The sequence below is a fragment of the Plectropomus leopardus genome, chromosome 5 (assembly GCF_008729295.1).
Source record: "Plectropomus leopardus isolate mb chromosome 5, YSFRI_Pleo_2.0, whole genome shotgun sequence".
Taxonomy (NCBI): Eukaryota; Metazoa; Chordata; class Actinopteri; order Perciformes; family Serranidae; genus Plectropomus; species Plectropomus leopardus.
The window spans coordinates 25,677,902-25,822,080 of NC_056467.1; the positions used below are offsets into that span (position 1 = coordinate 25,677,902).

Consider the following 144,179-nt stretch of genomic DNA (forward strand, 5'->3'; position numbering starts at 1 on the left):
TGTTTGAACACAAGTGCGTTTTCCTTGGAGGATTCACTGTGACCAGCAGGGCCTCCAAAATGGAGCAGATGAGAAGAGCTGCCGCAGCCAGTGCCATCTTAAATCTCTGTCACAGTCGACTCAGCTGAGGCTTTTATCATCACTCAGTGATCTCACTTGTTGCCAATCTGTTTTCCATCCCTTCAGGGTAACAACAGTGACTGCAAAGATCTCTTTAGCAAAACAATTAGGAAACATGAACCACAGAAACTTAATTCTCCCCAGTTACAGTAGTGATCTCATTAAATGAAGCCTTGGGAACCATGTGCTGTGCAATATAATGATTACATTTCTGTGGTAGCATTTCCTCATGCCAGCAGCGGGGCTCTGGTGGGGCAACTGTTTGTCCGTCTGTCACTTTTGTTCAGTCTGAAATATCTAAACAAGTAGGTCTGACGTTATTGGATGAATTGCTGCAAAATTTTCCAAAACAACTTTTGCCATCACCTACAAAACAAATGGCATTCCCATCAACCTCAGCTGTGTTTTTTGTTTCATGTGAATTAGCAGATATTAGCATGCTAACACACCAATCTAATATAAGACCATGGTAAACATTCTTGCTAAACATCACCCATCAGGAGTTAGTGTTTAGCAGAGTCATTAGTGTGTCTGTATTATCGAACATGTTTTTATTGCAAGTTGTCACGCATCAGCGCTCTGTCGGTGGACTTCTGTGTCTACATATTATGCTCTAAGTGTCCTTCTGCATCTGCTGTTAACATTCCGGGATGCTGCTACCAATGCCACACTGTCGTCATTGGCCTATTTCAACTTGCGCTGTCAGTCTGCATATCATACAGCTGTGCCAGGTGCTGTCCAGCTAATTGAGTGTCATGACACTGCGAAAGGTTGTGTCGAGCTGTGTTACAAACCCTTGTTGCCTAGCGGCACATCATACCACCACGGAAGGCTGCTTCTGGTATCGGTATCTTTTTTGACATTTGTGGAAGATCAGCCTACAAACCAAAATTAAATAATGTATCCACACATATTTCTTAGTAGACTATAAAAATGTTTCTTCATGTTGTATTAAGAATTCCCTCCCTTATAGCCGCATTTCACACCAAACACTTATTTGTATATAACCCGTATAGACGTGTACTTAGTAGATTTGTTTTGCGTTTCCACCATAGACAGTATTCTTGAATGTAGGCAGGGATGTTACCAGATGGTACTAGCAGTGTCACTGCTCCATCCAGCTCTTGTTATATTTCCTCTTAACCAACGATAACTGCGTTGACGTTGAGTAACATGCATTCCAGCTCAAAAGCTGGTTGTGGTAGTCTTACCTCTATTGGTACCACCCACCACATTTAACAATGGAAATGCAAAATTAAATATTCTAATGTGTAATTAACTAAATTAAACTAAACAGGAATGCTTGGTGGAAACGAGGCATTTGATTTTCTTGCAGGTAATTCAGTGAGTCGATGATTTTTGTTTGTCATTTTAGTTAAGGGGTCAGATTGAGAGTGCAAACCGATTCATTCGTACATCATCTTGTTTTAGTATTTTCTCCTTATTTTGAGACCACTGACAATTACACTGCCGCTTCTGTGTCGCTCACATAAAGCCAGAGATGAGTCAGGTGGTGTTTGATGAGTCCAATGTGTGACATTTCTAACACTGTTAACATTTTAATATCGATGGGAAATTTCACTGGTACTATCCAATAAAATTAACTACTGAATTTGAACATTATGCATTCAAAAGGTGCTCCTCAGCAGGAGTCATCTCTTCACTTGTCTATTTGGAATAAGAAAATCATGATAATGAATGTTGGCAAGTCTTGCGAATTAATTATTTTCATGTATATGTATAATTCAGCAGTGGTCTGTAAGGGTAATATGATTGTACCGGCACAATTTAGCCTCATAGAATAAACTCAGTGTCAAATTATAATACAGAGCTTGAGAGGGGTCTCTATAAAGAGGCAGAGTGGATAATACAGAGGGTGTTAAACTCGTGCAGATGTGCTGGTAAATGGGCGGGCTGCAGTAAAAAGCCAGGCCAAGGACAAATGTTGAAAGTCAAAACGCTACCAGCTCTTAACCACCGGTTACACAAGATTGGTTTTATAGCGAGCTCAATAGTAAAATAAATAGTGCTCTGTCATAGTGTCAGGCTACTGATAGCGATTAAGATATTTCTGAATACTTGCCCTCCACCAGCTGCTTATTCCAAGAGATTAGATTAGATCAAATAAACTTTATTGTCCTTGCAGGGGAATTTGTCTTAAACATGGAAGTCACAGCAGCAAGGACACAAAAACAGCAGTGCACGATCAAAACAAAATATATTATACAAAAACTGCAATTAATGACATACACTATGGTCAAGAAAAATCCTCCAATTACTGCACATGACCACTCACCATAAATATATAATAGAAAATAAGGATAGACTAGAGTAGGAATGTGTGGCGGTGTGTGTTTGTGCGGTGTAGACCCAGACTATCTTTCTGAGTTAATCAGTTTTATTGGCAGGGGAACACAGACTCCTTGTATCTGTTCAGGCTGCAGTATGGGACACTGTATCATCTGCCTGATGGGGAGAGATGGTATTAGCTGTCCAAGATGTGAGTGAGTCTGCTGATATACAGTATACACTCACGGTGTGTGCATTTTCTTATGTGATTAACTTTTTATGGCTGTAATAATATATCAGTACAGTAAAGATAAGACAGAGAGCTGGGTCAACACCCAAAAAACAAACAGACATAAATCTAACTAAAATGAAAAGAGTCTGACTGAATGCATGTACGTCTGTCTTTTGATGTTCTCAACAACAGGTCATCCAATCAACTTCACACTTAGCTGGTTTATTAATGAGGACCCAAGGAAGCACATTGTAAAGCTGTTTGGATGAGCAGTTTTTGGGAGAGCTGCAAGCAGCACTACCAAGCGAGGCCAGGTGATCATCTCCTTCTGAACCGACATGTTTTGAACAGGCACTACACTAGTCACCACCAGTTGCCATGGATGTATTATAAGGAAGTCTGGATACAGCCGTGGGAGCGGGGCCTCATTAATTCCTATGAGAGCTGCTCAGCGGCGCATAAAGCAGAGAAAACTCTTTTTCCGGGTTTAGAAAAGTGTAAAATACCCGGATCCTTAATACATCCATGTAACATACCCGGATCTACTGGCCCATAGAGCATGGGTAGAAGTGATTAACGGAAGTCGAACACGTCCAAGTGTACCCGAGCATTGACTCCGACTCACTGGCTCGCTCACGGTGCTGTCCGTTTTAATATTTACGTGATTATCAGATAATAGTATATCTATCTCTCTTTTACACACACACACACACACACACACACACACACACACACACACACACACACACACACACACATACATACAACTCATCAGGGAATCATATAGTAATCTCGACCGGAGAAATCAAATTAACAGAATCGGAACGTGTCGTGCCCGTAAAAAGGTAATGAAAGGTGGTGCCTTGTAATATTGCCCCGTGTTTTATTACACAGCTCAACTTTAAAAAATACTACCTTCAGTACCTTTTAGTAACTGTCACTAGTGCTCCGCGCTGTTCACTGATAACCGGTAGTTTGAATACAGACCGTAGACTGTATATATATATATACGGTCTCTGATACAGACATGGTAAGACATCCATATTACAGGCTTTACAGCCAACAGCATATGGATGTGATGTAAAATGTTAAAAATGATGAATTGTGATTAAAAAATGATGAATTACAGCAAAAATATCCATTACTACGGCTGGAACAAAGCCTGTGCTGTGTCAGAAACTCTTAGAGTTACGTGCGCACTCTCACGGTAGAGTCCCGCGGGGTCCGATGCGCATTCATTTTATGTCCTGAGAAACACCAAATTCCAAATCTTGATTCGGAAAATAGCGCATTTTACGTCTTTAGGACTTAATGTTTTTAATAATGGTTAAAACAGGTAATAAAAAGGTGGTGCCTTGTAATATTATCCCGTGTTTTATTACACAGCTCAACTTTAAGTAAATAATATGTTCAGTACTGTTTAATAACTGTCACTAGTGCGCCACGCTGTTCACTGATAACCAGTAGTTTGAATACAGACCATAGACTGTATATACGGTCTCTGATACAGACACGGTAAGACATCCATATTACAGGCTTTAAGGAGGTCTCTTTCCCAATGTCAACAAATGGGGAAAAGTCTTTCTGGGCCAGTGTGCATCATGTGACACTGTAGTTCCACTATGTAAATTTTGCTTCAGAGGGTACCGCACTTCCTGGGGGCTTGGTCACTGCAGACAACATTTAAAGTTATGATGAAATTGCAAGTTAATAAGTCTTTGTTAAGGAAGCTTTTAGACATTGGCAGCATGATTTTGACTGTTTTATGACCTAAACATAGTTTTTATACAGTAATTACAGTATCCTCACGGCCTAATACTGAAGTATTTGTTAGTTCCCTTGCTGTACACCAATAGCAGTACAGACCAACTCAATCAATCAATTTTTAATGACCACATGGCCAAGGTCGATGGAATTTGCTTTTGATGGAACGTGGTGATTGATTAGCTGGTGATGATTGTTGCTCATGCAACACATTGTGTCATTCCCAACTCATCACTTACCAAAACTTGGCCAGTGGCCAATCACGTCACAATATGAAATGCTAGGTACCCTTTCTGCATCAGTTTTGGGCGTTCAGTGACAGTGCGTTAATTTACACTGATTACATGCATCGTCTCTTTTCTAAAAAAAAAACTTTTCTAAGCAAATATACAGTTTCTGCTCATTAAAGGCATATAGTCTTTCTTTAAAGTAAATTTAGAGCATAGATAATTCCTTAGGCTCAAACAACAAACATATGTGGTTACATTTAGAAAAACACATCATGGTATGGCTTAAAATAACTATGTTTGTTGTTAATATAGGCCTAATATTCATCTGGGGCTTTAGAGACTCTTAGTCCACTGGCATCGCTTCAAGAAGAGCAGTAATATATTCTGTACAGTGTACTTCTGGGGATGTTTTGGTCCCCAGATTTTGCTGCGGAGTTCATTCATTCATTCATTCATTCACAGTTCATTCACAGAGTTGATAAAAAATTTGAATACAAACATGATTTTAAGTAAAATCAGACGTGTGAAATGGGACTGTCTGATAAGCTATTTAAAGCTTGTAAATAGGGGCCCAGACATTAAAAGACATACAAGTTTAAAAATATAAATTTCATCCTGCAATTTAACTCTAATCTAAAACATCAAATGCATTCAAATGTCTCTAAAATCCTAAAAATATGGCACAAGGAGAATAGCAGTATTAATTACCTGGGGTATGTAGTTCTTACAGAGTAGTTGTTTATATATATATATACATAACAATGATAGTAATAATAATAATAATAATAATAATAATAATTTTAAATCTTAAGTCATACAAGGTTCTAGGATTTAACATATTTTAGTAGTAGCTATTTTTAAAGACTGACAAAGATATAGACATTTTTATAGAGCTTTCAAGTTCATTCCATATCTGTGGACCTTGTACATTGGAGCCTGCGTTTCATACCCATTAAAAAATGCTTTTTCCTTGTATTATAAGCATGAGAGTAGTCCACAGAGTATATCGTTGAGCCTAAGTACTATACTATACATTACACAGGCATTATGAAAAGTGCTGTATTTAGTAAGTTTTTAGAAGTTCGTAGCCATAAAAGAGATGGTCCGAGGGAGCAGTTATCTTGGACCATGTTATGGCTCTTGTAACTTTCTTTTGAAGGATCTGTAGATTCCTGTAATAACTAAGATATGTATTGCACCATATCACATTACAATATTTCAGGTGGGGCTCAAATAGTGACCGATACTGTGTTAGTAAGTGCTCTTGAGGCAGCATCAACAGTGGCACAGAGGGAGAGAGAGACTGTACTGCAAGGTGAAGAAATGGGGAATTTACAGCTCACAGCAGTCTCTGGTGCATTTGCAATCCATCATTAGCATAGTTTACTATATGACATGAATGCCACTGTCACACTGAACATCCTGCATACCCCGTTAATTTTTAAAACTTTGCATGGAAACCAAAACAAATCACTTTATGTTCATGTTGAACAACCAAATACTGTTCAACTGCCATAATTCTCAGTCAGGTACAGACCTATTAACACCAGATGACATATTCCACTAGCATAGTATGCTACACATAGTAGCCCACTATGTTGTTATAGAAATAACTTTCACACGAGACTTGAACAGCAGGCTCCCAGGTGAAAGCCCTGAGTTTGTTTGACCCATCCACCTCCTCTCCCACCCTTTGCACACTTTTTCACTCTTTATATAATGGTAGTTCTCCACTGCTAAAGGATACCTCTGTGCATCGGGGTTTACTGCTGACAGGCCACTGACCAAGAGTCGGTATTTGACAAGTTTTTAGTGAGACCGACTTGACTTCATGTCAAATAAAATTATCTTAATGTTTAAAATCAGTGCAGTGTGCCTTCCGTATTCAATCATAGCTTAATTGGCTGTTTCTGTGTGGGAAGAAATGGTCGTGCAACTCCCGAGCAGTCAATTAGACATGTATATAACCTTAGGCTTTAATGATGTGGATGTAAGGAGTGTTGTTTTTTTCTTTTTACAGGCGTTGGTGTAAAAAGTAACAAGGGTAGAGGAGAGGCTGACTACAGCTCTGTTGATAGTCATGGGCTCAGGGAAAGTATTAACTTTAACAAGCTTAGTTTGTGAGAAAGGAGTGGGAGCACTTGATTATGTGAGCCTTCACCTCCAGGTCCTGACATTGTATGAGCTGCACGTATGGAGGTGTGATACAGCTGCTGGAATAGGCGAGAGTCGAGTATTACTGTGATAGAGGAAAATGTGCACTGTTGATTCCACTCCATCAGTGTAACCCTACAAGTAACAACTCTGTCTTCTTTTTTCTACTGCAGTTTAACGACTATGACGTGTTTGTCTGGTACATTAATGTACACTGCATGGTCAGTGCACTATAGGGTGTGGGCATGGTGTGGCTTTGTGAGTTCATTTGTATTTAGTCATGCCTGTGGGTAATTTGTCCTCCAAATTTGGCCTGACCTAACTTTTTTCGGGGCAGTAGACAGCCACACTGCTGCACCTGGGGAGAAACTCCAGATCTGAGGCCACTGTCCTTGACTGAGGCACATATTATATTCAGATAGTCTGTTAGAATAATAATGTTCAACACCAGTCTGCTCTCAAATAGTGCAAGCAAGAATATCACCATAATTATGATGATGGTGGGCATAATTATTCAATATAACCAGAAGAGAAAAGAGAGTGCATATGAGCTCTGTGTGCAGGTGCCTTGATACTGTAACTGTGCAATGAAACAACATGGTGTGATGAAACTAGTCAGAATTCCTCCCACACATGTTAACCCTCATTTATCTTTGAGACACAGAAAGCAGAGAAAAATGGCCACCTGTTCACTTTCATCTCTCGCATGAAATGTAATTATTTTGAGAGGTGTGGGTAAGTCGCAGCAGCATAAGCTCCTAAGTCGCAGCTATAGTCTGTGACAAGGGGGGGAAAGTGTGGAAATACTGCACCAGTTAATTTTACATTTTTAGGATTTAGGAATGGGAGAGAGCTATTTGAACTTCTCACTTGAGATATTTCATTACCCAGAGTGTAACACGGTGTACACAAATCTTTTTTTTTTTTTTTTTGAGCGTAGTAAGGTGACATATTACAGTCAGCTGTGAACCCAGCTTTTACAGGACAGAAAACTCATTCAGTGCTGTTTTAAAGATGTTGCGTGGTTTTCTTACAGGGTTACATTCAGCACTTTATGTGTTCTGTGACCTCACCGATTGCAAGTATTTTATTTTACCAAATAGGTCGAGCCACACAGCAACATTTTTAGATCCAACTACAGTAGGCTATGTCTTCTACATGGACATTGTGTTATTGAAGGTCCTGTATGCGACATTCAGAGTGCTGCAAGAATAAGTCTTAAAACACAGAAATGAGTCAGCATTTCAGTATGCCTGGTTTCCTTGTCTTGAAGTCAAGTTTTTTTTTTTTAAATGGGCTTTTGGTTAGATGCCTTAAATAAGGACTGTGGTTAACACGTGTGGCTTAAGAGTCTTTAGTGATGACATAAAATAGGTCAGTAAATACATCGCTCGTGAACTTTAAACTTTTATGTGTCTTAAAAAAGGCAGTTGTTAATAAACAGCAAAATGAAACTACAGAATGTCATCAAGCCAAGCCACACAAAACAGCCTTGTTGTGGTGGTGATGTGAAGTCATAAGTGACCATAATGTAGTTCATTTATATAGTGTAACATTAGCTTTTTACCTCTGGTGATTACATTTGACTTAAAAAAATCCTAAAATTGGTGTTCATTCACAAATTCTTGTTCATTTGTTGTAGAATGTGAGGGCTCTAGAATGTTAGTGTTGTAGAATTTTGTTGTTCAACAATGTTCTAGAATCTTATGGTTCTAGAAGGTTAAAGTATAATGTAAATATTAAATTATGAATGTGCGTTAGTTGTAGAAAGTTGTGGTTATAGAATATTATAGTTCTAGAATGTAAGGGTACAACTGTAGGCTGTTATGATTTTTTGTTATTTTTAGAATGTTAGGGTTCTAGAATGTTATGGTTGTAGAATCTTATAGTTCTAGAATATTTAGGTATAATCATAGAGTATTAAGTTAGACATGTTCTTTAATTCTAGTATGTTAGGGCTCTAGAATATTATGGCTCTAGAATGTTATGGTATAATCATACAATATTAAGCTATGAATGTGCATTCGTTCTTGAATGTAATGTTTGTAGAATGTCATAGTTCTAGAATGTTAAGGTACAATTATAAACTGTTAACTTATGAATGATTGTAATTTTTAGAATGCAAACATTCTAGAATATAAGGGTTCTAGAAGGTTATGTTTGGAGAATGTTAAGGTTCTACAATTTTGGTTTTCTGAAATGCAGGGGTCCTAGAATGTTATTGCTCTAGATTATAGTTCTAGAATGTTAAGGTATCGTTGGGGAAAATTTATGCTCTGAATGTTTATTAGCTCTAGAATGGTAGGGTTCTTGAATGTTATGGTTCTAGATTGTTACGGTATAATAGCAAAACGTTAAGTTATGAATGTTTGTTAGTGGGGTTCTGGTTGAAAAATACCAACGTTACCCTTTAACAAAGTTAGCTGCTACCGCCATTAGCAGCTAGCTGCTTGCTCAGCCACCTCCATGTTGAGAGCTGTGTGCAGTCAGTCCCAGCACAGACTCTGAATCATGGATCTGAATGTTGCATACAGCTCCTTATGCATTTTAGTATTTGCATTACCAACAGTGTCCAAAAACACAAGATCCATAATTGATGGAGACAACATGGTATCTATTGACTGAATAAACCTTTGGAAATAAATACTAAATACATCTATGCTAAAATATTTTCAAAGATATGTTTCATTTTTAACATCAAAGTTTCTGTCTTTGATGTTGGAGGTGGAAAATAAAACTGGAATAACTTCAGAAAAGCTGATAATCCTCTTATAGCATGTTGGTGGTGGTGTTGTATAATATGCAGAAGTAAATCAGTAGAGGAGTACAGGTGAAAATGGAATAGAGAAACAAAAAATGTAAGCCTTAATCTGATTTGATGTCGGATATTTTTACACAAACCATTGGTGACAGTGTAACTGAGCAATAAAAACAAAGGCAAATCATCTTCATCACTCAAAATGTTCTGTCAGGAAACCAATGACATTAGCTTGTTTATCTTACAAAAATCAGTCTGATTCTTTAAATCCTTGCACACTTACTGATGACCGATACTAATTTTTGTCGCAACCAAAATGCTTAATTAAAAAAATATAAAACACTCAAGTAAAAGACTACAGTACATCATAGTCATATATTAACATTTGTGAGGATGTTTGGGGTGAAAGTGTGACCCTGTGAATAACAATACCTTGAACTTCCGACCTGGAGCCCTTTAGCAAGAATGAAAATGTATGGTGGAAGAGGAGAGAACAGTTTTGAAACATGCATTTTAATGAAGAGCAGAATTAAATATGAGCAGCCTGAGTACCCAGGAAGAATTCCAGAGATAAAATCTAAAAATCTGTTAATTGCGTTTGACTGTGTGTGACGAGCAACTATGGGTTTGTTTTTGATGTTGGTTCATTGTCTTCTTTGTGCATTTTGGCTTTTCACAAAGCTCACCAGGCTACACTCTTTAAATAATTGTTAATTGGTGAATCTGCAGTCTGATTGTGGCACCATACAGAGAATGCAAACCTCATGAATACTCCCTCCCCGCTCTGTATGTTGACAACAGTTGGCAAATATCAAGCAGCATGGTAGCTACAACTGAATAGCAATTTCTTTCATGCATTCGAGACTAGGTTTCCTGGCTGCCCTGGTCCTTCTTAAATCATCCTGCTGGTTTCATCTTACTGTTACTTGCATACTTGTTGTACAATTGTTTTGTTTCCATTCTGCATCTAAATCTATGATAAGGTACAAGCATATCTTTTTAATAAAGGTAATTTTATGGACTCTTTTATTCAAAGTGCTCGAGTACCTTTCCTTTTTTCGCATCAGTGGGAATTCAACCCCTAAATCTTGTCTAACATCATGCTCTGCCCTCAGAGCCTGTAGAGACCAGATCCAATCAGTATCTTCCCTACAAATGCTGTACTGTAATATAAAATCAGAAAGCAAACACAAATAATTAGGCACAATGAAGGAAACCCGTTAATTACAAGATCCATTAGTGCCCACTCAGCCAAACTAAAATAGCAGAGTACAAATATAAATAGCAAATTGCAGATGAGGGGGTCAGGGGTTGACTAAAAATTGGTTCACGTTGTTTCTCTCTGACTATAAAATATGTAACTGCAGCATCCGAATCAGCAGAATAAATGTTGGCAGTGTACGTTTATGCAAATCACTGATATGTAACATTTATACGCTATTATGCAGCAGATATGTTGACAATTTATGTTTCAATAATGCTGAAGTGAATGGGGGGTTATGATCAGGCACAAAAATACCTGGTTTATGGTTCAGAAAAGACCACGTTTTGGCCATTTTGGTTGCACAATCACTGCTAGAAATGTTGCCAGTGTCTTGCTAAAAACAGACATTTTAGTTGCAAATCGCTTCTGGAAATGCTGCCAATATCTCACTGGAAAACGATTGCTGTAGTGGCACAGTCGCCAGCAGAATTGTTAGCAATGTCCAGATAAAAAACAGCCATTTTAATGGTGAATCTATGCTGGAATTGCCACCAATGTCTTGCCGAAAAGAGCCATCTTGGTGGCAAAATAGCAGTTGGCAATACAGCTGATGTCTTTTTAAAAGTAACCAGTTTTGGTGGCATAATTACAGGTGAAAAAAACAACCAGTTTTGGTGGCAAAAAACCTGCTGGATTTCCACCAATGTCTAGCTAAAAACAGCCATCTTGGTGGCAAAATCACTGCTGAAGCAACCACTTTTGGTGGCATAATTGCAGCTTTAAATCCCAACCATGTCTTGCTAAAGAAAAAAGGTTTTTGTGGTAAAAACACTGCTAGAAATGCCACCAATGTCTTGCTAAAAAAGCAACCAGTTTTGATGGCAAATTTCTCATTGGAAATGGAAATACAAACCAGCCGGTTTTGGTGGCATAATCACCATGGAAATGCTGCAAGTATTTTGCTAAAAAAATGTTGAAAATGCCACAGATGTCTCTCTCAAATAGTGGTCTGCAGCTTGGAAGCCATCTTGCATTTCTGTCACACAATCTACCATTCCCTCCATCCCCAAGTGACAGAGTCAACTCAAATACTTGTTATCAGAACTATGTCACTTTAAAGAAAAAAAATGATTCTTATAAAATGCACAGATGTAACGCTGGTTTGCAGAAATGTACCATGCCAACATTTTCTTCTGGTCTCTGGACTGACTGCCATTATGACTCCCTTGAAGCTATGGTCTAGTTTTCTTTTTTTATTCTTTTCCTCAACATTTAGGACCACACTCCAGATGTTAGAGCTGTATTTAGGCTTCTACAGTATGAATGCAGAACACATCCAGCACCTAGCTAGGATCTTTTCAAAGGAATTTGACCTTCAGTAGCTATGGCATGAAACAACAAAGAGGTGCTAGTCCTGTTCTACTTTGTGTGACCAGGTCTGTTTTTTTCTACTCTTTGAGTTTCGACTGATACAAATTTCATACAAGTTCATACAAATGAACTGTATGAGTCAGGGACAGAAACAAGTGGTTAAAAATGTCGGAGTGAAATCATTATCTCCCTTAAGTGCTTGCATCTTCAGTTTCACCATATGATGATTGTGAAAGAATAATTATGGTGAATCCTCGAGCGTGTTTGAAATTTTAATTAGACCAGTGAAACTGTCAATATGACTGGTATAATTCCTCTGTAGGCACACAGCCAACATGCTACAGAAAAAAAACACAGATAACAGACACATACACGCTCACAGTTTATGTCCCTTGTCTGAGTTATAATAACTCAGGGTGCTTGGGGATAAATTCATTCTGTCATTCAGTATAAATCTACTCATATCAGTCCACTGTTTCTACAGTAATGTGTCTCAGTGGTCATTAATATTACTTATTATTATGCCAGGTGCAAAAAACTTTCAACTGATCAGTAGAAAAAAGGAAAAGATGTAATCAAGCTTGACATTTAAAACCGAATGAAGCTCTGTTGTTTCATCTGTCCTCTGCACAGGGACTTTGAAGAGAGCGAGATACAGACAGTCTCTACTTTTCTTTAAAGCAATAATCTCACTGTGCTCTCTGTTCAGTTTACTTGCCTGTTTCAAGTCGAAGACGTTTTAGCAGTGTATGACTTCAGGTACTTTGATTTTCGATTTCTTTGATTTATTTAAAAAAATAAAAAACAACCCAAAAAACGACTCTACTGCTGTGCTAGCAGCTCGGCTGTACTTAAGCACAGCAGTGCTTTGTACTAACACCATCATGCTTAAATCCTAATGGTTGGCTGGTATAATGTTTACTATGATTTACCATATGTAGAAATTAGCATTTACAGTTCCCCATCTTGATATCAATGGGTTTTTTTGAATAGGGTTTTTGTTAGATGCCCAAAATAGGTTCAGTGGTTAGCACAACCTTAACCTCACTTTTGGTTCTCAAACATAACAATTCAGTGAATGCCCCATTTGTGAATTCTGAAGCAATTGCAATTTGCAATTGCTAACAAGTGGCTAAATAAGACTACAGACAGCTTCAAAGCCTCGTTGTAGTGGTGACACTAAGTCATGCTGTCCTAGTGTAGTTTGTTCATAGCCTAATGTTAGCTTTTAACCCCTGGTAATTGCATCCAAAAATAACCAAAGAGGTGTCCATGTATGAGGATTATCTTGCTGAACAAAATGTGTAAATACCATACACTTTTGTTTTACACAGAGCTTATTTGCTGCAATAATACAAAATCAAATGGAAAAATCAAAGAGGCTTTTTGACAACAAGAGCAAGACTAACTTCCGCTGTGGCCTTCAAAAAGTAATCCCTGCACAACTCTTTCCATTATCATAGTTTAGGGTGTTGGCATTCTAACATTTACTAATTGGCACGAACAAATTAAAGCTGGGGCTGATGGTAATGTCATAAGTGTTGCAGGTTTAATCATAAACTTGGATATGCTGAAAGTTTGACTTAATAATGATGGTGCTACATAAAAAGTCAGGGGTTCAACAAAGTTATTAAGATTCATCTTGAGGGGGAAATGAAAGTGTGTAGCAAATTTCATCACAAAGTAGTGAATGGTTATTGAGATATTAGTGGAGCATCACCAAATGGCCAAAAACCTTGCACAAGTCTTGACTGAACAATGGACGTATTTGAAAATGGGCCAAAAGTGTCCCTGGCTCCCCTGGCCTTCACCTACAAAATATCAGTCAAAGAGATGTGCGACAAGGAAAAGTTGCAAAAACACCACAAAGAGACTTGACTACAAAGCGACACAAAAAGACTACAAAGAGATGTGAAATAGCTGTAAAACTATACCAGTTGAAAAAAAAAAAAGATTCAAAGCAGCTAAAAAGAGCCAGAACAGGGCCAAAAAGAGGCTTAACCATCAAAGTCTGTGTGTCTTGCTCCTTTGTAGAAGAGGTGGTGGGGCCTTTTGCATGCGTGTGCCCAGGGAGCCATTGTCTCATTATCCACCTGTGGACTGGACGCTTTACTCCATACTTTACTTACCCACTTCATTGTTCTCACAGAACAGTGGAAGGCAAACAAAGTTCAGATGCAAGTAAGCATGTCCTTATTGCTTGCGTTAACCTTCTCACCCAGACATGATTGCTTTGCCAAAGTTGTAATGGATTTTTATTGTACTGCAGTCACCTCTGGACTGAAATGCCTTGTGGTCGACTGAGTGTTTATGCTATTTATCTGAAGCATTTTGAAAAAACATCACAGATGTAATTAGCAATGCATTTGATTGTGTTAATGGGAGAGGATATTGCACTGTTAGAAATATGAGACATCTAATTCCGCAAGATATATGAAGATTAAAAATGGTGTGTAACTCTGTTTGGCTTACTGAAATAGCATTACACATCATGTTCATGAGTAATAGCTGCATTATAAGCAGCATAGGAACATTAAGAATATATTGTCTGTGATATTGTGTAATTTGTCTGCATTTGCTTCCCTGCAAGTGTGCTCTGTTTGAATGTCTCATTATTATTAGTTTCAACTTGCCATCTGTTAGAGATTTATAGTCACTGATAGAGACTCTGATTGAAGTTGTCCAATCCAGTTATGTGAGGCAAATTGGTGTAAAACACAAAAGGGTGATACATATTCCTGCAGATAATAATTTGATATCACCACCCTTAATCCTTTAGCTCTGTACACAATAATCAAATTAGGAGACGACCAGAGGACAAATTCCATGCCTTACACTAAAAAACATGCAATAAGCAGCTTACTGTTTGCACATTGTGCAGATTCTGGGACAGATGTTTCTTTGTGTAGCACGTCAATAAATGGAGTGAGAAGTAGGATTCATTTTAATATTTAAGGTCTCTGTGCAAGACAGATTGATTGATAATCTTTTCTACATTTATTGAAGGGTAACTTTGGTATTTTTCAACCTGGACCCTATTTCCCTATGTTGTTGTGTCTAAGTAACTATGGAAACAACAGTTTTTGAAATTGGTTCAAGATTAAGTGAGAGGGCAGCATCCGTCTAAAAGGGACTGCAATGTAACCTCATTTGTGCACCGTCACTTTATGTCCACTAAAAGTGTTTTTGTTTGTTACTTAACTTGTTTTTGTACTTTAACATTCTAGATGTTCAATTGCCCACTAATGTTGCCATGCAGGTAGTTTTGCCTCTGGCTGCTGCAGTCCTCTTGCCCAATACTGGAGAAATTCCAAAAAATGTTTGTCTCTTTCAGTCACTTAGACACAAAAACATGGAAAAAACAGGGTCCAGGATGCATCTTAGTTATTGCAAGTTATAATATGCCCAAGAATAACCATCTTCAAAATGATGTTATAAGCCCATCTGGGCATCCTCAATGGGGCATCTTTTAATTTTGAGTGGTATTTCTTTCAGCAGCCTCATAACTTGAAGCTGTGGCGTCTTGTAGTGTGTTATATTTCCGGAGAAGCAGATTGTTGATAAAATCAAAGATAAACAAGCGGCCTTCCTGCATGCTTTTGTGCCGGGCCCAGGCCTGCTATCCCTCCTGGGGGAGATTAGCAGGTAGAGGACAGATTGAAACCAGAGAGGGGATGATGAATTGGAGCATCAGTTCCAGGAAAATGATGCACAGTGCTCACCTCTGCTTTCCAAAACACTCCTAACAGGAAGACTGATGTTGCTCATACAAACACACAGATGTTCCAGCTTTTTTGCAGCTTTCACATCAATGTCTATTATACACTATAAACTCATACTCATTTACTTAAGATCAATTTGTTTTTGGTGCCCCACATGTGGAGAATTCAATAGGAATCACTGAGCCATCATAACAACAACAACAATAAAAAAGTCAAGGTCATAAAGACTTGTTCAAATTAAACCAGAATTAGACATAGAGATGTAAAGGTCATCATATTTATTACAAGCGATGATATGAGCTTGACAGCAGTGAAGCGGAAACACTCAATCATCTTTAAAGTTTACAGTAAAGTGTTGTACAGGGAACATATATCAGACTAATTTCTCCTCACGCTTGTAATTTCTTATCTAAATACCATTATATTAACAGTTTGACAGCTAAGCCAAATACATTCCTAATATAAAATAATAATGTCCAAATTAGCCACGAGTGGAAAACATGCAAATTAAGCAGATCCATCATATTTTTCACAGGCATGAAAGTGATGTATTCTTGTCTGAAAAACTCAGTTGCACCACCTATACACTACTCATCTCTATGTCTTGGGATGTTGACACAACTTAGAGCTGGGTAATATGATGATGTAAGAATAGACATGTTTTATTTGAATATATTATCGTATGAGTTGCCTTTTCCAGGTTTAAAAAAAGTTGAATTACGGTAAAGAAGTGGGATTTCCTTAACTAGACTGCCTTAGTTGTTCTATTATTTGACTTTACCCACTTAGTCATCATACCTTATTAGTTATCAAAAATCTCATGGTGTAAATATGTTGTCAAAGCACCAATAGTCAACACTACAATATCGTCGTAATATTGATATCGAGGTATGACATTTCATTTTCTCCATTTCTACAGCCCTAAATGAATGAAAAAAATATAAACTTATCTTACCTCTGTGTCTTTTGACTGAAACGGTCTGTGACAAGTAGATAAATAGAAACTCACAACATGTGCGAGTCACGTAATCACTACCTCTTTAAAGCCAACAATCGGGGTGTAAAGCCACAAGTTCCTTACAAGCCACCTCAAGGATACATTGTTGTGTGTGAAACGCTGACCACGTAAAATGCACTCAAACGAGACAGGTGTGACTCCACTGATGTCCTTACCAGCAAGTGGCTGTAGGTTTTGTTGCTAAATCTGAAGTGGAAAGAAAAACCCATTAAAGTCCTCTTAGTTGTGCAGAGCATGGGGGCTGCAGTGTGCCGTGCACGGTGTGCCAAGTGACTAGCTGTGCATAAAAGGAAATCATTGCTGTGGCTGAAGCTGCCAGCTCCTGATTTGCACTTAAGTCAATTGTAACTGGTTTATCTGAATAATATATTATATTGTCTTTTAATTTCATACCATCCCTTGTCCCTCCTTGACCTCTCTATGTAAATTCCAGGTCCTTCACCGAAGGAGAATTTTTCTCTGAGCACTGGTGTGAAAGAGAATGCAATAATGTGGGAGATAATTATCACCACGTTTCAGGTTTGGTTGCACACCAGATGTAGATTCTTACCTTAACTTACAAAATGTATTATGCTTTTACCATTTTTTCATTGATCATCTCTGCTCATGTGCAAATAGCCTTGAAATGCACATTAAACATGCCTTTGTTGTGGTGGCATTAGAGCACATAATAAGGGTGGCAGCGTAGCTTTAACGCCACACTAGGCAAGATATTTATGGTAAAATACACCTGTTTCAGCAGTCTAGATCAGAAAATGGGACTGTGGTGGAGAAGAGTGTCACACCCCCGCCAAGTGTGACCCTGAACACTTGTCAGCTCAGAGAAAATAACCAAATTCAAAGGCGAAATAGAAACAGCAAGCGACTGCTCCATTCAGTGAAGGTTGGTCTCATTAGATCTTTTGCCTCTCTCATCCCTTTGGTATCCTTTGGCATAAAGCAATCACAGCCCGGGTGAGTAAACATGAGCGTGCTGTGCGCAGTTTACTGATGATACATGAATTCTGGGTATAAACAGTTTTTCTTGCTGCCATTTGGAGCTGTCAGCGTGCAAGTAAGGCTTTGGAGACGATTCAAAAATCAGTGATTGAAAAGCTTGCTCAAGTATTTAGCCCTTAAGATGTTGGTAGAAAAACATCAATAGTGCGAGGTGGCGTCTTTACGCCTCCCCAGGTCCTGCATGCAAATTGTACACTTTCCATCTGTCTGGAAAACCATTAGTTGCATCGACCAACTGTTTGTTAGAGTTAAAACCAGACATTAATCTCTGGCTTTTTCAAGTAGCCTTGAAGTTCTCACTTAGTCTTTATACTTATCCACTCTCACCTCATTTCTCATTTCATCCTCTCCAAATAACAACAACATCACCTGCTGCTTTTAAGCTTCTCTTCAAGGAGCCACTGCTAATTGTGCCAAGCTTCTCTTTGGACAAGAATTACAAATACCTCAGTCAACTCCAATTATCTGAACTATGTTAATGATATTTTTCGACACTCACTCTTTGGTGTGTTTGATGGGAATTCACATTATGGTGCAAAGCTCTGTGCTACTGATTTATCACATTCCCTAAATACAGACAACCCTGATAAATCATCCCCCTGTTCATATATCAGACATCCATTACAGGTCTGTGGCACAAAAACATCACTATGTGTCCTTTTTCAAATGCTTAGCAGAGCTCGCTGGAGAAGCACAGCTCATCTTAAGCCTCATCAATACTGTTTGTGGAATCGTGTGGCACAGCCCAAACCATCTAGTCAAAGCATCCCTGCAAGACATGAGAGCTTTGATCCACACTCCTGACCTGCCGCTTCAGTGCCTTCTCCCTCTGCAGCCGCCTCTCAGTGGGGGTCTGATCTCTTGTGCTATAACTCAAAGGTTTCAAAGGCAGACCCGTATTCCCCATTAAGAGACCCAAAGCATGAATCAAGGGTCATCGTGCCTTGGACTTTCAGCTGTGAGGTAGGTTCCAAGCTGAAAACTTAATTATTATGGCAAGAAAATCCCATGTGGAGGTGCTGCGGGAGTATCAGCAGCCACAGAATACCCCTGAAAAATGTCAAGTAGACATTGAACCTATACACCCCCCCAAGTGGATAGTAAAACATGACTTACTTTGAAGAAGATGTGGCTAATGTGATTTTATGCATGTCTGTGTGGGTCATGGCTTTCACAGCCAGTTTATGGAATCTCTTTTTAATTGGTTTGCAGACTTTCATCTCAGCTGAAAACTACCTGCAAGTGCATCAAGGTGCAGTGCTGCGCTGTGACAGTCATCCACATCCTCCTTTTTCCTGCAACCTTTTCTCTATTCGGCGAAGGAACCAGAAAGGAACGCTTGGATCAGGTCAGAGCTGCGGTGCTGACTTATGCAACCACTTTGAATTCCGTCTTTCTTTTGTGTTGGGGCGCTGATGTGTTATTTCATTGATGGGCAACAGAATTATCACCACAGCTAATATGTTGCAGCCAAGAACACCTGGCAAATTGCATCGCTACTTTTTATTCAAGCTGAATACATGCTGGCTTTATAAGACCACACATTATTTCGTGCATATGTCTGTTTATATCTCTGTTATGTGAGAAGAAAAATATGTTTTTTAATGTTTTGTCTCCTAGTGCACCTGGTGCTCTATAACTCAGTAGTGCTGTTGAGCTGTGCTGTCACCATGACAAGCTCTGGTGTGGGCATACAGTTGACAAAGCAATTTTGTTGTCGTGGTCTGGACAGAGCCCTTGGGCATGCCATCATCTTGAATCAGTAGCATTTTCTCCCTGAGTGCTAAACCAGTGATGTCTGAGAGGTTGATGGCAAGCCATTGAACTGCGTACCATCCTTGTCAGGGTATATGCTCTCATCAACAACAGCTGTGTTTCTTTGAGGCTACAACTTTACACATAACAAAGGTTTTCTTTTTTGGTTTTTTTTAAAGCAATATGGATCTTAGATTCTAACTTTATATCACATTTATAAGAGCCCTGAGAGATATTCGTAGATGGTATTTTTGCAGGAAGTGTGGGTGTTTAAAGCTCCATTGCAAATTAAAAACAAAACATCAAGTTGTAGGCTATTATGCACACTTACCTTTTCTTGGTCATCTTTTTGAAAATCATTCTCTTCTCCACTCCTCAGGCTCATTATTTTCCAAACTCATGTCAGTGTTGCTGCTCCTCATCACCTCTTTTTTGAAGAGATTTTCACTCTTATCATGTTCTTGGACGCCATCTGCTGGATCCTCATTAAACATTTTCCACTTAAAGTTCAAAGCAGTGGCCCTTCTCAATGTAGACATCAGTGCAATACTCATCACACTGGATTTTCTGTTTACTTACAACTTATAGGTAACTTCTTTTTTTATTTTTTGGGTCAAGGCCATTGTGAAACATATTCCCTGAATTTGGTCTCCAAGATTATTTCTTATTTAATATTCCTTTCTTGTGGATTTGTTGTGCAACCATTAAACAACATTTTTTCAAGGAAAACAAAAGTGAGCAGCTCAAATGACAGCGCTCATTGTGAATACCAGCTCACTGTGCATCAAATGTGTGTATAAAAGCCTACAGTATTATGTAGTTGCAGCAGTATACTTTATATACAAATAACTCAGTAACTCAGACAGTTATTAGTGAGGGATCAGTCATGATCACGATTGATCAGGTGTTTTTAAACTTAAGTTCCTTCATTGGAACATTGTTAGTTTTCTTTATTAATTTCATGTTTTGTTTTCTCCTGTGCTCAGATGTATTTGTATACAAGCTAAATCAGGAACAAGGTAGGGACAAAAAATCCTGTTGGTCATGAATGCAGTTGTATGTGGCTTTGGTCCATGCTTTGTAATTGTTTCTTTAAAAATACCCATTAAAGGTCCAGTGTGTAGGATGTAGTGGCATCTAGCGGGGGTGGGGGGGGGTTTGAAGAACTCCTCCCATGTGTCAAATGCATAGTAGAACTATGGCGGCGATGGGGCAAAAATGCAAGTTGCTCTATCTCGGGCCAGTGATTATATTGTCCACTCTGAGCTTCTGTAGATTAACATGGCAGACAAAATGGAATATGTCCACAGGCGTCTTTGGTGTGAGAGTCCCTGCATTGGATGTGTAATGAGTGTATCATTAGACCCATGGACTGTAAGCTCCCAGATTTCAAACCGGACTAACATGGTGGATCGTTTTTAAACTTTCTCTTACATATTATGAAAACAGCTCATGGAAATGTTTTTCTTAAAACATCTGAGGTGAGGTATAAACCATGCGGTAGCTGAATCTGTCTTCTTTTTAAATGATTCTTCCTTTGAAAGTTTTTCTGGAGTTTCTCTAGGCAGCGAGTCATGCTGGAAGCCCCTGATTTGCATAAAGTAGCCTTGATTTAACTTTATGCAAATAAGGTGTGGAACCCCCCTCAACACACACACACACACACACACAAAAGAAACGCTAATAGTATTCATTGCGCAATGGGAGGCGTGGGATTGACTGACCCTCTGGACACATACCATAAAGTAACGAAAACACGGTCATTCTTATTTTCAAGTGATTTATAAACAGAGGAAAACTTAGTTATGAATATCATATAGGCTACCATTTCTGCCAATAGACAGGCCTACTACACACTGGATATTGTGTCAAATGCATTTTAAGAAATATAATTCATCTGTCTGCATAAAAGAAAAAGAAGGTGAAAAGGTTTGCAAAACATTTTTGCTTTTTGTTTTCAGCAAAACATATTTGGTAGGCGTTTCTTATCAGACTGGATTGGGATTTTATTTGCATTATATATTTTTAATGAATGTGGGTATTTTTTTCCATACAAATATCTATTGTGTGTCTCGTTTGAACACCATAGTGAAATTTGGACCTGTTTCACAATATCATTAACCCCATGAATTATTAGAGTTTCCCTGTGAAACTAACCACAGGGCCGCAGATGTGTTAGAGAGCGGCTCACATGGGCCTGAGGCAGGTCACCGTGCAGACTGAAGAAAGCCAATGCTTTGCAACTTTTTCATTATTCACGAGGACAGGAGCAGGGTGCCGCTGGGGGCGGAGTCTGTCTCTGCAGAGCTGATGGAGGGAGACCGACCGACCGAGGGGTAGAAGAGTGCATCAGAACAAGTGGATCGCCGGGAGGCTCAAACTTAGACTCACTTCTCCTGTGGAGATGGAGTAAGCAAAACAACCGCACCTGCTGCAGTCGAAGGTATTTATCATCTTTTCAAATGTTGACAAGTCTGTGGAAGTTTCTGCTGTTTCTGCACTTCATCCTTCGGTGCAGTAACTGTAGCCTGGTGTTGTTTTCAAGCTGGACAAAAACTGTGTCCTTTTCCCTCTGTGCTTTTTTCCTGTAACTTCGGCCTTTCTTTCACCTTTAAATAATAATCTGGCCGCCATAATTGCTCTGAATTTTACGGTCTTCTTGTTAAATCGCATTTTGGGGTGTTGTAAATAAAACGGAACGATAAATGCTGAAACACTGCACGCTTTAGTTCACAGAATTAACCAATCTACTTTAGTTTAATGTCCGTTAGTTTTACCCGGAGAGGGTGATCTCGTGTTGAAAAGTGTTTTGTGAATTTGTTGACCCAAATTTGCCTTAAAATGCATATTTTTTTGGAAATCCCAAAATACTGAAACCCTGATTCCTTAAAATGAAAGAAAAAGTGAAACTGTACAATTCTTAAAATGTGTCATCCCTATCATACCTGCCCAGGAAGTGACCTCTTTAATCACGTGGAGGGCCAAAACTGAAACTTAATGGTGGGCAAGGGCTAATAGCATAAACATACTGTTCTGTAGTGAAGTGTTAACATGTAAAATTATACTAGGATAGCCACCTAAGTTCCCTTAATTGAAATGCCTTTACATCTGTTTCTGCCTTTGTTTTTTGTTACCTCACGCAAACAGACTTTTTGCACAAAGTGTCAGCCTGCCCACCATGCTCAGATTATCAGAAAACTTTAACTATGGAATCTTATGGCAGGCCAACATTGGCCCACGGGCCACACTTTAGCCAGCTCTACTCTAGCTCCATGCATGCTGGATAGACTCCAGTGCCCTGGCAATCCATGATGAACATTTGGATGCTGCATCCAGTTCTTATTTCTGTCGTTTGCACAACAGTTTGCAACAGTGGACTTTTTCCATATTTGCATTATTCAGTAGTCAGTAGTGACCTTCTGTGTCCATTCTATAAATCAACATATTAAAGGGACCTCTAGAAGGAAAAGCATAAAAACAAGTAGATCAACAGTTTTGGACCTTGTGGCAAATACAATTTCCACCTTATCTAAAACATCTCTAGTATTGTCTCCTTTCCATTTCCATTCTTAAGAATTGCACAACTTAAAAAACATTCACTAATTTGCATACATAAGTCAGTCAGAAATTTAAAGAATTGTGTTTCTCTGCAGATCCACCATCTCAAGAAAGTCACAGTGTCAGTTTTATTTGCATGAAGATATTCTCAAATCTGACTTGCAGATGTATAAATGAGGATTTTCCAACTTTCTGTACACAGATCTAGTTGTCACTGTTTGTTTGGTGCTATTTCTGCGACACAGAGAGAGCAAACATGTTTGTGCAGCAGCACTCCATAAATAATTTTGACTTCAACTGACTTGATATTATTGCCGTCAGTGCAACTTGTGCGCTGTCATTTTTGCGCATTTAAATATAAAAAAAATGTCGCACACAAAAAACTCTGTAAAACGATGCTTCAGTTAATATTACTACTATTAATATTGATATCCATATCAATATCCAAACTTCCTTTTCAGTTACTTTTTCATTAAGCTGACAAATAGGGTAATCAGTAGAAACACAGGCCTACTCGCACCATTTAAAGATAGTAGAAGTACATTTTTAGAGACAGTTTTCAAATTGAAACACATACACTGCCACTAGGATTATTGAAGCGTCTTTAGCAGAGACTAGTACTTTCAAAGATTTTCAGCCCTCCCTCATGAGAGAGTCTGTGCATGCCTGTAGGCAGTGGATATAATGAAGGCTTTAACAGCTCAACTTAACACATTTTTCCTTTTTGATTTTTATAATCTCTACTGAGTATCTCAGATAAACCCCTGGGCTACCCACCTGCCAAAAAAGAATCGATAATTTAAAGTTAGTGAGCATACCATGCTGACATTGGGCAAATGTTCAGATATCCTTTCAGGGGCAATAAATAGGTGATTTTTCTCCCCAAAAGCAATCAAGGCAATCCTGTTGATGTACAATGCATAAGAACTTAATCACCTCAGTGTAACTGGATATGCACGCTGTTCACCTCACCTGGTCTCTTGTGTTCAGAGGCCACAGTGGCTGCATGTGTTCAGTGAAGCCCCTCCCTCCGCAGGTTGATAATAGGCAAGTAGAGCAGGTAACAGGTGCACATTGTGGACTTGTTTGCAGCCCTTGAATGGTTCTTATGTGTGTTGACCCAACCCAGAGCTGTTTAGAGAACAAGCAACCTGTTGAATAGGGATGTACAATAATATTGGCAAAGGAATAGGGAGTATCATCAGATAACAGCCTTAAAATTAAATATCGGCGACAGCCCAAACTGACAGGCCAGCAAGATAATGCTTTAATTAGGGGATTTTCATTTGTGGAAATTGCTTAAATTTGCCCTGGTTATGGCTATTGTCAGGATTTTCTAAGGGAGAGCATCATCCAAGCCAGTTGAAGTAGGAGGAGTTTTACAATTCTGTATCAAATTTGTTACATGAGAATATTAAATGTTTTACATATAGCCTAGGATAGAGTGGTTTTATTTCTTTGCCCAGTGAATGTGTACGTTTTGAAAAGCATTGTATTTTATATCTGCATCTGCCTCCAGTGAGCCATCACAATAAGAGTAGTTATAATATGTTAATTCCACTACAGGAGTTACTTGATGTTCTCTGCAATTAGGTGGAAAAACATATGTGCATTTACTGGCATTGGCAGTCAGCCAAAATGAGTAGGAAAATATTGGGATATCAGGTATGGACAAAAATCTAATATTGTATGTCCCTGCTGTTCAATGATAATTCACTGTGGATGCTTTTTCCTTATCCATTTTGTGAAGTGAAAGTGTGTCAAATATGGTGATGGTTGGGTCAAATGGCAAAGATCAGGACACTGTGGCGTGTCTGACCTGTAAAAGTTGTAAAAGCTTGACAGCTTTGATCCTGTGTGGTATTAGCTTGTTATTATACGAAGTCCTTCCACTTAGCATTAAAGAGATTTTTAAATGTTTAAACAACGCACCGTATAGTTGCTCTTCTCTGAGTGTCTAGAGAATTTAGATAATGCACTTCAGCGGCACAATACACACCGATATTTTATCACTTGAAATTGTCAAGTGTGTTACATAACAGTTGTCTGTAGCCAGCATAAGTTCCCACAGTGTGCCGCCGCGTGTTTGTTGACTTGTTGCATGAGTGTACTATTGAAGAGTCTGTGAGCATAGCTGGAATTAACCTTCAGCTGCTTTGTGCTAACATTAGGGCCTGATATCTATCAATTATTCATCATGCTCGGCTCTGCCTGTGCAAATCTAAAAGTGTCTCACCATGGAAACAGCCTTCTGTCTCAGCCGGAGGGCTTTTCAGCGGCCGTGCTGCCGACTCCAAACCTCGTTTCTCAGTCCAAGCAGTCCTGCTCCACATTCTCATACATGAAACAAACATGGTACAGCTTCACAGTTTGTAGTAGATTTTATTTAACTTGAGTCAACTTGTCTTTGGTTCAGTTCTTTTTTGACGTGACCAAAGTTTATATAGAAGTAAAAACGGCTGATAAAAGCTCATTTATCTGCAGATTTGTTTGTCTGCATTGTTTTGTACATTGTGGATCATGGATTTGCTCGGCTTCTCTTGGATGCATAAAGCACAATCTGATTTATTTACAAAGCACACAAGGGCTAGAGCAGTGATACTCTAGAATTCTGGCCCTCGATAGGGTGCTGGGTGGCTCGACAAACATTTTCTAATTTACAGTGAAAATAAGTTAATTCACACAAGGAATTTCTTTTTGTATTTGAATGTAAATTAGGTGCCAAAGTGAAAAAGTGCATCAAAACAGAGCTTGTTTATTTTTTTTAAAAATGTGCCAGGGGAGGATCCCCTATCATTTAGATATTAACTATTAATGTTTGTTTATTAACCACCCCCTGGCCTCTTGTAATTTTGCAAAAGTGGCCCCCAGGCAAAGTGAGATGAGTATCCCTGGTCAAGAGGGTTCATTGTTGCTGAACTGCTTTTTGTTTTTACAGCTATTTTATAGATTGCAATAAACGCATAAGTTGCTAAAAAATGATAATCATCATTACATTATCATCTGCAAAATCCTGTTGATAGAGCTGACACTATTCACAATAGGGAGGTAAGTTAACATTTTAAACAAAAAGCTAGACCGTTCTCTCGAAGCGGAGAGTTGTGACATATCAAAATATTGCAATATAGGTTATCATTTTGAGAAAGCTGAATCAGCTACATTTGTAGACAGAATGATAGGCATGGGAAATGATAAGGTTTTATTGATATGAACACAATTATTGATTCTGGTTATTGGTCTGATTCTTTGTTGATTCCCTTGTTAATTCCTCATCACTTTTCTGTGTGGGGAAAGAAGTCGGCCTACACAGGGTTTTCGGCATCAATGCAACTGTTACATTGTCTCTGAGTCTGAACATAGTGTACAAACAGAGCAGAAAAAAGGCATGCATGTGATGCAGCATGACGCTAATGTTATTATACGATATTTAACCTCATTGACGCTCATTTAGGAAGCACGTGGGTTTGATGTCATAGTTTCGCAACGGTCAGAAGAACATTGATAAAAGGAATTGAGATTTAAGGAATTGAGGTTTATGATTATGATTCTAATTTGAAGCCAGTTCTCAATTTGAACAGGTTTCTAGATTCCCATCCTGACAGAATGGCCAATTATAACTATTATTGTGGAGAGAAATAAATAAGAATTTAGTAAATTTAGTTACATGTGTGTATTTCCTACTTAATGATGACGGAGACTCCATGTGTAAAGGTGACAGACTGCAACTCTGCAAACTCAGGTAATTAATTGACTCAGCAAGCAGGTAACCCAGCACAATTTATATGTGTAAATGTTTGTAAAATGCTCAGCTGGTTACAGTTGCGGTTATGAAGGTTTACAGGATTACTTGTCGGTGTGTTTTTGTTGAACACTAGAGGGTGCACTATTACTGCAACATACTTTGCAAGGTCATGTCATATACAGTAATACTATACTACAGTACAGTAGCTTCTCTCTCAGGTTCTTTAAAATGTAGATTTGGTAGATTTTTCATCTTGTGAAGACAAAGAAATAAACATGTATGCAAAAATATAAACTGTAATTGGCACAAGATGCTTTATCTCATGGAGCACGGTGGAAGCATAATTTCTGTAAAAATGTAAATGTAAATCTTAAAATTTTAAATAAAACACAAAATTAAACACTATAAATAGGAATATTTTGACACTTAAAAACTGGAGGCTTATATGTAATTGGACCAGAGTGACTGTTGGCATGTCTGATTTTGACCCTTTGAAACCTGGAGCAACATCACTTTTCTTGTGCTGCTTTCAGACGCCTTTCACAAGTATTTGAGCCTTTTAACCCTGAGAACATTGTTGCGATTTATGTCAAAAACATAGCAAAAAAGGCAGTGAGCAACTTGGTAAGAAATGTTCCACAATTTGCAAGATATTAGTAGATTTAGAAAATTATTTCGTTTTTTAGGGGAAAAGGGGAAATGTCTAAGGAAAAAAAAAAGCCAGGGAAAAACTGTATTTATAATTTTATAATTTATAATTACATATCTAAAATGATGTTATAGAATTACTATGATTTTAGAGCCCCTTTTCCAGGTCATTTCCTTGTTTGTTTGTGTTTTTACTCAATTTTTCTTTTCTTTTTTTTTTAAAACTAATATTCAGCTTAATTTTCTTACAACTTTTTACTAATTTCTTGCTAATTTCTTGGGCCATTTTTGTTACAATACTCATTGCTTTCTTTCCATGTTTTTGAAAGAAATCAATTGGCTCATGTGGGAATGGGTTAATTTTAAAGTGATTCTGATTTGGTTGTGTTTAGTAAACATACAAATTTGTATGATTAAAATAAGGATTCCTATTGTTGTTTTGTACTAGCTTGGGATTTTGTCCTTTAAACCCAAACCCAACACATGTCTGTAGATGTCGTGAACACCTTTTTATTTACTTAACAACATGACTCCTGTCCTGAAGGGCGTTTCTAAGCAGGTCAGGATGAGGCTCATAGCTAACTGTATTTTTAACCCCCTTATTCTGCAGGAGTGGCAGACACATGATAAATGTACTTAGTTGTGTTGGACAGTTTTCTGCAGAAGCATTCCACTGAAAGAGTTTTCTCCAGGCTACCTTTTCCTCTGACAGGTGGATGAAAAGTGAAATAACTGCTGGACTCATTAGACCGAAGGAAAACTTGTTGCCAGGGGCTCCCTGTTGTGCAATTATTCTCTTTGACATAGTTCAGCTCTTTATGTTCACTTGAGCGTGAGGTTAATCATATTTAGGTATGATGTTTGACATTTAAATTGTGACTACATTTTTTTGTTCTGCAACACAAATTCTTGAAAAAAAAACATAGCAGTGAAAGAAAGTGTGTATAGGCTGGTTGTTCCATGTTCTAACTGTGGTTTCTTCCTAAAACAGAAAACGCCTTCACTTTACGTACATACACAGGGTGTTTGTATTGCTGATGTAGGTCAGACTTGGAAAAACTGGTTCATGTGGTAGGTGTGTCCAGCCAGTGTTCACTTGAGTGAAAACACTGAATAGAACATAAGCTGCACGCTGTGTGAATGTTCCTCTGGATTTTACGTCTTGCTTGATGGTTTCACACCTTTCACTTGTTTCCTTAATGAAGCCGGCCAGGAAATAATGCAGTCGGACATCGACATGGGTCTCAACATTGGATAAAGGACTGTGTGGATTTTGTGTAGTGAGCTTAACTAGTGAGGAGTTTTGGCATGTGGATGTGGATTTCTCCGTCAAACATCTCTGAAGTGTTTTGCTGCTTTTAAATATTCTCATTTTTGCTGGTAATGAGTACAGCATTATTTCAGAAATTAGTTTGCACCTCATTAACGTTGCTAAAGGCAAGACATGTGTGTTTAGACTTTGATGTGTGGACTCTAAGACAAATACAGGATATTTATTTAGGAATGCCTCATGGGCATACAGTAGGCGGGGATGTTGTAGCTGTCAGAGTGGCCTCTCTTCCCATCTCCCTCCCTCTCTATTTGTGACTTTGCCCCTCTCTTCTCTGCCTCCTGTCTTTTTGCTAAAAAGAGGAGGGGCTGTCTGAGTAATCCAATACCTGCCCAATTCATGAATGTTACTGTAACTGGCTGAACTGCCCTGACAAGTGCAGGGGTTAAAACACATTAGCAGACCGAAGCTGACAGCTCTGGCTGCACCTCTGCACAGCGCAAGTCTGCCGCCTGAGCGAGAGAAGTTTGTAAGGAAGGAAAAGGAAGAGAGAAAATAGACACTACTGTTGAAAAAGAGAGGGGGGAACCTGGCACAGCTTCAAATGACTTCTTTGGAAGAATGATAGAAGTAGATGTGGGCTCTCTGCCATCCAACATGTCTTTAGAGGAGAGTGCTGTGAGAGACATGGCTGAGAGTGAGCCGGATTGCTCTGAGGGACTGGATGAGGTTGTCCTGGGGCGCATTGCCAGCTTACCTCTGGATCCATTCCCACCCAGGGACTTCAGAGGGAAGTTTAAAAAGATGCGCCACAAGAAGAGGCCCACCATTCTTGAAAGTAGGTACTGTTTTGACTCTGCAAAGCCTTGAGAATGCTGTTTATTACTTGGCAGAAATGTGTTTTTCTGAAAAATGTGGTGCAGAGGCAATGCCAGCATCTTAGCTACTACTACCAACACTGTGAGAAATACCACACCACCCCTGTGTGTTTGTAATACTCACCTAGGAATCTCATGGCTTGTTGATAATGGAGTCAGACAGTGAGAGAGTACATCACATTTTTTTTTGTATCATGGATGACCTCATTGTGACAAATTTGCTTTCTATCTGACCTCACTTTCCAAAAAAATGTATGTCTTTAGAAAAATAAGCAACAAGAAAATGACTGAACAGGGTTCCCATGGTCATGAAACTCTTCTCAGAAAAAGCTTTTTCCAGTTCTGGAAATGGTGTGGAATTAACAAAATGTTTTGGAAAAGTTTTGAGTTTACATTATTTGGTTATTGTTTAAAAGATGGTGATATAAATCCCAAAACATGTCAAACTTAATACAAAATATGGTCTTAGTTTTACTAATTTAAAATCAAGCTCTGCACTGTTTGTAACATTGAAGCGTCACTATAGTCACATGATATACATAGACCAGATGGGCATCACGTCATTACCAAAGCCATAATACTGGAATATCTTGAACGTCAGCCTTTTTTTAACTCGCCCTTTGAAAAAAAGTACTTAAAAAAATTGAAAGAACTGAAAAATAAATTATTTTATGGAAGGATTAGAGGAGTGTTTAAAATTAGCAAAATAGCAATAACCAGAATTTAAATTTTAGGCCCTAGTAGCATATGTTTGCTCCCATCTCTGAATTTGCACAGTTCTTTCAACAGATATGCAGAGAAATCAATTTCATCCTTTAAAGTAAAAATAAGTCCTTGAAAAAGTGCTTAAAAGTCCTTGAATTTGACTTGCTCCTTCCTGTATGAACCCTATGTATGACTAATGTATCGCTATATAGACCTACCCATTTTGATCTTCTCACAAAAAGTCATGGAAATGGGACGAATTATTATGGAAAAGTTATTGAAAGGTTTTGAGTATTCATTGGTTAAACTGTGCAGGAACTCTGACTTTGAATAAACGGGGAAATCAAAGTTTAGAATATGTGAGCAAGAAAGAGACTTATGTGAAGAAATCAGGGGTGCAAGGGGCAGAGAGTAAGAGTAAGAGGGAGTCAAGTGTTTGAGCCTGATAACCACAAAGATGGCTGAACTGGACATACTTCAAATTCCTAACCTTCATCAGAGCCTGATAATGCTTTTAATAAGTGCTTAATGTGTCAGAGCCATCGCCTAACTCAAACCTAATTACAGAAATTTTTTTTTTTTTGTAATCAGCATTGATTTATTCATCTGTTACACGTGGTGCTGCCAATAAACAGACCTTCAAAACCCGGTAATTATGGAAGCATTACTGAAGTAGTTTCCTGTTTAAGAAGTGACACTGATCCTATCCAGCCTGCTAGTAAACTGTCAGGGCTTTATGTCGAAATATTTGGCAGCAGTTATGCCGACAACTTTTAAGACATCCAGATAAGGTGTTCTGCCATAAACACTGTGTTTAAGCCTCCTCACAGTGCCCCGATATTTACATGATATCCTCTCCCAGTTGTTCTGATGTGGTTTGATATAAACCTCGAGTTGTCTCCTCTGGCACAGTCATTACGCATTCTTCTGATCTGCTTTGACAGTTTAGATATCTGTGAAAGCGTACAGTCTGCTTCATGGCTCTCTATTACAGTCACCTTAAATCTCTCTGAGAGACAGATCCAGTAAACAAGTTATTACCTCTTCTCAAATAATAGGAAGTTTGGGAGATGTCTCCATTGGTCTGCTTCTGAACTTTTTTTCCTTTTAGCAGCCTTGTTGAAAGAATTCTACAACTATTCAACGAGGGAGTTACATAACTGTTTGCCCTACAGAGGGCCTCTTTCTGGACAAGTCAGGCTGACCAGATTATAACTGATGGACAAGTCAAGGAAGTGAACTGTTTCTCCAGTGTTTAAAGAATCCATTTGAGGTGATCTCTGTTTGCTGTAACCAAAATAGAGAAAAAAAAGTGCCCACGATTAGTTAAAGTTTCTCTGATCATGTTCCTTATTGCTTTTTGTATAGATTCTTGTCCAAATCTAAAGCCCAGTTTGTCTGCAGGCAGGATGGCATGCAGTATGTTATAGGACAAAGATTGCTTTCTGAGCATGCACAGAACAGAGTTGTTTTGCAAAATCCCCAACTTTATCAGAAGATTATCAGATTGTTGGTCACAGAGAGAGCAGATTATAGAGTTTGAGTTCAAGCCCGCAGAATGATACTGTACAGTCTAGTTAAAATAATGACTGACTCATTGTTTAAGGGTGTGAAGATATTTGCTGATAGGGCACAGATACTGGCAGCATCTGAAGATTTACCTATTTTAAGGCCCTGACAGACGGCTGATTTCTGTTGCACACCGTCAACTGATGTCAACTTTCTTCAGCTAGTTCAGCATGTTGAATCAGGATTGGAGATGGCGTAACCCATTGGTGAATAGAATCACTCTGATTGGCTGTTCAGCTCAGTGCACGTGAAGGGAAACATAAGAGTAAGGATATCCAACAAAGCACTAAAGTCAAGAGGGAGTGAATTTGAAACTACATATACATATGTGCTGGTTGGCCTTTGGTTGAAGTCCTTGCTGTGTGTTCATGTGCAACCTTTTACCCGAGACACAGATGACATAAGGTAGCAATGGGAAATGCTGCTGTGTTCAGGTACTCGTGTATCATTTAGCTCTCATCACTTTATTAAGTTGAAGGCATTTTAAAAAACACCTCAGATGAACCAAGCAAAAATGGAAGACGCATATGGATTTGTGTGAATAGTATTAATATGAGTGTGAGATTTTCTTTTTATATGATCACCATGTGAACTGTGAAGTCAGCAGCACTTTACAGAAGCTCTTGCATCGGATCTTTACTGTATGTGCTAGTTGCAGTATCAGTAGCCAGATAGAACTTTTTCAGTGCCCAAACACTGTTCTGCCTCAAGTGTTTATGCTTTATGCTTTATTATTCAATGCTGACTCACTGTAGTATCAGTCTTAATCTGTTGTGGTGTGACAGGAAGAGCAACAAGTTGGAAACACAACCCTCATAAATAATGGCACAAGTCACAACAGCTCTTTTGTACTAGGTGATTTATATAGCCATACCAAAATATAAGTAAAGTCTCTGCTGTGGGAAGGAGAGTGGGATTATTATACACAAGCAGACTCTATATCATCATACTATGAACTAGAGTTGGGTCTGTTTTCAGTTTTCTGTTCCGGTCTTGTGTATGAGCTTTAACAAGTTTGATTTTATGCACACCAGTTGAACTGGCATTTGTCATGATAACACACAAGTTAGAAAAGTAGCCTACATCAGCAACATGTGATCAAGGATCCAAAACCGACTTGTATTTTATTAAAATCCCTTCAAAACCAGGATCGACATCTATTTTCTTGTGCTGCGTTCAGATGTCTTTCACAAGTATAAAAACCTTTGAACCCTGAGAGAATTGGTTTGATTTGCTTTGAAAACATGCAGCAACTTGGCAAGAAATATCTCGAAAATTGAAAGAAATTAGTAGATGTAAAAATTATTTTTTATTATTAAATTTTTTTTTATATATAAAAAGCTGGATGAAAATGTTGTTAAAACTATAGTTACAGTTATTATTATTACATATTTAAAATTATTACAGAAATTTTCCAGGTTATTTTGTTCTTTGTGGGGGTTTTTTACTCCCCCAATCCCCACCCTTCTTTTACTTTTTTTTTTCTTTTACTCCAGGTGGGTCTTTTTTGTTTTTGAACAAATTTCTTGCTGATTTTGGGGTGATTTCTTTGCTTCTTTGAAGTTGCTCATTGTCTTCTTCCTATATTTTTTTTTACAGAAATACAGCAAATTTGCTCAGGTTTTAAGGGGTTAATAAACAATATGACAACGTGACTAACATAATTATGATTTTAGTATTATATAATTATGTTTATTAATGGGCTTATGGAAACACTTTTGTCTTGCAGCCCCGCACGGTTTTCTGCAGAGCCGAGAAAAGCAATAACAGTGTGAAGGAACATGTTTCCACATCAGGTTTCTTGTGCTGCATTAAGGTGCATTCCACTAGCACTTAAACCTGTGAAACCTGACAAAAACAGTTTGATTTCTTTAAAAAAAAAAGAAATAGCAACTTTTCATTCTCTTTATTTAGACTCGAAAAATCATTGAGGGCAAGCCCTCATTTACAATTAGACGAGAAATGTCCTGCAACCTGGAAAAAAAAAAAGGTAAAAGTTGACAAGGAAATGATCCAGAAATTAGTTGGGGAGGATTAATAAATATAATGGGCATTTTCATGTTTTCTTTGTGTTTTCTTGTCTTTGTTTTTCTTTTCTTATTTTCTGGTCAGTTTCTTTTAACTAAGTTCTTGCTACCTTTTGTGCCATTTCTTGTTTTTGAAATAAATCAAGCCAGTTGTTCAGGTTTCAAATGGTGAATTTATATACCAAACTATTGTGGCAGCTTTGACCATCAATAATAACAAGCTTGGCTTTTTGCTGTTGGCTATATATTGTATGTCATTTCAAGTAAATATCACAATAAAACACATATTTTCTGTTTAAAAAGTAATGTAACAAACATAGGAAGATAGCAAGTATAATACCCACCTGTCTGTTAAGGGGTTACTTCTCCAGTTTGATTTCGAAAGCACAGCTGATGGCAATGTGGTTTGTTTACATGAGGTAACAAAAGTGCCAAACCCTACACAAAACAAAAATGTCCTGTGACCAGCCAGGCAGCACTGCGTTGGGTAAAGTCAGGACACCTGAGCCCCTGAAATGTGTGTTTACCAAAACACTGCGACCAGTGATGGCTTCTCCATCACAGAGTGTGTTATGTAATGAGGGTCAAGTGTCTGTGGCTTGATGGACAGACAGAGTTCTGATAGGATTATACTAAGAGAGCGCTGAGGGGCAGTAGAGGAAGGGGGATTGGAGGATGTGTTTTACAGTCCATATGGTTGATGACATCCATCTGCTTTTTACATGGCTAAATGCTGTGAAGACTGGATTTAAGTGTATGGTTGAGTACTGGCATGAGGCACTTTCTGATAATTAACTTTTTTCATCATTTTAAATTACAAACCAAACATTTTGTACCCTCATAAAGTACTATTCTAAATATACAGTGCATCCTGTTATATTTTCTAGAAGTAAAAACAAAGAAACATTAAAAAACAGGATGAATGACTCTTCCTCAAACTCACATTGACCCAAAACCAAATGTTGCCAGGCACTGCTGTCATAGTGGGACGACTGGAAAGGCGTTGTTTGTTATTTTGAGGCAACGTATGAAAAATGTTCATCACTGGTTAGGTTTTAAGTGAACTCTTGTTGAAATAGCTAACTAGCTAGCTACATTTATGTGGGACACATACAAAAGGATCTCAATCCCCCGATTAGAATAGACTTGTACAGCTGTCCCAGTTTTGCTGGTAACACACAGTCCTGGTTTAACAATATGCTATTGGCAATCTGTGATAGTGTCAAAGTCACATTTTTTTTTTAAGCTTATTTTCTTTTTAAAAAAAACCATTTATAATAATAATTATTAATAATAAATATTAATAATTTATAATACATTTGGTAGCTTTTTTATCATATACTTTTTAATAATGGACGTATATACATCTAAAATTATTTAAAATCATGACGTTTAACTGTTTCAATTGTTTGATTTTGTTTCTGTTTAGCAGTAATGAGACGAAAGCTGCTGTATGATTTAAGAGATAATAATGGATAATGATATTGCAGAAACTATAACTCAAGTAATTAATTAAACATAGTATTAAACTTGAAAGGTAAAATAGCCGCTCATCCGTAATTATTAAATTATTTATCTCTTGGTTTGTTACTTGCCTTTTAAAAAAAAAAAAAATAATAATTAACAAGTTGAATATGTCACCTTCGGCTCTGGGAACATGTTTCTCTTTTATCATAAATAAACTGATTAATCATGTAGTTAATATTAGGTAGAGTATTGGAAAATAATAATAAAAGTGTGTGAAAAACTAAAGGAATACACAGTCTTTCCAAACTTTTTATCTGACAAACTGTTTAAAGTTGTTGCAGATGGACAGAAAGGGGTTAAAAACCAACAGTCAGCCCCTGCTCCCATGCAGATCCCTTGTGTGCCGTTAATCCCGTCTGCTTGCTGATCACTTTAGTGTCGTCTTCTTTCCACTGCTGTCCCAGATGTTCCCTGTTATGTGTCATACTTCCCGCGTTCTCCATCTCCTTTGTCAGTGGCGGCAGCTGGTCAGATGCTCCCAGTCACGCTGAAAGACGCACAAGCCCCAGCGCTGTCATCGTTATCAGGCCTTGCACGCAGACAAACAGTAGTTATTATTAACTGCACTCCGCTAAGAGGATTGCTTCCTGCACTCTCAGCCTCCGCGCAGTTATTTAAAGGGAGCTTGCATTGCCGCCCACTGCCTGCCACAGCTTTAGAAAGAGAGAGAGAGAGAGAGAGAGAGAGAGAGAGAGAGAGACATGTTGAGAGTATGAAGGGAAGGAGAGAGCAAGAGGGCTGATAGCCAAGGATAGGACACAAGAGGAGGGGTAAAGCAGTGCTAGTGTGTTTTCTCAGGGTCTCGTCAGCACAGCATTGTGTGCGTCACAGAGAGGTGACAGCAGGCGCTACCTGCTGGTCCCAGCTCAGCTGCTGCCGCTGCTGCTACTGGAGGGAAACCACAAGTTGAGGGGGGACACTCACCAGGAAGCTGCAGCCATGGCCAGCCAGCAGGACTCAGGTTTCTTTGAAATCAGCATCAAATCCCTGCTGAAGTCGTGGAGCAGCTGTGAGTAGCAGTTTGTCTGTTGTTGCTGTTGTGGGTTTTGTCCTCAGCTGACTGACTGGATGAGGCTGCAGCTCTGCTGGGAACCTGACTTTATAGCCTCTTTCTCCGGTTGTGGTCTGTCACGGGGATGTGGTGTTGCTTGTTGCAGACTGATCTGATTTCATTGTTCAGCATGCCAGTTGCTGCAAACTTGGAAGCATCATACTTTTAGCCACAGAGCACCACACTCCGAAAGGTTTTCAATTGTCTCATAGCAACAGCCAGGGACGAAACTCCAAGTATGTAGCAGGAGTTATTGGCTAAGAAGAAGTTGCTTATTATACACAGGCACACTTTGGCACAGTTTCTCAGATTATCCTATAAAGTAAGTTGTGCTGATGGTGATTCAGCATCTCAATTCCGCTACTCTCTTTAAACTCTATTTTACTTTAGTGTGTGAGTCTCTGACGGAGTCTAAATAGCTCTTATTAAGTGTGAGGGCACTGTAATAGGATTAGTGAAGGTTCAGCTTGGTTGCATATTCTGTCCAGAGCTCACAGCTCCAGTGCCTCCCATTGTAGCCCATAAGGATGGGACAGGGTGTCTCTCTGCATCTGATCATGGCATTATTCTGTGTCATGTCAGATATGGGCTCTGGACTATAAATATGGACTCCCTTTAGACATAAATCAAACCAGTAGCCAAACCAGGAACCTTAGCCAATGAAACACTTTCTTATAATTCAGCAACTAAAGCCACATCTATGTAAAGATACTTCAAATCTAAAGTGGTATGAAGTCTTCATCACCTCTGAGGCTGCGAGGTAGCTTGTGTATATCTCTTGAATCTGAATGAAAAGCGATACCATAGAACATGCTGTCCTTGTCTACACACTCAACATTGAGCCATCTCCCAATGATGTTGCATAATCCTCACAGTGGGTCACTTTGCTGATAAAGGTACAGGCGCTCATTGTACTGTAGCAGTAGTGACCCACAGCTATGCATTTAACATTTTCATTAAATATGTGATCTCTTAATCTCATCTCTCTGCTCCAGTTTAGACAAGCTGTTACATAATGAATCACAAGATGCCAACAGAGACAGTGTAGATAATAAAAACTAATTTGAGAGGATTCCAGGCATATTGGCAGCTGATATGGAAATTGAAAATTCTATATTTATCTCCTAACTGATGAATATGTAAGGACTGACCAGGTTTTTATAGGTTTCTGGAACCAGCAGTGTGTATTTCCCTGCTATCTTTCAGATACTGTTTGCACTGTGACCACAAGGTAAACAAAGCCAAGGTCCTTTAGACAATGGTCTCTCCTTAAAGTTAGTGTGTCCAGCTGCACAGAACTGGCACTGTGCAGCAGCGGCATCAGGTCTGGTGTTCAAATTGCCTGAAGGCCGGGCCACCATCAGCCAATCAGAGCAGGGGATGAGCTGCAGTAAGCCGAGCACAGCGGCGTTCCTCTGATGAGTAGTTGTTGTCCAATCCAGTTGCCATTTATTCTATGTTACAAATGCAATGCATTTTCTCTCAAGTGTAGAAGTTTTCTGTGTCACATTTGATCCAGTTTTTAAATATTTTTTTCATGTTTTAGTGCGGCGCAACTGTGTGTGCAACACTAAAAATCATGTTTTTAATAGTAAAAGAAATTTCAGAAGTTACACTTAGATGAATCCCGTCTGTTTAGCTGGGAGAGACAGATGCAAGTGTTTTTATGGGGACTTACATAAACGAAACACTTTCACAGCAGGCTGCAGTTTCCAGCATGATGTCAGCCTGCGAAAACAGGGCTGATGGTCAATAGTTTGAGACTGACATTTTAATCTGCTTTTCACAGAGGTCTGTAATCACTCTCTCACTCTCTCCACTCTGCCCATTTTTTTGGGACACACTGTGAACTTGTAATAATGTATTAGCATTAGGATGTTGTTGCTCCAGCTGTCACCTCCTCTTTCATAAATATTTTAGCAAAAATAGTTTAGCTTTAACTCCAGAAGGATCTAAAGTAAGTCATAGATTAAATATAAGCTCTAGAGTGTTATTCTGTTTCATTTTAATATGGAAATATAGTCAGTGTGGCACATCTGGTCATTAACAGGGTTGTTTCCTTTGACCTAAAACTTTATGATCTAAACCAGATGACAACATTTTCCCGCTCATTACGTTACATGACGCAAATGTTACACCCACCTTTGGTGAAGCACCTACAAACAGTATTCCTTTATACCCAGCCTGGAAGTAAAATATATATAAATAATGTGGATACAGTGGTAGCAGAGGGTATTAAAGGAACAACATGTAAGATTTATGATGATTAAGCTGCATCTAGTGGTGAAGATTGCAGATTGCAATGAGCTGGAACTCCCGGTTAAAATTCCTGAAATGTGCATTGTTCAGAAGGTTTTTACCAGGAGTCAAATTATCCGCAGAGGTCTCTTCCTCTCCAAAAGAAAGAACCTGAGTAATTTCAACATGTAAAAACAAACAATAAAGCAGTTAAAAGTTTAAAAAAAAGTCAGTGTTTTTCATCTCAGAGGGGCTGCTAACTACATGGGACAATGCAAAAATGCAAATGGCCTTATCTAGACACAGTGTTTGGTTTGTATGTTCAGGGCTACTGTAGAAACATGATGGTAGAGTATGCCAATCTCCATGGTTGAGGACCCGCTCCCTATGTAGATATAAACGGCTCATTCTAAAGTAACAAAAACACGATTCTTAGTTTCAGCAGATTACACACTAAATAAATACTCTTTTTATATTATATTTCATTTCTGCCAATATATCCCCTAAATCCTACACACTGGATTTTTAACTAGCGATGTTTTGCAGGTTCAGAGCTTGTATTGCCCACTACTCTCTCACAGAAGTGCAGAGTCAATGCGTCTCACAGCAGCTGGATAAAGTGCTCCCAAACGTCCATGTTGACATTGGAATTTCTGGTCCAGTGAAGGAGGTCAGCGGTGTCTAAATATCCACCCACTCTGTTCACAAACGGCTGCTAAAGTGGTTGTTTACTCAGTGGGACAGTTTCTGTGGATGCATATAGTTAACGGCATTCTTTGAGAGAGTGTGTGTGTGTGTGTGTGTGTGTGTGTAAAAGACACTCGTTGGCCTGTTTGCATTGTCCTCTTTAGGGAGCACCACCATGCTCAGGGTGTTTCCAGCACTGGCGATGATGTAATGCATGCTGTGCCCGAGCTCCTTGTTTGCAGAGTCACATGTCGCTTCTGGGTCTTCGTACAGCACCCAGAGAGATAGAAAGGGCCTGATGTGCACACTGGTTGCTTTCTTCACCCCCATTTCCAGCATAAGTAACAAGCATGGAATAATTTAGATTAAATGATAAGCTGATTTTATTTTATTGAACAAGTTTTTGCCCAGAAATTGTTTGTTAAATCAGATGTGTTTGCCTCTAGACTTTCTGTTGCTGGGCAGTTACGTAAAAAAACTCATATTTTACTGAATATAGTGTTAAAAAGCCGTTGAAAAAGTCTTAAGAAGTGTGCCGAAGCATGTGCCTGATCAACAGTGGTGTTTACACTCTGGTTGTCTGTCCCCCGTGCTTTAGGATGGTGGCCGGAAGGGGAGGGCTACTCTGTCAGTATAGTGTGTACCCCAGGATAAATATAGTCACACAGCTATGCCACCATAGCATGTTGGACCTGATCACTGTGCTGTGCCTCGGCTAAAAATTCCTGCCTGACCTTCACTCTTGGAAGGTACCGGTTGGTCACAAGGCTAGAGGAAGCCATAGCAGAAGCAGCTCGGAGAGAGAGAGAGAGAGAGAGAGAGAGAGAGTGAGATCTAGAGATTGCGTGGTCTCTCGTACCAAACACTACTCCCACTTTTTAACACACACCCGCCGTTGGCTGTGTGCGCCATGGAAACTATGCCCAGCTGGACAGAGCCAGCTGACACACAAGACATGGACGTTGGTGGATTTTACTAGCAAGCATTTCTCTTGATTCAGGACAACCCTGGATACCATATCCTCCTTCCCCACTATGGATGGGACGGCTGTGTGCTGGAGTAAGGCCAGCGTCATCAGCTTCATCAAGGGCCTGGGTAGGTGCTGAGTTGTCACATGTGAGGGAAGCATGTTCTGAAAGAGATCGCCACTGCTGGAAATTCCTTGAAAGATATTGAAACGCTTCTTGTCCTGAAAAGACCTGGAGAGGAAGACTTGTTTCCCGATTCCACAGCGTTTCTTCCGTTTGTGCAGCTCTGTCAGAGCTGCATATTTTTAAAGCATCTAAAAAATGCTGATTGGGACTTTGCTCAACTCCTGTCTTTATTCTGCTGTGTATGTGTATCTCAGTTCCCTGTTCTTTTGTGTGCATTTGCTTGCAATTTCCTATTACTACCTATAAAAGTATAATAGTTTGGAGTAAAGCAGTTTAGGTCATTCTTGAGAGCCACTTTATCCTCTCAACCTTTTATCACCAAGACAATTGATGGTCCTGCTTTGGATTCCTTTTTTGGCAGACTACAGAAGTCGTACAATTAATTTGCCAGTTACCCAATTCCTCTTTAGGTTTGTATCCTGTCACAACAAGACTACATGAGCATAACGACTTCAATTGCAAGGTTCATGAGGTCTGAGTTTGTTGTACTGAAACATGTGATGTACAGGCGGACAGTATAGTTGCTGATTCTGACTAAAAGAGACCATTTTAATAGTTTAAATATAAATACTCTCATATACTCATGTAAAATATGCTTTAGATTTCTCTAGGGCTGAACCAGATGCTTCAAAGCTTTGATTATTGTCAAGTTAATCAAAATCAAAATCAAAATCAGGATTATAAATGTATATATCCCAAAATCACATAAATAAATATTTTTCCAACTAGAAATTAACTACAAATTATTTTTAGTTGTTCTCAGACAAGTACATTTAAACTTTGGTTATAGTTTTGAGACTCGTTGGTCATTACCATGGCAGCAGGACTGAAGCAGGGACAGTTTGACCACATGTGACAGGCTTACAAATAGCAGCATGTCAACAACACTGTGTGTCTGGAATAGTTTCATAATTTGAAAAAAAATAGCCCCAAAAGCTGAGTGCAAGATACAACTAAGGAAACAAGTTCATCACAAATCTACAATGAGCCATCTTGCATAATATTCTTATTTCTAGCTATTACGATTAATATTCGACACGCGTGCCAACAAAATAGCTAATTGTCACATTATTTTAGGTGTACTGACGGATGTCCTTGTCTTGTTGATCCCCCCACTCCCATTGAAGCTTCAATTAATCATGAATGTATCTTACTGCAACGTCAATGATTTTAAAAAATGGTATTCAGAACACATTTGTGATTAAGTCCTACAACTTCCAAAGTTGCCATCTTGGGCTATTTTTAGTTACACATCAATATAAAAAAACATTTTGCCACTTTAGAATCATTAGGTTCTATCTGATTTTCTTAGTGAAATCGAGTCATTCATATATATTCTTATTTTGTGACAATTTCTTTACATTATGTGAGGACTTATTTTAAGTTATATGCCCTTTTTTTATTTAGAAAACAAAACGGTTCATATCATTATTGATATTTGGAATGCAAAACTTTGAAGCTCAATATCTCAAAACCACTCAGAACACAGATAAAACCTTTGTTTTTCTAATGTGGCTATTTCACATCAGAGAAGATGCTCAATATGAGAGTTACACTGCACAAAAATGTAGCAATGCTGAGATGTTATAATATACTGTGATTTTTCTCAGTAAGCTTTAAAAAAGTTGAATTTTAAACACTCGTAAAAGGAAAGAAAACAAAGCTCACAGTCCAGTGTCTGATATTGGATTTTGACAGATACAATGTGCTCCTGACACTGTGCAGGCTGCACTTTGCTGCTGCTCATGTGATCGCTGTCCAGTCACATTTATTTATTACACGCACACACACGTGTTTACACACTCAGAATGCAGTGGCTAAAGGCAATGTGTTTCTCATTGTAACGCTGTCCTCTCTGAATATTTTACACATCAGATTTACGGCTGTTGGTGAGCTGGACGTGCATTTAGGGGTTGTAGAGTTTCAGGCTAAATAAAAATCTCACAGCTCTAATGAGATGTTTGTATGCAGCTCTTTACTATGTTTAGCACTTTTGTGTCTGGGAGCAGCTAAGTGTATCTTTGAGGTCAACTTTAACTTCTGTGTTAGTTTGTGGGGTTTTATGGCCCGAGCCAAGCGATCCGTAATTAAACGTGGGCCACATCATAATGCTGGTTGACGGATGGTCACATGCATGAGATTTTTGCTTCCCTCAAAGGGCAGTGACATCTTTGGTACAAAATGAAAACACCAGCTGCTGGCCGTGGTGTTTTAATTTCCATATGCGCTCTGTTCACTGTAGCAGTAGGAAAGAAAGTGCAGACTCGGGGCAAGCCGGTGCCCTTTGGACAGTCTCCCGCAGGAATGTTCAACATGTTGGGAACTTCATGTCCATGTTTGGAAGCTTCTCAGTAATACTCCATTTGGTGATCTCCCTTTGTAAACAGATCTGTGGCTGCTTCTGTCCTACTCATTTGTGCTAGATTTGGCAATGTTTGAAATTGTTTCCCATCTCATGCTTTGTTTGTTGTTTCCGCAGCCTCACCCGTGGGGAACGGATACATTAAACCCCCCATCCCTCCAGTCAGCTGTCTTCAGGGAGAGAAGGGTCCTCCGGCCATGATGCCCATCAGCATCGACCCAGAGAGCAAGCCGGGCGAGTACGTCCTCAAGAGCCTGTTCGCCAACTTCACCACCATGTCAGAGCGCAAGATCCGCATCATCATGGCTGAGCCGCTGGTGAGTTGGCAGAGAGTGACAGACTAAAGAGTTATGTCTCTTTATGTTTTGTGGTGATTGGTTGTTGTTGTCACGTGTGTTTTGCCTCAGATGTTAAGATGAAATCAAAATCTATTTTGGTATTATTAGAGGGAAGTAAGGTCATGACCTTGGTACTCTGTAACAAGCCTCCTTTTTTTAAACCTAAATATTACATCTGTTCATCAAAGGTCGCATGAGTACCAGTTGTGTGCAGTTCAATCAAAGCTTGAGTACAATTGTTACATATTGTTCCTTTGAATCATTTCAGAGGCTGGTAAAGCTAGATTTTAGTATACAGTAAGACAGAAGCAAAGACTAGAGAGCAGTCTTCTAAATAAGCATGTTAATGTAGGAGCATTTAGTTTTTTTTCTTGTTTGCTGCTCTGTTAATCATCCTGTGACCCCCTGTGGGTGTCCAGACCCTCAGGTTGTGAACTTCTGTAACAAGGTCAGACAGGAAGCCTGATAAACAGTCCCACTGTGCCTCGCTTGACAGTGATAAATTACAAACAGTGGTGAAAGAAATATCTAGCTCCTTTACTTTAGCAGACGTTCCAATGGCATTTTAAAACACGACAATACAACTAAAAGTAACCAGAATCCTACTAAAGTAACGGTATAGTGTTATTAGCAAAGTGTACTTTAAGCTGTAGTTGGAAACTTTAATTAAAATTACATATGTATATACAGTGTATATATATATATATATGTGTGTGTGTGTGTGTATATGTATATATGTGTGTGTGTGTGTGTATATGTATATATGTGTGTGTGTGTGTTATATATATATATATATATATATATATATAGTGACAGTTTTAGAAAATGCAAAACTATATATATATATATATATATATATATATATATATATATATATATATATTTTGCATTTTCTAAAACTGTCACTATATTCACACAGGCCCTAACTGAGACCAATTTTTGAAAAAGAAATAATTCTTCTGTCTACTCTATTGTCTCTACTCAGTGCTTCTGATAACCTTGCCACATGTGAGGGAAAACAATCAATCAGAGCCAAACAGTTTTTAATGCAGCTGTCAATCACTGCTTGTGAACTGCGGTCAAACTGTCATACTAGGCAGTGCTGATCATAGATGAATCAAGATTCTGTTGCTGGATTGACTTTTTCTTGCCTCAAATGTTTTCAGAAACGTATTTTAAGGTCTTTGTAGCTGCAAAATGAGAAAGTTGGTCTGGCTGGTTGGGATTGCTCAGTACTTTGGTCGACTGTTTCCAACATAGTGGCTGAGTCACAAACTTTCTTAGTTTACAGCTTAAAAGTGCGCTAAAATATGTTTCTGAAAACAGTTAAGGTGAGAAAATAGGCAAGGCAAGTCCTGATTCATGTTTGATCAGCGCTGCTTAGTTTGACAGCAGTTTGCAATGACTGACAGCTGCGTTACAGACAGCTTGACTCTGATTGGTTGTTGCTGCCACGCTGCTGACGATTCTTGCAAAGGTCATTACAAGCAGTTGGAAGAGGAGGAGGGAAATTATTTCTTCACTAACTGTCTTATGTACTTCTATCAGAATTCGGTGACAGTTTCAGTCAATAAGACAAAAAGCATTTTTTTTTATAAAAGTCACCAACTGTAACTTTAAAATGTAGCATAAGTTGCATTATTGCACATGAAGCATTTTTTCTGTTGTAGCTGGTGGACATGGATTTAGTTAAACTACTTCGTGTATAGCTCTGTAGTTCCCTAACCTACTGTACAGCAAAGGTTTGGCCCCTTCAAAGGGTTACGAGATAAATGTGAGGGGCTGTGAGATGATGATGATGTGGTAAAAAAGAAGAAAAAACAAAGTTATGCTGCATAAATTTTGTTGATTTTCTTCTTTAACCTTTGATGAAAGGGGTAACAGTTCATAGCCATGTGAGATGTGACAAATGGCCCCATATTTTGAAAAGGATCACAGGCATAAGGTTGAAAGCCGCTGGTGTGTTTTTCAACAATTCATTGTATTTTTAAGCTTGTATGTTATTTCACCTGATTCACACCTATAATGTGCTGATTCTGCTCATTTATATTTTTGTAACAACAAGCAGCAGCTGACTCCTACTAATGAAGCCCTTAAAAGTTTAAACATCACACTGTTACGTTACAGTCAGACCTTGGACATGCAACTGAGTCTCACACACACAAAACACAGACATGTTAACTACCATGTCATGTTTAATGCTCTCAGCTGACAGTCCGGTAGTTTTGTGTAAAGCAGCAGCTCCATTAGCACAAAGAGGGAAGCAGCCTGTGTGGACAATGTGTAGAATATTTTATTTTCTTGTCACTGAGAGTCAACATAGCGGTTGCAGGTTTGGTTTTGTTCATAGTTTCTATAAACTTGCTGCAGGATATTTTGAGAGATGTTATGTAAGCATGGATTAATATCAACCTCACGTCAGTGTTCAGTACAGTAAACTCACACTGCATTGTTATAGTAGGGCTGCTACTTGCAGTTATTTTGTTAGCAATTAATCTGCTGATTTTTTTTTTTTTAAATGAATCGACCAACCAAAATGTAAAAAAAAAAGAAAAATTGCAAATAACTTTGTAGAGCCAAAGGTAATATCTTCAAATGTCTTGTTTTGCAAAAAATATGGCTGTAATGATGTCATATTTTCATTACACAGTTATCGTGGCCAAAATAGTGTATGTAACAATATTGTCCTAATATCTGTAGAAATCTTTTAATTGACAATTGCAATGCTGTCAGTCAAATTCATCTTTGTTTATTGTGTGTTTTGTCTCTTTTTGAGAATGTACAAAAGAGCAATTACACTTGATGGATAGTGAAAAAGCAAGAAGATGGCGTTGGGAGACAGAGACGAAAACAAAAAGAAACACCTCTAGTTCAAACAAATTTCCAACACCTCAAAAGAGTCAGTGTAAAATGATATATGACAAAGAAAAGCAGCAGATCTACTCATATATGAGGTCTGAATCAGAGGACGTTTGCATTTTATCACAGCAATAAACATAATTGAGCAGACACATTTCTAAGGCTTTAAGGTAACTATCAAATGCCTGATATTTTGACTGAGACAGTATTTAAGGCTTGATAATTAATCACCAAGTCGTCAAATAATTTGCATTTTGAAGTGAATAGCAACTTTGTCTCTTCTATTTACTGTTCTTAGCCCTTGTCTTTATATCTAATGTTACTGACTAATGAGCATCTCTGGAAAATGAGATGAAGGTAAAAGCTGCACATAAAATCTCCGAGATGTTTTTTCCAGTGGAGGTTGCTTGTAGCCGATCGACAGGGCCAACAACAGCTGTCATAAATAATTCTGTTTACAGACGGTCAGGCAGACAGGGAAGAGCCACTGACTGCACCACTCACCACCTGCTCCCACAGCCACATCACAAGTGCTGCTGAAAGTCAACTAAAAATGACCAACTGATCCTTATTACTAAGAAAAGCCTCAGAGAGCATGATCACCATACCTGTGGCTTTATGTCCTACGACACTGTAGCATTGATGACCTATTAAGGACAATTGGTACCAAGAAAATCAAACAAAAATGCAACCCACCTCTGGCTGGTATAGATATTATTTGCTATCACTTTATGCACGTTTAAATGGCCTGATTCACTGTCAGTTTACTTGTGGCTACTATGGCATCCTTCAGTTTTAGGGACTGTGATTTCTGTGGAAGCTATTAGTCACCGGTCCCGGTCTGCAGGGAAGTGTTAATTACCACAGGGAACGTGTCCAACCCCCCTCGTTTCAGTGCAGCTCCCTCTGGAGAACTGCAGGCAGGATGTGTCTCTTGTTGTTTTTCCTGTCAGTGGAGAATTGGCTGAGTGATTTGCTTTAGCTGTCTTGTAGGCAGTGGCGTATGGTTGTCCCTCATTCTCACCATTTCAGGTGAATTTGTTTAACCCTATGAAACCCTGAACAAATTGTCTTGATTTCTTTCAAAAACATTGGAAGAAGGCAAAGGGCAACACATGAAATTACCCCAAAATGAGCAAGAAATTACAAGAAAATTACCTGAAATTTAGAAAAACAATTAAACAAGCAAACAAAAAAATGGTAAAGTAAAAAAAAAGAGAAAGTTACCTGAAAAAAGTTGCTTGATAATCATAATAATATTGGAAAATAACTTTAAATGTCTGGTTTATTTATTTCTAAATATAGTTTTCTGGATTTTTTGCCCTAACTTTGTGAAAATAATTTTCTAAAATCAACAAATTTCTTGCAATTTTTGGACATTTCATGACAAATTGTTCACTGCCTTTTTCCCCCATGTTTTCAAAAGTAATCAAACCAATTAGCTTGGGGTCCAAAGGTTTAAATACTTATGAAAGGCATCTGAACACAGCATGAGAAAAGTGATGTCACTACATGGTTCAAAGGGTTAAGTGATCTGTTATTAATAATAGAAGACATTTTTAAAAATCTGTACTCGAAGGTTAAATTCAGAGCAGATACATGACATGTAAGTTGCAGAAAGTGAATTAAGTAAAAGAGAAATGCTGTAAATCTGTGAGATGGGTGAATACAAATCGCATTGCTGTATCAGCCTGCCACACAGGGCAAGAGCCATCGACTTCTCTGTCATTCCTGCACAGATGGGCTCCTCAGATGTTAGCATTTTCCAAAAAAAAACGAAAAAGTTCATTAGAGCATGTTGGGGCTTAGCTGGCGTTCCAGCTGCAAGAGGAAGTGCACCATTACCATCAGCCCACGCAACGTCAATGTCAGACACATCAGACAGTTAGCTCTTTTGGATTAATCATCAAAAAAGTGATGTGCTGTGATTTGCTGTCTGGCCAGCGAGACAGCAGAGGGGTGAGTTCAGCAGAGCAGAGTAGCAAAAAGATACAGGAAAGCTGAGGCTTTGATTTGTGCAGCGATAGATAAGGTGGTCATTGTGGGTTAAGTTTGGATATAAACATACTCCAAATTACTGTTGGGTGTGTTTTTATATAGTGTGTCCTGCTAAAGATGCATCAAATATCTTGAAAAACTAAAATTAAACCTGTATAATGTATATATCATTAATTTTCATTTTAATTTTGAGAGGCAAACCAGGCAAATGTAGTAGGGCAAAGGGGCTCCGGATGGCCACTCATATTGGCACATTGACATCTGGAAACATCCTTTAACCTCCCTGTGGGGTGCCTGTAGCTACTGTATGACACCTTGATACTGTTAATTAGGAAGAGGGCCTCGACTGCCTCAGGCCCCCGAAATCTAGAATCACAGATGAGAATCCAAGGTGTTTCTTTTTTGCAAAAATGAAACCAGCTAGCTCTTCATCAAGCTTTAATGTGTTTTATTGAATCTGTGTAGCCGGGTTATAAACACTTTATAATCTTTGTTTCATTTGTTTTTATATACTGTGACCAGGGCTGGAAATAAACACCAGCCACCAGCCAAATGCTGATAAAATATGCAAGTGGCTACTAGATTTGCTTTGCTTGCTAGCCAGAAAAACAATGGCATCTATTGAGTGGCTGGTAGATTTAGGAATCCCCCAGCCACAGTCGCAGGTGGACAAAAAAATTAACTGCCAACACTGACAGTGACTAATTAGGATTGTGAGACACACATTTGATGTAAGTAAAATTGTTTAGACGCTTTTTAGAGACAGGCTGTGGTAATTTTAATTTCTATGATAATTTATAGGCCATTATTAAATGATTGTATTAAAAGATTTACCTTAAATGTTAGTAATTCAAGCATGTTTTGTCTCAAGACTGCTCTATTAAGACCTTGGTTCAATAGAAATGAGTCAAAATTTTAAATGTTTAAGGAAGTTGACAAGTTGATGTTTTCTTTAGGTGTTACAAATGTGTTGTCACCAGATGATGTTGAAGACTCGAATAAAGAGTGAAGACAAATAGATCTGCAGACAAAGAAGCTCCTGTTAAAAGGATTTTAATGCTGCGCAGCGTGTCAAACCAGCAGCTCTTTTTTAAGACTTTTAATGAACAACCAAAAGTCTCCATCTTAAATATCCATGATGCCCATAAAAGTTATGTGGCATACCAGACCTGCTGTAAAAACCCATTGTTCAGTAGTGGTAAAGAATACATCACATACTACCTCTAAATGTAGCATAGCATTAAAATACTTGTAAAGGGAGCTACTTAGTGTACAGATCTATTTGTTTGTCCACTCTGTGGGATATTTCTTCAATTCAGCACCCACTCTGCCGGACACTGGGATGTGCATGTCTTTTTTTTTTTTTTTTTTTACTGTTTTTTAAAAGATGAAGTAGCGTGTGTTTGTTATATTCACAATCCTAGTTAACAGCTCTTAATATCTAAACTCATTCAGCCTTCATTTACTAACAAATAGGATGTTCTGCTACTGTATGAACAGACAGAGGGAAGTCAAAACTGTGTTCAACCCAAATCCCTCATGGAGGCCTTAATCTCAGATGATAGAAGACTGTAATAATGGGAGCTGTCATGACTGCCCCATCTCTAATATCTGACCCTGCCTGCTCATGCCTGGCATCAGGCTGATGGATGGCTCTCTCATTAGCTAGGCTGTAATGAGCCCCTGTTCAAAAATACTCAACACGGTCTTTGGGCAGGGCGGGTAGAGTTACGAACTTCAGGCCAAACTTTTTTTATTTTTTCTGTCTTCCTTTTTATTGTTTCCATACGAAAAAACTCTCTGCAGCAACCTAAACCACGACAAACTGAGTTATGTACATATGTTGACAGATGACAAGATGGTAAAATCATCCACAAAAAAGGAAAGAAAATTAAACTAAAACAAGATAGATAAATTAAAAAAATAACTTATTGGATAGACAAGATATATTCACACAGCAACATCTACATATGTCCCTGTGATCCTGCCCCCACATCAGTTCACCTGCACAGGTTAAAGACAATGTACATACTGTGTATATAACGCCAATTTAAGACACATTTATCAAAGCGTAAATAATCAATCCATGAATAATAAAGTAAACCAACGAATAGCAAAGTAATATATCAAATAAAAAATAGACATATAATAAAATGAAAAAACAGATAACAGAAAAACTATGAGAAAAAAACAACTTCAAGTGAAAAGAAATATTACACAAATTCGATCTAAGTAAATAATGGCTGTATGAACTATTCAGGAGACAAGTTTAGACATAGTTTAGAAAACTTTGCAAGCTTGTACAAATAAGAAAAACTATAAGATTTGCAAAATGGCTCCCTTTTTTCTGTGTTTTCAGGAAAAGCCTTTAACAAAGTCACTGCAGAGGGGAGAAGATCCTCAGTTTGATCAAGTAAGTGCTATGAATTGCTGGAAACAGCACCTGTTGGCTGTATTTTTATCTCCACGTTTTACATTGTAACGTACAACATACTAGTGTTTTGCCTCTCCATATGAGCAACCAAGTCAGTTTTTAAATAATCATGCACTGTAACATGAAGCAGCTGATGGGTGAAAGCCTTGCTCACATCCCAAAAGGTCTTTCAGCTCCAGTCAAGGGCAGGAGTGTTTACCTTGAGAGCTGGCACTTGCTCTGCACTAGGTGTGTCCAGCAGGTCTGTGGCTCTGCAGAGAGGGCCCTTTCACAGCCACAGGGGTGTGTTTGTGCTGCTGCGTGAGGCCATTCAGCAGCCACACAGAGCCAGGATTCTTCTCGGGCCTCGTGCTGAATGAAGGGCTCGCTGTGTTCCCGAGCCTCACCAGGCTCTCCTCCCTTCCTGTGTGCCCGGCCCATCCCACCCGTTCCTTCCTTTCCCTCTCCCTCTCCTCCCCAAGACTGAGGGAGGGTGCCCCATGGGTACCTGGTCTCTCTGCGTAGTCCTAATGAGGACTAGCTCGCCCTTTAGTCTCATTTCTTTCCATTAATGTAGCTTTATACTTTACTTAAAAGTCTGTTTATTGTTGAAATGTTGGAATTATAATGAAACGTAAATTCTTGAGTTTTGGTTTAAATTGCTGCATAAATAAACGAAGGAAACACTGATTGCTATCTCTCACTTTGGTATGTTAATTGCCAAACACAAACATCCATTTGCACGATGTATGTCCTCTTCTTCCAGCTGATAAGCACCATGAGTTCTTTGGCTGAGTACTGTCTCCCCTCCATCCTGCGCACGTTGTTCGACTGGTACAAAAGACAAAATGGACTAGAGGAGGAGCTGCACGAGTACCGGCCAAGAGCCAACACCAAGTCCAAAAAGTGAGAGCCATTAAATTGATTTGTGAAACAATGTGTCACCTGAAGAAAATATAAAGAAACAAAGAGAAAGCTCACATGGACTGCATGACTGTAACAAACCTGTTGCTCTTGCTCTTTCTCTCCCTAACAGCGATGAGCAGCAAAGAGATTATCTACTTGAAAGGAGGGATTTGGCCATCGACTTCATCTTCTCTCTGGTGCTCATAGAAGTTTTAAAACAGGTGACTTGACTGAAATCTGTCAGTGACAAAAGCTGTTTTTTTATATCTTATTATTTTCTGTCATAAAACACACTTTAAGGTTCTATATGTAAGTTTTGTTTACCAGTATTCTTTTTAATTCCATTTGGTGAACATATTGCAACTGTATTTTAAAACTTTTTCGGAGGCTGCTAGAAGCCTGTGAATTGACTTCAATGTAAAGGACTCAGGCTGAATATTCTCGGAAAATCCAAAATTTGAATAACTTAGAAAATCGCTAAATATAGAGACAAGGTCACCAAGTTGGCAACACTGGTTTTGGCCAGTGCCTAGGTGCTCACTTACGGCTACAGAGTGCAAGCAACACGATGCTGACTGCAGTTCACTTAATGGCATCAGAGAGAGGTGTCGCTATAAGAAGGATTCTTTGAAAGTTACGTACAGAACCTTTAAATAAACCGGTTAAATAAACAAAAGAAACACCATGACCACTAGTTGGTTGATATATTTCTGAACAGTCATTATGATGCTGTTGTTTCTTCTTGTTCTTAACTAGATGCCGCTTCACCCAGTCCTTGACAGTTTGGTCAACGAAGTCATTAACTTAGCCTTTAAGCACTTTAGATACAAAGAGGGGTAAGCTCTTGTCCTTTTCCTGCATCACTCCTTCATTCTTTCAGTTCTCAGCATTTCTAAGGTATGTTGTGTTTCCTACAGGTATCATGGTCCTAACACTGGCAACATGCACACTGTAGCAGACCTCTACGCTGAAATCATAGGAGTACTAGCCCAGTCCAAGTAAGTAACAAAGACAAAACTGTGATTCTACAGTTGAATATTCTCTTTCAGCTCATAAATGTTAATTCTCTGCTCTGCTGGGCTTTGGTGTCATGCCACATCATGATGGTGTGTTACCATCCCTAACACCTTTCCGCAAAACTTCTTTGGTTCAAGAGACTGGAACAGACCGTAGGGACGACACACTTTTGGACAGGTCCCCTTCACACCAAACTAGGACTGGAAATTGATGTGTGTTTATTTGAAGTTTTCAGATCATTGCAGCAAGGAACAAAACCTTAAAATAGAGATATGGTTGGTGAGCGCACTGCATACCACCTTTCCCAGTGAGCTCTGCTTACTTTCCTGCAGGGGATTCTTCACTGAGAGGCTGTTATAGACATCTTTACTTTTCTTTGAGGTCAAGAATTTTACTAATAACTGAAATTATTTGGGGATAAGTCTTAGCTGTATTTGATGTATCTGCACAGAGGTTGTTGCTGTTTTAAATATGTCTACATATGGTTTCTCAATCACTGTTTGTGTCTATATGATAAACAATCTCTTCTCACATGATTAAGATTCAGAAACATCTGTATTCACTTTTTTATGAGTACACTACCAGGCACCAGGGAAGAGGTTAAGACGTGCTCATAGTGAGCTCCCATGATGAATTATCTTCTAAATTTAGACCAGCACAAGAATCCCATCTCTGGTTCAATTTGGGCAGGGGATCAGGTGCTAGACAAGGAGTTCATCTTGGGGCACAGACTCAGAGTCTGCACACTGAGGGAAAGACAGGGAGATATTTTTAGTAGGGTTGCTCCCTGAATATTGTCTGTATTTTTTCCGCATCAAAACTCTGAAGCAGAGGAACTTTTTAGTGGAAGTGCTGATTTGGATTTTGTCTGACTGAGCTATATGTGCATGTCTTTACATAGAATCTGATTTATCTTTTCTCTTGCTCTCAGGTTTCCTGCTGTGAAGAAGAAGTTTATGACTGAGCTGAAGGAGTTACGTCAGAAAGAGCAGAGTCCATATGTAGTGCAAAGTACAATAAGCCTCATCATGGGGGTCAAGTTCTTCCGAATTAAGATGTATCCTGTTGAGGATTTTGAAGCATCTTTTCAGTTCATGCAGGTACAACAGCTTTAGATAATCTATACTCTAATAACTTGACAAACCTTTGAATGGGTTGCAAATAATTATTATAAGCATGACTTACTACAGTATAAACTGGTTATATATTATAAGTTACAGGTTCACACTATATTATTTGATTTTTAAAACTTAAATGAGCAGTGTGTAGGATTTTGTAGCATCTAGTGGTGAAGATTGCAGATTGCAACGAGCTGAAACTTCTTCCTTCCTTAGCCAAGCATGAACTCCTGGTTAGAATTCTTTCAGTTTTCATTTTTAAGGGGGTTTTTACCCCCTTGCTCCCTATGTAGATATAAACATCACATTCTAGGGTAACAAAAACACAGCATTCTTTATTTTCAGGTGACAAACACTAAAATATACTTATTATATCATATTTAATTTCTGCCAATTTATCCCCTAAATCCTACACACCGGGCCTCTAAATATAGGCTTTTATGAACATTGTGTAGAAAATGTACAAGAAATTCTCAGGATTGGACCTTGGCTGTGGATTACATTCAGTTTTGGCCACAAAACATCAAGTCTGTTTATCTCTTGGGTAAACACTCTACCTGTATAGCAGATTTAAAAGATATATATGTTTTTATTGTGTGTTCAACAATTTACTATTCTCTTTCCTACAGGAGTGTGCCCACTATTTCCTGGAAGTCAAGGACAAGGACATTAAGCATGCCTTGGCTGGTCTTTTTGTGGAAATTTTGGTTCCTGTTGCAGCAGTAAGTTGTGTTGCATGCATTACACACTATTTAAAAAGTAAAAGAGCTCTTCTCTGGAGACGACTCTGTCTTGACATGTGACTGTGTGTGATGTTGTCCTAGGCCGTGAAGAACGAGGTGAATGTACCGTGCTTGAGGAATTTTGTGGACAGCTTGTACGACACAACCCTGGACTTGTCCTCCAGAAAGAAGCACTCACTGGTCAGTTAACTGGCGGAGAACAGACAGAAACTGATTGTCGGCCCTGTTTGTTTTTGTGCCTCCGCTTTCTCTCTGACACCCCTTGAGCATGCTTAGATTGCCTGGATGCCTGTGGTCTCTGTGAATCCTCAAGCATTTCAAGGTCACCCTTGTGTAATAGTCTCGTACAGCGTCATCGTCCACACTAGAAATAATTTATGTGGGAAGACAGGCTGCCACTTCAAAACATTAAAAAGGAGCTTTAAAACAATGGAGTATATACAGTATGTAAGGTGCCTGTCCTCCAAAGTGTCTCCAGTAAAGCATTTCACCACGGCAGTTCATGGTGAAATGAAAAGACAACATTGCTTATGGAACAGCTAGCTTTTAAAGAAGGTCTAAATTCCCCTGAGGCAGTGACACTCATGTTTTGACTGATGTGTTGTCAGCAAAAACCATAACAAAAACAGAAACCCTCATTATGTCTTCATAAGAAAACTGGTTTACATGTTAAATTGTACTCATGCAGATATGGTTCAGAGATCATGCATAATTTCTCAAATTTCCCACTCAGAGGACAACCTTAACTATTATACTATAATCTTTCAGCCTATTTTAAGTCAGTGTGAAGCTATTTTAATGATGCCTTTTTTGATAAAAGAGATCTATACACTAACTGTTCTCTACAGGCGTTTTACCCGTTGGTGACGTGCCTGCTGTGTGTCAGCCAGAAACAGTTCTTCCTCAACAGATGGCATGTCTTCCTCAACAACTGCCTCTCAAATCTGAAGGTAATGTAACTTGAAAACAGCTGACTTAAATTTAGCCTTCAGTGCTCTTTGTTTATCATAGAGGACTATTCAGATACATAAAGGTTGCATGTATCAAGTGGCTGTTGCACAAAAATATTGTCACCACTTCAGTTAGTAATTGATTTTTTAAATTAATTAAATTTTTAATTGATAGCTGGTAATTAGTGTAATGTTAGTTGTCACAAAATTTCCCATTAAATGATAAAAGAACATTTTATGACATTAATTCTCTGTACTGCATGTTTTTGTTCATGTTGCCATACAACGATAGTAAACACTTTACATCCATACAGGGTTAGTAGTGTACAATTTTTATTTTTTTAATGTCATGGTAAGCTGATAGTAACTTGATGTTGGTCGATATGTTCAGTTATCGGCATAGGTATATGGAGGGTAAATAAATGAATCCATCCATTTATTTTCTTCCCCTTACCTGGGGGACAACAGGTGGAGTAGAGTATTTCAGATGTCTCTGGAACATCTATATATATAAGCACATTGTAATAATAATAATCTTTGTGATTTTGTAATTATATCATCACCTACAATAAATCTTCAAGCTGCCACCTGTTGCAAAGTGTTTCTACCTTTGACTTTATTTAATAATTCTTTACAGAGCAGAGACCCTAAAATGGCTCGTGTTGCACTGGAGTCCCTGTATCGACTGCTGTGGGTCTACATGATCAGAATCAAGTGTGAGAGCAACACTGCAACACAGGGGTAAATATCTCATAACTCCTCGACTCAGCCAAGAGGAAGATGTGTGGATTGCATTTATATTTTTTACCGCCAATGTTAATGTCCAGCGTAAATAAAAATCTGTATTTTGATAGTCTTTTGTGTATCATTAGTGTTGGTGTTGGTTTGTTGGTGTATTTGTTGTTACTAAAAAATATTTTAAAATATTTCTTGATTTAGGGGAAGAACAAGAATGTTAATTTCAAATAACAGTTTTACGACTAAACCTCTGTCCTTGTAACTGATTTTATTGGTGTTTAAAGACAGAGACATGTTGTTTTTGTATGTAAATGGGTCAGACAGACTTACAGGAGATTGTAAGTGCCGGTGGCCCACCAGTTTATCAGCAGCTTTACAGACGTTATTATGAGCCTGAGCCTACATGAGGAATCCCAGACGGGTCAAGCCAGACTTTTCTAACGTGTTAATTAGGCCCAAAATAAACTTGTCCTAAAAATAAATCTCCTTTCATGCAATGGTGCACTTTAAAAACCAGTTAAAACAGTTGTCTCCATAATTTTACACAACCTTTTAAAACACTTTAAATGCTTGTTTAAGTTTTCTCACAACATTTGCTTTTCTCTTTGTCTACAGTCGCCTAAACAACATTATCACGACACTGTTCCCCAAAGGATCCCGCAGTGTGGTGCCAAGAGACATGCCTCTCAACATCTTTGTCAAAATCATCCAGTTTATTGCACAGGTAAACATAGGATGTGATATATATATAAATTATATTTGATGTAGCTCCCAGGCAAAACTAATATTTGTTATCTCACTGAAATATTGAAGAGCCGGCGTCCATATTTAGTTTAGTTTAGTTTATTTGTTTTACATAATACAAAGCACAATGGGGATAAAACGTATAAAAAGTACATGTGAGGGTGTGTTAGAAACCTATGCTGGCTTATATGAAAACCACACCCAGAAAATATGAATAGTAAAATGAAAGCAATCAGTACATTTACATTTTAATAGACATTGCATTTGCTTTGACAGAAAAGCGATGGCAGGGCGGTGTAAAGTGCCTCCTCCCAGGGTTTTTTTTTAATCACGTGCTATGCGTGTGTGGGGTTTGCTTCTATCACAACTATATCTTAACATTAACTTTATTGAGCTGGCTGCCAAAACTGTATGTTAACAGAGGGTTAACGTTAACAACAAGCTTACAACGCGTGTGGTGATAAAAGCACAATACTCACCGGCAACATTCAGTGACAAATGGGCCTTGTTAAGAGCAACTGAACAACCCCAAAAACGCTCTGTGGATGCAGCTCTTGTGATCTCTTGACATTCATGACATTATACTAAACACAATTTTTTTCTTGTTTTATTTCAGGAAAGGCTTGATTTTGCCATGAAAGAGATTATTTTTGACCTTCTTTGTGTTGGAAAACCCGCAAAAGCCTTTAGTCTTAATCCAGAGGTACGCATTCAACACTTGCTGATATGATGTGTAGAAATATGCTTTTTTTTCCTTCACTAATAACATACAAATTTCTTCTTTCTCAAAAAGCTGCCTGGGCTTCTTAAATTAATTTATAATACAGAAAATAAATTTAGAATTAGACTTTACTACTTACAGATATAGAATGTCAGTAAAGGTAAAATTAACAAAAAGCTGATGTGGTTGCACATTGAATATCAGAGGGGTTAAATGGACTACTATATATTTGCTGGATTTACAGCTTTATGTCACAGCATTTCCCTCCATTGCATAGCAGCAAAACAATTGAAAAGCTGCTTATAATAACCTACTATTGATCAGTAACTTCCTGTAAATGTAGTAACTGCTGGTACAATTGATTTTTTTTGCTGAAGTGGTGTTTTAACGTTAGTTTCGCAGCAGGACTGATGATGCCATTTTGTCAATAGATTTACAAAAAGCTAAAGTGTAATCTTCTTCTCTGTGCAGAGAATGAATATTGGTCTAAGAGCATTCCTGGTCATAGCTGATAAACTGCAGCAGAAGGACGGCGAACCTCCCATGCCTAACACCGGTTGCACTTTACCCTCTGGGAATACACTCCGCGTGAAGAAAACATACCTGAGCAAAACTCTGACAGATGAGGAGGCCAAAGTCATCGGTTAGTGTGGCAGACTGTGGTCAGGAATGTAAAAAATGCCTCAAATAGCAGCTTTAGTATCAAATGTGGAATTAGATGGACATTTGATGAGTAACAGTGATATCAGCAGTTTTTTTCTTCTTCTCCAGGTATGGCACAGTATTATTTTCATGTGCGGAAGGCTATTGACAACATCCTCAGACACCTTGACAAGGAGGTGGGCCGCTGCATGATGATGACTAATGCTCAGATGTTGAACAAAGAGCCTGAGGACATGATCACGTAAGTGCACACGTCAGTCTGTCAAAATGGCTATGAAAACATTTCCAAGTTGGCAAAACACCCAAGTGTTTAATGTGGTTCCAGTCCCATCATCCTGAACTTAAATAACCCTGCATGACAATCAGGTTATTTGTCACAGTGCTTCATCAGTTTACCCTTGAAGTTGGACTAATGTTGCAGTTAAACTGAAACATTGACCCTTTCAGGGGTGAAAGGAAGCCCAAGATCGACTTGTTCAGGACATGTGTCGCTGCCATTCCTCGCATCCTGCCTGACGGGATGTCCAAACCAGAGCTCATAGACTTGCTCTCTCGGTGAGTTGGATCTATAGAAGAAAACCTTTTTACAAGGCAGACAAAAGACTGGCAGCTCACTTTCTCCCTTTCTGACAACTGGAGATGTAATTAAATGTTTGTGTAGAGAAACAAACTGGTGCCATGCAGAGTAAGAACCTGAATTTCCTGATAACCCAGTTAGTGTCTCCAAGGTAGTGTTTTTATTGTTTGATGCCAACAATAATTTTATTTAATTAAGCTACAGTATCCACTGTTTTCCTATGTTTATAGACTCAGAATCAGGGGATATATCGACTTGCTGTCTTATACTGAGTTCAAACTGGACATGGAACGGCCACAAAGTGTGCCAGTTTTCTATGGAGCACCAGCCACTTGCTTTCAGTGCCTGTGTTAAGCAGTCAGACTGTTTACACTGGACGCACAGCCCCGAGCTCCGTGGCAGGCTCACGTTCCGCAGCCATAGTTTCAGCGGCTGGTCTATTTTTCCCACGAGCCGTGAGCAAATATGGCAGGGAAATAAACTAAATACTCTATTATAAGAGGTATAAATGGCATATTAGATATGATATGAATGATATGATCATGATGAATGATAAAATATACATTGAGTGCTTCCACAATGCTTGTCAGTTTGTCTACAGAGAGGGAAAGAGATGTGACGGACAGGAACACAGCGACACACACACACACACACACACACACACACACACACACACACACTCACAAACACATAAACACAGCCAGAGACACATAAACAAGCAAGGACAGAGAGACAGGGAAAGAGCTCTCTGTGTGATTAGAAAGGATCAGATAAGGAATGGCTGTTGACCGGCGTGGAAAAATGCACCTCCTGTTGTGAAGGGTCAGGTGACTGCTGACAGGTGGCTGCTTGACTATTAACATATCGGGGTACTTCCGTGTCCAGTGAGCCCAGTGTTAACAGCATTGGACAAACCTTGTCTGATAAAAATGCACTTATAATCCATAAATAACACAATAGTTACAATACTGATCAGCACTTTTGAGTTAATTTTTTTACACTTTATGGTCAGATGTGAGCCAACTGGAAGCTCGACAACTAATATTCTATAAGCAGCAGGGAAATGTAAGGTGGCTAAATTAAAAGTGCCTAAGATGACACAGATAAGATTTTGCACTTGATATCCTGTCTGCCAGGTTATCTTCAAGCTAAATTAAAGTGTAATGAAACCTACTCATTTGTATTTAATCACTGACTCAGTTTTATTTCTCTAAAGATATTTGTTTCATTTCTGTTTTTCTTTGTCTCCTTTGTCAGATTGACGATCCACATGGATGACGAGCTGCGACTCATAGCCCAGAATTCCCTGCAAAGTCTGCTGGTTGATTTCTCTGACTGGAGAGACGACGTTCTGTTTGGTTTCACCAACTTCCTGTTACGTGAGGTCCAAGACACTCACCAGGGGCTGTTAGACACGTCCCTCAAATTACTGCTGCAGCTGCTCACACAGTGGAAACTCACCCTGGCCGCCCCAGGGCAGAACTATGACACTGCTAAAGTACACACTGCAGAGGTACACACCTTTGTGTCAGTTATGACACATTTTTGTGCCTTTAACGAGTGGGAAACACAATTTGACTTCGACAGTTTCTTTTCTTTTCTGTTCTAGTACTTGTCACAAATTCCTAGAAATAGAAATCAAATGTACTAAGGTGTTAATTATGCAACTGTGAAATCACCTTTGTTTAATTCTAATGTTTATGTCACAGCTGCTACAGACCAGCTCAAGTCTCAAGATCCCTGCAGAGCGAGGTCCTCACTCCACTGTGCTCCACGCTGTGGAGGGGCTGGCACTAGTGCTGCTCTGTTCCTGTCAGCTAAGCACCCGCAGACTCGCCATTGCCATACTCAAAGAGATACGAAGTCTCTTTATGACCATCGGGCAGTTGGAGGTAAAATGAGACAAAGTTAAACTCAGCTGACAGAATACAGGATAATCTGACAACTGAGTTTACAGACTGTGATGCTATGCTTTACAGGATGATGATAAACCGATGATAGAGATCATGGACCAGCTCAGCCCCGTAATCCTGGAAAGTTTTGTCAATGTTGCAGTCTCTGACACAGTAAGTTTGTAGCTTCAAACTAAACCTGGAGTCTCAGTTAAGATGTGGCTACAATTTATTTGCATGTTACTTTTCCTGAGATTTTTCATGGAGATTATTTACACTGTACAAGGTCACAGGCCACCACACTGAATGTGGTGGCCTGCTATGATATCAGCATTTGCCCCCACCTTTTGATTTTCTGATTTTGGACCTGGGCCGTTTATTAGGCACTCTGAATATTGTTATTCAGAGTGCAGCTCTCTAAATGTGCAGAGCATATTCTTTGCACAGACAGGGCAGCAGAGCGCCAGGCAATGTGAAAGTGAATGTTTACCGTTCATTAATTCTCATCTAAAAATAGAACGCTTGGGACACCGAGTAGCTCACCTGTTAGAACAGGCGGCCATTTACAAAAGCTATGTCCATGCCGCAGAGGCCGCCAGTTCAATTCTAGCCCCTGGCCCTTTGCTGCATGTCATCCCCTGTCTCTAACCCTTTGCTATACCTGTCCTATCACAATACAGGCAAAAAAACACCCCAAAATAATCTTCAAAATATATAGAATGCTCTATTGCTCTGAACAACAGCGTTCTTATCGTAATATTGTCCATCGTATTTTTCAACCTATTTCAGATGGAACTGGCTGTGTTCCCATGGAAAATGCGCAGCCTGCTGAGTCTAAAAGTTTGCTTTCACTCACCTCTGCAGCAGCTGCTCCTCTAATCCATCAATCTGATCTGATCGTCTTTGATCAGTCCTACCACAAACTGACTGACTGAACCATTTTCAAACTGTAATTCAAACTCAACAAACTGCTGCTGAGTAACAAAAAAAATCTTAGCATGGGTTCCGACGGAGTTGTGTTTCCGGATCCACGAAAAGATCAGAAAGTTTGCTGAACCATCCATGTTAATTTGTCATGTCAACTTCTGAAATTCCAGCTACTTTTCACGAAGAGATCATTTGTCACTTGAATATCTCACCACGTGGAATCTGGCTCACAAAACAACAAATGCTCGTTACGTGTCCTGTAGGACAGACACTGGGTTTAGTAATCTAGCATGTAAAAACTGAATGAACAGCTGGAACTGAGCAGCTGTTGACCTTTTGACTCTCACTTATGCAATCATGAAGCTGCCAACATAATGCTAAGAATACAGATTTATTGAGCACGGGATAATACAGTAAATGTCCTTGTATGCATTATAATTGTGTTTCTAAGTAAACTGATTATATGAGGTGGGATTTCCCTTAATAACGGTCTCATTCATATTTATAGAAAATAATCTTAAGCATAAGAATGAATATATAAATGGAGGACATATATATAATTCAGTTATGGCCTTTGACCTTTGCCCTTGTTTGCAGGCTGCCCTGCCAGCTGGCCACCACATGGAGCTTCAGTGGCTCGTGGAGTGGAACGCACTGCTCGTTAACAGTCATTATGACATTAGGAGCCCCTCACACGTTTGGATCTTTGCCCAGTCTGTTAAGGACCCCTGGGTGCTGTGTGTATACAGCCTCCTCCGACAGGACAACCTGCCCAAACACTGCCCCACAGCGCTCAGCTATGCTTGGCCCTACGCCTTCACTCGGATGCAGATGCTCATGCCTTTGGTAGACCCAAAGTAAGTGTCCTCTAACACGTCTATTTTCTGCTTACTGCTGCTTCACCTTTTTTCTGTTTTGAGTACAGTCACCTGATACCACTTCCTCATCATCCTCAAAATACCCTGTTAAAAACAGCTCAGATAAATATAGTTATTTTCTTTTTGTGTGATTCACCAGTAACCCAGTGTATGCGAAGAAGACGAGCATGTCTGGCAGTGGGGATAATTACGTCACCCTGTGGAGAAACTACCTGATCCTTTGCTTTGGGGTGGCCAAGCCCAGTATCATGAGCCCCGGCCATCTGAGAGCATCGACACCTGAGATCACGGCCGCCACGCCCGACAGCGGTGTCAACTATGATAACAAGGTAGCTACCTCTGTGTCCTCTGGCCCTATTAATTCTCCCAGTGCTTTGTCTCTCCAGGATCAGGTGTTCAAACGGAGCTTGTTGACATTCAAACTCGAAGCGTCAAATTACACATCAGCTATCTGACATGAATGGAGCAGGAAGCTGATATATTCTTAACTATACAGACACTCACCTCACTGCACCCCCCTTGCAATTTGTGGTGTTCAAGCAGCATGAGAGATTCATTTATCTGCCTGAACCGTCAATGTTTGATGTTTCAGGTTATCGGAAGCCCATCTGTGGCTTGGCTTTTGAAGCAGTTGGTGCCACTGATGAGGGCAGAGAGCATCGAGCTGACAGAATCATTAGTTCTGGGTTTTGGTCGCACCAATTCCCTTGTATTCAGGTATATCAGAGATCTCTGTTTCAGGTGTTTTAATTGAAAGGGTTTTATTGCCTTAATCATTTGAAACCTGAGCAAATTGGCTTGATTTCTCTCAAAAACACAGGAAGAAGTTACAAGCTATAAATTGCATGAAAATTACCTGAAACTTAGCAAAAAAGGAAAGAAAAAAAGGTTAAAAAAGAAAAAAGCAACAAAACAAAAAAATAAATGTAATATTTTCTTGTCACCTTTTCCCAGTTTCTTGCAGTTTGTAAGGCATCTCTTACCAAGTTGGTCAGTGCCTTTCCAACCAATGTTTTTAAGAGAAATCAAACCAATCTTCTGGCTTCAAAGATTTAAAAGCATGTGAAAGGTGTGTCCGAATGCAACACAAGAAAACTGTTGTCATTCCAGGTTTCAAGGTGTTAATAAACCAAAGGTCAATTAAAATTTCCTGTTAGAAATGATGATTTGTTATCTTAATTTTTTGCAATTTTTTTATCATTGACTGAGTGGTTTTAAAGACGGGTAGCAGCACAGCCTCATAATATTATAGCTGCTGATTGTAGCGTTTTTTTTCTTTTGATGGGACAGGACTAGTCAAATGAAAGTTAAAGCACAATCCATTATTTTCTCCGTAGCTTAAGTGCATGTTGACCTGTATATGGGTGGATTTGAAGTGGAGATAAACAGGAATTGAGTGGTGCCTTGTTGCCATTTACAGCTGCATCCACATTGTTTCATTAAAAAAAAAACAGATTTTTTTAGCTCAAATCCCTTTTCCCTAAAAAAATAAAAATTAATAACAATAATGTTACTAAAGTTTAATTTGCCCCTTTAACTGATGTTTGTACAGTAGTTGTTTGATAAAGCATTTAACATTTTATCTTATGATGACTATTTTCACTTTCTGCACACAGGGAACTTGTGGAAGAGCTACATCCCCTTATGAAAGAAGCATTAGAAAGAAGACCAGAGGTTGGTTGATTGTATCTCAGATTGTATCTCTGGATTTAATTTGTGTATGAAGTACATAGTGGGGCTGTGATGCTACCAGAGAGATGACGTGTAAATATGTGAAACTTTCAGTTACTAAACAGAGACGGTGAACATTATTGTTACTGGGACTTTTGTCTCTAAGGATTTCTCTTAATGATTTTCTTGCAGAACAAGAAGCGCCGTGAACGTCGAGACCTGCTGAGACTGCAGCTGCTGCGGATCTTTGAGCTGCTGGCAGATGCAGGTGTCATCAGTGACAGGTTAGTATGGCATTAGTTGACACATTACAGCTTCACAATTCACAATATCACAGTCACTGTACAGAATGGGTTAGCATAAATAAGACAACAATACAAGATATAACCTCTGTGGTATGTGACTTCTCATCATTAATTGCTGTACTACAGTTTGTGTGTTGACACATATTGAAAAAGCAATTGATTTATTACTGTTAAATACTGTTTGGTTTGTATTTTATTTTCATTGGGTGTGATCTCTGTTTATTCTGAAGTACAAATGGAGCTCTGGAACGTGACACCCTCGCCCTGGGCGCTCTGTTCCTGGAGTATGTAGATTTAACCCGGATGCTCCTGGAAGCTGAGAATGACAAAGATGCAGAAATCCTCAAGGACATCCGAGCTCACTTCAGCGCCATGGTGGCCAACCTCATCCAATGCGTTCCAGGTACTCTGAAAAGATTCAGTATGAAAGGTGTTTCTTGTCATGCCAGCCACTGACCATTCTCTTCAGGTCTGCTTGATAAATTACTGAAGATATTTCTTTGGTATAGACGCTTAATACAAACCATCTGTCTTTTTCATCACTTTGCGGATTGTGCATTATATAATGGGCTTCAATTTGGCAGCACAGCACATGGAGCACAAGACTCCTGACATTGATCTTGATTTGGATGTAGCCCAAGGGGAGTAGATCCAAAAATAGTGCAGCTTAAGGACAGAGCAGGCAAGGACAGGTGATGACTCATAGGTTGCTAAGTATTCACGAGTCCCCACGGAATGGCTAATGATCTGTCAGGGGACACCGTATTATCATAAAGAAAAATGCACTTTTAGTTCAAAGTTTAAGATTCTTGAATATTTTTGCTGACTCTTACTGTAACCCTGAATGAACAGACTTTAACAAGCTTTTTTTCTCCCTCCACAGTGCACCACAGGCGCTTCCTCTTTCCACAGCAGAGCCTGCGGCATCACCTCTTCATCCTCTTCAGTCAGTGGGCCGGCCCTTTCAGCATCATGTTTACCCCTCTGGACCGGTACAGTGACAGGAATCACCAGATCACAAGATATCAATATTGTGCCCTCAAGGTAAATATGCTTTAAGCAATATGTTGCCTTCCAAAAACTCTTAGGGCCTGTGTCCATTAAAGAGATTTTTTCCTGATGCTGTATATTAGGGCTGGGGCGACACGTCGACAAAATCGGCGTACCGTTTCACACAGCGCATGCCATGAGAGCGTGAGCAGCATTGATCGTGTTGTTTTTGTTTCGGCGCTCATGTATCAAGTTATAACGTGCACACTGCTCGCCCGAGCAGCACTTGCCGGGTGCGTCTGAGCTGCGTGTCAGCTGCAGCAAATCTAGAGAAACAGTGGCTTGCCGTTTTTTTATGCGTGACGTTCGCATTTGTCAGCAGGAATAGACTGCTGACAAACTGAATGATTATATTGACTCTACACCTATTTACACCATGAATGTATTATAGTGAAATCACTGCAGTTTAAAGACTGCAAAGTGAAAAGTGAGGAAATACAAAGATGTTTGTTTCACCTCAACTTCCTTGCTTCCCTTTCAAAACAAAAGCTATCTGTGTTTGTTTCTGTGGACAGAATGCCATCAGCTGCTGATACAATGCATTTTATTTTGAAACATTTACAGAACGGGGTTGTAGTGTTATTTAAATTGCATTAATTTTGTTGTAAGGTGTTTTGTTGGACTGCTAAATTTGAGGTTTGTTATTGTGACAAAGAGTAACTGTTTTGTTACTCCTCCTAAAAGTGACTTGAACTTACATTGTTTTATTTATGTTGCTTTTGGATTGTTAAATGTAGATTGCACTACATTCCTTTTACTTGAGTGGAACATGCTCTTTGCATTGATTATTATTTTGGAGAAACTGTATATCAGACTGTAAAACACAGATTACCAGTTAAGACTGGGATATTCTTTGCTGGGGTATAATGCCCTGCAGCATTTTAAAATGTTATTTTTGGTAAATTTGTTGTGATATTAATTGATTAATAAAAAAAATAATAGTTAGATCAGTAAAAAAAATAATCAATAGATTGATCGATTAATCAAAAAAATAATCAATAGATTAATTGACAAATCGTAAAAATAAAAAAATAATCCTTAGGTGCAGCCCTAATATATATATATATATATATATATATTTTTTTTTTTTTTCCTCTCATGAACCCATAGAGACTGGCAGGTCCGTCCTCTCTTTCTCAGCCTTCCCTTCATCCGGAGAAAACCCGTCTTTATGCTGACATTTGTACTTCCAGGGATATTCCATATTATAGCAACCAGATACAACCAAAGAGTCTCAGCTGACAAAGCTGTGTCTCCAAATCGCTCTGAAGTGCTCCCAGCTGGGGGTTTCCTGAGAAGCTCCATGTGTTTTTTTTAGCTGGGAAAAAATGTTTTGATGGACATGGGGCCTTACATATTTTCATATTACCCCCTGATGCTCAGTGGGGAAAAAAAAATGGTAGCAGATCAGTCTGTGTTTATCACACTGAATAAAATACTACTACTATTCTTAAAAATACTTCTACTACTACTACAACTTTATCCAATTAAAAAGCATACATTTGAGAACAAGTGCAGAATAAATCTATATATGTCTGTGATCTAATGTGGAGTGAAACAGTAAAATATGTTTTGTGTATCTAATGCTCTAACCTAATTTGTTGACCAACAATGTTTTGTGAAACAAGACACTGCTGTGTGTTTAAGCAAAATATCTAAGAAAAGTATTCTTTTAAAAAAGAAGTGGGATACGTAAGGGACAATGAGGGAAATAAAAAATATGGACATTTTTAAGACTCATGGGATAACAATTATTAATATAGCAAGACACATTAAATTCAAAAGTCCTTTAGATGATCCTTGACTTGTTACCTGTTTCTGTACTAAATTAGTAGTACTAGACGAGACAATTAGTAGTACTCAATTAAAGCAAATTGATTATGTTAGATGAAATGTATTTTATGAAACTTTGCTTTTTTATGACTTTGTGATACTTATAGCTAATGTAAATAAAGATAATCTCACACAGAAATGTAACAACAAGACGCTGCCATATACCTGTATGGAAAATATATTTTTTTAAAGTGGTGGTATCTTTGGGATACCGAAGATATTTATTGATTTGTAAAAGGGACAAATCTATGGTCATTTGTAAGACTCGGGATAAGATAATTAATAATTATTTATTTTTAAACTAGAAAGACACATTAAGTTGCTCAAAAGTCCTTTAGAGTCCTTTAGATAATCTTTGACTGATTAACTGTACAAAATTAGAAATGTAAGGGTATTCAATTAAAGCAATGTAATTATGTTAAATTGAATGTACTTCTTGACATTTTGTTCAAATTAATGTAAAAAAGTCACAATAAATGTGACTTTGTGACATTAATTTGAGCTTGACAGTTAAAGCTAATGTAAGTAAAGATAATCTCATGAAAAAATGCAAACAAACAAACAAACAGAAAGAAAAAACAAGACTGCCACCTTTTGTAATGCGAGCAAATCACTTTTGTGAAACGAGCTCTATGAGTGATTCGGTGGCGCTGCATCAGAAAAAAATCTTCCTATCATATCTCTGCCAGTCAAGATATTTATTTAGATATAATTCTGTTGTTTGGTACAGACTCTTCTCCACCCAGAAGAACAACATTAGATGTTAACATCTCTCCTCCCACTGCTATCTTTAGGTCTGAAGAAACAACAGACTGTTGTTTGGTAAACATGAGCTCTGCAGTTTGATGTCACACAATAAGACTTCTGGGAACTCAACACATACTTCCTGCCACCATACATAGCATAACTGTTGACTGTTTGTTCTACAGGCCATGTCTGCAGTGCTGTGCTGCGGGCCCGTGTTTGATAATGTTGGCCTCTCTCCAGACGGATACCTCTATAAGTGGCTGGATAATATACTTGCCTGCCAGGATCAGCGGGTATGTGGCCAATTCTTTACCATGGCGGTGCATTTAAACAAAGAGCTGACCCAGAAAGCCCCTCTGATAGCTCACTGAAGCCAGCTTTATATAAAAGCCCAACACTGGAGCTTGCCAAGTGCTCACCATTATCTTACAGTAGGGCTGGCAAATAGTGAAGGAGTTTCGTTGTTCAAAATAAATTTGTCTGATATTGTCTTTTTTCAGTTTACTATGATACAAGATAAAGCACCTGTGAGTTTATTTTACACATTCTGCCTCATTAAATTTGACTTAAAACCCTTGTGTTATCGTAACATGCCTTGAGGAGTAGGAGAATTGGGGCTGGTAGCCAAGGAAATGTAATTCATCTTTTTTTTGTATGCATGTAAGAAGTAAAGCTACAGAAATAATGTTACACATAATCCCTGAATCTTTGAAAAATACACACAGCTAAGATATTTTCTGTAATGATAAAGAAAGAATAGAAAAGATCTTTAAAAAAAACACAGTCATGAGAGTATGTGTTGTGTCCTCCTGGCTCAGGTCCACCAGCTTGGCTGTGAAGTCGTCATCCTGCTCCTGGAGCTCAATGCCGACCAGGTCAACCTCTTCAACTGGGCTGTGGATCGCTGCTACACGGGCTCGTACCAGCTCGCCTCAGGCTGCTTCAAAGCCATTGCTACAGTCTGTGGCAGCAGGTATAAAGTCTTACAGTTTTCTGTCATCTGTTCAACGTGTTAAGGTCAGCTGCCTGTGCATGGTTTTCTCCAAGGACAATATGCTCTTCATTTTTTGGTCTTGTGCCATTTTGTGTTTGATTTTTGAGTTGTATTCAATCTGCAATTTCTCTACTAAGTTTCAATACTGTATTGTCTAGATCATCCAGATTTCTTGTCCAAGTGGGGAAACATCTTGCAGACTAGCTTAGGCTTCAAAGTGTCACCTCAGCTAATACTCTTAAAGGGCTCATTGTTTGTCTGAAGTCAGCCTTTCCATCTCGCTTTATCTCAAAAACATGAACCAAACATTACATGGAACATTTAAAGAGGTATTTCACAGCTGGAATGATTGTCTTTTCATAAAACTGGGCTGAATATTCAGCAGAAATATGCAAAAGATTTTGAAATTGGTGCTACATAACCAGAGAAAACAGAGGGAAGGGGATGTGGCATTCACTCTTGTTCACACTGTATAAAACCCACAATAACCAGAATGCACTACTCTGCACCTGACCAATAAATGTTACTGCTGGTGGTTGATGTAATTCAAGTTTGGCAGGAAACGATATGGCAGCTGGCAAGTTACAAACAATCTCGAATAAACGTTTCGTAAACGGCAACACAGTAACATAATCTTGGTTCATATTTGATCAGCACTGCTTTGTTGTCCAGATTAATGTCTGTATTTACAATAACAGAAACTGTAAGGTGCTCAAGACAGGAATCATTACTTTCTGTTCACAGATTCTTGTATTACATCCGGTGCACTTAAAATGTGTTTCTGGACACATTTTATGCAAGAAATTGGCAATACATTTGCAGAACCTTGGTTTGTATTTGATCAGTGCTGCCTAGTTTTACAGTTTGATCTGAGATTGAGAGAAAGAGAGGAACATCTCTGTCTCTTGATCCACTTCTAAACTATTTGTGTTTTCCATGTGAAAGTACAATTTTTAGTTCAAGAAACAGCAAGAAATCAATAATTTACACATACTACCGACATTGTTATGATACAAAGCTTTTTGAAAATCTGCCTAATATCCTTTTAATATTGATTTCTCAATATTGACACATTTTTTTCTCTCTCTTTACTAAACAGCAGAAACTATCCAAGTGACATAGTAATCCTGCTAAATCTGGTCCTCTTCAAAGCATCAGACACCAACAGAGAAATCTATGAGATTTCAATGCAGCTAATGCAGGTGAGAGATATTAGCACAGTTTTCCTTTTTTGTGCTTGTGTGCAGCTTTTTGTGGTTAAATGGATAAATGACACGTTTCTCTTTTTTTAACAGATTCTTGAAGCCAAGTTGTTTGTGTACTCTAAGAAGATTGCAGAGCAGAAGCCAAATAGCATCCTGTATGGCACCCATGGTCCACTGCCACCTCTATACAGTGTCTCCCTGCCTCAGCTGTCCAGCCAGCTGGCCAGGATGTACCCTGAACTCACACTTCCTCTCTTCTCAGGTATCTGAGTATGTCATATGCACTGTGTGTGTGGCTACACTATAGTTAACCATGGTATTTCAGCCCGCTGTAATACACTCACAGGCTTATCATCTTCTTATGGTGTCCCACTAAATGCTGCTCGCTCGTCTTCCAGAGGAATCTTCCTCCTCCGCCACCCACACACTTACTGTACATATGGATACTCCCATTAACCACAGAAACACTGAGAGCTTTGATTTAGGGACTCTCAGATTTAAGTTGAATTCATATGCGGATCAGGATCAAACTGGCAATTATGGTGAAACTGAGTATGTGTTTGATTTCCATGTAGAATGTGAACACTGCAGTGAGATTATTCTGATGCTAGTATTGCTTTTCTTCTGCTTGTTCCAGAGGTTAGCCAGAGGTTCCCCACCACTCACCCCAATGGGAGGCAGATCATGCTTACCTACCTCCTGCCCTGGCTCGGTAACATCGAGCTGATGGATAGCGGCCTGCTGCTCCCCGTCTTCACTCCATGCACCTCAGATTATGACGCTTCAATCCGGACGACCAGCACGGGTTCTTTGCACCAGCTGAAGGGCAGTGGCTGGGGCTCCTTACAGGCCACATCTATGGTGCTCAATAACCTCATGTTCATGACCTCCAAGGTAAAGTTGTGTTATGGAAATACAATAAAATGGAGCACTGCTAATCAGTCAGTGCAGCTAACACAGGGTTCCCACAGTCATGGAAACCAGGAAAAGTAATGGAGTGTCACAATCACATTTTCAAGGCCTTGAGAATTCACAGAATTAGTATAATAGTTTTTGACATTTACGTAACATAAAAGTTCATTTACAACGTAACGTAACTGTTACAGTTTTTGTTTACTAGTTCATCACAAAAGTTTCTTAATTTTCTTAATTGTATGCTGTCTCTTCTATCATGTCTGCCAATGAGGCATGTCAGATACTTTTTTAAGCACTTTTGGCTTGAGGAGAGGGGCATAGAATTTTAAATGGCTGTATTTTGTTTTTATTTTACCACCAATTTTTATATTTCTATAGAAATAAATATTTTTCCCCCTATTTTTCTTTTTTTTTTTAACAAAACAGGTTTGAAAGATATGTTTTAAACATTTTTGGTATTTTTTTTTTTCTTTTTTGAAATTTTTGGCTATTTTTCTATCTTTCAAATTTTTTAGTGGTATTTTTATAGAAAACTCAAAAAAAATTCAAAGGCATATATTCTTTAAAAATCGCCAAATTAAATTTATCACAGACACAAATAAATTATTGTTGGGTTTTCAAATTTAGGACGGCCCTTGACTGCATCATGTGGCATGCTTAAATTATGTTGGAATAGAGACTGAATCTTATATGTTTGGGGGAAAAGAACCTGGGTCCTTGAAAAGTCATGGACATTTTTTCAAATTTTGTCCATGAATATGACCCAGGTAAAAAATTATTGAAAGTTTTGGAAAAGTTAGATAAATTTGTTGTGTATAATGAAATTGTTACAGTAATCTTTTTGGACAGCCTTACATGAAATCTAGCACAACGGCAAAACTTATTTCTATAGCTGTCAGTGTAACAGCTCTGATATGCGTTGATGTGTGGTGTTTTGTAACCACAACACACGTTTCTTTTTCTTTTCTTTTTTTCTCATCTTTCCCTTTATGTATGGCATCTAGCTGAAATTATGTTTGAATAGAGTTTGAATGTGATATGTTTGAAAACGCTGGGCAAGTGAGAATAGAGAGCAAAAATTATTATGGGTCCTTGAAAGGTCATGAAAAAGTTTGAAAATGTTATGCATTAAAATGTGAGGGAACCCTGCTAACATGACGGTTTGCTCTTTTTTAACCCCTCTGGTCAGTATGGCGATGACCTACCTGGACCAGAGATGGAAAACGCCTGGAACGCTCTGGTCAGCAATGAGAAGTGGAGCAACAATCTGAGAACCACACTGCAGTTTCTCATCAGCTTATGTGGTGTCAGCAGCGACACCACCCTCCTGCCATATGTAAGCTATATCATTCTGGCCAACTGGAAAATATCATCTAGCTACTGTCTTTCCACTTTCTCACGGATATTCTGCGATATGTTTGTTCAGATCAAGAAGGTGGTGATCTATCTGTGCCGGAACAACACCATGCAAACCATGGAGGAGCTGATATTTGAGTTACAACAAACAGATCCAGTGAACCCTGTGGTGCAGCACTGTGACAGTCCTCCTTTCTATCGATTCACTGCCACGAGCAAGGCCTCCACAGCAGCTTCAGGTACATCTTTTAAAAAAACAGAATGAGCACCAGTTGTATTTTTCTTAAATGGGGAAAAATGAACCATCCAGGAAATCCCAACAGCTCCAGTGGAACCACTTAGTGGCCAACCATAGAAAATGTGTTTGCTTTGAACAAATCCCAGTGGCGATGTGAAGCTGGTTGGTGTTAAAGATCATGCTCGGCTGACTTCCCTTGCACATAGTGTAAAATACAAGTTTTGGGTTTTTTTTCCCCTAGGCACCACATCGAGCAGCAACACAGTTGTTGCAGGCCAGGAGAGCTTTCCTGACACTGATGATACCAAGACTGTAAAGGAGAACGAGGATAGGTAAAAAGCAGCATCTTAAAGCTTATCATTAGATTAATTATATTCCTGTCAAGGCCCATCATGATTCATTTTTTTTCTGATGTCAGGCTTAGCCACATTATAAGAGCCCACAACCGCCTGGAATCACGCTACAGCAACAGCTCAGGAGGATCTTATGATGAAGATAAGAGTGAGTTCATTTCTGTACCAGACAGCCTTTGAAAAAATGTGGGTGTCATGGTCTGGTGAGTGTGGAATACACAGGCTGGTTTTTGAGGGTAAGATGGCGGCCGGCATGGTGTCATTGATAATGCATGAGCAGCGCAGAGTGGCTTGGGGTTCTTAAAAGGCTTCTGTGAGAACTGGCACTGAAATAAAAGTAGTCAAGCCCAGGGCCTCTGAACTGCTGCTGCCAGTGACCTAAAAACAGCTTTGTTATACTTGCTTGGTCTGAACAAGTCCTCTAGATTAATTTGAGAAAGAACCATAGTCACTGACTATAGTTACATGAACAAAATATTCCAGTCTTTGACTTTATTCTGACCTCTACCTCCTGTTTGTTTGTTTGTTTGTTTGTTTGTTTGTTTGTTTGTTGCTGTTTTGAAATCTTGTGTGTGCATGTGTCCCCTCTCTAAATTCGGACATTTTGGCAGGTCAGTGAAGGCAGTGCAAATGGAGCTCGACACATTAGTTATTTTTTTCCTTGGCCACAGTTTGAGAATTGCAGTCACAGGGGAATAACTGATCTGTCGATCTGATCAGAGCTGATCAGATTAGATCAGTGGATGAGAGAAGCAGCTGTTACAGAGGGAGTGAAAGCTAACTTTTAGACTTTACTTGAAGATAAAGTTCAGCAGCATAATTTTCTTTGTCCGTTTAGGTGAACCTCTGCCCCCCTATGCTGATTGGCTTATGGTTGTCATTGAGACCAATCAGCCCCATCCTCTGCCCATGCCTCTGAATGGAGGCTGCTGGGCTCCGCTGGTGGACTTTCTGCCCGAGACCATCACTCCCAGGGGACCACTGCACAGGTCAGACTGATGCATATATTAATGCAAAAATGTACTGATTTGACTCAGAGTGTAGTTTAAAATGTCAAGACAAACCTGCTGCTGATAGCTCCAAAGGATAGATTGGGGTGTTGACTCTATCATCAGCCTGATCTTTGACCTCCAATAACCTGTCACAGTTTACCTCTAAACGCCTGCAGATAAAAGCATCACCACTCAGCTTTTTCATCGTGATGCTGTGCACTTCAGTGTCATGTTTTTGTAGGCTAGATTTGTTTGTGTTTCATTTGACAGAGAGGTTTAAGAGTTTATATGTTTTTGTTTGTTGTAGGTGTAATATTGCAGTCATCTTCATGACAGAGATGGTGGTGGACCACAGTGTGAGAGAGGACTGGGCCATGCACTTGCCTTTATTGCTACATGCCTTGTTTCTGGGTGAGTTCACATTATTATCAATTTTCCGTATGATTCATCTATGTAATTACACAATATTTACATATTTTTGATGTAATACATAATAAATCTCAGAGTTTAAGTTTAAAAACTATGGTTGAGTGCAGATTTTAAAATAATAATTTGTTCAGTGTTTTAACTCCAATAGGATACATTATCATTGTTGTTTAAGTACAAAGAGAGAATTCACTAAAGCTTCTTTTCTGGGAGAAAATAGGGCTGCAAACCATTAATACCATTAATCAATTAATAATTTAGTCTGTAAAATGTCAAAAAAACATGGAAAGATCCTCATAACAATTTTTCACCACCCAAAGTGACTTCCTTATATTGCTTACTCTGTCTAACCACCAGTCCAAAATCCAGGAAGTCTCCATTAAATCTCATAAATGACGAAAAGCTGCAAAGTCTCAAATTTAAGAAGCTGGAACAGCATATGTTTTTTTGCTCGAAAAGTGACTGAAAAAGTTATTTGATTATTAAAATAGTTGGTGATAGATTTTCTTATGATCAACTTATCAATTAGTTAACTAGTTGTTGCAGCTCTAGGAGAGATTATTCCATTTCCAACAGTTGAAACCTGACAGTTTATTTTTTTTTCAACACACTCTGAGATCAAAGTTGTGAAACCAAGAGGAGCAAACTCCAAAAGAAACTCTTGTCCTCGCTATAACAAACAATACCTTGTCTTAGAGTTTGCAGTGTACAGAAACAGCCTGACTGGTCTGTTTTATTTCTCCAGGTATGGATCACTACCGTCCAGAGGTGTTTGAGCACAGCAAACGTCTCCTCCTCCACTTGCTCATCACATTGTCCTGTAACAACAACTTCCAGGCCATCGCCTCCGTCTTACTGCAGACACGTGAGATCAACGGCACCAAGACCCTCACCTGCAAACAGAGTTTTAAGCCGGAGTGTTTGCCCTCAGGTAAAAAATACAGGCCTGTAGAAAAATTCATCAGTTTGAGGTTTTTAATTAGAAATTAATTTAAACAAAAAGGCTGGAGTAGACCAGCTGACAGAGCTGCCGGGCATTTGACACATCGCTCTTCTCTCTGGCTAACAGAAACTTCAACAACTGGAGGGAGAGGCTAACATTCCTTTAAGGGGATAGATAAGTTTCTTATCAGGGGAGAAATATTTGGACACGATGCCAGAAGCAATACTGAGCTCAGAGGACATCAAAGGTCTTGATTAAAGCATTCCATTATGTTATTTTTGTCCTCTTGCCCAAATTGGGGCCATCTGCTCGGGCTTGGTGAGGCTGGTCTGCCCCCTCCCACCCCGGATGTTAATTTGTTTTGCAAACGTCTAGACGTTTTTAAATGTCCAGTCTGTCCTTTGTCCTTTTGACCATTCGAATACAACTTTGATGCTAAAAATAGTAATTTATTTTTTTCTTTTTATTTTTTTTAACCCTTTAAAAACCTGGATCAGCATTGCTTAACTTGTGGTGAGTTTGTGCTCTTTTGAAAACATGGGACAAAAGGGAATAGGGAATTTGGCAATAAGTGTCTCGCAAATTGCAGGAAAAAATAAAAATGAGCTAGGGAAAAAAATCCAGTAAACTATATTATCAGTATTCTAATTATCAATATTATATGTTGAGAACGATGTTACAGAATTGTTATTATTATTCAGAACTTTTTTCAAGTCATTTCCTTTGTTTTGTTTTGGGTTTTTTTGCTAATTTTCAGGTAAGTCTCTTGTGCTATTTACAATTTTTTATTTTTTTTACTGATTTCTTACTAATATTTGGGTAATTTCTCCTGTAGTTGCTCATTTCCTTCCTCCCATGTTTTTGGAGAAGTCAAGCCAATTTGCTCAGGTTACAAAGAGTTCATGCAATTCCACACAAAAAAAATCCTTGTCAGTCTTTGTCACATCCCTAGCTTCCATGTGTCTTACATCCTGCAATATCTAGCAGAAAGTATCAGTTTGTAAATTCACCAAGATAGCAGATGTGCAGCAACTTCATAGTTTAACTTGACAGATCCACTACATGCATAAAACGTTGTCAGTAGACAGGGCTAATTGGATTTAAATTCCAGTCATGTTTAAACAGATGTCATGCCGCTCCTTATGTGTCCTCTTCTCACACTAACCCTGCAAGTTGCATTCAGGGAAATTAAATCAAACTTCCAAATGAACCACTGCAACCTGTTCACACACCTGTCCCTCTGTTGTGCTCAGGAGGAGGTTTTGACTTCCTGCGGGAGTGTCAGGCATCTCCTGTGCCAGACTCTGGTCTGAGTTCCTCTTCAACATCGTCCAGTTTGAGTCTGGGAGGCAGCAGCAGCAACCTGCCGGAGATCTCACAGGAGGTAGAGGAGCTGGTGGCTTCCAGTAAAATGGATGAGAAGACGAACAAGCTCATTGAGTTTTTAACCACAAGGTACTGATTTGATTTGTTGTTCCTGCATTTAAAACTGTTTCCAACAAGTTCAGCAGTTGAACTCCAAGAATGGAGTTTTACTTAGAGGTGGCAAAGGAAAGCTGGGAGTATTTTACACAAAAATTGCATGTTATACAGCAGAAAAATCTCTCTGACAGGCTGATATGCTTTCTCATATTTCTTGATGTAGATTACCACCTAGTGGTGCTATATGCACAGTGCAATAGATTCTTACAAAAGGAGACACTGTGGATCATGCAGATGGTATTAATTGAGAGTAATTGTACACATTGGAAATTCCAATTACAACACAAAACTCCTGAAATGTTTTTAGGATTTAATTTGAATAGAAAAGCTTTTTAAGCCAGTTTAAGTATGAACAATAGGCTGAACAGAAGCACAGTAAATGAACAGGTTATTCAGATTAATCAGCTAATTGTCACACTTTCTGCAATAGCAAAACTCCACATAAACAACAAACTGTGTATTGTTAGTGACCATTAAATTGTTGTTTTACAGAGCATATGGGCCACTGTGGTGCCATGAAGACATTTCATCAAAGAACCAAATTTCAAAAAGCACGGGGCAGCTGACCAACTTTCTGCGACACGTGATATCTGTGTTCAAAGAGTCCAAATCAGGTAACCCTTCAGTGTTTTCTTAACAGTAATTTTGATTAATTAAACTACAGAACAATGTCTTCAATTCAGTAAATCTCGATTTCATCCGCACATTCGTCCGTCTGTCCTTGTTAGATTTCCACCTGGAGCAGCAGCTCAGTGACGTGGCGCTGCAGACGGCCTTGTGCAGTTCATCGCGTCACTATGCTGGCCGCTCCTTCCAGGTGTTTCGAGCCCTCCGCCAGCCCCTCTCTGCTCATGCGGTCTCTGACCTGTTGTCAAGGCTGGTGGAAGTCGTTGGTGAGCATGGAGAAGAAGTGCAGGTTAGTGCTCTGTGCATGTGAGCATGTGCATGTGGATATGAGAGAATTACACGTTTTCAGAGATAATCAATGTAAGAATTTTTCTTTGCATCTTGATCACTGTTGAATGCCATCAGCAATACAGATTATTAGTTGGTAAAGCAAAAAATTAGAATAGCAAAAAGATAAAAACTGTCTCAGTAATAGTTTATATTCATTTACTGTTTCATTACTGTTTGTTTTCAGGGAAGTAGCATATGAACTCATTGCTGTTTAGCAAATCAGTTGGATGCCCCAGATGTTTGACCCATTTTGGAGCACATTAAAACCAATAATCATCTAATGGCAGAAATCCTGGATCATCATAAAAAGTCTAACCAGCAGATACTTGAACTAGCTGTCCATCAAATATTTTCCAAATCCGTCTGTTACTTTTTTTAAATTAGAAATCTTGCAAAGGGACAAACAAGCAGCACTGAAAACATAACCTCTTTCTAGCTTCGTCAGATCTGGTTTTGTCACAAAATGCTCTCTTACGTTTGGGCTTTTTCTCTCTTGCAGGGCTATGTGATGGAGGTTTTACTTACACTGGAGTCTGTGGTGGATAACTTGGCTGAATGTCTTAAGAACAATGATCTCATGGCTATCATGACGAGGTTTGTTTCTCATCTACATATATTTATGTTGAAAGAACGGATTTTTGTTTTTTATTGTAACTTTATTATATTGTTTGTTTAATTCCAGGGCCTCGTCTCCAGATTTCCTCACCAGTCTCAAGCTGCTGTCCAATAGAAAGAGCACCGGGCAGCTCAATCTTAGAAGAGAAGAGAGGAGTCGACATCAGAGGAGCTCCTCTGTCCCTAAAAAGTTTGGTGAGGCAGATAGATGGTCTGATCCACCCCGCAGCGCCACGCTGGACCGCATCCAAGCCTGTGAACCGCAGGCTCTGTTGGCAAAGACTCGCAGCTCGTCCTCATCTAAAGACAACATCAACGACCCAACCAACATCAACCACCCCAGCAACCTGCTGGCCACCATCTTCTGGGTGGCCGTGTCACTGATGGAGTCTGACTTTGAGTTTGAGTATCAGATGTCTCTGAGACTGTTGAATAAGCTGCTGGGCCACATGTCGCTCGACAAACAGGAGAACAGGGAGAAGCTGGAGAAACTGCAGAGTCAGCTCCAGTGGAGCAGCTTCAACGGGCTCCAGCAGCTGCTGCTGAAGGGCTTCACCTCCGTGTCCACCACCGACCTTACGCTGCAGCTCTTCTGCCAACTCACGCCTGTCTCACGGGTGCCTGTGGTGGACACGTCACAAGCCATAGGTACACTGTTAGGATTGATAAGGTTTTTTTGAAGACAGATAAATGAATGTTGATATTATTCAATTGTAGGTGTCTGTAAGCTGTTACTGTTTGCCAGTGTTGTTCAATGTCAGAAAATCCCATGATAAAGCACAAATAAAAGTGATGATTTCTATTTTTATGTGAAATACTGAATTAATCTGTGTGTTTCATCCATCAGGTTTTCCCTTGAATGTTCTCTGCCTGCTGCCACATCTGGTGCAGAACTTTGATGGTCCCACACCGTTCTGTCAAGATGTTGCTGAGAAGATAGCCCAGGTTCGGCTCTGTTCTGTTTCTTTCCTCATTTTCTCTCAAAGAGATCATACCACATTTTAAGATAATGCCCTTTCTGTGTGTAGGTCTGCCTTGAGGAGAAGAACGCCAAGCTCGCCAACCTGGCTCATGTCATGACTCTGTACAAAACGCACGCCTACACACGAGACTGCTTCTCTTGGGTCAACGTGGTGTGTCGATATCTTCACGAAGCTTTCTCAGATATCACCCTCAACCTGGTCACTTACATGGCAGAGGTGTGTGAAGCTGTGTCAGCTGATCATATGTTTGCTGAGCAGTAGTTAAAGGCTACAATCAGACTGCAGACAAATATGATTTCTTTCTCAAGTCAGATCATGAAGACAGACTGTCCACACTGTTGTTTGCAAGTGAGCTGATCGAATTTGTGCGTCTAGACTACGTAGCTAAACTGGTGATCAGCTTTCCAATGCAAAAGCATGAGAATTGAGAACCATCATTTCATCCTTCAACTTTTTCATTTTTTTTTTTTGCGTCTCTTCACAGACTGTTGCTCCTCACGATGTCGTCTTTAGTGCTGTGTTAGTAGCAGCATGGAGCTGCTCAACTCTTATGTCACTCTGGATTTGATGTTATTGTTGTGTGTTGTGTTTGAAGACACTTTGAAATCCAATTTAAGTATCCAGAAAGAGACACTTCTATAAAAATGTAATCCAAATTGCATTTCAAACCACCTCCAAATGTGGTTTGGATCAGATGTGCTGTTCAGACTTTCTAATTCTAGATACAGTCTGAATATGCCAAAAAAGATTTGGGCTGGCAGTCTGAACAAGGCCAAAGAGTTGCTCAGTAATTATTAATATTACGTCCTCTCCAAAGTTACTCAATAAATTACTCACTTCATTCTTTTTTAATAGCTGTTGGAGAAGGGTCTGCCCAGTATGCAGCAGACCCTTTTACAAATCATCTACAGCCTCCTGAGTCACATGGACCTGAGTGGGATTCAAGCCAAACCCTTTAACATGGAGGTGCTTAAGACGATTGAGAAATTTGTCCAGGTGAGTTCAAATCACAGCTGAATGTGTGTCCTGCAGATAACTAGTTTAAATACACTATGACTGTATGCCTAACATTGATTTTTAGCAAATGGTTTTTGATATTTTCAGGATATTTCTGTGTTAACTTTTACTTTTTGAGATATATGTGCTCAGATTCAGATCACCTACATCAAATGTGATCAATGGAAACCTTTCAGTTAGACTCTGTTCCTTTTCTAAGCGTTCATGGGAGAAAAAAGAGAAAAAAGCTGTCTTGTGTCAGCGCAGTAAATTTGTAGACACACCCAAACTATAAACAGTCTACCCTTCTGCCGCAGGCCAGGCCTCTGCTTATTCTCATACTGAGTCCATGTTCCCTTAGCTTCCTCCTGTAAGCCAACTGCAGGAACACTTGTCTCTAAAAATAGAACCATGTTAAACACGCAGAAAGACGTTTGTGGTTGTTCCTCTCTAAACATGTGGTTGTGTTGGTTTTTGTCTGTACGTACGGATGAATCTGTGTGTGTGTGTGTGTCTGTGTGGACTATAGACTGTCCATTGGGGGGAAGCGTTGAATATCCTGAAGCTGGTGGTTTCTCGATCGGCCAGTTTGGTGCAGCCGTCATCTCCACACAGTGACCTCTGCTACGAGGACATCAGCCGTGTCTGGGACCGCTCCTCCAAGGCCCTGCCTGGGAAAACGCTGGATTTCCACTTTGACATATCTGAGGTTAGAGACTCTTTTTAATGTGTTCTTGGTTTAAAAGTCCGAGTAGCTCGAGGAGAGCTTAATGCTGGTGTATTTTTTCCTGTATTTTCCAGGGTGTGGTGCTTGTTGTTGAGGTCATGTGGAATCTTGTTAAGCTTTTTGGAAAGGAAACATTTCTTCCCCTTCCTTAATGCTGATATTTCTTTTTGACCAAGCCCCTTGAGATTAGCTTGAAAGCTTGAAAGGTAAACACAATTAGCCAAGCAGTGCAGAGCTGGAAAGTGATGTCAAAGATACAGACAGAGTGGTGAATGTGTGGGAACCAAACAGGGAGCTATTTGTGTAGCTCATGAATGGCAGGAAATGATGTCAGCTCTTTGCTGCCGTCCTTTGTATGTGAATCAGTGAGTTTTAGTGGATAGCCAACAGCGTGTGTATTTAAACTTGAGACACACAGGACAAACCACTGATATTTCTTATAATATCCAGGTATTTTTAGACTGAGGGATAAAGCAGAGTAAGAGTGGGATTCTTTTTCCAAAATGCTTGACACATTCGGAATGCATAGTGGAATAAAAAACGTTCAAATTGATTTTAAAAAATCAGTGCCAGTTTATGTTGGAACATTGCTCATCTTGAAAACTGTCAAAGTCCAGAAGAAACAGGAGCTGCTGCGGTGCCTGAGTCACACATTGACTGAGCAGAGAGGGACTTTCTCCTCTTCAAACTTCCCCTGACTCATGGAGCTTTCTGCCTGCACATGTCCATTTGTTTTTGTCCATGCTGTTAGACGCCGGTGATTGGTCGCCGTTATGATGACCTGCAGCGCTCTCCAGGACAAGATGTGAAGAGCAGAGCAACAGCAGTGACCCGCAGCACCTCCTCTACCTCCTCTGGATCCACTTCCAACAACGTTCTGGTGCCGGTCAGCTGGAAGAGGCCTCAGTCTTCACAGGTAAATGTTTCATCCCATTCTTTTTTAGAATTATGTTTATGATATGAGGGGTGAAATTGTGTTTGATAGTGACTAATCAACACATTATTACCCCATTAACACCTGCACTGTAAAATGCTGTCTGCACATTTACAGTAAATCACTGGCTACTTGGTGCATTTCTTTCACAATAAGTTACTGTATCATTTTTACAGTAATTTATTGTGAAATATTACAGCTACATCCAGCAAAATCCTGCAAATAATCACTGAATCTTTACACTCTGTTGATTATTACCAGGATTTTACATGATGTCACTGTTATATTTTACTGTAAAATGATACAATAATTTGCTGTGAATGCAATGCAACTAGAAGCCAGTCATTTATTGTAAGTCAAACATTTTACAGTGTGTCTATATCACTTCATCATTTTATAGTAATTTATTGTGAAATATTAAAGTTACATCCTGTAAAATCCTGGAAATAATCTCAGTATTTTCATATCTGTATTACGTCACATTTTTACAGTAATTTATTTTGAAATGTTACAGTAACATTTTGTAAAATCCTGGAAATACTTAACAGTATGGCATTAAATTGTGATCTGTAACTTTTGTTCATAGTGTTTCCTTTTTCTCTTTGCGTCTGCAGAAACGAACACGGGAAAAACTAGTGAATGTGTTGTCTTTGTGTGGACAAGAAGTGGGGCTGACAAAAAATCCTTCAGTAAGATACACTTTATTTTTGCTTTGCTATGAATTTCAACACAGACAGGTTTTGTTATCATGCATTCAGAAACAGCCCATAAGCCCTTCTTATTTTTTGTCCATTTTATTTTTCTGTGTAGGTTATTTTCTCCAGTTGTGGCGAGTTGGACCTCATGGAGCACCAGCCGAGCCTGGTGTCCTCCGACGATGGGACCCGGGACCCAGATAACATGGACGACACCACGTCAGAGCAGCAGTTCAGAGTCTTCAGAGACTTTGACTTCCTTGATGTGGAACTTGAAGATGGAGAGGTGAGTCTGAGGACATCAGACATTTTCAAACAGTAGCAAAGAAAATAATTTATCTTCCCTCTCACTTCCTCTAATATTTGATGAAAAACATCAAGTAAAACAACAACACTAAGAAAAACTGACATTATCTTGAGGAGAGCTTCCTGTAAGGAGCACTCTTGTACTTTATTGGGTCAGCTCGGCCTGCTTTGTGTAATGGGGTTTCTTTTTTCTGTTTTTTTCTGTCTGTGCTATCTAGGAGCTCCAGGTAAGTTTAGTCAGGTCACATTTTCCTTGCTGTGTTCTTAAAAAAGAGTGTTTGCTTGTGCAGATAATTTAGTGAGTCTCCACACTGATGGCAGAGTAGCAAAAGTGTGTGCATGCCGTGTATTATAAAGCAGTATATTTAGCATTTTTTTCGTAGACATTTCATCGGACAATTCATTGTCACAGTCTGACAGTCACCAGTGAAATTCATGTCAACATAAGGTATCTTTGACCAGGATCACTGATTTTGTAGCTGAAGTACACATGTACCTTCAGTTGCTTTATGATTGATGGTTGATTGGTTGATTTTAACACTATTTAATATTTTTTTCTGGTTATTAAGACAAAAGAAGTATTCTAGTTTTGATATTACACACAGCTATCCAATTTAGAATTGTTCTTTCCCCTTTAAAAACGTCAGAAATCTGGCTACATTCAAAGGATTCTGAGTGTGAACTCAGCTGTGTGTCTTAATGGTACATAGAATGGTAGTAATAGATGGGATGCTATCTCCATGTAGAGACTCATTAGAAGAAACTCTGTTCAGTTTCAGCTGTTCACACACGCATAACAATAAAATCATTATTTTTGCAATCTAAACGGTCAGTTATACACAATTTAATTACACAATTTGACCTGTGTACAATTTGTAAGTTCATTCATTGGACATTTTTGTTCACCTTGAGGAGAAGAACATCAAACTCTCCAACCTGTTCAAGTCAAGTTTGTCAAATTACCCCAAGGCCCAAATGCTGATGGTACACATTCTTCGTATTGTTTATAGCAAAAACATTGTTTCTTTAATTGTTTACATTTAACATCACTCATGTTAAATTGTGAAGATCATCCTAGAAGTCAAACCACAATACCGTCTTGGCATTTTTAGAAAACTGAAGCTTTAGAAATAACATACTAGTATATTTGTGTGTGTATATGTAACTATCTTTGTGTATCAAAAACTGCAGACCTTGTATCTTAGAACATAGTGTCAGCTATTCTAACCATTCCACTAAAATTTCACACAGACTGAAAACTAAAACAAGTGCTATGGTCAACAAAAGTGCAACACAGACAGTTTTAGAGGTTGGCATAACACCAACTGAAATGGTAAGGTGTGAGGGAAGTTTTCTGACCAGATACAAACTTTTTTTTTTTATACATATACATGTAGTAAAGTTTATTTTTAAAACAGGCTGATGGGACAAAGCCCTTGCTTTCTATCTGTGTTAGGCATTAAGCTAATAAGTCACCCTTGTTTGATCTGCTGAAGCGGAGCTTTGTTGGAATGTGGAAGTTGACTGACATCTCCAGAGTCGCGTCCAGTTGAAAAGTCATTCTGTGTTTAGAAACTACCAGACTCAGAGGGTTTAAACCCGTAAATATTTACAGTCTGACAATATCAGGTGTTTCTGCCAGTTTCACCATCACCCTTGCTATTTTGAGGGGTCAATATGTAAGGATACACTGTGATGGGCTCATAACACTCCAGTATTCCTTCTACTCTTAGCTATGAGGGTAAAAACTCCCTCAGAAACTGTCCCCTCCCTGAACCTGCACTGCATGGTTGTGTATATATGTGGTTCGTGTGTGTGTGTGCATGTGTTTGTGTAGAGAAGAGGTTGCGCTTTACTTCGTGGTAACTCAAAGCCATTCTCCTCTGCAGGGAGAGACTATGGACAACTTTAACTGGGGTGTGCGTCGACGCTCCATGGACAGTCTGGACCGGAGTGACCTGCAGCCCTTGGAGGAAAGTCAGCTGTCCAGCAGCATGCCGAGCCTCAGCAAGATCACCCATGAAGATTCTGACGAGTCATCTGAGGAAGATTCCCTCATTGCCAGCCAGATACTCTCCCACTCACAGCTCGTAAGTTCACCTTTGTTTGTATGCCAATAAATTAATGTCATAATGAAGGAAAAAACCTAGCTGTTGAATCATCAGAAAAATTACACGTCACAGGGTATTTGCAGGTCTTAAAACTGTCCTAATAAGTATTGAAAAAAGAAGCTGAGAATGCATTTTTACATCTAAAGTTTCTGTTCGGGAAACAATTTGCTGGGTAAGAGCTGTTCAATCATGTTTTGTTAGGTAGGTCTGTAAAACTTTACATTCATTTGCATCGTATGTGGTACTAAAAACATATTTTAAAGTATGAAATGTAACTTGCTGAAACCTGCAGAAACTCTTTATCACTATCATACTGATTTCAACTGTAATCCTTACAAAACATATTTAAAATCCAGTTTGCACATGAAATTACTTTTAGAGGGGCATTCAGAGGATAAATTATTCCCATCATGGACCCCTCCCCCATATGCTTTCCTCTTGTGCCACCCTCAGGTTATTGTAATCTTTGCGCACAAGCTATCTCATAATTTATTTGCTGAGCACATTTACACTCTCAAGGGAATAAGGCCTTTTGATTTAAATGATCCTGTAGATTTTCCTCCAGTATCAACCACAGGACCACATGTTAACAGCTCTAAAAATAGCAAAAATCATCCATGTGCTGCTTGTTGGTCCAACACAGATTGCAGGATGTTAAGAACACTGCCGTATCCACAGGCTGCTAACAGAGCAAGAAACTATTGCATCATCTCTTGTGTTGTTTGCATCACGTTTCTGTTATACCATGACCACTGGTCCTCATGCAGTATTAACTAAAGTTTGAGAAACTGGCGGCAGATGGAAAGCTCATGTGGCCACACAGCTGTCAACCCACTTATCTCTTGTTCTTGATTGGTCAGCACCTGTCAGTGCTTACAGATAATTCAGGAGCATTGTAAAATTTGCAGTTTTACAGTTTCCAATACTGTGTTTTGAGCTCTGCTTTTATAGAAGCATGTAAGAGACATGAGTATTTGAATTTTAACAGATGCTGAATACCTAATATTTAAAGTGAAAAAATGTCTTGATTTGCAGCTTTAAAAACTGAATTTTTTTTTTTTTTTTTGAAATTTCAAATTAAAATCTAAAAGCAGTCAATTTAGAACAAATAAATTCAGATGCATAGTTTTTAAATTAAGATATTTAGATCATAGACTGTATGAAGTACATTTTGATGCTATGAATCAGTGTTGTTTAAATTCAATACTAAGTATTCCGTATCTGTTCAAATTCAAATACTTGTGTCTCTTATATGGTTCCAGATAATTTTTCAGTGTTTACTGAATTTTTCAATGTTTACTAAAAAATGGCACTCATGATATTTAGAAAAGCCTCCAACATTTTTTTACTTTTTGTGTCTTACAGATGGTCAACCTCTCTCCGACAGCTGAGAACAGTAACAGGGACTCTCCCTCCGCCTTTTTTGACACATCAGCTGATTCAACTCCCCTGAACACCAAAAATCCCAGTTTCGAGGTCCAACTACCAGAGGACTCGAAGCAGCGGGTGAATAAGGGCTTCAGAGTGTCAGAGATTCTGGGAAATACTAATTCCTATCGCAATTCTATACTAGAGTTCTTCACTAATTTTGCCAAATAGGAGCTCTTCTGTAGCATCTTTCCTTGTGAGATGTCTTGGATGTTTTATGTGCTTTGGGTTCGGTGTTTATTTTATTTTGTGGCACTGTGACTTTTCTGCGTTTCATCTCTTCAGAGTAGAGCATGAGCCGGTCTTTTCTTGATATTTTAGTTGTTGCATGCTAAAGGGGAATGAACTAAAACCTGCAAGCAGGCAATCTATAACGCTTTGGGCTAGTTTGTGCCTTATTTTAATTTTTGTAGAGGTTGTCTGGGGACGTTAGAGGGTCGTAGCCAGCAGTAGAAAAATATAAGTCTCTTTCTTTCTGTGTATGTCTGTTTAAGGCAATGTGTATACCTATTGCTTCTGTGTGGGTGGCTCTAAGCATCAACTAAAAACTCTTGGCATGTGGGAGGTCAAGAAAGGTTTACACATTGCCTGCCCCCAAACATGAGTGTGCAGGGCCACAATGCTGGCTGAATGAAATTAATTTATAATAATTGGCACAATTTATGCACACTACATTTACCAAATAAAAGAAAGCACCACAAGGAGTGTCCATAGTGTCCCACGCCAAGGTTAGTGTATCCATTTTAATAATCAAGTTTTAACAGAGGGAACATATTTCAGTTTGATGTTAACCTTTAGTGCATGCTGTCTCTCTCTAGATAATTTTGCCACTTGCTGAGGAAGCATTTGTCTCTTTTGCTTTCTTTTAGCATGAGGTGTCACAAGAAGATGAAGACACCAATGTGCATGAGGAGGACATCTCCCTCTCCATCAGTGAGCTGCCCCTTGAGTTTCACTGTGGTGACAGTTTAACGATGGACATGGTTCACGCTGATTACAAAGGAGAACTGGACCTGGACAGCTGCTTACCCAGGTACCCACTCACAGTTTTTCTCAATAATAACAGGGTTCGCGAGGATTCTTAAAAAAGTCTTATAAGACATAGAATCCACTGATCCTAAAAAAAGGCCTTAATTGGTGTTAATGTGTCTTAAATCACTCTTTCAAAAGTCTTAATAATGCATGGGAAGAAGGATTTTTCTCAAGTTTTTCTGACGTTGCATTGTAAAAGCTCCAAATAATGGGTAACTTTTTTTTTTTTAAATACTGAATGCCTTTTGCAATGACATTGCCAAAAAGCTATGGCATATGGTACAATAAATATTTGTTAAAATTGTCCCACAGATAGGCAATTAGGTAATTGATTTTAGTTCATTAATTTTTTTCCTTCAGTTTTGGCTACTGTAAAATTAGTTTTAAATTTCATTCTTAAATCCTATTTAATTGAAGCCATAGGAAGCCAGAATACATAAGTTTACATAAAATGGCATTGTCAGAGGAATAGGTCACCTGAAAAAAAATGATTTGTATAATACTTACCCACAAAATACCTTGAATTCTTGAAGAAAACTCGTTTTTTCTTGCATGACTCCATGGTGAACGAAGAATCCAATAAAGGCGAACATGAATTAAAGTCAATGTGGGCCTAAACAAGAGCTAAACTATATCAAAACATCCTTTTACAAACTTTCACATAACTCCTGCACTGCAGTATAACCTACGTCTCATTTAATCAGTCCTGTGCTCAGTACTTGCCAAACACATGAATTTGTGATTATACATTATGATTTCAAACATGCCAGTACAAACAGTTGCTGTTGCTAAGGCACATTCAGGGCATGCTACTTCTAGGCAGAAGTGTTTTAAATCATGATGTTTTAGCTAAAATGCATGCTTTGGGAAAGTACTGAGCACATGACTGGATAAATGAGACTTGGATTATACTGCACGAGTTGTATAAGAGTTTATAACCATGTTTTCCCTCATCTACTTCAATTCATGATGAATTTTTCGTCTTTCTTGGATTTTCTGTTCACTGTGAAGGCGTGCAAGAAAATTCATGATAACATGGCAAGTAATTTCGAAACAAATGGTCACTTTGCTGGTCAGGTTTCCCTTTAATAACATGACTTTATGTCCACTCAGTCTCACTGAGGAGGAGAGAGACGACATGCTGGAGCCTCGCTCTTCACCGCCACCGTCACCCTTCTTCTCCGCCATTCTCGCAGCTTTCCAACCAGCAGTGTGCGATGATGCAGAGGAGGCCTGGCGAAGTCACATAAACCAGCTTGTGTCAGACTCAGACGGATCATGTGCCGTCTACACGTTTCATGTGTTTTCTTCACTATTTCAGGTATTACAGCACTACAGACATATTACACCTCGTAACCAGCATCGACCTAAATTCCATTAACAATGTGCCTGCTCAAACTGAATAATTAAACTGAAAGCGTAACAGGATTAGTTATCTGGCTCATTAAGCTTTAGAGAAAGAGGCTTCCTTTCAGAAGAGGTCTGATTGATTACAAATTGAGGGCACAGTGTGGATGCCTTCAGCTTGAAAATCTTCACAGATTCATTAACCGGATGTTGTTCACTTCACTGACCAAAGCTGACAATGAAGAATTTCAGAAAAAAAATGACAGCCTGTGAGTTCCTAAAATGATGTAGGAGTGACTTTGACGGTATCACAGCCAGCCTATTTTACTTTGTGTTCAGAATATCCAGACCAAATTTTGTTCGCTGACCTGTGACGCTGTGAGTTACCTCGGTGACAGCCTAAGAGGATTAGGATCAAAGCTTTTGAGGTCCTCTCAGATGCTGACATCATGCTCAGAGTGCCCGACATTATTTATTGATGCAGACACAGTAAGTAACCTGAGAATTTCCAGTTTAACAGTATGACATCTTGGTAGTAGTCGGACAAATTCAGCCACAAAACTCTGTTTTCACAGATTATGTCTTATGGATTCCTGGAGAAAATGAAATTCAGCGTGCTGGAACTTCAGGAGTATCTCGACACTTACAACAACAGAAAGGAGGCAGCGATCACTGTAAGACATATATTATTATGCCCTCAAGTCTGAATGTCATCTGTGTCTTGTCACTGAGTTGTTTAAGCTGTGATTCTGTCATCTTTCTCACAGTGGTTGAGCAACTGTAAGGCCACCTTTCCCCGGAGTGCTGGAGGCACTGTGATAACATGTCAACCAGCCGAGCATGAAAACAAGGTAAAGGCTTCACTTTTTAGGAATATCAGCTTTAACTCTGATGGTAAATAATAATGTAATGATAATATAAAACGCTGGTTTGGTGTTTTTTGTGGTTTAGCTAAGCATTCAGCCAGTGTGCACACACAAAAAAAGCTGTATAATTTTTTTTTTAAAAAGTATCCTTTTCTATAAGGGGCTTTGTCCACCAAAGTGTTTTTTCTTCAGGCCAGCACATTTTTAAAAGTTATTTACAATGGGAGTACGATGAATTTATGCAACGCTATAAATGCCAGCAGAGTGACAAAGCACTGAGCAGGTATTCTTTGCTGAGCGCTGCATGGCATTTTTTTACTGAGCACAGACAGTTAAAATTGTTCAACTTTAGATAAAACACTGTGTTTTCAGTGTCACTTTTCACCCAGCCATCCAATCACAGTGGAGGAGGGGTAGGACAAATAACACAAATGACCATATTTTACAAGTGCTTAAAAAACAACAGCAATGGAGGAGAAATAGGTTAATATACTGTATATATATATATGTGTGTGTGTGTGTGTGTGTGTGTGTGTGTGTGTGTGTGTGTTTCTTATCATGAACCCACTTGCCTCAGCCATGCATATTTCCAGAATAAGTACCTCGTGCCAACATTTTTACCCCTGCAGATATTCCTTCTCATAGAAACCAGACAAAACCAAAGCATCTCAGCCAAAAAAAAAAAACTGTACCTCTGAAGCACTCTCAAGCCCCCCAGCTAAGTGTTTCCTGAGGAGCGGCTGGCCTTTTAAGCTAGGAAAAACACTTTAATGGACATGTTGGCTAAAAATGTAATTACAAAAATGACTGAAAATACTAAAGATTCCACCTCAACTGACTTTTCATACTGTGCTCTCTGCATTGCGATTACTGTGTGATACTGTAGCTCTGTGAGTGTTACCTTTAATTTTCTCACACTATGTAAATGCCAAGTTTCTGACAACCTTGAGTTGCCGCTCGTCACATTGATTATCTCATTCCAGTGTGCATTGTGATCATTTTTTTAGCTTTGCTGGGCATGAGAGCAAGTTATCGTATGTTGCATTTGATCTAGAAGAAAACAATTATGCTCACTTCCCAGCTGAGGAACGGAAACAGCAAAATGAAATGTTTTGCTGCTAAAACTTGCCTCTTGATAGCTAAGAGATATCCACCAGAGTAAGTGCATTTGTGCTAATTAACGGGCAAAATCTTTACTTTGCTTCACTTTTTTTCATGTGGCGTTTTGATTAAAGGAGCCCTGTGAGTTTTTTTTTCTTTTTCAAAAACAACCAAAAATTATGTTAACATTCAGTTAACTCACCAAAACACATTTTGTGCATCCTGCATTTTCAATCCAGCATTGTTTTCAATCATGTTAACTAGCTTGTAGTCTTTTTCTTGCCTCTATCTGTAGATGCTTTGCAGAATATCTTAGTGTGTCACCGCCACCTGTAGCTCAGTTGAATAATGTAACACCATTTGCAGGACTGGGTATTGGGCCAACTTCTTGTGCGCACATGCATGCACGTCTGTATGTGCATGCGCAAGTTAAACAAAAAAGAGACCCACTCACAGAAAAAACACCAACATAGTGCTGCTTAAAAGTTAAAAACTCCACAGGGAACCTTTAATTCATGGCGACTACCAGCCGTCTTTTCAGTTCTGATTTGCATATACACCAACCCTCACTTTCTCCTTCTCTGCATGCCAATAAAAATGACCTGTGCTAATACTTTTCACCTTCTTTCATGTGGAAATAATGAGGAGTTGCATGCCCCTCTTTTGATTCTCTGTTTTCCCTACTTCTTTTCTGTCCTATAACATGCTTGCTTTGTAGCAAATGGAATCTCTGGCTGTAAGTTGGAAAGACTTGTTCCTCTTTTTAATGGTCATTTTCAGATTTTAAAGGCAGATTTTGTCTTATTTAATCCCATTTTAAACATTTGTAAAGTCTTCTGTATAGCTGCAGAAGGTTTGACATTTAGACGTGGTTCTATAGTAGTTATATGTGAGTATGTTATCCACCAAATGTAGAACTCTATAAATATTTGATACAGTTTAAATGCACACAAAAAAGGGAAACCTATTCCAATAAAAGGGCCATTTGGTAACAGTCACTTTTCTTTCACTTTTAGCAACTGGAGCTCTGTCAAAGACTCTACAAACTCCACTTTCAGCTGTTGCTGCTCTTTCAGTCCTACTGTAAGATGATTGAACAGGTCCATGCAATAAGCTCTATTCCCGAGGTAAGTGCATCATGCATTTGCTAGCCCTCTGCTTTTTGGAACCATGACACCCATCTAATTCATGTCCCTATTTAATATTTATCCCACTCAACCTTTAGCTTACAAATATGTCCAGAGAGCTAAATGAGTTGAAGAGCAGCCTGAGAGCAGCAGCAGCCTCGGTAACGAATGATGAGGTTTCTGTCCGTGAGAGCTCCTGCTCTGAGCCCACCTTCTGCTCCTCTGAGGCGGCTGTGCAGGCCATCCTCGAGTGTCTGAAGAACAACGAGTTTCCAATGGCCATCCGTTACATTCGTGAGTGCAGGTGAGGACAGAAAAGGGTTGTTTTTCTGTATTTGAGAAATGCATCATGTGTGCAGTCATTCAGCTACAGCAGTCTTCTGTGCAATTATTCAAATGTGCAATATTCTTTCAAGTCTCGAATGTAGGCTATATTAATCATATGTTACTCATATTGTATATATTCCTACTCCTATTGTTGTTCTTAATTATTTTTATGTTTTGTTGTACATTGTTGCATCATACAAATTTGTTCTATTTCTAATTATACTTACTAGTTTTATACATTGTACTTAGCACATGACACAGTTTTTATATTTTACACACTTTACACACTAAGCACATTATACATATTTTATAATTTTTAATATTTACATATTTGTGCCAGTTATTTTTTATTACTACTGTATTTTTATTTAATATTTTATATTTTTTACGTATTCTGTGCTGGTACTTATTTCCTCTTTCTGTTACTCTCTATGCTTGGCATCAGAGCGACTGCAACAAACCACAAATTCCCCTCCAGATCAATAAAATATTTCTGATTCTGGTTTAAAAAAAATGTCTCCAGTCAGACAAGAAACATTTTCCTTTTTCACTGCAGAACAAGGTGGCCCAACGACATCTTCGGCAGCCACTCTGAGGACGAGGTCCAGACCTTACTCAACATCTACTTCAGACATCAAACTTTGGGTCAGACAGGAACTTTTGCACTGGTGGGCTCAAAACAGGACCTGACAGAAATCTCTGTCAAGCTGATGGAACTTAACGGAGAGATTCGGGACATGATCCGACGAGCCCAAGGCCACAGAGCTATCACAGCTTTCCTCCCAGACTCCAGGCTTTCAGGCTCAACTCTTTGATGGCGGTCTGGCAGCGATTGACACCCATTCCTGCACAGCACCCTGCCCCACGTCCAGCCCTGATCCCGTCTGGGGCTGCTGCTATCATCTCAACAAGCACTCTGCTCTCTCCCCGGAATAACCAAACCCCCTCTCCTCTCCTCGCTCAGAGCACATCAGAATGTCATTAAGTCAGATCTTCAAATGTGCAGCATTACTATTGTGAGGACTTTGACTTTGCTGTTGCAAAGAAATTTTGGCTTTTATTGCACTAATATTAGAACTTGTCACAGAGCGACCACTTGCTACTGAGGTCAGCTATTTTCACATGTAACAAATGACATACCAAAGCTAAGTGATTCTCTTTCAGTTATGTTGTTTTAATTGTCAAGGGAAAATGTGCAATCCTACACAGAAGTGGAAGACTTACTGTATCCTGAAAGAATGTATTTGAATATCATAGCATTGGAAAACATGAACATTGTTAGTACAGAAAAAGGGAGGCATCATTACCTGGTTAAAGTCGTGGGTCTTTTTGTGTGTGTTTGTGTGTTAGTGTTGTGTGTGGGTACTCGAGTGTGTGTTATAAACCTGACAACCATCACAGATGGAATTATGGATCCTGATTTACGGAAATTGTTCACATTTAACTACTTCAACATGCTGCAGAACTACTGTAAGGTCTCCCAAACCTGTACACTACATGCTGCTGTGTGGGTTATCTGTTACTTAAAAACATTTTACTGTACCTTTGAACTGTGCAGCTTTTAGCAGTTAGGTAAATTATTTAATACGATTTGCAATAGAAAAACATGCTTTTATCAGACTAGATTTATAGAAAACAATATTTTGTTTCATCTGTTAAACCTGCCAAGCTTGCATATTCTATGTACTATAAAGTGGAATAGTAATGTTTATGAGCAAATACAGAAACTATTTTAACTGAATAATTGTACATAGTGCAATTTGGGGCTTTGCTCAAGCTCATAAGATTGTATTTTTATGAACTTACAATATGAGTTGCATGTAGAGTGAAAGAGATAAGCTACCTGTTTGTAAAGCTTTCACAAGAACTATTTGTGTAGCCTCTCGCCTTGTAAATACTACTGCCTTTGCAATGTACTGTATTTTGATGTTCTGTACACTTATGTAACAATAAAATAAACTTACGTTTGTTAACTGTGGTTTCACTTTGGAATTTGTATGATGTATTATTGATGTATGTTGTGCTGAAATCACCTCTGGCAGGAGGACCGTGGATGGTATCTGACTGCTTATCCTCAAGGCTGAATTTAGGAAATATAACAAAAACAATTTAAGCAAAGCATTCCATTCCATACATTTTACACAAAAAATGAGGAACTACATTTTAAAACGGTAAACATTTCAATCAGTAGATATCACCATGAAATATTATGTTTAAATTATGTTTTAATATGCAAATAAACCATTCTGATTAAAGAGGCAGTTTTTGCATAAACTTACAGAACAGAAATCTGAACTTATCACCTAAATGCATATTTTGCCTGTTTTCTTTTCACTATTCTGAAAGAAGATCAACATCTCAAAACTGATCAGTGTTTTTTATTATTTAGTATTTTTTCACCTGGTGTGTCTCTTACACAGAATGTGTATAATCTTCATATACAGTCTGTAGTCTCGTCCGCTCTTAAACCTTTTATATTTTAAGCCTTTTAGTTTAACATTACTCTTATTTTGAAGTCGTGCTGACTTCCGGTGCGCGGCGCGCGAGGTTTGTTTTTGTAGCAGGGGCAAACTAGCTAGCAGGTTTACTCGCAGTGAAACCTCTCCGTTATTCGGGTTTTTTTGGTTTGTTGACAACATTTTGTCAAAGTTTTGATCGCGACATGAAGGTCAACACTCTCGGACGCCGACATGGTAAGTTAGAACAACCTTAAATTTAAACTAAATCTACTTTTGCCGTCTGGTTTCCTTTTGCGAACGAGCATCGTTAAGCATTCACTGTAATTACAATCAAAAACTGAAGTTATGGGTTTTTTAGACATTCGCAACTAATTGTAACACTTTCTACGGCTGTGAGTCAAACGTTAGCTAACTTAACCCTCTCGACAAATACTCATAAGCAGTTTTACGATCAAGCTACCTAACGTTAGCGTAAACTAATGTGTTTGAAAAGCAGCTAACGCTAAGCTGACCGTGCCCACCCTGGGGAAACTCATCGCTCAGTTTAAAGCTAACTTACCTTAGATACGTGCCTGGTTTTTAACTTATTCATGATGAAAGCTTTCTCTTCTCAGGTGTGCCACGTAACAAACTTTAGAGATTACATAAACTATCTGGAATGGATTTACCCTCAAAAACCATGTACGACACGTTCAAAGATGAAATCTGGAAAGGTAAGACAATAGTCGTCTCAAAAAATATTTAACATTATAAGCTGCACAAAACATTGTCCATGTTTCAGGATGGACTGTTGTAATGCATTACATTGTACAGCTGTTCCTGATATTGCGTCCAACCTTGAAATCCACTTGCATAATCATGAAATGATACTTTTTTTGCAGACTCAAGACAAAACATAATGTTCTGTATGCTGGAGGCTGTGAACTTCTCACTGATCTATAAACTGTTGTTGTTGTTTATTTTACAATTATTTTACAATTTAGAGTTGGGACCACTGGACCCCAACTGGTTTGAGGCATTGACAGCTCAAACGTTCACTAATGAGGAAAGTATCTCTGATCAAGATGACCTGTGTGCTAACCAAGAGGGACATTTTAAAACACCTGCTGTTGACAGTCAGCTGTTTTCCACACCCAAAGTTTTCAGACGCAGTCGAGTTGTGTCACCTGAAACTGAGGATGAGCAATCATTGACTTTTGAACAAGGTAATGTTGCAATTAGTTCAAGAATATGCTAATCAGGAGTATGGATTGTCTGTATAGGATATTGTAAGTCATTGTTGGAAAGTATTATATCTTGCTTGTGTCTGCATTGATAAGCTTTTGACATTGTATCTAAAAATGATGTTTCTCTGTGGTACGTCCTAGAAAAAGAAACATTGCCATTGACAGCAACGCAAAGTCCATATTTGTTTCGGGTGTCAAAAGAGGGGTGAGTGCAACCATTCAGAGACACTGCTGGTTGTTGTTTTTTGAGTAAATTCATTTCTGCATAATTATTACTTCAATGGCTGTTCAGTTAAAGTAAATAGGGAACTAATATTGATTTTATACATAGGCTAACTCTTGATGGTTGTTCTGCACAGGGTTCCAGGTGAGAAATATGGAGGTTCCCAGCCTCAGTATCAGGACAGTTTTGGTAAGCTGCAAGTGTATGTGTATTTCATCTGTTTAAATTACATTAAAAAACAATTTGATAATCACTGGTTATTTTATTTGATTTTGTCATCTATACAGATCTGCTTCATACCCCACAAAAATCCCCAGTAAGTGTATTGACTCCAACAGTGATGTCAAATTCCACTTTTTGAATGTTTGTAATAAATAACGTTTTTATTCTTCTTTCTTCTTCTTCTTTTTTAATGATACAGGTGGGCCATGCCAAGCATATATCTGAAAGTCTCGGAGCACAGATTCATCCTGACATGTCATGGACCAGTTCTCTAAATACCCCACCAGCAGTGCCATCCACTCTGATTTTATGTAAGCAAATGACACAGGTGGTTGTCTTAAAAAGCCTTATCTGTGATTTGTTAAATGATTAGTGTGTCTTCTTGTTTTCATAGCTAAAACTGATGAGAGTCCCTGTCCTGTGAGTGTTTCAGCAGACAAAAATGTTGAGGTGAGACCAATAGACCTTACAATTTGTAGAGTGTTGCTAAAAGTTGAGTCTCTGGTTCTGTTGTATGCGCACCTGACTTTTGATTTTGTATCAGCGACACAATAGTTTTTTTGTTTGTTTTTGTTTTGTTGTTGTTTTGTGTGAAATGTCCAAGTTAAAAAATAATATGCTCATTTTCTATTATATGACATTGTAAAGAAAGGTAATATGCTGAAAACACAAATTCTCCACATCATATGATATTAAATGAGAATAGATGAGGAATCAAGAGGAAGAAAAAGGGCATGAGAATTTCACTTTTTTTTGTCGCTCTTTTATAACTCTGTAGTGAACTTTCCAGGTTATATAATAAAGAGGTGTCCCAACATACACACATGCAGAAAAAACTTCAGTATAGACCACAATATGTCAGCCCTAGAAACATGCCATTACATTGAACCAGGAAATACAGGTGTGGCTATTGAAATTGCTTCTGAAACTCCGTTTTTGTGTTTTGTCTTTCTTAGTTTGTACGGAAGCTTTTCCCCTCTCTTTCAAATGCATCCAAAGTTGGAACTGTGTCACCCAAAAATGATGACATGCCCTCTGTCCACCAAGGTACTGTGTGGTGCACTAGCTCTGAATATCAGTTGCATAACCATGTAGTGCAACAGATTTATTTATTTGTTGCACATGCTTCTAGATGCATAATGCGAAATTATACTGATTTCTGATCTATCATCAACAGGTGTTGTTTCCCCTGAAGCTAGTCAGAATCCAGAGCCCCACGACTCCCCCCAAAGTTCACTTAATCAGAGTGGTGTTGTTTGGAAACAGAAGCTACCAGATGCAATTGAAGATGGAGAAATTCGCAGTGCAGTAGCAAGTGTTCTTGATGGAGCTGAAAATGTTCTGTCTTTATTTTTCACCAAAAGTAGTTCAGCGCTGAGAAAAGCAAAAACTGACAGAAGCAAAAGAAAGCAAATTATTCCTACAAAAGAGCACACGGACAACAATGCACACAGTGCTGAATCCAGTGAGCAGAGAACAGCTGATCAGGAGCATGGCATTCTTCCTTCATCCCCACCCATTAAAACTGGAGATGTTGCAATCACCCAGTGGTCTCCTTTGAGTTTATCTGAAATTCCACCTTGTACTGTGGATACTTCTTGCCATGATAGTAATTGTGCTACACAGATGGAAAACAAAGTGTTGACAGGACAACTGCAAAGTGACTCTGATTCTGGCCTGTCGGTCAGGCCACTGATGAAAACCCCAGACTCTGGATTTACAACGAAAAAAAGAAAATTTGTTTACACTGTTGTGACTTCAAAACTGCAAGTTCAAGGAAAAGACACACGGTCTCAGAGGATGGACTCATCACCAGGGATTCCAGATTCTGGTAACATTTCTCAAGTGTAAAAATGCTATAATAGATTATGTATTATTAACATGGAAAAATACACTTTTTTAAAAATTAATTAATCTGTTTTTATCATGATACTTTGTTTCAGGACAAGGTGTTCATGTGAAGCAGTTGGAGAAAGCCCGAGATGAAGCGGATATTCGCAGTATTGGGAAAAATGAGATGCAAAAACAGGCAAATCTTGCAGAAGAAAATCTACCTCCATCTGTCCAAGCAAAAATCCAGGATCTTGACATGTCACAGCTTTGCAAAGATTTTGCACAAGACTTCAGTCAAATGTTAGACCCCAGTAATCTGAGTAAAGGAACAGAGGACACTACTCGAAAGGGCTTCTCTCCATCAGCTTGTCTGTCAGCCATGAAACAAGCTAAGCAGAAAGCAATGCAAGCAAACCCTCACCGTGACTGCAATGGCAACAGTGAAAGCAGACATGTCTCTACCACTAATCAAAAGAACTGCAATGAGGGCACAATAAGTGACAGTGGGTTCCAGTCTGCTGTTGCAGATAGCACTCACGTGACTGCATCATTTGTTCTTCCCAGCTCAGAGATCAGTGGTCAAAGTCAACAGTGGACAGACTTTAAAACTGACATTCATAGAACCTCTTCTTTCACGTCTACAAATACAGGAAATGGAAAAGCACATTTGGATCATATTGTACAAAAAGCTGAAACGGATGCCAAGCTGCCCAGCGCAATCAAGGAAAACCAGATGCCAGGACTTGGCAGAGAGAGTGAGTCTAACATAGAGAGCACATCAGCACAACTACCGAGCTGTGCAAAAGGAACTGTTGATAACATTAATTGTGCTCCACTTAATGGTCCAGTCCATGGCAGTCTGCCAGAGAAAACAACAGTTTCTCTTCCTTCCGTCCATACATCAGGATTCAAAACAGCTTCAAATAAGGGTATAAACGTTTCCTCGGCCAACCTGAAGAGAGCCAAGCGTCTCTTTGAAGAGACTGAGGGGGAAAGAACTACAAGCAACAAGCCCGCCAAATGTGCCTGTGACATTAAAGAAGAAATCAGTGTGGGTCATGGATCAGTGAATAATCAGGCCACTAAATCGAACCAGCCACTTTCTACAACCGAAAAAAATGTGGATATCAGTTGCCAGTTAACAGCTTCACAAAAAGCTGACGTGACTGAGCTTTGCACTCTTTTGGAAGAAGCGGATAGCCAGTTTGAATTTACACAGTTCAGAACTGCAAAGCCAAAACAACATAGTCAAGATAATGCCACCTCTCCTCAAAAAGTTGACAAAGAACTTGACAGTGATTTTCTTTCAGGTATAGATTTTGACGACAGTTTTAGCTTAGAAGCTGAAAAGCAAGTGGCCGCACCTGTGATGCATGACAACATGACCTTAGTTTCACATGTTGAAACACACTGTGGGACATCCAACATCACAAGTAAATCCACAGGTTTGCCATTGTCAAGTCCAGTAGAAAAAGAATATTCCTCTACTAAAGATGTGTCTTCCTCTTCAAAGCATAGCTTTGAAGGCAGCAGCAGTATTATGTCAGTTGAACCCAAAAATCTTGACAGAGCTGGGCACACTGAAACAAGCAACCTGGAGAACAAGAATCCTTTAATGCTTGGTGTGGGATTTAAGACCGCTGGAGGAAATGTTCTGAGAGTCTCAAAAACGTGTTTGAGCAAAGCCAGAGCTTTGTTTGCAGATTTACAGGACAATCTTGTGACATGTGAAAAACCACCGGACAAGCAAAGTAGCAAAACTGAAGCTGAAACACAGCATAAGCGCTGTGTTGATAATCACAATGGTACCGTCTTGCATCATAACAATATTCTGAAGTCCACAGCTTATGGTAATGATAAGAAAAGGACGGTTCAGGGCTGTTTATCCAACATGAAAGAGTATGTCTGTTCAGGCAAACAAGTCACAGGCATTAGAGATGAAGGCGCCACAACAAGTTTGAAAAACAACATAATGGACACAACCACATGTCAAAGTGGGTTCCAGCTGGCCAGTGGGAAAGATATTTCTATTTCAGCAAAAGCAATGCAAGAGGCAGATGCTTTCTTCAAAGACTGTGACACAATGGACACTGACACTGGGATGTCAGTTAACAAAAAAGAGAGCAAAGCACCCTTGTCTAGAAATGTCATTCATAAGAAAACCCTCCTAAAATATCTAAATGTTCAAGGGATGGAAGTACAGCTCCCTGAAAAACCAATCAATGAGTCTGAAAATGGGAATGCTTGTCAAGCTGCACCCCTTACAGAGGTTGTACAACAAAAAGAGGAGATTCCCAATTTTGGTTTTAAGAATATGGCGGCTTTAACAAATGCAGCCTTTTTCAATGGAAACCCTTCATCGACTGTAGAGGTACTTTCATCTCTCTCAGGCACAACATCAAAGAATATTGGCTCATCTGCCATCGATGAGTTGAGAAATGATAGTTGTTCTTCTATAGCCAGTGGGAAAAAAGTTTCCATTTCGGCTGACACAATGAAAAAAGCAGAACATCTTTTGAATGAAATTCATACACTTGAGGGCACTAACAAAAAACTGAAACCGAAAGGAGATGCTTTAAGAACAGGTCATCTCACCAATCACAATCAGCTTCTACCACCTAAAAATTGTGGATTTCAGAAAGCCAGTGGAAAAGGAGTTGTCATTTCATCTACAGCTCTGAAGAAAGCAAAACTGTTGTTGAGTGAATGTGATGGAGTTGAGGATGAAATTGGTGTAAAACCAATGCATTCCAAGACTCAGGTTCCTGGTCCACAACCCAGGAATAGTGAATTTCTTGCAGCCAGTGGTAAACCAGTGGCATTTTCATCTGAGGCCCTCCAGAAGGCAAAAGCTCTCTTTAGTGACATTGCTTTTAGTGCAGAATTCCCTGCTGCTTCAGACACAAGGAACAGGGATAAGAAACAAGGCAATGCTGGAAATACAGAGAAAATGCATTGTGGTTTCACAACTGCGGGGGGAGCAAAACTCCATGTGTCACAGAATAATCTGCTGAAAGCAAAGGACCATTTGAAAGAGTTTGATGATGATTGTATTTCAGCAAAAGAAATGCAAGAATCAGATGCTTTCTTTGAGGACTGGGATTTTGAGAACAGTATTGATGGCAAGGCGGTCAAACATGAGAAAAGTACACCACCCTTGAGTGGAAGTGGCTGTGAGAAGAGAAGTAGTTCTGGAGAGCCTGGAAGTGGATGCATTGAGTTTGACAACGTGAATGTTGGACCAGACATAAAACATGAAGAGATGCTGCATCCTCATGATAAGGAGATTCACAAAGGTGTTTTTAAGAACACGTCGGATTCTCTCAAAGCAGCTTCTGTGCATGGAAACTCATCTGTGATGACCCAGCCATTTTCTGCTCAGTTGTGCACCACATCAGTTAACATTAGTTCATCTGCCATCAATGAATCAAGCACTGGTGGTGGATTCTGTACAGCCAGCGGGATCAAAGTATTTGTGTCAAATGACGCAATTACAAAAGCAAAGTCTTTAGTGGATAAGAGTACTACATTTGAGGACACAAACAAACATCTGAAACACAGAGAATATACTTTTTTACCACAGAACAGTGGATTTCAGACAGACGGTTGCAAAGGAGTTCCCATTTCATCTGCAGCCCTAGAGCAAGCAAAAACTTTGTTAAATGAATGTGAAAGAGCTGAGGGTGGAGTTGATATAAAGCCACCCCATTCAAAGATGCCAGTTCCTGGTCTACCACCCAGGAATAGTGGATTTCTTGCAGCCAGTGGTAAACCAGTGGCATTTTCATCTGAGGCCCTCCAGAAGGCAAAAGCTCTCTTCAGTGATATCAGTTTCAGTGCAGAGATCCCTGCTGCTTCAGACACAAGGAACAGTGACAAGAAACAAGGAGATGCTGAAAATACAGAGAAAATGCATTGTGGTTTCACAACTGCAGGGGGAGCAGAAGTCCATGTGTCCCAGAACAGTCTGTTGAAAGCAAAAAAACTTTTGAAAGAATTTGATGGTGACTGTATTTCAGCAAAAGCAATGCAAGAAACAGATTCTTTCTTTGAGGGTTGTGATATTAAGGATGATAACAATAGCAAAAGAAAAGCACCCATGAGCAGAACTGGGGGTGAGAAGAAAAACATTTATGCAGAGCCTGGAGGTGGACACTGGATGCTGCACCCTGATGATGAGGAGATTCACAAAGCTGTTTTTAAGAATACATCGGATTCTCTCAAAGCAGCTTCTGTACATGGAAACCCATCTGTGATGACAAAGCCTCTTTCTTCCCAATTGAACCCAACGTCAAAGAACGTAAGTTCCTCTACCATCAATGAATCGAATGGTGGTGGATTCTGTACAGCCAGTGGGAAAAAAGTATCTTTGTCAGATGATGCAATGACAAAAGCAAAGTCTTTACTGAATGAAATTGCTACATTTGAGGACACAAACAAACATCTGAAACAAAAGCAAAGTACTTTTCCAGCACAAAACGGTGGATTTCAGACAGCCAGTGGCAAAGGAGTTTCTATTTCATCCGCAGCCCTAAAGAAGGCAAAAACTTTGTTAAATGAATGTGATGGAGTTGAGGATGGAGTCGATGTGAACCCATCACATCCAAAGATGCAAGTTCTCAGTCCACTGCCGGGGAATAGTGGATTTCTTGCAGCCAGTGGTAAACCAGTGGCATTTTCATCTGAGGCCCGCCAGAAGGCAAAAGCTCTCTTTAGTGACATTGCTTTCAGTGCAGAGATCCCTGCTGCTTCAGACACAAGGAACAGTGACAAGAAACAAGGAGATGCTGAAAATACAGAGAAAATGCATTGTGGTTTCACAACTGCAGGGGGAGCAAAAGTCCATGTGTCACAGAACAATCTGCTGAAAGCAAAGAACTTTTGGAAAGAATTTGATGATGGAGAGTATCGTGATTCAAACTCATATCCAGGAGGCCCCCATAAATCTGATTTATCAAAAGTAAAAATAACTTCAAATTCTAATCTCACCACAGCCAGTGAAGAGAACAAGTTCAATGCCCCTCGGGTATTAAAACCTTTGCAAGAGATGGACCATGGAAACGAAACTTCTCAAAATCCAAGTTTACCTCGTTGCTTTTCTATTAAAGACAAGACACATACAAATCCATCAGGGGTGTGCAACCTCAATGACAACCCTGGAGAAGAAATGTCAAGCATGTTGGACTATGAAACTAATCAGACAATCAGCAGCGAGGGACCTGATGCCAAAAGGCCACAAGAGTCTTCAGTCCTAAACTTTAAGTCACTTAATCTAAGTGGCTGCACTGACACCCAGCAAAGGTTTTTCGCCCAGGAAGCTCTGGACTGCACTAAAGCTTTGTTAGAAGATGAAGGTCTAGCTGGCCAAAGTCTCTCAATGACTTTAGAAGATGTACCACTGCAAGATAACCCCAAATCCAGCTTCAGATCTGAAGAGGAACAAAAGGGAACAGGGAAAAGATCAGTGGAGGACCCAGATGTGACGGGTAAGTGTCTGTGTTATTCAGAATTCTAAGTAGGATGATATGTTTTTGCTAATGATGCACGGATTTTCTGAATGTTTTTAGGTCTTATTGAATTAGAAGTATTTGAACAAAATCATTTCATAACAGTTATTGCAATCTCAGCCAAAGTCCTGACTATTTTAGCTTTATGGGATTAGACAGTTACTAGTCCTAATCTGTGACTGTTAATGACTGTTAATGCCTTTCTGATTTGAAATATTCTTCTAGGTCAGCCTCCCCTGAAAAGACGATTACTTGAAGAATTCGACAGGACTATTCATGGTCCAAGAGGTTCAACACTCAATCCAGAAAAAAGTTTTCCAAATGGTAAATCACTAGTCAAGTAACAAATTATCTGAAAAACACATATTTTCTCACATAAAATTAAATAACTTTTGATATTTTATCTGTTTTTGTTCTTAATTAAGGTGTAATGAAAGACAGGAGAGTTTTCCAGTACAGTGACTCTCTTAAACCAAACATCACAAGGCCACACAGGTATGTTGCCTGTAATTGTTGACCGTGTTTTTACGTGGCTGACAGGTTATCGGCTCTGTGATTTTTCTTTCTTTTCTTTTTTCCTTTTTTGCAGGAATGGAAAAAACTCTGTGGAAACCACGTTGCAGAAGACAACAACAACACAACACTCAACTCCGGGAAACAGAAAATCAGCACATTCAAAGACGCCAGTGTTTGTTCCTCCATTCCTCAAGAATGCAAAGACTGAGCATCGCAAGAATACAGAGCTTAAGGACACAATAAGAACACCTTCTGTATTTGTGCCTCCATTCAAAAAACAAAGAACTGTTGTTCAAGAGATCTCCTCTAAACCACAGGAGGAGGAGGAGGATAAACACCGCCATCTCTCTGCTACGCACTTTAACGGCAACACTTTTGTACTGCCCACTAAAAACACACAAAGCACTACAGATGAAACTGGTAATAAAAGCAAAGAAGACATTCAGACAGTGGCTTTGGCTGACACTCCAAATGATTATTTGATGAATAATCAAAAGCTTCCTGTTGGGTGTGGATCAGAGGACTCTGCTGCAGAGGTATCACTTGTGGACAACACTTTGTCTGCAAGCCAAGGTGCAGTGACATTTTTAATTAAGTCGGTATGTAACACTGTGAATATTCTGCACAGCAGGTAAAATAATGATGTGTTTATGGTCTGCAGCCATGTTTCAGAATCTTCAAAACATAGAGCTGGCCCGTGATATGCAAGATATGAGGATCAGAAAAAAGAAGCGCCAGACCATTCGACCTTTACCAGGCAGTTTGTTTCTAACCAAAACCTCAGGAGTATTGAGGATACCATTAAAAGCTGCAGTGAATGGAAAGTCTCCTGCAAGATACAGCAAAAAACAGGCAAGGCCACAACTGTTTATTCAGTCAGTTTTGTTTTATTTGGTTATATATGAGATCATTGTCACGTAATAAGCTTTCTGACATGTTCATGTTCTTGTTTTTCAGCTGTATGGACACGGAGTTCATCAGCATGTGTTTAAGATCACCAGTGAAACAGCAGAATCTTTTCGCTTCAGTTTAGGACAGTTTATCAAACAGGAAGCATTTATAGACGGTGGTGGCGTTCAGCTCGCTGATGGAGGATGGCTGATCCCCAGCAAGGATGGGACTGCAGGGAAGGAAGAGTTTTATAGGTATTATTCAACTTTAGTTGAGTTTAAACCAGACTTTGTAGTGTTGAACCTATTGTAAGGTCTGAGTAACCAGGTGTATCAGACTGCTGTGCTGAATATTGTTTTGTTCTTCACCATCAACAGAGCATTATGTGACACCCCAGGTGTTGATCCAAAACTGATCAGCGAGGAGTGGGTGCACAATCACTACAGATGGATTGTGTGGAAGCAGGCGTCCATGGAAAGATCATTTCCAGAAACAATGGGCAGCCTCTGTCTCACTCCAGAGCAGGTTCTCCTCCAGCTGAAGTACAGGTAATGTAGGATTAAAGCTATTTCAGTTTAGTGTTTTCCTTAAGTTGAAGTTAATTTCATCATGAGCTTAAAGGTTTACCATGCAGAATTTGACTTTTTCATAAGTAATTGCTCTCAGTCAGCACTTATGACCCACTAGTGTGGAGCGGTGTATTTTTTTCTTGCAGAATTTGTACGTTCGTACGCTCAGTACGTTTATGGGTGTGCAACCCATAGCGCTCAGGGAAGGTCAGGGCTTCATAAACAGGTAGCGACCAGTGGCCAGGCCATAAGAAGCGGGAATTCAAGGGACACAATGCTGGAATAATGTGACTATAGCAAGGTGAAACTAGAGTGAATCAGGTTGGCTTTTACTTTGACTTTCACTGTCAAGCGTTTTTGCTAACAGTAACCAACAATCCTGCATAGTATACCTCTGACAAAACATCCACACATCCTGTTGCAAAATACGTGCAAATATATGCCTGAACGAACAATGGTGTTACACATGTCCTGCTGCCATTTTGTGATTTGAGGCGGGATAAATTACATTTTATAATCATTCAATGAAAAGAAATGAGCGAAAAAATATATTTTTTTCAATTACATTTTTTAATGAGTGTAATTAATATGGACAAGATTATTAAATGTGTACATTTTAAGGGTGATTTTATTGAAATGCCTGTTCGATAAAGCATATATTTAATTTTACACGTATCAGATATGATGTGGAGGTGGACCACAGCCGCAGGCCGGCTCTGAGAAAGATCATGGAGAAGGACGATACATCCGCCAAAACCCTGGTCCTCTGCGTTTGTGGGGTCGTCTCCAGGGGTCACTCCCTAAACAAGCAGAGTTTCAATGACGCCAAGACTCCACAAGGTGCTGATGCAAAGGCTGACAACCCATCTGCAGTTGTCTGGCTGACAGATGGATGGTATGCTATTAAAGCTCAGCTGGATGAACCTTTGACTGCCATGCTTCACAAAGGTCGAGTGGCTGTTGGTGGCAAGTTGATCATCCACGGGGCTCAGCTGATGGGATCACAAGATGCCTGCTCCCCTCTGGAGGCTCCTGAATCTCTCATGTTAAAGGTATTTTAGAGGGAGGGCACAATTTCTTCTCTTTCCACAAGGCAGCCGGATAAGTCTTGATTGTTTATGTGTTTAGATTTGTGCCAATAGCAGCAGACCTGCACGATGGAATACTAAACTGGGATTTCACAGAGATCCACGGCCATTTCTGCTTCCTGTCTCCTGTTTGTACAGCAGTGGAGGACCAGTAGGATGTGTGGACATTATTATACTCAGAAGCTACCCAATACAAGTGAGTTTAGTCTTACATCGATGTTGCTCCTGGAGGTTCGTGTTATGACACCATATGACTGTGTGTTTTTAATGTTTCCCAGTGGATGGAGAGGAAACCAGATGGAGGCGTTGTCTTCCGTTCTGTTCGTGCAGAAGAGAAGGAGGCAAGACGATACAACAGCCACAAACAAAAAGCTATGGAGATCCTGTTTGCCAGGATTCAAGCTGAATTTGAGAAGGAGGACAAAGGTGGGAATTGTGTTTTCATCATGTTAAGTATAGGTTGAAATGGAACGAGTTTTAACGAAATTGTCATCTTTAGGTAATAACAAACCTCAACGTAGAAGACGGACAATCAGTCGTCAGAGTATTGCAAGTCTTCAGGATGGAGAGGAGCTCTATGAGGCAGTGAAGGATGACCCAGCTTACTTCGAGGTGATAAGAAATGTACTTTACAGTTTGTTGATGGAATTTCTCTTATGAATAGAGTTTTAAAGTGACACTTATTTTACGTACATGTTCAAGGCACATTTGAGTGAACAGCAGTTGGAGAGTCTACAAACCTACAGACGTTCTCTGATAGAGAGGAAGCAGGCAGCGCTGCAGGATCGCTACCGACGAGCTTTAGAAAATGCAGAGGACAGTGAAGGAAGCTGTCCCAAACGGGACGTTACACCTGTGTGGAGACTCTGCATTGCTGACTCCAGCGACAAACCCGGCAGTGGTGTGTCTGTCATTTTTATTCATTGTTTGATGCATGGGATGTTGAGTACTCAAACACTGAATTAAAATATCGTTGTTTGTTTGTTTGTTTTAGTTTACCAGTTGAACCTTTGGCGACCTCCCTCAGATCTTCAGTCTCTACTGAAGGAAGGCTGTCGATACAAAGTGTACAATCTCGCCACTTCGGATGGAAAGAAACCTGGCGGTACCTCAACTCTTCAGCTAACTGGTACAAAGAAAACACAGTTTCAAGACCTACAGGTACCATGGGGACTGTTTATCTTTAGCACACTCAGTATTTGTCAGTGTTTAGAAATGTGAGACGGATGACAAAAATAATTTATAATGTTTGTGATTTGTTTAATTATTCAGGCTTCTCAGGAATGGTTATCAACACGTTTTCAATCGAGGGTCTCCACCCATTTTGTGGATCTTCAGAACACAGAATTCCAGCCGCTGTGTGGAGAGGTTGATCTCGCAGGATATGTCATCAGTATCATAGATGGACAGGGTAGGTGTTTTTTTTCTTAACTGTTTCTGCCTTAATAATTATATTATTACTAAATGATTGTTTGTGCTTTTGAACACAGGTTTTTCTCCTGCATTTTATCTGACCGATGGGAAAATGAACTTTGTAAAAGTGCGCTGTTTCAGCAGCTTTGCCCAGTCTGGCTTGGATGATTGGGTAAAACCACGTGCCCTGTTAGCTCTGAGCAACCTGCAACTGAGAGGTCAGTCCACAGCTCCCACTCCTGTTGTGTACGCTGGAGATCTGACTGTCTTCTCAACAAACCCCAAGGAAGTTCACCTGCAGGAAATCTTCAGTCAACTCAGAAATCTGGTCCAGGTAAAATTGCCTAACTATAAAGCAGAAGATGTGCTTCAAAAACTTTGCTCAGTCTTTCATATTGTGCTCTATCAAGCATTTTATACCTTGTTTGTCTTCATATCACATTTGAAAAGAAACAAACCCATGTTGATCAGCATTCAGATACAAAATTGTGCATGTGAAAATGACATAACTATAATTAGCATCTTGTGGTTTTAGGGTCAGGAGAATTTCTTTCCCATCGCTGAAGAGAAGCTTTCACATTTAGTCAAATCTGATGGCCTGAGGTCCATCTCCTCTCCGGCTCTGCAAACACGAGCCTCACCTTCTGCAACAATCAGAAGACAAGACACGAAAACACGTGTGAGTTTATGTATTTGCTGTGGGGCTGTTTAATGCACTTACTCTCAGAACCACTTCATATTGATTTAAAAAAACAAATGTGTCCTGTTATGCAGGTGATGTCTCAGCAGCCAGCCAGAAGCCTCGGGTCCTTCACACCGGTCAGCAGGAAACCTTCCGCAGCAAACTGTTCGACTGAGAAAGACCCCTGCGCCCTGAAGAGGAAGAGAGCTCTGGACTATCTGTCTCGTGTCCCGTCTCCACCACCTCTCTCCCATCTGGTCTCAATGGCTTCTCCGTGTGTAAATAAGACTTTCAACCCCCCTCGAAGGTCAGGGACACCTAGCACTTTAAAAACTGTACAGACTCCAGTCATTACACCAGTGGAGGACGAATGGGTGAATGATGAGGAGCTGGCTATGATTGATACGCAGGCATTGCATGTTGGTGATTTACTGTAGGTATGTGAGACTGTGACTTTTAAAAACTGTACAAATGACTGAATGTAAAGGCTGTGATGGCACACGTTATGGTTGCTTTTATAATCTCACTGGAACTATTAAAGAGTTGAAATCACTTGACAGAAATCTTGCTGTTATCACTTCATGCTGATCTACATTGTTCTCATCAGTCCATGTGTTTTGTCTGTAAAGTTCTGTATGTTAAATGCAAATTTAGAATTGTAGTCCTGCAGTTTAGCTCCATAATCCCTTATTTGTGCTGGCTTTGAGGACAAAAACTGAGGGCTGATCAAGGAGTTAGTAGTTAGTTATATGTAGCAGTCTAAAATAACATACAGATACTGCATAGGATAATGTAATATTGACAAAACTGAGGCTCATGGTAGGTTTTTAGGGCAAAAATTTAAAAAGCTGTTACATTATTTAGGTACTAAGGGCTATTTTGAAAACATAAAAATGATTTCTCCTTTATCATTTTAATAGTAAAAGTGCTAACTACTGCAAACCTAAAGAACTAGTGCATGTGTCAACTACAATTTCACTTTTATAGGAGGATTGTTTTTGACAATATAAGTGACCACACTGTAATGTGACATGTTTTATAATAAATGATTGTGTTTTTACATGACAGGTTTCATGTAATAAGGTAAATGATAGAATAGAGGTTTCTTGTTATAACATAAAAATATCTTGTTAGAAAGAAAAAAATCAGTGTCATCAAAGTCATAATAATGAATTTCTCACATTATTGTGGCACTGATCCCTTTTTTTTGTAGCATGACAAATCCGTTGTCGTATTAAAGCATCAAAAGTATATATATTAAAGGGGATGACCACCGAAATTAAGAATTCCATTATGTTGTTACCATGGTCAAGGAATGTTCAGTCATTAATTGTAAACATGATCTACTCCCTCAAAGCCAAAAACCAGAAAGCTTACACTCATATTAGTGATGTCATCCAGTATTAAGTTTGGAGCTGCTCTGCAGACAGTGAATGGGAGCCTGATTCTGAGGAACAACAGCATGTAGCTTTGTTAACTTAACATCTAACTGGTAACACTCACTTTATAACAGCTTTCCTTAATTCATTGTCTGTGGAGCAGCATCAGACTTTTACTGTATGACATCACTAATATGAGTGTAAGCACTCAAGTTTTTGATTTGGGAGAAAGATGTTCATGTTAACTAATGTTTTTGGACTGACTTGTTACTGGCTTAGGCCATAGCAATGACAAGTATGAACTGTGAAATGGGCTTTATATTATAACTAGCCCAGTTTGTCTTAAAACATATTTATTTACAAATAACAAAGCCCAAGGGAGAAACAGAAAGGGATGAGTCAAGTCTATTGTCCAAAATAATTATAATTTTAGTGCATGTTTTATTCCTAACTTTAATGACGTCTCCTGTGTCACAATCCAGTTCATCTGGTGGCGCTGACGCACTCTTTTATTGGTTCCCCGACCGTCAATGAGAAGAAGAAGAAGAAGCGGAGTGATGACGTCACTTCCGTAAACACAAGGCATCTGCAATGTGGAAATTGTTTGCCCGTTGTCTTTTGTTAGTGTCGTATTTCCACCATTTATGCGTCCTGAATGTTCACGGTAAACACAGTAACATTTGCTTTACCAAATTAATGTAGCGAATTGTTTAATGTAATAAAGTTGTGTTTTCACCGTCTTCTGTGTAACTCGTGAGGCGACATTAGCTAACGGTGGCTTAGTTTCGGTTTTAGCTTAAGTTTACATCGACATGTAGTACTTTGGAAAAGTCAAAGGCCACCTTAAACTTTCTTATTTTAGCAAGGTTATATTAATCATACGTATTTGTTTCTCAGTGGTCTATTTACGAAAATGCAGTCAGAACATATAGGAAGCATTGTATGTGTCAAAAACACAAAGATTTCAGAAAAAAACAGCTTTAACAGGCTAAAGTTGCAAGCATTTAGTGTGACCTCCCTCTCACTTAGCATGCATTGAAGTCTCTGTCAGTGTGAGATTTACAGTACTAATTGTGTGGCGTATTATGACATGCTGCATTCAGGACATGTCCAAAACTCAGTATTAACTGTTTGAGCTACCTGTTGTAATGTTTGTACGATTCCAGGTTTCACACGAAATATCGACTTCAGTCTGAAGAGGCCATTTTGTTCTGACGTTTTTGATGTGTAAATCCATTGTACTACTGTATCTCCTTATGTATGTATTCATTTGCTAACTGAAATTGTAACCATTAATTCACACTACATAAACCTGTAATAATGAAAATAACTACACATATTGTTAATTTATAAGAGAGTATTTTTGTGGTTGTGTAATATATTGGCTGTGTTTTAATCTGTGTCCGTGCAGATGTCTCATCCTGGATTCTCCTGTACGACCTCTCCTGACATAGAAAACCCCTGTGTTAAAGAAGATGGTGGAGATGACTCTGCTGACAGAGACGCTAAAGTTGAAAACAGAGACTCCAGCAGTCCAGTTAGTGAGAGGGAGCGTGTGTTAAAGCAGGTAGGATTCACCAGCACCACCTTCATTGGTCCAGCATTTCCTCCACCATCAACAACAGTCCAGTCTGACATTGAAGACTCACTGAGTGAGTTTTACAAAGAGCTTGAGAAAATCGATACACCTGATGGTGCTAATGATATCCCAGTGAAACAAAATGCATCTTTTGTTCAACCATCTATACCTCCTGAAACATCTACCAGCAGAGACACTCAGGGGATAAGCGAGGAGAAAAGTGATAACAAATCTGCAGGCTACCAAAAAAACAGGCCGAAACAGCCGCCACGGTCACACTGGTATCAGAATGAGCCATATTGCACCAGGAGACCGAGGCTGGCTGCTCCTACTCAAGATGAAAGACATCATCCTCAAACTCTAAACAGAACAACAAATCCAAGATTTCACAGACCCCCATTCTGTGGTCCACCACTTCCTGCATCCCCAAATCCACAAAACCCACTGTCCTGCATGGAGCAAAACTGGAGCTGTTCAGGCATCTCTTACCGGTATCAAGAGGAGTCGCACTTTCCAACATTTTCTAGCTTCCCACCTCCGAATGTATGCAGTCCCCCCTCTCAGGGCTTTTATGGAGATTCTCCTCACCACTTCGACAGGGACGAACGAGGCTGTAGCTCCGATGTCTACTCCGATAATAAAAATGTTGGATGGTCCAGAGGTGGAAGAGAAAAATGGTGTCAGTTTGATGAAGATAATGACAGACTCCAGAGGTATGAAAGTGAATCTTGGGAGCATCACAGCCGACCTGCGGATAACACTTATGCACACCATCCTTCCTTGGTGCTGATCTTGATGAGGGGACTACCGGGATCTGGGAAATCAACACTGGCCAGGTACATCTTCAGTGTGTCCCATCAATAAGTGCAGTGGCAGTTTAAAGGAGTCCAAAACTCCATTTTCAGGCCTGAATGTATTATTCATTACCACAGGGAGCTGCTCTCAACTGGTCCCAGTGGGCTCATACTGAGCACAGATGACTACTTTGCCCACAGAGATGGCTACCGCTATGACGCAGGGCTTCTTGGAGCGGCTCATGATGGAACCAGAACAGAGGTATTGTCCCCGTAAAAGATCACACGGCTTAAATGATTCATAAAAGTTGGTTCTTTTTCTGTTATGAAAAACTTGTTATCACATCATTGTGAAGGCTATTCACACACACACACACACACACACACACACACACACACACACACACACACACACACACACACATCGCTGCAGTGCTGCCTATAGCTATGCTCCTTCTGTGTCTCTCTTCTCAGTGTAATTCAGTCCACTTCCATAGGGCCATATATAGCCATGGGAAACATCCGTTTACATTGCCAAAGCCAGTTTGAAATTAAAACAAAAATATACAAAAAAAAATATACATTCAAAATGCAACAAAGTTAAAAAAAAAAACATAGGTTTTTTACTTTATTGCATTTTGAATGTTGACAGTCTCAGAGGCTTTTGAACATGCTCTCCCGCGAGAATATTGTTTTCAGTAATTAAAACATTTATTCATAATTTTTACTACAGTAATGCTGTTCTCTGCAACTAACTTAAAAAAAGAAAAGTAATTTTTGTCACGTTAGAGCCTTGTTACATTTATTTTTTACCAAAAATATTTAAATTGTATGCCCTGTCATTTTTTTCCTCTGTGGTATTGACAGTGGTATTGGATTTTTTTTTTAAGCTATTGTATCAAAGCTATAAATTGTTTTTTTTGTAACCACACTATTAGGTGTCCTTTAGCTAAGGGAATTGATGTATTATGAAAGCAACAATTTTTCTTAGAAGGATGACAGTAATGATTTCAGTCTTTTTTTGTGTTTAACAATTTGTGTTTTTTAACAATTTGTGTTTAATTTTCTTTCAGCAAAAGATGCTATGCATGATGGCCGCTCTCCCATCATTATAGACAATACAAACATCCAATCTTGGGAAATGAAGCCATATGTCCAAATGGTGGGTATGCAATTTTACATACAAATGAGTGTTTTATGTACCACACCACCTTCCTATACCCTAATCACATTTCTAACTGTCGGGGAACACTAGTAGCTCAGTTGGTAGAGCCCCTGCTCCATGTTCAGCAGCCCCGGGTCAAGTCCAACCAGCGGCCCTTTGCTGCATGTCATCTCCACTCTCTCTCATCACCATTTCCTGTTATCTCTCCAGCTTTCCTATCAAGTAAAGGCCTTAAAAGCCCCCAACATATCTTTAAAAAAATGCATAAATTTCCAACTGTCTTAACAGGCCTTGGAGAGAGGATACAAAGTGGACTTTTGTGAACCCGACACCAGCTGGAAGTTTGATCCATATGAGCTGGAGAAGTATGATTTCCCAATTATCATGTTGTATGTACGTATTAGTGCAGCCTTTGAAAAACACATAGAAACAGTGACATTACCAAACTGCACTGTTTTCCCTCCAGGAGGAACAAACACAGTGTTTCACAGGAGAAGATAGCACAGATGATGGATCGTTTTTCATTTCCAATATCTGTGGACATCGTCATGAACTCACAAGAACCGCTTCATGTGAACCAGAGACGTCGACCAGAGCAGCAACAGATGATGAGGAAGAACCAAGGTTTCCATTACATGGTTTCCAGATGAAAAACACAACATCTTGAATATTCATAGCTGCTGTTTCTACTTGATTTTTAATACATGATTTTGTGTCTGTAAATTTATGTAAAGAAAGAAGAAATCTATTTTTCTCTGAAGAAGTTTTCATAGTTAAATTCGCACTGAAAATTTTTTGTGAGGAATGGAAATGTGCATTATTTTTACATTTTGTATTTGATGACTAGTATTTGAGAGTTGTCCTTTTGCAGTTTGTGTGTTTTGGACAATATGAATAAACATGGAAAACCAAAAGGTTGTCCTCATCTGGCTCATGTTAGGTTCCTTTCTTATCGATTGTTTGTTAAAATAGTTTTTGATAACTTCTGATTTGCATAAGTCAGCAGAGTAACTGCTGCAAATTTATATTCTGGTGCTTAATCTACCTCGGTAATGCAAGCATGTTTTGTTTTTTAAGGCAAGGAGCTTTTTTCTGCTGATGCCTGTAAGGTGTACCAGAGGCCATTTTCCATTTGTCTTACTAAGTGCCAAATATCTTCTAGTGACACATTTAATTTAAAATAATAATAATAATTAACTTATGGGCTCAACACTCAGGAGTGAGTTGTATACAGCTGTATTAGCAGAGAAAAATTATATTCTTATTACGGTGAGTTCTGCCATGTGACTGATGCATGGATACCCAGCCTATAGATTGGCAGGGTTCCTGCGGATCCTTAAAAGACTTAAAAGGCATTGAATCATTGAATTTATTAATCAAAAAATAAAATAATTGTATAAATAATAATTGGTGATATAAAGTTAAAGTTATAAAGTTAAATAAATCTTTCAGAAGTCATACAAATACTAAGAGAATAGAATCATTGGTAGTATTTGTAGTATATATATATATATATATATATATATATATATATATAATTTACTGAATGCCTCTTGCATTAATGGCAAATAAAAATTCATGTTTTATCTTAAAATAAATTGCAATAAAGTGCAAAATTGTCCTATCCCAAAGTAATTAAAGCCTGTTCATTTTGTTTTGGTTACTGTTAAAGTGGTGTTAAATTTAATTCTGAGTGGCATTAATAAAGTATTCAAATCTAACTTGCGTTAAACTGTCAAAACCCTGATTAACATTTCTTAATTTTACTATTTTATATCTATAAGGTAGAAAAAAAATCCTTTACAAATCATAGGAAATCTCTCAGTTCAGGTGTTGGTACAGTCACACCTCAGTTGCTAAGCAGAATCTCCAGGTTCATTCTGTGCAAAATAGTATTTGATTGTTTGTCTGAAGCTCATGTGAGGCTGCAACAGTATGAGTCAGACAAGTAATGAGGATATCTCCTCTGTAAAGATACACGAAATTACTGTGGGAAATGATAAAAGCCTTCTCACAGTAAAAGCCCTGATGTAGAGCAGAATGGCAGTGAGTGTGGGGAGGGTCTGTATCTGATAGCAATCATGATTGTGTCTCCCCGGAAATCACATTTCGCCCTGTATTCCCTCTGGTGTTCATTAAAGCAGCACACAGAGATGCTGTTTTGTTGACTTCATGTTTTTTTTTTTTTTTTTTCCAATCAGTGAAGTCCTGTGGAGAGACAGGATTTATTTTTCTGCTTTTACCCAAATGCACGTCTCCATTTGAGCCTGAAAATGCGATCCAATCGGTTTAGGATTCTTCACAATAGATGTGGTTGGTGGAAATCTTTATGCTAATTTGTTTTTTGTTTTGTTTTTTAAGGAAACCACACCATGTTGGACACCAGTGTTTAATTGCTCCCTGTGGATTTTGGGACAGTTATTTTTCAGTGGAGCTTCATGTGACAGATCTGGGTTACCTTTCCTGTTTCCTGCTGCACATTATGCCTACTCCACAATTCCATGTTTAAAAATAGCATAAAGGAAAAGAACTCTGACAACTGGGTGCACATTAACTAAGATTTTTTTCCAACCAAAAATTTGTTGAAGAAATGAACAGTGGAGGTTACATAAGGGGGTGGACAAAATAACAAACAGAAGTAGAAGTATAACAGAAGTAGTACTGTGAATGGTCATTTTTGAAATTGTATTGTTTTAAAGTAAATATGCCTGTTAAGTCTCGTTTAGTCAGTGATGATGAGGATCTCCTCTCAGTTCAGTTTCAGTTTTTTCACCAAAAGCAGTTAAAACACAGTGGCACTTCTTAAGATAAAATGGAGATGTGAAATGGGATACCCAAATAAGACATTAGAATCTTGACAACAGAGAACCCCAGTAATGTCTCCAAAAACCTGGAAATCCATAACCATTTATCTCTGATTCTCCAATTCCTTTGTCTCAAAGTCAAAGGCTTTTTTGAATGGGCTTTTTGGTTAAAAGCCTTAAATTAGGTCTGTGGTTAAGCAGCCCGTTCTCACTCCGAACTCATCAAAGCTGAAGAAACTTTATCATTTTGTTTTACGACATGAAATGCGTCAGTAAATTTGAACTTTGAAGCTTTAAATTGTTTTAAAAAAGATGGTTGCTAACAGCTGGAGAAATGAGACTACAGAATGTCATCACATCGAGCTGTACTGATAAACATTTGGTCACTTAGATGCTTATTTTCTGCAATGATCCAAAATCCAGTGGAAAAATCCCACAGGCCTTTTGATGAAGGAACCAGGGTGACATGAACTTCTGGGTTGGCCTACAGAACTACATCATCCCTGGGGCACTGTATAGTCAGAGTTATAGGCAGAGCTTGCTGTATGTCTCTGGTAATAATAGTGCAATTTAAATGGATTATAGATGAGTGACTAGTGACTGATTTTTTTAGATGCACTGTCATGTTACCAACATTTGCAGTGATATTTAATTCAGTTATCTAAGTCTGTTGGATAAACAGAGACATCACAGATATTCCAGCAGCACTTTGATTTCAACAGCTGTACATGTTTCAGTCAGACCTTTGAAGGTATTCCATAGACTAATGCATTTGCAGAGGAGCTTGCAGTATTTTTTTCATTAAAATACCAGTGCAAGTCAAGTTAATGTTTAGCAAGCTTCAGTAAATGTAAACATGCTTCTTGGTGTTTCGAGGTTGGCTGACATATTGATGACTCCAACTGCAGTATACATTGTACTTTTGTCCGCAGCTTTCCATCTTTTCTCTGGAGGTTTTTTTTACACCGCACTGACCTTGATCTTAAGAATCCAGTTTTCTGCAGTATAAGTAGAAGATGGAGGATGTGCCAAGATATACAATAAATCCTTTATTTTACCAGGTAAAAGTCTCATTGAGATTTAAAACTCTTTTTCAAGAGCAACCTGGTCAAAGAGGGCAGCATCTAGACATCATTTCAACAATTTATACAAGCGGACAACAACTACAACTGTCACACTTTACAAATAAACCAGCATAAAATCCAGTCAAAATGAAACACATGGACCACTTGAATACATAAATGTGACAATTTTAGTGATTAGATTTGAATAGCAATCACACTGACCAAGGGTGCTCAGTCCTTTAAAATTGACTTAAATTCCACGGTAGCTGATAGTTGATTTAGGGAAATTTGTTACAAACTGAATGTCGGTCTTGGGGAGATGTGTGGGATTATAATAACCTAATTTCCAACAGGTACAAGAAAGGAAGGACAAAACTGCTGAAATTGTTTTTGAAACAAAGAAAATGGCATTTTGATTTTGGCATAACACAATATATCTAAAACCAAAGGAAGATGAAAAAAAACAGACATTAAAGAAGCAAAACATTTTCAAATGAAGTATTAATCAAGTAAATGTAAGACTATCATATCTTGGTAAATAAGTTGTGGAAGAAATCCCTGACTCAGACATAAAGGCTCAGATGTTTAGTTGGTTCTCTGGGAGAAAGCGATGACCTTGTGTAAGAGCGTCAACGTGGAGGGAGGCAGCTTTAAAGGAGCTTTTATATCAGCGTCCTTTCCATCATATGGATGGCTAACCTCCTTTCCCCCAATGTTAGTCAGCACTTTGAGTTTTTGTGAGTTAATTTATCTTAAGATGTGATCTCATCCAGGAATGCACAGGGCTCTGCTTGTGATTTATATTGCTAGTTATGGAGATTTCTGTTTAAACTTTGATGACTATGAAAAGAAGAACATTTGTGCAGTATTTATTTCTTGAGGCAAGCTTTCAGTCACTGGCATTCTTCAAGCATGCTCAGAAATTATCTTCCATTATTAGGAACGACAAAATGTTCTTCCTATCATTGTATTGTACATTTTAGCTCCAACTCTTCCAAACAACCCTTATCTGATGAGGATTTCAACTTTGATTAAAATGATTAAATTTTAAGCTAAGCTAAGTACTATTTTTGCGCTCCATATACACAAAAAATTGTTGGTGCCTTTTGCATCACTGTATATCTTTTGTACATGCACTCTCATACATGAGCACTGTTTAAAGAGATTCAAATCAGCCAGAAAAAAAAATCCTTTCTTGAGCAGACAGTAAAACTACCGGGAAGATCATGCCAACCGTGAACTCGAATTTGTGCAATACTGACACAATATCCTGCTGTTTTTTAACAACAGGATGTCAGACACAGGAAAAGTCATACATTTTAATCTGAGGAGGAGCTGACATGCCCATACTTCCTGCACTGATGACACAAAAATAACTGCCCCCAATCACTGAATACTTAACAGAAATATTCACACGGAAATGTAGATCTGAAAATCTAAACCCTGTACTTTACCTGTCTAAATGCAGCACTAAGTGTTATCGATCATCCTTTGTCCCGCCTTCTATACTTTCCTGAAAAAGCACTGACCCTTAACGTCCATGATGACAGGGTGTGATTTGGGATTGTGTGTCTTTATGTATTTTGTAATGCCTGTTTTGCTGCACATATGACTACTATCTGTATTTCATATGCCCCACGGCAACTTTAAAGTGTTGCTTTAGCTTACCTAAAGTGCGTTCACTTTATGAAACTTCAGCAAATTGGCTTGATTTCTTCAAGAAACGTGGGAAGGAGGCAATGAGCAACTTCAGAAAATATGACCCAAAAATTAGCAAGAAATCAGTGAAAAATACAAGAGTATTAGCTGAAAATAACAATAAATAAATAAAAATCAACAAAAAAGGGAAAGTGAAAACACAAATAAACAAAGAAGTGTCTTAAGGGGAAAAAATTAATAATAATTATGTACCTTAATTTTCAATATATACTTATGTTGATTATAAATGTACATTTTCCTTGTTTATTGTTGATCATTTTCTAAATTTGCTTTTTTTTTTTTTTAATTTGCATGACATTTCCTGCCAAGTTGCTCATTGCTTTTTTCCCCCATGTTTTGTAAATACATTGCACTAATTATGTCAGGGACCAAAGTTTGAAATACTTGTGAGAGGCGTCTGACAACAGCACAACAGAAGTGATGTTGATCCCTGTTTCAAAGGGTTAATATGTTTTGTTTTTTTTTAATGTACCAACATTTTGGTTTGTTTGTGTGACTACAGTGAATAAATACACATTTTTTGTTTGGTTTTGTTTTTTTTTTTTTTTTGCTATTAGCTACCTCCTCTCTTACGGCTGGCATTTTTAACTGTGCTTTAGTTTCCTTAGCCAGAGAGATTTTTGGTTTTTAGATTTTCCTCAACCTGTGAGATTATTTCTGCCTCTGAGGAACATTTTCAGCTGTACATAAAGCACTCTTCGCACTGTTAAGAATCCTTGAAAGACAGACATTATGAAGAATGGAGCCAGACGGCTGTACGAATTCATGGTAGAAAACAGTGATGGAACAGAAAGTGACAGTAATAGCAGCTCTGTGGAGGTGGAGGTTTGCACAGTCACTGTTGTTTATGAACCCTTTAAACCTCACCTGGAGGCGACTGTGTTAACAACATCTCACCCTTTTCATTGGCCACAATGTAAAGAATTTGTTTGTACAGAGCTCTTCCCAGGTGTCAAGGTGTGTAATTATAGTGCGAGGCAGCCAGCAGCAGAAAAAGAGCACGTGTGCTCAGAATGCTGATGATTTGAGAGCGATGGGATGAGTGCTTTGTGCTCCCTGAATGGCAGTGATGAGCCACAATAAAGTCACTGCCATTAACCATCTCAGAGACTGAAAGGGCAGATGGAATCAGAGCTTACACCAACATGAGAGGCAGAGGACAACAAAAACTGGATTCGACAGGCTAATGTGTGCTAAGGTGTTGTGGCTGTTGCATTACTATATCACTAAGGAAACCCTGATGAGCACTGTTGCTCACTATAGGCCTAACAATGCATTATTTAGTTTGTGAAAAAAACAACAACCCAAAAAACAGCTCTAATGAGTAGTGTAGGGCTACTTGCCACCATACAGCCCAGGGATGTTCAATTTGCTTTGCTTGGGGGCCACATTTGCAAAATGTCAGGAGGCCAGGGGTCTGTCGCATCAGCCCCATACATGTCTCTATAATTTGTAGATATTTCTCAGATTTTAAGATGGTTCTAGAATTTAGACCATTCTAGGATTTTATTATATGGGGTTGTGGGACATTTCTAGAATTTTAGCACATCTCTAGGATTTTAGGACAGTTAGATCTATAGATTTTAGGACATTTCTTAGGTGTTAAGACATTTTTAGAATTTTAGGACACTTCTAGGATTTTGGGGCATTTTTAGGGTTTTATGACATTACTCAGATTTTAGGATGTTTCTCAGATTTTGGGACAGTTATAGGAATTTAGCACATTTCCAGGATTTTAGGATGTTCCTAGGATTTTAGGACATTAGTGAGATTTTAGGATGTTTCTCAGATGTTTGGACAATAATAGATTTTAGGATATTTCTTAGGTGTTGGGAGAGTTTTAGGATTTTAGCACATTTCTAGGATTTTTGGACATTTCTAGGGTTTTAAGACATTACTCAGATTTTAGGATGTTTCTCGGATTTTGGGACAGTTATAAAAAATTTAGGATGTTTCTAAGATTTTAGGAATTTTGGGACATTTCTAAGATTTTAGTACATTACTAGGAATTTAGCACATTTGTAGGATTTTAGGACATTGGGGGCTATAGCACCTCTATCGGGGGTGCGGGGGATCCTCCACTGGCATTTTTTTTAAATAAACAAGTTCTATTTTGTTGTTTTATGCTCTCTGTATACTTTAAGTACATAGTGTGAATTACTCTCTTTTCATTGTGAATGAGAAAATGGTCGGGGGGCCACCCAGCACCCTATAAGAGGCCAGATTTGGCTGGTTGTACGGTGAGTAATGCTGATCTACGCTATACAAATAATTTACATCTTTCAGATTACTATTAGCAAAGTGTGAATAATTATGGGTTTAGGCTGAAAACTAGAGTAACACACATTAGCCTTTTTAAAATGTTTCCTGTAAAAGTCCATATCCAGGAAGGAGGTGTTGTCTGTTAGTGCCTCAGTGCACGTTGTTTATTGTGGTGGTCACGTGACTCTGACAGCCAATGACAATCGTGTTCTGCAACCGCACAGCGTGTCATCTTTTTACACACCAGCGACCAATCAGCTGAGTCAAGTCCACCACAATAAGACAGGACAGTGAGTCCGTTGCTATTCAAAATAAAAGGGTAAAATTTGACAAGAAAAATGACATGTAGAGAGCAGCTGTATAAGAAAGGTGTGTTATGCAAATACATAAATATGGAGTAAATAGGCTACTGGGTGAATGAACAGCTATATTACTGCCTTACTGAAATGATGACATTATACCCACCAGTATTTTTTTTTCTAATTTCACCATGCTAGTTTTTGTTACACCAAATAGTCACCTGCATCCACTCAGCTAAAGAGAGGGAGAACAAAGTTTAAAATCAATCAACCATAAGGCAGCAAAGAACAAGAAAAAATGCATTAAAGTGGAGTGCATGAGTAGGTCATGACATATTCACACTGAAAACTATCTGGCTTTACATGTATATTCTGCTATTGTAATCTCTGTTTCAAATGTGATTATAATTTTAGGAACATTTGTATCAAACAGATCAAATTACTGAAACCTTTCCTAACAATCTAATAAATATTAAAGGGGGGGGGGGCTTTGCAGTGAGGACACAGCCTCTGGGACACCCACTCTACCAGGTGCGCTGCCCAATTTAATACTTTTTTTAAAGAGTATTTATTTATTGTACTTTCACACAGAAGAAAACTCTTGTGTTATTGGGTATACCTCAAAAGTGCTGGGTGAACACAAAGCTTATTTTTCTGGGCAACAATTTCACGCTTTCTTCATGGAGACTTTCATTTTGAAATACCTCACCGGAAGTCTTGTTGTAACTCCTCATTACCTTGACAGGTGTGAAGCTCAACACGCTATGGATTTGATACCGTACGGTGGACAGTCCACCGCTGGCGGTCATACACACAAGCACGGCAGGTACTTGACGTTTTCCGTCCTCGCGATGTCGTTGATAAAGTGCTCGATGGCACCGTGCGGAGCGCGTGCAGCCTCTGATCCTGATTGCAGATCGATGCCTTAGATCATAGAGGGAAGTTTACCTCCAGCGATCTGAGCAGAGAGGCGGAGAATTGCACGGCGGTTTACACGTTGTACGGTAAGAAGCTTTGCATTAGTATCAAAAGGGTGCAGGAGAGGATGTGCGAATATTGACATGATCGTGGCAGTTATTGCAGCGTGGCAATGAGATGTTGTTGTTTAAATGCCAAAAATCCGACGTTGGATGTATTTGAATTTGAATCCATCCATGTAGGAAACTTTGATGGGACGTGAAGTAGGACCCCATTTGCAGGACATTTCGAATGGATACTGTACTTTGAAAAGCGCACAAAATACATAAAAATAGAAACGATTCTAAATCAACAAAGTTGCATTTTAACCTTCTAACAGCTGGATCCTCATCAGTTTTCTTGTGCAGCATATTCACAAGCCTTTCATTAGCATTTAAACCTCTGAAACCTGAGAAAATTGGTATGACTTCTGTCTAAAACAAGGAGGAGAAAGAAACAAAAACAAGATTAGCAACTCTGCAACAAATGAACCGCAAACTGTTTAAAAAAAAGTAGTGAAAGGTGATAAATAAATGAATGGTAGGGGGAGTATTAGATATAATAAAAAATGGGGAAAATATCCAGAAAAGTATATTCATAGTTCTCTTAATTATATATCTAAAATTATTATTACAGAACAAAGAAAAATATATATCATTTTTAACACTTTTTTCCACATAAAAAAAACACTTTTCTTCTTATTTTCAGTTAATGTTCCTGTCAATTAAAAAAAAAAAAAAATATGGGTATTATTTGGGCCATTTCTTGTTATGTTGCTTGTTGCCCCTTTCCAATTTTTTGAAAGAAATCAGGCTTATTGGCTCAGGTATCAAAGAGTTAACTGTCCAATGATTGTGCTCCATATCTGTAGCTTATCAATAAAGTCATTATTGTTTGCATATTTAAATAAAACCCACACATTACATTATGTGCTATAGAGAAAATTATTAGATATTTTTTAAAAAAAAATGACCAGGAAATCATATTTATATTTATCATAATTATATATTCAAAATTAGGTTACATAAATAAAAAAACTTTCATCAGGTAATTTTATTATTTTTGTTCGTATTTATTTATTTATTTATTTATTTATCGTAATGCATTTATTTATTGTTTATTTCACCTTATTTTCAGGTAATTTTTCTTGTAACTTTTTAAAAATGTTTTGCTTTTTTTTTTTTTTTTCACCATTTCTTAAGTTGCTCGTCACCATCTTTGAGTGTTTTTGCACAGGTATCAAAGGGTTAACTGTGCAATGATCATGCTCCTACCTATATCCCATGAATACATTAAAATGTTATTGTTTACATATTTAAATAAAGCCCACTGGTTACATGATGTCCCATAGACTGCAGCACGAGAACAAGAGGTGCCTGCAGCAGTGAGGGGAGGCTAAGTTTAGCAGCTCAGCTCTCACCACATGTTGATTAACTGCTGGCACACTCGATGGGTAAACCTGTTTTCTGTGGTTCCTTGTCTTCATGCAGCGGTTAGTGGCAGCTGGCAGAGTGACTGTGCAGCCCTGTCTCCTCATAATAACACCACTAATCAATAAAGACCTGTTGAGGTTTGACCTGAGGGCTTTGCTTTTCAGGAACATTTGTTTAAAGTTAGATATGTGCAGAATTGTGAATCTACTTATAACCTACAGCTCCTGCTGGCAGGGCAATTAGGGAAAAACTGTTGTTTTTAATGGGTTTAATAGGGTGGACTAATAAAAATGCTAATTTCAATATTTCACCTAAGAATTTTTCAATTAATGCTCTCCCATTGTGTCCTGCTTCATTTTTATAAGCACTCATCTCTGCTCAGATTTTGTTTTATGGTTTCTTAGAGCTTTTGGGCAAATTATTCATTATTTCAAAGATATATTCACTCTAAAACTGTAATGTTTTTTCATGCAAGGACAAAAAAAAAAAAAATTTAATCTGGCTTCTTCCTTAATTTAAATCTGCTCCAGTAACATACATAGTAGTTAATTTGTCATGTTTAGTCTTTAATCTTGAGCCTTGTGGTTGCTGAGATATAATATTTATTTGAATACAGAGAATTTCTGAGCGGAGACCTGAAGAAGTTGGAGGGGGGGGGTTCTACTAGGTTAAAGGCAATCTGCTGCTCATGTTGTAAGATAAATGCAGTTTTTTGTGGCTTAAATGTCCTTTTTTTACAATTTATTTTGTTATTTAGAGATTTACGGAGAAGCTAAATACAAAAACAATCCAGTAAATGTCCCATACATCAGACAAATCTGTGTGCCAGACGCAGCCTCTGATTTAATTTAAGTTCCCATTGTCAGTCAGAGGCAGCACTCGCCTGTGAGCCTCCCCAGCTGCCAGTTACATAATGTCATCCGAGGACTGTCACAGTTTACTGAGCAGACGGGGAAACTCAGGCAAAATTGAGCACCAACAACAGAGAGGGAGGCCAGATTACATCGTTACATAAGGGCTGTTTTTCTTCCACTTGGCTGGGATGATGCAGATGATGGTGGTCTAGAAATAGGTCTGAGTGAAGGAAGAAGGGGATGCTGCTGCATACACTATATTTACCAATGGACGAGACACACAGACGAGCCTGTAATGCACAGAGAGGCTCTGACAATCAGTTTATGGAGAGGAATATTTGTATTTCATGCAGCAGAGACTGGCCTTTGTTAATAGTATCCTGCTATCCGTTAATGTTCTCAGTAATATTCATTGTGTATGGCCGTGCACACGACAGGTAGCAGACAATGCTACATTCAAGGACATATCAGTCTAATGTCTTTTAAGAGAGGTGGAGGGGAAATGACTGATAGCTTTCCTGCTGGCTAACCTCATCAGCAAAGTGCACTATGGCATTACATGCTTCATTAGGTTACATCTGTTTTGGATTTGTTTTTGTGAATTATTTTACGAGCAAACTTAAAATAGAGAAGTTATATGGATGTTGGCTAAAATGTAGATGCTGGAGTAGAAGGACTATTCATGTCTAAATTTGGTTTGACTTAATAGAACACAAAAAACCCTCATAAGCAGATTTTCACACTGTGGATGAAGCCTGATTAATGAAGCCAGTTATTCATTTTTTCCCAAGTATCTGCTGCTATATTTGTCAGAGTTGGATCATATTTTCAGCACTTATTGATTTTTCAACATATGGCAGCTGTATGATGGCAGTGATACATGCTGCATGCTGGTATGAGCTGGCAGTGACAGCTTTGATCCATCACATGTGATTCAAAATGGGAAATACTCCAACATGTCACATGGAGCAAAAAATCCGTGCCACGTTGCTCAAGATGATTTCAAATCAGCAAACATACCTGCATTGTGCACTGATCTTGCTCTCTGATTTAGTGATGATTTGTTGCTTGATTTTGTGTTTGCACAAATCAGATGTTGAACGCAGACCAAGACAGATAGCTTACGTCTCTTATGGCTTTATTCACTTTTTGGAAAGTAAGCTTTGTTTGCTATTACCAAATTTAAAATAGTGTTTTCTTCACAATGACTTAAAGGAACACTGTGTAAGATTTATGGCGACTTAGTGGCATCTAGCGGTGAGGTTTGCAGATTGCAACCAGCTGAAACTTCTCCAGGTTAGGATTCCTTCAGTGTTCATTGTTCAGGAGGTTTTAACCTGGAACCAAATTATCCGCAGAGGTCTCTTCCTCTCTAAAACAAACGGACACAGCGATTTCAACCAGTAAACACACAGAATAAAGCAGCTTTGCGTGAAAGATCTGTGTTTTTGTTTACTTTTTGGCATGTTGGAGACGGGCTGCTAGCCCAGAACCTGCTAATGTGTGCTCACCGGTATTGTCTTAGATCCAGATGTTCAGGGGGTTTTTACCAGGAGCTGAATCATCTACAGAGGTCTCTACCAGACCTAGTCAACATGATTGACTTTGTGGACCAGGTCCTGCCCCTCATGTAGATTTAAACAGCTCATTTGAAGGTAACATTCCATGGAATATTCCATGCCATTTCTGTGTCCTACACACTGGTCCTTTAAGTCTTTTCTTGCAAAGGTTTGAAGAGTCAAATGTCAATGTGATAACTGAATATTTTGTTAACAAGCTGTATATTTATATGTACTCTGCCCTTTCGAAACCAACTGATGCCATATTGCAACAAAGCATGTGATGATGTTTCTGAGAAAAAGACAGCTCTGACAATCCTAATGCAATCACTACAGTTGATGAAATTATTCAGCTTTGCAAACATGCAATATGACACATCAGTTTTCAAAATCTTTTTGTGGTCAACATGCTATGCTTGTTAGTTGTTTAGGTTAGCTTTGCATAACATTAATGAAACCCAATGATAATTAGCTGTGAAAGATAACCACACAGGTCGGATGACAACTCTGCGTGTTGAGATATCTATCTGCTGAAAACAACGATGTCATCCTTTTGGATATTAATGTTGAAAAGACTCTTTGTACATGTAGTGCTTGAGGGAGCCGCAGCAGCACTGCAGGAGCTGTGGGCCGCATCCTAATAACCTGAGATGACTGCAGTGGGAGCTTTAAAAACCAGACATAACACAAACATAATTGCCCCAAACACAATTGCCCCTCATTTGCAATCAGTTCTGAAATTCTGTGACGCATCTCTTAGAGTTAAACAGCAAAATCCTCATTCATATGATGAGCTATTAACTTTTTAATAAACAGATGTCACAGATGACTTTCAAACCGTATCACCTCACTTCTCTGTTTTTGGCTTGACTATATTTTTTTTCTAACAAATTGTGAGAATGTCATTTCTCAGGAATCCTGTTTTTTATGTGAAATCATTTATCAAAGGAAAAGAACAGATCTTTCTCATTTGATGAAACAACCTCAACTAAAGCTGTTATCACGGTAAAGGGAGACTCAGTGATGCAGTGCTGTCAGAAGAAGAAATAATGTAGTCATACTGAAAATCTTTCCACATAAATATATATATTAGTTTGAATTTCCAGTGAAATTGAAAGTCCTCCTCAAAATCAATGAGGATCAGCACAGGTGAAAGTGATTCCTAAAATGTGAGCAGAAGCTGAAAATGTTTCATTGTGACACTGAATAAATTAAATATTCTAATAAATAAAATCCTCTTACAGAGGTTAAAACGTGACAAATGAAAATCTTTGTAAAATGAACTTTGACTCAATATTATTGATGTTGTTTGTTTTGCAGATCGTTCCCAGCATAAATGATTTATGTGTGACCTTTTGCTTCTGTGTGACTGTGAAAACAATTTGACACAACTGCTGTGGAAATTGACCTGCGGAGTGCTCTGAAAGATGGGGACAACCTCTTTCCTGTTACCTTGTTAGCTAATTTATGATCCCTGCTCCATCTTCTTTTTTCTGTTACCGAGGATCGATGACAAATTAAACCTAATTACTTTTATTCATGGTGCTGAACATGAGTCTGTCCTTCTGGAGGACTGCATGTTGGATGTGAGAGGGGTGACTGATCATGACCGTAGTGGGTACTTCAAGCACAAAGCGGATGATTGGGTGTCAAATTGCCCCTGCTGCCTGACAGATGTTTGAGTGTGTCTGCTGATTAAGGTTTCCAGCCAACCTTTTTAGGGACCATAACAAGCTTGTAGAGAAGACCACTGCTGCGCTGTTCCCTCCAGGGGGTCCACATTGCTGTTTTTTTATTTCCCTAATAAAATAGTTGATGGATTTATCATTTGTCCCCGCAGGCATGATACTGTGAGGCCGCTGCATGAGGCAGCCTGGACGGACATGATGGAGGAGGCTGCCAGTCAGCTCGAGAGAGACCATGTGCACAGTGTCTATGACAAAATTGCTCCATATTTCAACGACAGTCGCTACAAAGCCTGGCCAAAGGTTCGACAGTTCCTGCTGGACCTGCAGCCGGGGAGCATCGTGGCTGACATCGGTGGGTGTCACCTCCAGCAGTGATGTAATCTTTGCAATCCTAGATGCTTAAATTATTAATGCATTGTTCTTGCTTATTTTTGGAGAGCTGTAGCTGACTGTCTTGTCCTTGGCAGGTTGTGGCAATGGCAAGTACCTCCACATCAACAAGGAGGTGTTCAAGCTGGGGTGCGATGTCTGTCGCCCCCTGGTGGACTTTGCCTGGAGCCAAGGACACGAGGTCCAGATGTGCGACGGGTTGCATTTGCCTTACAGAGACGGCTGCTTCGACGCTGTGCTCTCTATTGCAGGTAATGGAAAAACACACACCGCGAAAAAGGGACATTTGGATGTTGTCGGTTCCTCCCACTCAGTCACAAATCGCTCCCCTCATTTGCATGACGTCCAACCGCTGTAGCTGCCACTTGCGTCAAATTAAGTGAACTCATAATAATGATAAACATCAGTTTACCAAGAGCTTGTGTTGCCTAGCAAACCGTGTGGAATAATTTATGTGTCTTCCAACAAAACAGTGTCATCAGGAGCAAAGATGACAGCACACAACCACACTGTTCATTTGTGTTGTGTGCTGTACACATTGCACATAATGAGCTGAATGCGACTTCACGTCGTGATTAAATAAATGCCTATTTATCATTCTACTTAGTTTTGACAAATTAATGTTTTTGTCCTAGTCATCCATCATTTGTCCACCAAAGAACGTCGTATTCGAGCAATAAAGGAGATGGCTCGCACCCTGCAAGTGGGCGGACGCATCATGATCTATGTGTGGGCCATGGAACAGAAACGTCGTAAATTTGAGAAACAGGACATATTTGTTCCCTGGAACCCCAACCCTCACTCGCCCTCCAACAGGGAGCACGCCAAACCCAGACGGAGAGCCACAGCTCAGAGTGTGAGCGAAGCCATAGACAACGCTGACAAGCACAGGAAGGTTAGAAGCACATCGTCCGTGGCAGATGAGGAAGATCTGACCTGTGCCACGCCACAGCAGAGCACACAGAGACTGTGGTTCTTCTCCAGGTCTCTGGATTCTGTGTTCGACTTTGGAAGCTTAGCCATCTCCCGGTCGTCCTCCAGAGACCTGAGCATTTTATCTTCGCCCACAGGGGAGAACGGAGGGAACAAGGTCAGCCAGTGCGGGAGAGGACGAGGCCTCATTAAACAGGTTTCAAGCTTCTTTTCTCCGCCTTCTGTGATTGGATCAGAGGAGGACGTCTTTGACTCAGTCACAGACCTGCACAAGGGACAAAATAATCCTGGAGGCAACAACAACGGCACAGAAAACCAGAGCGTCTCAGTATCTTTAGCGCAGGAGTGTGGCTCTCTAGCTCTGCCAGATCTGGTCCCTTTCCAGAAGGAGCACCTAAAGCAGTGCGGAGATGAAAGTGAAGAAGCGCTGCAGGGAAAAGAGCAGCAGGAAAGCACAAGGAGTCCTCAGGGGAGTGAGGGGCAGGTGGAGGGCTCCTGCCTGAGGTACTATCACGTCTTCAGGGAGGGAGAACTGGCAGAGCTGATAGAGAATCATGTGGAGGAGCTTCATGTTAAACAAACTTACTTTGATCACGCTAATTGGTGTGTGGTGGCAGAGAAAGTTAAGTTGTGGAAAATATGATTTTAACTTGATTTTATATTGCATCAAATCTGCCTCAAGTTTTAGCACTGAATCACACATTTGACGATTACATTCTTGTGACTGAAAAGTGAAGAAATATACAGATGTAGCCAGTGTAAAAGGAACACTGAACTACTTCACTGCTGCACAGCTGTACCTAATAGTTAGAAAAACGTTATTTATTATTAATTTATTAGATTCTGGAACCAGCTGTGTGACAGATCTATCCACGTTTAGCACTAACTGTTGTTTTAGATGTTACGTTGTAATGGTTTTGCAGCAGCAGTGGAGGATGCACAGAGGATGGTGTTTAACAATGGCTAATACTGTATATTATTCCACATTTTTTAAGTATTTATTCTTTATCAGTAAATGAAACCAACAAGCAGTGTCCAGATATTGTGTGTGTGTGTGTGTGTGTGTTCTATTTTAGTGCCAAGAATTAGTTTTTATAATTAAACCACGGGGAGCTCCAATGCTGCTAACGATTTTAACTCTTTTAAAAGAGCATTTCTGCGAGAGATGTTAGGAAATGCACTGTTTCTCCCTTTGGACTTTTCTGTTAGCCAAAGAGAAATGTGTGAGACTGCGGTAAACTCTGAAATGTTTTAATGCATTGACTTCTGTGGAAAATTCTTTGTGTCTGCCTGTTTTACAATAATCCTTAACTCTGAATATGAGACAAAATTGCAGCAAGTTTCTGCAGTGGACTTCTTAGTAAGACTTTCTGTGAACTGTTCTTGTGTAATCTATCATAACACTATCGTAAGAAGAGCTCAAAGTCGTGCAGAATATCTTCCAGAACATTTGTGCATTTGCTCGTTGCATTTTGTTCTCCAAGTGTTTCAGAGAATGTGTTGCCAGTGTGCGTGTGCTTGATGTTTGTAATCGTTGTTTACTGTCTTGTGTTGAAGTAACAAACTGAACTGTACCACTGGTAGGTTTCAGCAAATCAACTGCCTCATATACTGTGAATAAACATTGCACTGTAACACAATTATGTCGCTGCTTGATGTCAGTGAATGACAAACTTGCTAATATACCCTTTGTGCCAAGGAGGGTGCGTATCCTTATCAGTACAGTATGTGTGGACCAACTGTGTTTGTTCTCAAGTGACGCTGGTACCTTAATGTCTTATGTGACCTGATGTAAATACTTGTTGAGTTTGAATTTGTTTTACCTTATTAAATATTTTTGTTCATGAGACGTGTTAGAGCATTTACTGTCATGAGGGTAATAATTTGATCTTGTTAGTGACAACCACAAAACGTATTGTTGAATAACGAAATATTTAATAGTTACACAGATAAGTCACAACTATAGAGGTACTCATATAGTATCTTGGTGAGGTAAACAGTTGTCATAAACAATTTCTCCAGGAGCTGAAACTATTGTAAAAAAAATCATAGCAGATGGTTGAATCCATTGTTTCTAATATCTTTTTCATAATTCTTTCATTAGATAATGCAGTATAATTAATGATTAGTTGATACAGCATAACCAGATTATTTTGTTACCAAGTAGAGAAGGAAAACTTCACCCCCCCTTTTTTTCAGTGTGTCTCTGGTGAACAAAGAATCCAAATATTAATTTAAGTAATTCACAACAGCAAAACTATATCAAAACATCTATTTTCAAACTCTCACACAACTCATGCAGAACAATCCAAGTCTCATTTATTCAACGGTGGCGGTAACAGTACTTACCAAACAGACAGCCTTTAACAATGGGGAGCTGAACATAAAGTGAACCTTATCTATGCTCCCTTCAAAGCCAGACTCCAAAGATAAAGACATTTGACCTTGTCAAACATGAGAGCTGCTCGTCTACCACTGCCTTGATTGGTAGATTGCTTGTGTTAATATGTGACTTTGGTGAATCAAAGCTAACCCCTCTAAACATAAAAAGTCAAAAACTAACTGATCTAGTCCATGGCAGACCAGCAGCTTCTGTGTTCAGCGAGGTAAAATTACAGCTTTTGTCAGTGGAATCTGGTTTTATACAGAATAGTGTACAGTGTAGATATGTTTCACTTTCAGTTAAGTTTTAAATATTAAGCTTTTTACAAAAAATTGTGTTTTGGATGTATTCAGCACACGACTGGATAAATGAGACTTATGTTAGACTACATGAGTTGCGTGAGAAATTGTTGTTTTGACATGTAGGTTTGCCATTGTTAAATGTGGCCCGCATTCATTAAGTATTTTCTCTGTTTTGGATTCTTCGTCACTGGAGGCATGTGAGAAAATCATGAATTAAACGTGACACGAGGGGAGTCATTGATACATGTGGTCATTTAGGGGTGGGGGGTGGGGGAGGGGGTATTCCTTTAATATTGGCATTGGCTCCTAAAGCTCAAGTAGCAGGTATACTTTGAGGGTCCTTGATTTCGGGCATGATGGTTTTACATCCGACACTCCCTCCAAACCTGAAATATGAAGAACATGAATGCAATATCCATACATTAGTCATTGTATACACTGTTAAAGTAAATAATTCTGTATTGAAAGGGGTCCTAAAACATGGTTTGTTTAGCAGTTATGTGTCCTGTACCTGAGTCGCTGCTCTGTGGACGATTGAGTGTCTGATGGCCAGTTTGTCGATGTCTCTCGAGTATCCTCCTCCGATAACAGCAGCTACGGGAATGCCTCTGCTCACCACAGTCTTCATCACGTACACATCTCTCTGATACAGCCCTAGGAGATACTCACATCTCTCATTCAACAGTGTCTAGAATTTAAATGTAGATGGAGAGACTTGGGTGTCGAAGTTAACATTAACCTTGGTCAGTGAGACGGAGCCTCCCGAGTTCATCCTCCCAGTGAGGGTCGACACCTGCGTCGTACAGAACCAAGTCTGGACGAAATGTCTCCAGCAGCCAGGGGAGGTGTGCCTCCACTGTTGACCAAAATCATCAGGTAAGTTTCATGGAAACAAACACTCAGATTACTGCCACTTATTATGAAAGATTTCTGTAAAAATGTTTAGCTTGTTCATTTCAAGCCAGCAGAGAGAAAATGTAAATCAATCTCTAAAACTTTGACACATTTGGAGACTTCAGTACTCAAACTAAAATGTTGTGTCTTGACAGCAACACTTACTGATCTAAACTTTGAACACATATATTTATTACAGCCTGTGTTATCGTGCCTGTGGAGAGGTACTCCTTGTCCTCCAGCCCATCTTCCATGCTCACATCTAGGTCACTCTGTTGTTTACGGAGGGGGAAGTTTTTCCCACAATGCACTGAGAATGTAAACACACACGGCTCCTCTTTAAAAATAAAAGCAGTGCCATCACCCTGTTGGACGCAAAAGATTAAGAGTTTTAGCTCATCAAATGTAAACAAAGACAGATGCCAGAACATTAAAAGTAGCAGAGACAAGTTAATGCTACCTGATGCACATCTAAATCCACTATCAGAACCTTCCTTTTGAGGGAAGACATGCCCATCAGGTATTTGGCTGCAACTGCTAAGTCATTAAGGAGACAAAACCCTGAGCCATAGCTCGGAAAAGCATGATGTGTTCCTCCTGCCGTGCTGCAGGCCAGACCCCTCTGCAGAGCTACTTCAGCAGCCAGAACAGTCCCACCTGTCAACAACAGAGAGGCTGTCATGTAGTGTGATATTTCCAGCTGTTCGATCACCACCACACTTCAGATGTTCTTCCCACCTGTTTCATATCGACAGCGTCTCACTATGCCGTCACTCCAGGGGAAACCTGTCTTTCTTTGTTCTTGCTCATTTATTTTGCCATTCATGAAGTTGTTTAAGTATTCCTCTGTGTGCACACAGCTGAGTAAATCTTTGGAGGCAATTTCAGGGACCCACACCTACTGTGAAGAAAGAAATGCACTTTAACTGTAGACTGGAACATTGGTACATCTTTCTTTATAACTGGCTATTTTAAGTTTGTCGCCTGTTGCTTGTGTGCAAATTATTATGCTGTTTCTTTTCAACTTCCACTGTTGTTTCTTTAGTCTACTTATTCTTTTATGTGTAATTCTTTATGTTGCTGTCTTGGCCAGGACTCCCTTGAAAAAGAGATTCTGAATCTAAATGGGACCATCTCTGGTTAAATAAAGGTTAAATTAAAATAAATAAATAAATAAAATAAAATAAAAACGGGGAAAAAATAAACATTTTTTCTTAGTGTCCATTGCTGCTAAAATTACATAAAAAAGTAACGTCTTTGAATGTTTTGTGTGACTAACAGCCCAAAATCAAGATATAAGGGATATAACAATGTATAACAAGAGAAATGCCAGATCTTATTACCAAAATGTCAAGCTTCTCTCAGTTGACTAATCGGTTGTATTTAGCAGTAGAAAATGATCCTTTTCATCACAACTGCATTTTTTTCCGCTGAAAATATAAATGAACGGCTCACCTGTTTCTCCGTGATGACTTGATCCTTGATTAGAAAGTGTAAAACGCGGGGAAACTTGCCCATTGGAAACCTGTGATTGGGTGGGAGGTCGCACACATACTTGCTGTGATGAATTATGGGAAGTCCGCTGGATTCCTGTCTTACCTGCGAAGGTGGACAGGTTCACCGTGAGGGCAGTCTGAATGGAGTGCGTTGTGTTTTTTAAATATACTTTACTGTATGAACTCCTTACTAGTTCAGCATGGAAACATCTGCAGGAGGTGAGTGCTGCACCGACCACAAGTCCCGCTTTTATTCGAGGTCTTCGAGAAAATAGTTTGATGCAGGTCATCACTCTGACTGGCGTTACTCCCTAATGACTCACTGTCATAACACAGAGAAACGTTATGTTGTTTTGCAGTTTGTTATGAAACCAGTGCTGAAGGTGTCGTGTCTGCTTACGGATGTGTCACTGTGTTTGTCCTCTTTGTAGTACTGCCATCTGCTGTGACGGAGTAAAAACACAGTGTGACTCATACACAGTTCATCATCACCATCTACTGATGTGAAGTGAATACTGCACATCTGCAGCTTCATCAGCCCCCCCCCCCCCCCCCCCCTCAGTCCCCCCCCCCCCCCCCCCCCCCCCCCCCCCCCATTCACACACGCATATCTCCCCATGAATGCATTAGATTTCTCCTGATACAGTAGACCTTTTACAAAGCAAACATTTAGCCTTATCATAGAAGACAGAGCACAGGTGAAACTGGTGACACTAACGATGGCTTAAGTATCCCAGTAAACTATTCCAGTGAGTCAACATGGATAATACAAGGGCCTTTAAGTGGAATGCAGTTATCATTAACATAAATCCAATACACCTGTGCTTTTTCTGCTATGACATGTCAGAATGTCTGCTGTGACATACAGCAGGTTTTTGCCAAAGATGACAGTTTGTTATTGTAATACTGTAAATTACTACCAACAGACTCACAGTAAAATGTATTAATACTTTGAAAAGTACTGCAGGGATAATTATCACTGCAATTTTCAATGTCATCATCTTGGAATATTTAAAACATCTAAACTTTGCTCAGTGCTGGAGTTACTTCATCAAATATAGGCTTAGTGATAATATCTTTAGCATGTCAGATTTCATTTAATGTTCTGTTTTATTCACGGCCCACCAAAGCATTTCACCTTACATCTATCTGTGTTTTCGGTTCCAAAATATCTCTTATTGAAACATATGAAACAGTTGGAAATAAGCATAGAAAAATGGCAGTGAATTTGGCAGGAGTCTATGTTATCCTATTCTGCAAAGGCTGCTGCTTTTTTTTTAATTCTTTGATGGGAGGAGACCCGATGCAAATGAGATAGATTTATGATTTCCATTGTGTACTCAGTTTTTTCCCCTTGATACATCAAATGATCCAAGCTCTCCTTACATTTTAAGATTTCAGCTTTTAACCCTAATTGCTCATTCTCTTTAGTGTATTTACATCATACAAGAGTTGCTGTTTTCTCTATATTGGTCAGATTTCCTCTTCGATGCTTGTCTGTACCCTGACCATCTTCATCCACTCCTCCTCTGCAGCCTTCACAGCTGCTGTCCCCTCCTGCTGTCCCCACAAGGTGCTCCATCACGGTGGCAGAGGATCATTGATGGTGTCACACTGAAATCATGTCACACTCACAGCCTGAGAGATTCTTCACTCTCATGTGTTGTAGTTTAAAGTGACAGAGGATGCTGCAGAAGGGTGAGTGATGTGATGCAAATAATTCACTTGTATTTTATAATGCCCAAAAAATCTTCAAGACATGAAATTTCACACACTGGTCCTTTTATGGATGAAAAATGTGTTTCTTTAGCTTTGCAGCGCTATATTTTCCTTATAACTGTAATGGCCTGTGATTAGCTACTTTTGTGTCTGGTTTTGCCTCTCCATCTGTCTCTGTTTTACATTGCTAGCAGGCAGCTCAAGGCACTGTCTGGCGTACTGTCGGCTGTGGGGTTCTCCCATGAGACTCTGTGTGTGTGTGTGTGTGTGTGTGTGTGTGTGTGTGTGTGTGTCTGGAGGATAGGGATTAGTGTAGCCCCCACTGGGAGGGGCTAGTGTACTCACAGGCAGATAAGAGAAAAGTCGAGAGCGTTGGCCCCAGGTGCAGATGAGAAACCTCCACACAATAGAGGAAGGAGATTAGAGAGGTAAAATCAATTACTGACTCCAGCCATGTTAACAGGCATTTCAAATAGACAGAGAGGAAAATGTGGAAGGGACTCTCTTTTCAAATGAAAGACTCCTGACAGTATATCCTGACAGAAGAAAGTGTTTGCTGTTTGCATCAGATAGAGGTTAGATTAATTCACTGAAACATAGATTCTGCTTCTGCTTCAACTACAATGTTCATCTACATTTCATCATTTTAGCTCATTTTTTGAAAATCACCTTTATTTTACCTCAAAGGTCATCATTTTACAAGCCATGATTTTTTTTTTGGAAATGCACATTTTGTACTTTTCCAGGCATCCATTTTTTCCGTTAATATTAATCTATGAATATACTTCTAAAACACGTTTGATTTGTATAATTCATCACAGTGAGCATTCAGTACCCGAGCAGATGTGCTTCTTTCAGTCTCTTTGTTGTTGGATGTGATTATACAAAATATTGTCTGTCTCTGTCCAAGCAGTGCTTGATCGTTCAAGATTTATTCAGCACCGAGTTCAAAAGAGAGACTGAATAAGTATGAGTAATAAATTAGAGGTAACCACCGTAACATTTTCACTGGCCTCCGTGCTGCTTTCTACTGTTTACTAAACTGTCTTCTGGTGTCCGGCCCGTCCCTGACATCGTTACATACTACACTATACACTATACATATCTAACAGCTTTCCCCTTGTTTAAAAAACCTGCATACACATGTTAATTTTGGTGGGAAAAGGGTATTTCTCACATGAGACTTATTTTATAGTGAATTTAATAGTGAAAACAAACTATTTTACCTTTCTTGGGACCACCTGGAACCCCCTCAGTGACCTCTGGAGGTCCTCAGACCCCTGGTTGACAACTACAGGTCTATAAAATGTCACAAAATAGGGACAAAATACCAATCACAATTTGCCAGAGTCCATGGTGACATCTTACATGCTTGTTTTGCCTGATAGAGATAAGTTCAGATAAGGAAACTGAACAAGAAAACTAAATTCACATTCATGTTAACATGTAAGCTGTCAGAACTAGAGATGATTAATAAATTATCCAAATAGTTGCTGAGTATTTTTCTGCCAATCGACTGACTGATTTCAGCTCTCGTGCAGACTCTCCTAATCAGTCTACAGTTAAACTCTATTACCGTGCAACAATATTGACAAGCAGTAGTGAAATAGATAGACTCAATGGTTGTAGTGATTGATGGCACAGATCAAGCGTGCCTAGAATCTGCCAATAGATTTTCATTCCATTCAGAAATCAATGAAATCCAGTGACTGCCTGGAACAGCAGTACATCTTAAATGGCAAAGAATCCATTTGAAAATGGTCAACAAGATGTGAAGTACACATGATTTGTAGTAAGAGTTACAACCTTAAAAACACACTGGCGTGGTTCTTTTGCACCAGTGGAGGAGGAACCACAGCTGACAGTCAGCTGTGAGCGAGCAGCAGCGCTCTGCTTCAGGGCAGCTGCTTTCAAAGCGTCTCATTCCAAACAAAGACAAAAGAAGAAGATGACAGCTGCTCAGCTTTGATCTCATTTTCTCGTCTCTCATCTGGCAAAATCATAGCAGACCAACTTAACTCAATGCTCTGAATATAGTTTTTCTTACTCTCAGAATTGTGGTTTAAATTACAGTAGAATTATTTCAGGTATCACCAAGTTGTTTCCTTGCTCTAAAGGTAGAGTTTAACTTTATTCAACCAAAACAGCCACATGTAGACTTGGCTTTAAGAACTTGTTGGTGCGTACACATTGTACATCCTTCATTCACACATGGATGGGATTGATGATTTGTTGCATGCGATGTGTGATTAAGCAAATGAATAACCCTGTCATCTCTGAATAGCCCTGTCATCTTGGCATGTATTTTCACATTCCTGGAAGCAAACACGTTTGTTGTCTGACCCCAGCAGGGGAGTGGGCGGTGAGATGTGTGCATCAGACACTGGATTCAAACATACCCTTCAATTACACAACATCACAATCACAACACAGAGCCCACAAAACACCTCATCTTCACCCGCCACCTCACAGAGCGGAAGGAATTCGCTGGTTGATCGTGAGTGGTGGCAGAGCGTGTTGCAGCAGGCGAGGACAGGGGTTGTTGTTGGAGTGAATTCATTTGTAGCTGCTCTGTGTGTGCGTGTGATTGCGACGGCCCACTGCCTCGTTCCTCCGAGACATAACCCCGGTCACATGAAAGGCCAGGCTGATTCACCTCCCATCATCCCTGCCCTCCTATAATCACATACACGCTGGGAGACAAGCTATGAAATCATTGTGCAGTCGATAATTTCCCATCATTTCAGTCAGTGTTTACATCTCCTCTCCTTATCAGCGGGACTGACATCTTCTCTCACATTAGTCATTGTTTGGGAATGTCCCGCTGTTTACTAAGATTTGGCATCTTGTCGTGTGGCAGTTGTGTGGTAGAGAGCACGTGCTGCCTGCATGTGCTGTCAGAAAATAGTAATGATTGAGCCAAGAATTCATGAGTAGAGGCAAGGCCAAGAGTTTACCCAATTGCACTTACCCAATTATTTGGCAAGCTCCAAAGTGATTTCTTAGATCTGACATTTCTGCACAATTAAACAAATTTACCTCTGCAAGTAGGGCTTTAACTAATAATTATTTTTATTGTCAATTAATCTCTTTATATTCTAAGTGGTGGGTAAAGTATTAAGATATTTTACGTAAATAAAAATATCAATACCACAGTGCAATAATACTAAAACTACTGAACTAAAATCAGCGATGCATTTATGTGTTCAGCACTTTAGTGTTGCGGCTGGTAATGGTGGTGCTGATGACTTTCGCTCTGTAGTTTAATTCATAAAATCATATTATAATGTGTTATTTTATTCATAATTACTAATAAATACTAATAGTAACTAAAGTTATGAAATAAATGTAGTGGAATAAAAAGTAGAATATTTGGCTCCAAAATGTAGTAGAGTAAAAGAATAAAGTGGCATACAATGAAAATATTAAAATAAAGTACAAGTACCCCAAAATTGTACTTAAATGCAAAACTTAAAATATACTTTACAGTTACATTCCACCACTGTATATTCTCAGTTAACTGATTCGTTGTTTGGTCAATGACAAAATGGTGAAAAAGTGTTTTCCAAAGCACAAGATGTTGTCCTTAAAATGTCTGTTGTCCACAAACTAAAGATATTTATTATTATTGATTATTTAACTGACAGAAGAGTAAAGAAACTAGAGAATATTCACATTAAAGAAGCTGAAATCAGAGAAATTTTACTTTCTTAAAATAACTTAACCCAGTCAAACAATTATCAAAATGTAATTTTGACAATACATCAGTTAATCGTTGCAGCTGTATTTGGAAGTGGTTTATACACTTGGCTCCTGTTAAGTTGTTGATGGGATTATTGCTCTTGTGTTGTTTGGTATGAAGATTGATCATCTGAGGGTCTTAAGTTCAGTAATTCATCATCTTGTCAATTTAAGTTTGAAAGAAATCGGGCACAATGAACTGTGGCCAAACCTGAATAATTAAAATATTATGAAAAGCGCTTAATTTGTGTTTGAAACAAAGTAGTAAGCCTGTATTTTTAAAGGTAATAGCTCTCATGGGGTGTCGTAGAAGCAATATGGGTCCGTTTTAAGCAAAATACAATATGTGGGGGGAAACACTAATTAGATGTTTATACCACAGTTGATTCAGGTGTGTGCACTGTTTTGCCCGAAACACTGCTCAACAGATAAAAATATGGACTTTGGGGAATCTTGAACTATTTTATTGGATACAATTATAATAACATGAGGTGACTTTTCCACAGGAGGGTTTTTTACACTCTTACTGTTATGTGCTCTTACACAAGTGCTCAAAAATGATTTGATGATTTGATTCTCAGTAATTACCTCATCTGTTTTCTCTCGCACTGTAAACTTTTTAAAGCTGATAGCGAGCTAGCTGTGGCTCTGTTCAGAAAAATGAAACGTCTGAATTCTTAATTACTGTGTTCATATGTCCAGTCAAATTATGCGATCACTTCAGACCTCTGTCTAGTTTTGTTCATTGGACAGTTGGTCTTCTATGAGAAAATGTTTCAAATGTTAAAGGAAGCAGTGTTTTATGACACTAAAATAAAATAAAATAAAATAAAATACAATATTGACACCTCAACAACCTCTGACATAATCTGAATAGTGGGAACATAAAGGCCAATATCGTTGGCGCTCTAAGACACAAAGTGAGACTGCAGAGAGAAGTGATAATGCACAACATCTGCCCAGTGGTATGCAGGGAATCCAAAAGGGGAGTCGGAAAGCAGCAGAGATATTGAGTCAGACTGTGGTATTGCTGGAATGTTTTCTAATGATGTTTACGTTTCGTATTGTACTCGTCTGCATGCAACAGCTGGGTATTGTTCAGGTTACATAAGAGAGCTGCGTGCAACAGCAAAAAAAAAAAAAAAAAAAAAAAAAAAAAAAAACAGAAGTACATTTCAAGCTTTTACTAATTGTATTGTTAAATATAAATGCAGCATGCTGTAAATGTTATGTTGCAGTGTTGCAGGAGCAGATAAAATGTAATTCATTCCTATACTGTAGATGTAGTTTAACCCTGTCCGTCTTTGCCGTCTTGACAGACTCACGCTTGTTCTGTGCAGCAATAACATGTTGCGTTGCTGGCAGGCAAACCCGCGACCGTACAGCCACATGTTTCAGCAACACAGCTGGCTCCATTCTCTTCCCCTCACTTTAATCTCACTGTGCCATGTGAAGACCACAGGCACTTCAGAACGTCTGCCCTGTCTTGACAGCCGTGTTGATACCACTGATAAGGAGAAAAGGGAGAGAAGAGACAGCAAATGAAATGACAGCGCAGAATGTGTTTCTCCTCATACACTGTAAAAACATGCAGTAGTTGGATATACAGTTCCTGGATTGAGTCAATATAAAATTCAAGCATTTTTCATTATTTGTACCTCTGTGGCTCATAAACATTTTAACTATATTTTACTGTGATTCTAACTTTTATCAGTGAGACATTGAATCTCTCATAAATTATTTTTTTTGCACACATTGGATATTATTTTAATGAAAACACATCAAGAATTTCCCTATCAGAGGTAAATACAGATTATACAATATTTTTTTGTAATTAACAGATTTATTTTTATTTTGGTAGTTAGTGGTTTATATATATATTTAATCCTTTTTTTTAGAGCATAGAAGAAAAACAGAAAGCAAACAAGCATAGCACACCATGTGTAACATTGGCCACAGTCAGAGTGATTGGTACAATGCATTGTTAAAAAAAGATACAAAATACAAATACAAAAGAGTTTATGCATACAGCAAAGGGGTAATATACACAACAAGGTGCTTAATTTTGCATTTAGAATGTTGGGGTTCTTATGAGCGATAGATCACAATGGCTGCACCAGATATATACTAACTTTAATTCTCTTATATGGGTCAAACTCTAATGAATGTTCCTGCATTTCTCATAATGCATATTGAAAGTGACTTTTTGTTGAACCCTCCCTGCCTGGCAAACTTCATGTGTTTAAATTTAATATCAAACTGAAATTTTAACTGCAGGCTCTAATAATGTGTTTTATATTAAAGGTCTAGTGTCCAAGATTTAGGGGGTTTTAGTGGCATCTAGTGGTGACAATTGTAGATTGCAACCAGCTGAAACGTCTCCCATGTGCCAAGTGTGAACTCCCGGTTAGAATTCCTTCAGTTTTATTGTTCAAAAGGTGTTTACCGGGAGCCAAATTATCCGCAGAGGTCTCCTCCTCTCCAAAACAAACAGACCCGGTGATTAAAACTGGTAAAAACATTAATAAAGAAGTTTCATGTTATAAATATGTGTTTCTCTGAGGCTGTTTGGCATGACAGAGACAGGCTGCCAGATCAGCACCTTCTATTGTGTACTCCCCTTTTTTCTCTGATAACATAAGATCCAGACGTTCAGGAGGTTTTCACCAGGAGCTGAAATTATCCATAGAGATCTCTTCCTCTCCAAAACAAACAGGCCTGGTGATTTACTAAAGCAGTGTCATGTGAAAAATCAGTGATTTTCCGATGCTGTATGTTGTGGAGGGTCTGCTAATCACAGTGACTGACGCTAAAATGCCAATATTCCCATCTAGAGCCAGTTTGGTTTGTCCATTTTGGGTTACTGTAGAAAAATGGCTATAAACCATGGCTATGTCCCAGGACAAGGACCTGCTCCATATGTAGATGTAAATGTCTCAACACGATGATTCTTATTTCAGGTGATTTCTGCCAAAATATGCCCCTAAATCCTATACACTGGACTTTAAGTCCCTAAACTAAATATTACTTATTGTCTTCAGTAGATCCCAAATCAATGTATCACAATTAGGTTAGAGATTAAAATAAAAATAAAACTTCTCAGACACCATGTACATTAAAACATATTGGAGTTCTTATTTAGTAAATGAGTAAATCTAACTATATTGGATTTGCAGCGCTGAGGTGTTTTGATGAATATTTTTTACAGTGTATCAGATTGCTGTGTACTCTGGGCTGAAATGTCTTGCACAAGCTTGAGCCAGAATGTTACTTGTGTCAAACTGTCATATTTCGCAAAATCCAACATGCAAACAGACCAGAAGAGATTCCACATAGAAAAAAAATGTGTTTGATAGATTAAAATATTATGTTTGAAAACTGCCTGTTTTGAGACTTACAATTCATTGAAAAAGTATTTCATACCCTCAGGTCTTGCAATTCTTCAGTGAATGGGTCATGAACTCTGTCAGTTTCAATCTGTTACACTCTTCCAGGTAAAGTGACTGGTGGGCAGAGTGGGAAATTATCATTCTTATCACTCTGTAAATCAGCCGAAAAAC

At 39.0% G+C, this 144,179-nt stretch overlaps 5 protein-coding genes across 16 annotated transcripts; 4 read left to right on the forward strand and 1 right to left on the reverse strand.

The window, feature by feature from the left end:
- Positions 1–21,957: 21,957 nt before the first annotated feature.
- LOC121943725 (protein furry homolog) lies at positions 21,958–94,565 on the forward strand. 11 transcript variants are annotated; one of them, XM_042487325.1, is made up of 62 exons: positions 21,958–22,059; positions 43,150–43,349; positions 50,587–50,640; positions 51,407–51,546; positions 51,677–51,767; positions 52,303–52,382; positions 52,464–52,544; positions 53,495–53,663; positions 54,311–54,403; positions 54,506–54,604; positions 55,273–55,374; positions 56,012–56,115; positions 56,728–56,836; positions 57,473–57,559; positions 58,049–58,220; positions 58,349–58,481; positions 58,688–58,795; positions 60,075–60,330; positions 60,527–60,709; positions 60,797–60,883; positions 62,234–62,493; positions 62,654–62,843; positions 63,107–63,231; positions 64,131–64,188; positions 64,378–64,469; positions 64,721–64,893; positions 65,374–65,534; positions 68,303–68,413; positions 68,939–69,093; positions 70,214–70,316; positions 70,410–70,581; positions 70,957–71,213; positions 72,424–72,570; positions 72,661–72,829; positions 73,070–73,160; positions 73,247–73,329; positions 74,020–74,170; positions 74,481–74,584; positions 75,345–75,530; positions 76,796–76,997; positions 77,517–77,638; positions 77,753–77,940; positions 78,481–78,575; positions 78,664–79,244; positions 79,444–79,541; positions 79,625–79,795; positions 80,435–80,575; positions 81,105–81,284; positions 82,054–82,218; positions 82,851–82,925; positions 83,047–83,217; positions 83,456–83,464; positions 85,127–85,327; positions 86,714–86,854; positions 87,646–87,809; positions 88,922–89,129; positions 89,495–89,644; positions 89,731–89,829; positions 89,923–90,006; positions 92,139–92,249; positions 92,348–92,553; positions 93,133–94,565. In XM_042487325.1, exons 2-62 carry the CDS (start codon positions 43,230–43,232, stop codon positions 93,389–93,391), a joined length of 8,877 nt encoding a protein of 2,958 aa, XP_042343259.1. In that variant the 5' UTR covers positions 21,958–22,059; positions 43,150–43,229; the 3' UTR covers positions 93,392–94,565. The 11 variants fall into 11 exon arrangements, 10 of the variants coding, with proteins under 10 accessions (XP_042343259.1, XP_042343252.1, XP_042343253.1 ...); XM_042487318.1 differs by lacking the exon at positions 21,958–22,059 and adding an exon at positions 28,909–29,672; XM_042487319.1 differs by lacking the exon at positions 21,958–22,059 and adding an exon at positions 28,909–29,672 and having other exon boundaries at positions 70,217–70,316.
- A 591-nt stretch (positions 94,566–95,156) lies between these two features.
- brca2 (BRCA2 DNA repair associated) lies at positions 95,157–109,721 on the forward strand. 2 transcript variants are annotated; one of them, XM_042486453.1, is made up of 28 exons: positions 95,157–95,269; positions 95,650–95,748; positions 96,019–96,240; positions 96,403–96,466; positions 96,621–96,673; positions 96,772–96,800; positions 96,906–97,017; positions 97,101–97,156; positions 97,663–97,753; positions 97,884–98,537; positions 98,650–104,025; positions 104,272–104,370; positions 104,472–104,541; positions 104,636–105,135; positions 105,224–105,414; positions 105,520–105,707; positions 105,831–106,001; positions 106,702–106,862; positions 106,971–107,074; positions 107,151–107,306; positions 107,389–107,536; positions 107,610–107,722; positions 107,813–108,011; positions 108,105–108,271; positions 108,383–108,521; positions 108,601–108,857; positions 109,059–109,202; positions 109,298–109,721. In XM_042486453.1, exons 2-28 carry the CDS (start codon positions 95,694–95,696, stop codon positions 109,640–109,642), a joined length of 9,864 nt encoding a protein of 3,287 aa, XP_042342387.1. In that variant the 5' UTR covers positions 95,157–95,269; positions 95,650–95,693; the 3' UTR covers positions 109,643–109,721. The 2 variants fall into 2 exon arrangements, with proteins under 2 accessions (XP_042342387.1, XP_042342386.1); XM_042486452.1 differs by having other exon boundaries at positions 106,702–107,074.
- A 1,428-nt stretch (positions 109,722–111,149) lies between these two features.
- n4bp2l2 (NEDD4 binding protein 2-like 2) lies at positions 111,150–114,901 on the forward strand. The gene is given in 7 exon segments (XM_042486454.1): positions 111,150–111,248; positions 111,996–112,999; positions 113,096–113,199; positions 113,202–113,219; positions 114,031–114,119; positions 114,411–114,487; positions 114,589–114,901. Coding segments are annotated over 7 exon segments (1,485 nt in total). The 5' UTR covers positions 111,150–111,239; the 3' UTR covers positions 114,773–114,901.
- Positions 114,902–123,105: 8,204 nt separating this feature from the next.
- On the forward strand, positions 123,106–131,864 carry trmt9b (tRNA methyltransferase 9B). Its single transcript, XM_042487165.1, has 4 exons — positions 123,106–123,274; positions 128,914–129,113; positions 129,229–129,402; positions 129,787–131,864. The coding sequence occupies exons 2-4, from the start codon at positions 128,957–128,959 to the stop codon at positions 130,725–130,727; spliced, it is 1,272 nt and encodes a 423-aa protein (XP_042343099.1). The 5' UTR covers positions 123,106–123,274; positions 128,914–128,956; the 3' UTR covers positions 130,728–131,864.
- Positions 131,865–132,358: 494 nt separating this feature from the next.
- Positions 132,359–135,578, reverse strand: hdac12 (histone deacetylase 12). Its single transcript, XM_042487162.1, has 9 exons — positions 135,560–135,578; positions 135,351–135,481; positions 135,119–135,262; positions 134,402–134,561; positions 134,124–134,320; positions 133,878–134,028; positions 133,509–133,625; positions 133,281–133,423; positions 132,359–133,155 (listed from the first exon to the last, which is right to left on the reverse strand). Exons 2-9 carry the CDS (start codon positions 135,447–135,449, stop codon positions 133,132–133,134), a joined length of 1,035 nt encoding a protein of 344 aa, XP_042343096.1. The 5' UTR covers positions 135,450–135,481; positions 135,560–135,578; the 3' UTR covers positions 132,359–133,131.
- Between the last annotated feature and the right edge of the window lie 8,601 nt (positions 135,579–144,179).

What these genes read in the sequence shown, in the direction of transcription:
- LOC121943725 (XM_042487318.1), top strand. Translation starts at nt 29,456, where the DNA reads ATGATAGAAGTAGATGTGGGCTCTCTGCCATCCAACATGTCTTTAGAG. An exon ending in GCTACATGCCTTGTTTCTGG is followed by an intron (nt 74,585 to 75,344) that starts GTGAGTTCACAT and finishes TTATTTCTCCAG; the next exon opens with GTATGGATCACTACCGTCCA. An exon ending in TATTTATTGATGCAGACACA is followed by an intron (nt 89,645 to 89,730) that starts GTAAGTAACCTG and finishes CTGTTTTCACAG; the next exon opens with ATTATGTCTTATGGATTCCT.
- brca2 (XM_042486452.1), top strand. Translation starts at nt 95,694, where the DNA reads ATGGATTTACCCTCAAAAACCATGTACGACACGTTCAAAGATGAAATC. An exon ending in CAGCGACAAACCCGGCAGTG is followed by an intron (nt 108,012 to 108,104) that starts GTGTGTCTGTCA and finishes TGTTTGTTTTAG; the next exon opens with TTTACCAGTTGAACCTTTGG. An exon ending in GACAAGACACGAAAACACGT is followed by an intron (nt 109,203 to 109,297) that starts GTGAGTTTATGT and finishes CCTGTTATGCAG; the next exon opens with GTGATGTCTCAGCAGCCAGC.
- trmt9b (XM_042487165.1), top strand. Translation starts at nt 128,957, where the DNA reads ATGATGGAGGAGGCTGCCAGTCAGCTCGAGAGAGACCATGTGCACAGT. An exon ending in GAGCATCGTGGCTGACATCG is followed by an intron (nt 129,114 to 129,228) that starts GTGGGTGTCACC and finishes TGTCCTTGGCAG; the next exon opens with GTTGTGGCAATGGCAAGTAC. An exon ending in CGCTGTGCTCTCTATTGCAG is followed by an intron (nt 129,403 to 129,786) that starts GTAATGGAAAAA and finishes TTTTTGTCCTAG; the next exon opens with TCATCCATCATTTGTCCACC.
- hdac12 (XM_042487162.1), bottom strand. Translation starts at nt 135,449, where the DNA reads ATGACCTGCATCAAACTATTTTCTCGAAGACCTCGAATAAAAGCGGGA. An exon ending in ACGCTGTCGATATGAAACAG is followed by an intron (nt 134,321 to 134,401) that starts GTGGGAAGAACA and finishes TGTTGTTGACAG; the next exon opens with GTGGGACTGTTCTGGCTGCT. An exon ending in TGGATTTAGATGTGCATCAG is followed by an intron (nt 134,029 to 134,123) that starts GTAGCATTAACT and finishes TGCGTCCAACAG; the next exon opens with GGTGATGGCACTGCTTTTAT.